We start from the raw sequence: 144,179 nt of genomic DNA, 5'->3' as shown, positions 1-144,179 counted from the left end.
TTTGGGTCGTCATGTCTCCATTGTCATTTGTTTCTAGGCATTTTTTTATTTCCTCTTTGATTTCTTCAGTGATCACTTCATTATTAAGTAGTGTATTGTTTAGCCTCCATGTGTTTTTTCTTTTACTTTTTTCCCCTGTAATTCATTTCTAATCTCATAGTGTTGTGATCAGAAAAGATGCTTGATATAATTTCAATTTCTTAAATTTTCCGAGTTTTGATTTGTGACCCAAGATGTGATGTATCCTGGAGAATGTTCTGTGTGCACTTGACAAGAAAGGGTAATCTGCTATTTTTGGATGGAATGTCCTATATCAATTAAATCTATCTGGTCTATTGTGTCATTTAAAGCTTCTGTTTCCTTATTTATTTTTATTATGGATGATCTGTCTATTGGTGTAAATGAGGTGTTCATATCCCCCAGTATTATTGTGTTACTGTCGATTTTCTCTTTTATAGCTGTTAGCTGTTGCCTTATGTATTGAGGTGTTCATATGTTGGGTGCATATATATTTATAATTGTAATATCTTCTTCTTGGATTGATCTCTTGATCATTATGTAGTGTCCTTCCTTGTCTGTTGTAACATTCTTTATTTCAAAGTCTATTTTATCTGATGAGTATTGCTATTGCAGCTTTCTTTTGATTTCCATTTGCATTGAATATCTTTCCATCCCCTCACTTTCAGTCTGAATGTGTCCCTATGTCTGAAGTGCGTGTCTTCTAGACAGCATATATATGTGTCTTGTTTTTGTATCCATTCAGCAAACCTGTGTCTTTTGGTTGGAGCATTTAATCCATTCATATTTAAGGTAATTATCAATATGTATGTTCCTATGACCACTTTCTTAATTGTTTTGGGTTTGTTTTTGTAGGTCCTTTTCTTCTCTTGTGTTTCCCACCTCGAGAAGTTCCTTGAGCATTTGTTGTAGAGCTGGTTTGGTGGTGCTGAGTTCTCTTAGGTTTTGCTTATCTGTAAAGCTTTTGATTTCTCCATCGAATCTGAATGAGATCCTTGCCGGGTAGAGTAATCTTGGTTGTAGGTTCTTCCCTTTTATCACTTTAAGTATATCATGCCACTCCCTTCTGGCTTGTAGAGTTTCTGCTGAGAAATCAGCTGTTAACCTATGGAAGTCCCCTTGTATGTTATTTGTCATTTTTCCCTTGCTGCTTTCAATAATTTTTCTTTGTCTTTAGTTTTTGCCAATTTGATTACTTGTGTCTTGGCGTGTTTCTCCTTGGGTTTATCCTGTATGGGAACTCTCTGCCCTTCCTGGTGGCTATTTTCTTTCCCATGTTAGGGAAGTTTTCGACTATAATCTCTTCAAATATTTTCTTAGGTCCTTTCTCTCTCTCTCCTCCTTCTGGGACCCCTATAATGAGAATGTTGTTGTGTTTAATGTTGTCCCACAGGTCTCTTAGGCTGTCTTCATTTCTTTTCATCCTTTTTTCCTTATTCTGTTCCGCAGCAGTGAATTCCACCATTCTGTCTTCTAGGTCACTTATCCGTTCTTCTGCCTCAGTTATTCTGCTATTGATTCCTTCTAGTGTAGTTTTCATTTCAGTTATTGTATTGTTCATCTCTGTCTGTTTGTTCTTTAATTCTTCTAGGTCTTTGTTAAACATTTCTTGCATCTTCTCAATCTTTGCCTCCATTCTTTTTCCAAGGTCCTGGATCATCTTCACTCTCATTATTCTGAATTCTTTTTCTGGAAGGTTGCCTATCTCCACTTCCTCTAGTTGTTTTTCTGGGGTTTTATCATGTTCCTTCCTTTGGTACATAGCCCTCTGACTTTTCATCTTATGTATCTTTCTGTGAATATGGTTTTTGTTCCACAGGCTGCAGGATTGTAGTTTTGTTTGCTTCTGCTGAACATTATTGCTATGATTTATGTCATAGAGTGTTCTGCCTATGTTTTCCTCTAGGAGTTTTAGAGTCTCCAGTCTTACATTTAGGTATTTAATCCATTTTGAGTTTATTTTTGTATATGGTGTTAGAGAATGTTCTAATTTCATTCTTTTACATGTAGCTGTCCAGTTTTCCCAGCACCACTTATTGAAGATACTGTGTTCTCTCCATTGCATATTCTTGCCTTCTTGGTCATAGATTAATTGACCATAAGTGCATGGGCTTTCTCTCTTGTTCCATTGATCTACATGTCTGTTTTTGTGCCAGTACCATAGTGTTCTGATTACTGTAGCTTTGTAGTACAGTCTGCAGTCAAGGAGCATGATTCCTCCACCCCTGTTCTTTCTCAGGATTGGTTTGGGTATTCAGGGTCTTTTGTATTTCCATACAATTTTCAGAATTATTAGTTGTACTTCTGTGAAAAATGCCATTGACAATTTGATAAGGAATGCATTGAATCTGTATAATCTGTATATTTCTGTATATTAATTTTGTTGTTTTCTAGTGATGTCTTTAGGGTTTTCCAGGTATAGTATCATATCATTTGCAAACAGTGACAGTTTTATTTCTTCTTTTACAATTTGGACTTCTTTTATTTCTTTTTGTTCTCTGATTGCCACGGCTAGGACCTCCATAATGTGTTGAATAAAAGTGGTGAGAGTGGGCATTCATTCTCTCACCACCCACCTATATAAATACAGCATTCTATCTGAAAGTAGCAGAATACACATTCTTATTTTTTTTTAAGAATACACATTCTTTTCAAGTGCATGTGGAACATTCTCCAGGATAGATCACATGCTAGGCCACAAAACAAGCCTCAGTAAATTTAAGAAAATTGAAATCATATCAAGCATATTTTCTGACCACAATGCTATGAGACTAGAAATCAACTACAGGCAAAAAACTGCAAAAAACAGAAACATGTGGAGGCTAAACAATATACTACTAAATAACCAGTGAATCACTGAAGATTTCAAAGAGGAAATCAAAAAATACTAAGAGAAAAATGAAAATGAAAATGCGATGATCCAAAACTTATAGGACCCAGCAAAAGCACTTCTAAGAAGGAAGCTTATAGCAATACAAGCTTACCTCAGGAAACAAGAAAAATCTCAAATAAACAAGCTAACCTTACACCTAAAGGCACCAGAGAAGTAAGAACAAACAAAACCTAAGGATAGTAGAAGGAAAGAAATCATAAAAATCAGAGCAAAAATAAATGAAACAGTGACTAAAAATACAGTAGAAAAGCTCAAGGTAACTAAGTGTGGTTCTTTGAAAGGATAAAGAAAATTGATAAACCTTTATCCAGACTCATCAAGAAAAAAGGGAGTGGGCCCAAATCAATAAAATTAGAAATTAAAAGGGGAAGTTATAACCAACACCACAGAAATTAAAAGGACTATAAGAGACTACTGCAAGCAACTCTACACCAGTAAAATAAGCAATGTAGAAGAAATGGACAATGTCTTAGGAAGGCACAATCTCCCAAGACTGAACCAAGAAGAAACAGAAAATATGAACAGACAAATTACCAGTACTGAAAAAAATGATGTGGGCATCATTTATTTCCACTCTTAGAATGCTTTGACTCAGCAGCTACAGCTACACTGCATTTTGGCTAGGGCTACAGGTCTTTCTGCCTCCGTTATCATAATAACATCCTTCCACATCCTACTTTGGAGGAGAATGAGCAACAATTAAAGTAGCATTTCATTGACTTGTTTGAATCCTAACTTTTGCTACGCAGCCTCTAAACACGCTTTAAACGTAGGACAGAGGGGAACCCTTAGTCCCTTCTTGTCTAATACCTGGGCAACAGCATTCAGTAATAGACCCAGGTGAGTCTTCTAGTATCCTGTAAGCTGGCCTGTGGAGGCCTTTGTTCTTTTATTCCAGAAAACTATGTCCCTGTCAGCACGCCACCTTTGTCACCAAAAACTGTCCAGAAATGTGATAGGTCTAAGATTTTACCCTACATGCAACTTAACAAGTTAGCCTGTCACTGTTTCAAGGATGCTGGCAGAAGATAATATGATGCCTGGTTCATAAAAAGGAATTTATTACTTATAGCACAGCAAGGAGCATGAGTTTCAAGTTCTTGTCAATTTAACTTACTGTAAAATCTCAGTGGGGTAAGGCAGAGGGGTCCTGGGGATACTGCACATATAGTAATTTTACATCATAACTGAGGAACTCTGTGCTTTGGGAAACCAAATCTTTCATGGTAGGGTAGCAAACCTGCCCAATTTTTGCCCCGAAGGAAGACACTGTCTTTATTATATTGGACAGTAAACAAACCTGTCTTCTGTTCTGGAGTGTGACATTTTATCTTCCAAGTCAGTGCACTACACAAACATCCCTGAGGATAGTCTAGAATAGTACCTGTCAGTGCTTCTGCATGCAAGATGTACAGAAATGTAAGAGATGCATGGAGAGCTGTCTCCCTCCAGGTAAAGATATAGATAAATGTATTATCTAGTTCAGCCTTCTGAGAGGGACTGGAGGCAATTATACCCCAGTAGCAGTAAACACACTTCATCCCCAGATCTTGTGTTATAAAAAGCACAGTGTGCTCACAGAAACCAGGTATCCTTGAAGAAACTGCTAATTACAGGACTCAAGCAGGTAAAATACAAGATAAGCCTGAAATATTTTGTGCCAAAGGGTAATGAAATGCTCAAATAATGATGGAGATATGTTGAAATGACACAGATACCAGCTTAAAGATGCTCCCGTGGGTCAAATCCAAGGCAATTTAGCATTAAAGTAAGTGAATTAGAGTAATGGACTACAAGCCTTTAATTATATAGAAACCAATGTGTCCATACTGACACAATAAACAAAGGAAGTAAGGGAAGGGGGAAATCTGTTTCTTACAGTAGAATGCCAAGTAACACATGTGGATAGAATGATGGGTAGAAAATCATCATTTGACATTCTTCATTGTAATAACTCTTTCAGTGGAGGATTATCAATAAATCCTAAAATTAGTGGGTGAAAAATTGATGAGGAAAAGAATAATAACATAGTCTTAAAGTAATTCTCCATAAATTTCACATTAATTATAAAGAGAAACATGGTCACTTTTCAGTAGAGCCATCTATTAGACAACACTATAAGTGTTCAAAGTTAACATAACCAATAATAGGACTGACTGACATCTTTACCTACTGATAATATGTGCTAAGATGGACATAACATTGATCACTTTTGTGGTACTGATTCCAAAAATAAAGTAGCACCTAAACGAAAATTGATGGATTTTCTACAAAATAATTGTAGTATATTCTTGTCATGAAAGACAATAAAAGACTAAGGAACTGGTCCAGGCTGTAGATTAAAGAGACATGGCAACTGAATGGAATATGTTAGGACAGGGAAAAAAGATGTAAAGGACAATTAAGGAACAGTTGATGAATGTGGTCCATGAATTAGATAATAGTATTGTATTGATATTAAAAGTGCTGGGGCTTCCCTGGTGGCGCAGTGGTTGGGAGTCCGCCTGCCGATGCAGGGGATGCAGGTTCGTGCCCTGGTCCAGGAGGATCCCACGTGCCGCGGAGTGGCTAGGCCTGTGAGCCATGGCTGCTGAGCCTGTGCATCTGGAGCCTGTGCTCCACAACGGGAGAGGCCACAACAGTGAGGGGCCTGCGTACCGCAAAAAAAAAAAAAAGTGCTGACTTTGATAACTATACTGTACTTATGTACAAGAATACCTTTTCTTGTATGTATCTTTATCTTCTTCCCTCCCTCCATTTCTCCTTCCCTTCCTTTCTTTCATCCTATTATCTTCTTTCTATTAACCTATGTATACGTTATATATATGAGACAAGAAAGTAAGAGCAAGAGCAAGAGAGAGAGGATATACAGTAAAGAAGTAAATTATAAGAAACTGGAGACATGGGTAAAAGGTATATGGAAGTTCTTTGTAGTCTTCTGCAATCTCTCTGTAACAGCTAATTCAAGCCTATATAGAAAAAAACAAAAAAACAACCCAACAGAAAAAATGGGAAAAGAGCAAGACTTTTCAGAAAAACAAAAAATGATAACAAATAAAAGGAGCCAATAAATAATTTTAAAATAATCTCAACAGCATTCATGAGTGAAAAATTCAAGCTAAAATAATATATTATCTTCCACCTATCATTTTGGCAAGGATGTAAAGGTGTGATGCTAATTCTATTAGGGAAAAAAGACTTCTCATATAATGTTGGTATAAGGATGATTGGTGCAAGCTCTTTGAAGTAAAATTTGGTGATATTTATCACAAATTAATATGTAGTTACCCTTTGACCCAGAAGGTCCACCTCTAGAAATTTTACTCTCCCGAGACACACACTGATTCTGAATTTTCACTTAAAACTGTTGTAGGAATAAAATTTAACACAAATAAAAATACCTGTCAATAGAAGTTAAAAATCTTATGAAACATCTATATATGAACTATACCACTACAGATGAAAGTAGACAGACTAAATACATTATTAAATAAACAAATCAAGTTACAGATAATTACAGTGGGGGAAATAATATTCCTATACTTCCTACCATATATCCATCTTGATCCACAGGAAACTCCAAATCTCTCAAACCTATCTTCAACTGCTTAATTAACATCATAGTTAATCTGATGGGTCAGGGTTTGACCTTCCTATTACCAACTTTATGGGCCAATGCAATGAAAGCCAAGGTTCCCTGGCTATTGTCTAATCCATCTTTGGCCATCCTCCCAGCAGAAAGTTGTGGTCCCCATCCAGGCAAAAACAGGGTTGGTCATACCTCTCCAAGAAAACCTGAAGGGTACTAAAGTTTATATTTTGGGTGAGAGATACTAAGCTTATCTTCAGCCTTACATATAAGCCATATTTTTTGACACAGTTTTATGAGAAGCACTGATGTTTAGGGTTTAGGAGTACTTGCTCAAATTAATAAATCCAATTTGTGATTCACCTGGTGATCATTTCATGTTTCCTCCACTTGAAAGAATCCAGAGAGAAAGAGATGTGATGGTATGATTTGGGTCCCCTACCATTTCTGATGTGACACATAGAAACGTAAGTATGTTTGGGTGTGTGTATGTGTTGTGTTTATGTATGTTTTGCTAGCTATACACTTGTATCACAGCAGCAGGCCTACCCTTCTCTACTACTCTTTAATGCTGGGGCTGTGACTCAGCAAACTAATTTCCCAGATTCCCTTGACGGCTGCCTTCTGTCTAGGTTCTGCAAACCAGAGACACTAGCAGGAGTTTCCAAATTGGGAAAGGCATTTTCTTCCTGTTTGTACTTTCTGTCAGCATTTCTGTAGCAGCAAAACACAACTCTGGCTGTAACCTCCACCTTGTTTTGGTCATCCTATCACGAGCAATGCTGTCCCACCTCAAAAATACCACAGCTAGTTAGCTGCTGTGAGTCCTGGGTGGGTAATTCCCTATATTAAGTAAGTCTATGTAGTTTGAAATATTAGTATGGTTTCTATTTTCATGACTAGACCTTGAAAGGTATTTATACATACTGAGAATTTCTAGATACTAATAAAAAAGTTAAACAATGGTTACCCTTGGGGAGTGGAACTGATAAAGCTGGGAGAAAAGGGAACTTTCACTTTTATTTTATTCCTTCTGAATTCTGTTTTATATCTACTATAAACTGTTTCACTCCTACTATAAACTTGTTATGCTGTCTGTAAATTATTTCACAATATTTCAGCATATACACTTAGTTGCCCTAATCAGAAGTACCAATTTCAGTGATGACTGGCTAGGACTGAATCAAAAGCCCCTACTCCAGAAATGATTACTACCAGTTTTTTAGCTATCTTTACCCTTATCAATACCAGACATTCTATTAATTATTTTAATGGATTTTAGAAATAGGTTTTCATTGTTCTGAGTTTCACTGTACTAAGAAATAATTAGAAAACTGTTTGAATTTCTGCCAAACTCACAGTCAAAAGTTGATGTCTCATTATTTTAATTGGTGAGTCTGGGCATCTTTTCATATGATTTTTTCTATATTCTTCCATTTTTAACTGTTCATAGAAAACCTTTTTAAGACTGAATAAATGTTCTTGTGTTGTATTATTATCTGACCAAAACCAAGCATACAAACCAAAAAGTCATAAACTACTATATACGTTTAGAATTTCACCTTTTTGTCAACAGAAATAGAGATTTACATATAGGTATTGATATAGATACATAGACATACTTCTATTTGTACCATGAACTTAAGCTAAACATTTAAAACTCCGATCTCATTTTCTTTCTCCAGGTTCGCTAGTACACATAAAGCAACTAACTAACCCCACATTCCTTAACTGCTTTATTTTGACTAAAATGTTCAATGGCAACAGATATTTGACTGCAGGTAACCACTGGTAATAATTTATGTAACTGTTCTGTCACTGAATGCTATAGAGAACCAATTTCACATTCCTACCTTAGGTTCTGTTCCTCTGGAAACACTTTTGGTACCAATAACCTTTTCATTCAGGACTCAGTCAGGGTTGCAGAATCACTATCAATGTTTTAGGATAAGGGATTCATATAAAGGATTTAGACCTTATACAACTGTGCAGAAGTGAAAGTCCAAAAGGAGGTCCTGGTGAATCAGAGAAGGGATCACCAACCAAACAATCTGAGAAGCCACACACATCCTGCTTCTGAAGTAGGAATGTAAAAGGAAGTTATTGCTTCCTCTGGAAGCAGATGACCCAGCAAGTGCTATGACTGAAAGCAAGAACATGTAGAAAGAAGGCCAGTGTGGTTGCAAAGTTGGCAGGGGTGGGAAGGTGGTTAATAGGGGGAAGGAAACACTGTGGTAGTATACGAGTTAAAGAGCTAAAAAGAGGCCATATCATATAGGCCCTATGGGCAAAATTAAGATTTTGGCTTTTCTTGTGAGATGGAAAACTATTGAAGGGTTTTAAGTGGGGAAATAATATAATCCAAACTACACTATTAGAGCAAGAAAATGTAAGAAATAAAGGATAAAGGTAGGGAAAGCCAAATCATGAAGCACTGTATGCCCTTCTAAGGAATTTGGCTTTTCCCTGAAGGCTAAGATAAAACATTGATGGATTTTAAGCAAGACGTAGGATAAAATTTGGATTCTAGAAAGATAACCTGGAAACATATGGAGGATGAATTTAGGTGTATCAGACTATAGTCAAAGAGACTATTGAATAGGTTCCTAAAACACTGTAGATAAGACTTCAAGGATATTAGCTAAAGAAATTAGTTAAAGAATGGAGAGGAAGAAATATTTTTGATACTTAAGCACAAGGATTGACTGATTGATGGAAGAAAGAAGGGAGGAAGGAAGTTAGAGAGCAGTCTGGGCCATCTCACAGGATTGGTCCTTAAATTGCTAGGTGTATAGAGATATGTTTCACCTAAATAGAGAATAAATTAATAGGAATAGATATTTTTTCTGAGTGTCTTAAATGAGGGGACTATAAGACTTGTTTAAAATTTCTTAGACAAATTTATCTCAAGCACATGTCAAACTTTATTCACTTCTTTTTTATTGTTTTGTTTTCAAACTGCTCTATCCCCACTGGGCTCAGGTTCATTTCATTCATCCTTTGATGCATCTGCTGGGGGCCAAGTGTCAGAGAAAAGTGCACATAGGTGATGTGGAACCGGCACCAGGGTTTGTGTTCCAGGGTCACGTGCTGCCACATCTTGCTTACAACAGCTGCACAAACACAGCCACTCGTCCCCGGGGCCACCCAACTTCTCTGGAGGGCCATGGTCTGTGCACCCCTCTGCAAGATGGGGCATGCTAAGGGGCACCCAGGGCCTTTACTCCAGAAGCTTTGGGAGGGGGACTGCCCAACGATCCAAAGTATGCTTACAGCTCCTCAGCCACTCATGGCGCCCACTGCTCTGCCCTTCCCGCATCTTTATTACCTTCTTAACAAGGAGGCCAGATAGATGACTAACAAAAGAAAAGTGGACCAATTGAGAGAAGTTATGAAAGATTACATACGAGGGAAACACAGAATATCTACATAGATAGCTAATTGGGTTCTTTTAATAAAAAAATATCAAAATTAATTTCATAAGGTCATAAAAATACCATGTCCATATCAGTTGTTACAAAGGAAGTCTGTGAATGATAACTGAAGATGCCAGGCAGGCCAACTCTCTCCAAAAGGAAAAATCAGCACATTTAAAAAGCAAGTGATAGGGCTTCCCTGGTGGTGCAGTGGTTGAGAGTCCGCCTGCCGATGCAGGGGACATGGCTTCATGCCCCGGTCCGGGAAGATCCCATGTGCCGCGGTGCGGCTGGGCCTGTGAACCATGGCCGCTGAGCCTGTGCGTCCAGAAGCCTGTGCTCCACGACGGGAGAGGCCACAACAGTGAGAGGCCCGTGTACGGCAAAAAAAAAAAAAAAAAAAAGGCAACTGATTAATATATCTGGTCTAATACTGGAATAACAAGGTTTCATTCCCAACAGTAGCATCTGATAGAGCCAATTACCAGGAAAGCAGGAAGGTCAGCAGAGACCAGAAGCAACAAGTTCTAATTTAAAGAGACTGTTGCCAGTTTATACAAAAGCAAAATGAAGATGCAGAATATATACTTAACCAGGTGTTAGCAATAGGACAAAATTTTCTTTTGACAACGTGAAAAAAACAAGGCTGCCTTTTGGAGGCAAACATTCTGGATTTTAAGGGTATCATTTTGAGGGTATCAGCAATGTCAATGGGAACAGCTAGAACTAAGTAATACAGGCAGGAAAGCCAAGACACTAGAGGGAGCAGCAGATGATGAAACAGCAAAAGACAACTGCAGTAACACCTTCACCAAGTGATTGAATTTTAGTTTTGCCATCACTGAAATACATTCATTCACTGAAGGCCTACCATGTGCTGCTATCTATTCTAGAGATAAAGCACTGAACAAGAAGGAGTGGGGGCAGATAGCACACCAAATGCAAAGTTCTAAAGGAAAAACGTAGAGGAATTGAGGAATAGATAAAAGGCCTGGGAAGATGGAAAGTAGTGAGTGGGGGGGGGGGTGGGGGTTGTAGTAGTAGATGAATTAGAGAGCTAGACAGAGGCCAGATCATGTGGGATCTTATAGGCAATATTAAAAACCTTGACTTTTATTCTAAGTCAGATGGAATCAATTGAAGGATTTCAAGCAGAGGCATGATATCATCTGATTTACATTTTTGTAAGACTGAGCCGACTGCTATGGGAAGAACAGATTGAGTGTGGAGAGTGGCAGCAGGGAAAACTGTTAGGAGGAATAGCAGAAGTCTAGGCAATAAATACTGGTGGTTAGGAATAGGATGATAGTAGCAGAGATGGTCCAATACAGGGTGTATTTTCCTGTATGTAGAGACAACTGGACTTTCTAATGGGTTGTATGTGGGCTATGAGGGACAGAATAGAATTAAGAATGATTCTTCAGCAGGCTAGCACCAGTGTCAGGACCCACAGGCTCTGCAGCCAGCTGCCCTGGGACATAACCCACCCAAGAGAGGGTCAGCACCAGCCCCAGAACCCCTGGGCCCTGCAGCCAGCCACACCAGGACTCACCCTACTCACCAGCAGGTGGCATTAGCCTCAGGACCCCCCAGGCCATGCAGGCAGCTATATCAGGACCTAGACACACCCACCAGGGGCCAGCAGCCTCCACGCAAGGCAGGGCCTGCCAGCCAACTGGACCAGGGGCCAGTCCCACCTACCAGCACGCCCACAGTATAGTTGGTTCCAAAACAAAAGGAGGACCCACTCAGCCCATATAGGGATATCCGTAGATCATAAAGCTCTGGTGACCAGAGTGTGCTTCTGGGACACATAGGACATCGCCTACATAAGACCATTTCTCCAAGATAAGGAAGTGTAACCTTACTACCTAAGACATAGAAATAAACCAGAATTAGGCAAAATGAGGCAACAAAGGAATATGTTCAAAACAAAGGAACAAGATAACACCCAAGAAGAAGAACTAAGCAAAATGGAGATAACTTGGGGAGAAGAAATGGATGTACACAATGGAAGTTAACTAAGAGTTAGAGAATATAAAGAAGAACCAAACTGAATAAAATAACTGAAATAAAAAATACACTAGAAGGAAATCATTAGTAGATTAAATGATACAGAGGAGTGGATCAGTGAACTGGAAGACAGAGTAGTGGAAATCATACAAGCTGAACAGAAAAAGAAAAAATTTAAAAAACTGAGGACAGTTTAAGAGACCTCTGAGACAACATCAGACATACTAACATTTGCATTATAGGGGTCCCAGAAGGAGAAGAGAGAGACAGTGGTAGAGAACTTATTTTAAGAAAATAATAGATGAATTTTTCCCTGACCTGGAAAAGGGAACAGACATCCAGGTCCAGGAAGCACAGAGAGTCCCAAACAAGATCAACTCAAAAAGGTCTACAACAGACACATTGTAATTAAAATGGCAAAGATAAAGAGAGGATATTAAAAGCAGCAAGGGAGGGACTTCCCTGGTGGCACAGTGGTTAAGAATCCGCATGCCAATGCAGGGGACATGGGTTCAATCCCTGGTCTGGGAAGATCCCACGTTCTGTGGAACAACTGAGCCCATGTGCCACAACTACTGAGTCTGCACTCTGGAGCCTGCAAGCCACAACTACTGAGCCACATGCCACAACTACTGAAGCCCGTGTGCCTAAAGCCCATGCTCCGCAACAAGAGAAGCCACTGCAATGAGAAGCCCACGCACTGCAACAAAGAGTAGCCCCCGCTAGCCGCAACCTAGAGGAAGCCTGTGTGCAGCAATGAAGATCCAATGCAGCCAAAAATAAATAAACTTATTTTTAAAAAATCAGCAAGGGAAAAGCAACTAGTTATGTACAAGGTAACTGCCATAAGACTGTCAGCTGACTTCTCAGCAGAAAACTGTGGCAGGCATGATATATTTAAAGCAATGAAAGGAAGATACCTACAACCAAGAATACACTACCCAGCAAGGCTATCATTCAGACTTGAAGGAGAGGTAAAGAGTTCTACAGACAAGGAAATGCTACAAGAAAGAGTTCAGCACCCTAAACTGGCTTACAAGAAATGTTAAAGGGACTACTGCTAAGTGGAAAAAAAATTTTTCTAGAAGTATGAAATTTATGAAAGAGAGTCCCTGCTCCACTCCATCCAGTTGAGGGACATTTGCCCTCTGCTTCTGGGTCCCTTGGGCAGCCACCCCTGTGGGCACACACCTAGGCGCCATTCCTGTCCTGTGCTCCCTCCTGCTGCCTTTCACTTCCTAGCTGCCAAGATCTTGGGAAGCTTTGAAGCTCCAGCAAAGAAGGGAAATCCATTGAGAACAGTCTATAAAGAGACAAGAGACAAGATGGCAGAGTAGAAGGACATGAGCTCACCTCCTTTCACAAAAACACCAAAATCTCAACTAACTGCTAAACAACATAGACAAAAAAAGACTCGAATATACCAAAAAAGATATTCTATACCCAAAGACAAAGAAGCAGCCACAATGAGATGATAGGCAGGGCACTTTCATGATATAATCAAATCTCATGCTGCCGGGTGGGCAACCCACAAACTGGAAGATAATTATATTGCAGAGTTGTCTCCCACAGAAGTAAAAGTTCTGTGCCCCACGTCAGGCTCCCCAGCCTTGGGGTCTGCAATAAGGAGGATGAGCCCCCAGAGCATTTGGCATATGAAGGCCACTGGGGCTTCAGTGCAGGAGATCCACAGGATTGGGGGAAACAGACTCCCACTCTTGGAGGATGCACACAAGGTTTCACATGCAATGGGAGACAGGGCAAAGCAGTGACTTTGTAAGATCCTGGGCCAGACCTACTTGCAGGTCATGGAGGGTATCCTGGGGAGTCAGGGGTCGGTTGTGGCTCACTGTGGGGGCAAGGGCACTGGTGACAGACACCCCAGGGAATACTCATTGGTGTGAGCTCTCTCGGAACTCACCATTTTGGCACTGATACGTGGCCCCACCCAACAGCCTGCAGGATCCACTGCTGGGATGCCTCAGGGCAAACAACCAACAGGGTGGGAACACAGCCCCACCCATCAGCAGACAGGCTGCCTAAAGTCATCCTGATCCAACAGCCACCTATAAACACACCCCCTTGACATGGCCCTGCCCACCAGAGGGAAAAACCCAGCTCCACACACCAGTGGGCAGGCACCAGTCCCTCCCACCAAGAAGCCTGCACAAGCCCCTGGACCAAGTTCACACCACCAGGAGGCAGACACCAGAACCAAGAAGAATTACAAACCTGCAGCCTGAGGAATGGAGACCACAAACACAGAAAAATGAGACAATATGAGATGGAAGAGAAATATGTTCCAGATGAAGGAACAAGATTAAAACCCCAGAAGAAACAACTAAGTGAAGTAGAGATAGGTAATCTGCCTGAAAAAAGAGTGCACAATAATGATAGTAAGATGATCCAGATCTCAGAAAAGAAATGGAGGCACGGGCCAAGATGATACAGAGAAATTTGAATAAAGATCTAGAAGCTTTAAAGAACAAAGAAACATTGATGAACAATACAATAGCCAAAATGAAGAATAAACTAGGGCTTCCCCTGGTGGCGCAGAGTGGTATTGAGAGTCTGCCTGCGATGCAGGGGACGTGGGTTCGTGCCCTGGTCCAGGGAGATCCCACATGCCGTGGAGCAGCTGGGCCTGTGAGCCATGGCTGCTGAGCCTGCATGTCTGGAACCTGTGCTCAGCAACGGGAGGAGGCCCAACAGTGAGAGGCCCGCGTACCATAAAAGAAAAAAAAAAAGAAGAAAAGAACTAGATGGAATCATAGGAGAATAAGTGCATCAGAAGAACAAATAAGTGGATGGAAAACAGATTGGTGGAAATCACTGCTACAAGAACAGAATAAAGAAGGAAAAATGAAAAAGAAATGAGGGACAGTCTAAGAGACATCTGGAACAACGTTAAAACTCACATTTGCATTACAGGGTACCCAAAAGGAGAAGAGAGAGAGAAAGGGCCTGAGAAAATATTTGAAGAGTATAATACCTGAAAACATCCTTAATAGGGGAAGGAAAACACTCATGCAAGTCCATGGAGTGCAGGGAGGTCCCATACAGGATAAACCCGAGAGGAAAATGCCAAGACACATATTAATCAAATTGACAAAAAAAAGAGAGAAAATATTAAAAGCCACAAGGGGAAAAGCAACAAATAGCATACAAGGGAATCCCCAGAAGGTTTATCAATTGATTTTTCAGCAGAAACTCTGCAGGCCAGAAAGGAGAGGCAAAATATATTTAAAGTGATGAAGGGGAAAACCTACAACCAAGAATACTCTACCCAGCAAGGCTCACGTTCAGATTTGACAGAAAAATTAAAAGGTTTACAGACAAGAAAAAGCTAAGAAAATTCAGGAAAACCAAACCAGCTTTACAACAAATGCCAAAGGAACTTCTCCAGATGGAAAAGAAAAGGCCACAACTAGAAACAAGAAAATTACAAATGGGAAAGCTCACCACTAAAGACAAACATACAGTAAAGGTAGGAAACCATCCACGTACAAAATATGATATCAAAACCAGCAATTGTGAGAAGAGGAGACTACCAATGAAGGATATTGAAAATGCATTTGAAATTAAGAGACCAGCAACTTAAAACAACCTTGTATGTGTGTATATATATATATATATATATATATATATATATATGGCTATATTTAAACTTTATGGTAACTGCAAACATATAATCTACAAGAGATACACACACACACACACAAAAGCAATCCAAACACAGCACTAAAGTTAGTCATCAAATCACAACAAAGGAGAACAAAGGAGGTAGGTAAGAAAAAAGATATACAAAAGCAAATCCAAAACAACAAGATGGCAATAAGAACATACATATCCATAATAACCTTAAATGTAAATGGATTAAATGTTCCAACCAAAAGACATAGACTGGCTGAATGTATACAAAACTAAGACCCATATATATGCTGTTTCAAAGAGATGCACTTCAGTTCTAGGGACACATACAGACTGAAAGCGAGGGGATGGAAAAAGGTATTCCAAGCAAGTGGAAAGCAAAAGAAAGCTGGAGTAGCAATACTCATATCAGGCAAAATAGATTTAAAATAAAGACTGTTACAAAAGACAAAGTAGGATACCATATAATGATCAATCCAAGAAGATATAAAAATTGTAAATATATATGCACCCAACATAGGAGCTCCTGAACATATAAAGCAAATGCTAACAGCCATAAAAGGAAAAATCAACAGTACACAATAATAGTGGGGATTTAACACCCAATTTACAACAATGGACAGATAATCCCAACAGAAAATCAATAAGGAAACACAGGCCTTAAATGACACATTAGACCAAATGGACTTAATTGATAGTTATAGAACATTCCATCCAAAAGCAACAGAATACACATTCTTCTCAAGTGCACACAGAACATTCTCCAGGATAGATCACATGCTGGACCACAAAGTCCTTGGTAAACTTAAGAAAGTTGAAATATCAAGCATTTTTTCCCCAACAACAACAGTATGAGATTAGAAATCAACTTCAAGGAAAAAAAACTGGAAAACACACAACACGTGGAGGTCTAAGACAATATCTGTTACTCAAACAACCAATGGATCACTGAATAAAAAATCAAAGAGGAAATTAAAAAATTACCTAGAGACAAGTGACAATGAAAACACAATGATCCAACAACTTATCAGAGGCAGCAAAAGCAAGTTCTAAGAGGGAAGCTTTATAGCAATATACAATCTTACCCCAGGAAACAAGAAAATCCTCAAATAAACAACCTAACTTTACACCTAAAGCAAGTAGAGAAAATAAGAAAAACCAAAACCAAAGTTAGATAGACAGGAAAGAAAATTATAAAGATCAGAAGCAAAAATAAATGAAATAGAGATGAAGAAAACAATAGCAAAGATCAATGAACGTAAAAGCTGGTTCTTTGAAAAGATAAACAAAATTGACGAACCTTTAGCCAGACTAATCAAGAAAAAAAAGTGAGAGGGCTCAAATCAATAAAATTAGAAATGAAAAAGGAGAAGTTACAATGGACACCACAGAAATAAAAAGGATCATAAGAGACTACTACAAGAAACTATAAGCCAATAAAATGGACAACCTAGGAGAAATGGACAAATTCTTAGAAAGGGACAATCTTCCAAGACTGAACCAGAAAGAAATAGAAAATATGAACAGACCAATCAGAAGTACTGAAAGTGTGATTTTAAAAGTTACAACAACAAAAAAAGTCCAGGACCAGATGGCTTCACAGGTGAATTCTATCAAACATTTAGAGAAGGGTTAACACCTATCCTTCTGCAACTCTTCCAAAAAATTGAAGAGGAAGGAACACTCCCAAACTTATTCCATGAGGTCAACATCACCCTGATACCAAAACCAGATACCACAAAAAAGCAAAATTACAGGCTAATATCACTGTATTAGTGATATTAGGTGAATATAGATGCAAAAATCCTCAACAAAATATTAGGAAACTGACTCCAACAATATATTAAAAGGGTCATACACCATGGTCAAGTAGGATTTATTCCAGGGATGCAGGGAAGTTTTCAATATCTGCAAATCAATCAGTGTGATACACCACATTAACAAATTGAAGAATAAAAACCATATGATCATCTCAATAGATGCAGAAAAAGCTTTTGATAAAATTCAGTGTCCATTTATGATTAAAAACTCTCTGGAAGGTGGGCATAGAGGGAACATACCTCAACATAATAAAGGCCATATATGAAAACCAACAGCTAACATCACACTCAACAGTGGAAAGCTGAAAGCATTTACCCTAAGATCAGGAATAAGACAAGGATATCCAATCTCACCACTTTTAATCAACATAATTTTGGAAGTCCTAGCCATGGCAGTCAGAGAAGAAAGTGAAAACAAATCCAGATTGGAAAGCAAGAAGTAAAACTGTCACTGTTTGCAGATAACATGATAGTTTACATAGAAAATCCTAAAGATGCTACCAGAAAACTGCTAGTGCTCATCAATGAATGTGGTAAGGTTGCAGGATACAAAATTAATATACAAAAATCTCTTGCATCCCTATACACTAACAATGAAAGATCAGAAAGGGAAATTAAGGAAACAAACCCATTACCATCACATCAAAAAGAATAACATACCCTAGGAATAAATCTACGTAGGGAGCAAAAGACCTGTACTCTGAAAACTATAAGACAATTATAAAAGAAACTGAAGATGACACAAAACAGATGGAAAGATATACATGTCTTGGATTGGAAGAATCAATATGTCAAAATGACTATACGACCAAGTGCAATCTACAGATTCAATAAAATTCCTATTAAATTTCCAATGGCATTTTTCACAGACTTGAACACAAATTTTTTAAATTTGTGTGGAAACAGAAAAAGACTCTGAATAGTCAAAGCAATCCAGAAAAAAGAAAAATGGAGCTAGAGGAAAACAAGCTCCCTGACTTCAGACTATACTACAAAGCTTACAGTAATCAAAGCAGTATGGTACTGGCACAGAAGCTGAAATATAGATCAACGGAACAATATAGAAAGCCAGAAATCCAATCCATGCACTGATAGTTAAGTAACTATGACAAAGGAGGCAAGAATATACAATGGAGGAAAGACATCTCTTCAATATGTGGTGCTGGGGGAAACTGGACAGCTATATGTAAAAGAATGAACCTAGAACATTCTCTAACACCATGCACAAAAATAAACTCAAAATGGATTAAAGACTTAATGCAAGACTGGATACTATAAAACTCTTAGAGGAAAATATAGGCAGAACACTCTCTTGACATAAATTAGAAATATCTTTTTTGGCTCCACCTCCTACAGTAATGAAAATAAAAACAAAAGTAAACAAATGGGATGTAATTAAACTTCACAGCTTTTGCACAGCAAGGAAACCATAAACAAATAGAAAAGATAACCCACAGAATGGGAGAAATATTTGCAGATGATTCAACCGAGAATCTCCAAAATATACAAACAGCTCACTGCAGCTCAATATCAAAAAAACCAAACAACCAATCAAAAAATGGGCAGACCTAAATAGACATTTCTCCAAAGAAAAACATTCAGATGGCCAAAAAGCACATGAAAAGATGCTCAACATCATGAATTATTAGAGAAATGCAAATCAAAACTACAATGAGGTATCACCTCACACTGGTCAGAATGGCCCATCATCAAAAATGTCTACAAACAATAAATGCTGGAGAGGGTGTGGAGAAACGGGAACCCTCCTACACTGTTTGTGGCAATGTATTGATAAATTGGTACAACCATTATGGAGAAACAGTATGGAGATTCCTTAGAAAACTAAAAATAGAACTACCATATGATCCAGCAATCCCACTCCTGGGCATATATCCAGAGAAAATCATAATTCAAAAAGATACATGCACCACCCCCCGCAGTGTTCGTTGCAGCACTATTTACAATAGCCATAACATGGAAGTAACCTAAATGTCCATAGGCAGAGGAGTGGATAAAAAAATGTGGTGTATATATATATATATATATATATATATATGTATGTGTATGTGTATGTGTATATATATGTATGTATATATATGTGTGTGTGTGTGTGTGTGCGTGTATATATATATTTGTATATGTATATATATATAAAGAATAATATAATGCCATTTGCAGCAACATGGTTGGAGCTAGAGCGTATCACACCAAGTGAAGTAAGCCAGACAGAGAAAGACAAATATCATATGATATTGCTTATATGTGGAATCTAAAAAATGATACAAATGAACTTATTTACAAAACAGAAACAGATTCACAAACATAGAAAACCATCTTATGGTTACCAGAGGGGAAAAGTGGGGGGGATGGATAAATTTGGAGTTTGGTATTAACATATACATACTGCTATATTTAAAATGGATAATCAACAAGCACCTACTGGATAGCACAATGAGCTCTACTCAATATTTTGTAATAACCTATATGGGAAAAGAATCTGAAAAAGAATGGATATATGTATATGTATAACTGAATCACTTTGTTGTACCTGAAACTGACACAACTTTGTAAATCAACTATACTTGAATATAAAATAAAGATTAAATTAAAGAAAGAAACTTTCAAAAATATTGTGAAAGAAAAATCTCATTGGTAAAGAAAACATACAGTAAATATAGTAGAACAGCCGTTCATAGCACTAGTAGGAAGATTAAATGATAAAAGTAGTAAAATCCCTATATCCACAATAAGTAGTTAAGAAATACAGAAAATAAAAAGATGTAAAATATGATGTCAAAGAGAGTAAACATGGGTGTAGGGAAATAAAATTTCCCATGTAGGGAGGGTTATTAGAACGCATTCAAACTTAAGAGATCATCAACTTAATATAATCAGGTTTATATATAAGTCATTATATATAAACCTTATGGTAACCACAAATGAAAAATCTATAATAGATAAACATACAAAGAAGAGAAAGGAATCTAACATAACATAAAAGAAGTAATCAAATCACAAGGGAAGAGAGCAAAAGAAGAAGGAAAGAACAAAAAAGAACTAAAAAAAAACCACCAAAACAATTAACAATATGGCAACAATTACATACCTATCAATAATTACTTTAAATCCAAATTGACTAGATGCTCCAATCAATAGACATAGAGTGGCTGAATGGATATGAAAACAAGACCCATATATATGCTGCCCACATGAGATTCACTTCAGATCTAGACACACCCAGACTGAAAAGTGACAGGATGGAAAAAGGTATTCCATGAAAATGGAAATCAAAGAAAGCTGGGGTAGCAATACTTACATCAGTGAAATCAGACTTTAAAATAAAAACTGTTACAAGAGGCAAAGAAGGACATTACCTGTGATCAAGGAATCAATTCAAGAAGATATAACAATCTTAAATATGTATGCACTTAACAGATGACCACTTAAATACAAAAAAGCAAATATTCGGGGGGACCTTGAAGATGGCGGAAGAGTAAGACGCGGAGATCGCCTTCCTCCCCACGGATACACCAGAAATACATCCACACGTGGAACAACTCCTACAGAACTCCTACTGAAGGCTGGCAGAAGACCTCAGACCTCCCAAAAGGCAAGAAACTCCCCACGTAACTGGGTAGGGCAAAAGAAAAAACAGAGACAAAAGAATAAGGACGGCACCTGCACCAGTGGGAGGGAGCTGTGAAGGAGGAAAAGTTTCCACACACTAGGAAGCCCCTCCGCGGGAGGAGACTGTGGGAGGCAGAGGGGGGAGTTTCGGGACCGCGGAGTAGTGCACAGCGACGGGTGCGGAGGGCAAAGCGGGGAGATTCCTACACAGACGATCGGTGCCGACCAGCACTCACCAACCCGAGAGGCTTGCTGCTCACCCACCGGGGCGGGCGGGGCTGCGAGCTGAGGCTCGGGTTTTGGTTTTGGACGGAGCTCAGGGAGAGGACTGGGGTTGGCGGCTTGAACATAGCCTGAAGGGGTTAGTGCACCACGACTAGCTGGGAGGGAGTTCGGGGAAAAGCCTGCACCGGCCGAAGAGGCAAGAGACTTTTTCTTCCCTCTTTGTCTCCTGGTGCGCGAGGAGAGGGGTTTAAGAGCGCTGCTTAAAGGAACTCCAGAGACGGGCGCGAGCCGCGGCTGAGGGCGCGAGCCCCCGAGACGGGCGCGAGCCGCGGCTGAAAGCGCAAACCCCAGAGACGGGCGCGAGCCGCGGCTGAGGGCGCGAGCCCCCGAGACGGGCGCAAGCCGCGGCTGAAAGCGCAAATCCCAGAGACGGGCGCGAGCCGCGGCTAAAACCGCGGACCCCAGAGACGGGCGGGAGACGCTAAGGCTGCTGCTGCCGCCACCAAGGGGCCTGTGTGCGAGCACAGGTCACTCTCCACACCCCTCTTCCGCGGAGCCTGTGCAGCCCGCCACTGCCAGGTTCCCGGGATCCAGGGACAACTTCCCCGGGAGTACGCACGGCGGGCCTCAGGCTGGTGCAACGTCACGCCGGCCTCTGCCGCAACGTCACGCTGCCTCTGCAGCTGCAGGCCCGCCCCGCACGTAGTGCCCCTCCTACCCCCATCCCCCAACCCCCGGCCTGAGTGAGCCGGAGGCCCCGAATCAGCGGCTCCTTTAACCCCGTCCTGGCTGAGCGGAAAAAACAGACGCCCTCCAGCGACCTACACGCAGAGGCAGGGCCAAATCCAAAGCTGAGCTCCTGTGAGCTGTGAGAAACAAAGAAGAGAAAGGGAAATCTCTCCCAGCAGCCACAGAAGCAGCGGATTAAAGCTCCACAATCAACTTGATATACCCTGCATCTGTGGAATACCTGAATAGACAAGGAATGATCCCAAATTGAAGAGGTGGAATTTAGGAGCGAAATCTATGATTTTTTTCCCTTTTCCTCTTTTTGTGAAGGTGTACGTGTATGCTCCTGTGTGACATCTAGTCTGTATACTCTAGCTTCCACCATTTGTCCTAGGGCTCTATCCGTCCATGACTTTTTTTTTAAAATTCTTTTAATTAATAATTAAGTTTAATTGTAATAACTTTATTATACTTTACCTTCGTTCTTTCTTTCTTTCCTTCCTTCCCTCCCTCCTTTAGACAACGAATCACCCCAAATTGAGGAGGTGGTCTCAGGGAGCAGGATTTATGATTTTTCCCCCTTTACCTCTTTTTGTGAAGGTGTATGTGTATGCTTCTGTGTAAGATTTTCTCTGTATAGCTTTGCTTCCAACATTTGTCCTAAGGTTCTATCCGTCCCTTTTTTTTTTTTCTAAATATTTTTTAATTCAATAACTATATTATACTTTATTTTATTTTTACTGTATCATCTTTCTTTCTGTCTTTTTTTCCTTCTTTCCCTCCTTCCTTCCTTCCTCCCTCCCTCCCTCCCTCCCTCCTTTCTTTCCTTCTTTGCTTCTTTCTTCCTTCCTTCCTTTCCTCCTTTCCTTCTTTCTTTCCTCATACTTCTACTAATTCTCTCTACTTTTTCTCCCTTTTATTCTGAGCCGTGTGGATGAAAGGCTCTTGGTGCTCCAGCCAGGAGTCAGGGCTCTGCCTCTGAGGTAGGAGAGCCAACTTCAGGTCACTGGTCAACAAGAGACCTCCCAGCTCCACATAATATTAAACAACGGAAATCTCCCAGAGACCTCCATCTTAACACCAGCACCCAGCTTCACTCAACGACCAGCAAGCCACAGTGCTGGACAACCTATGCCAAACAACTAGCAAAACAGGAACACAACCCCACCCATTAGCAGAGAGGCTGCCTAAAATCATAATAAGGCCACAGACACCCCAAAACACACCACCAGACGTGAACCTGCCCACTAGAGAGACAAGATCCAGCCTCATCCAGCACAACACAGGCACTAGTCCCCTCCACCAGGAAGCCTACACAACCCACTGAAACAACCTTAGCCACTGGAGACAGACATCAAAAACAACGGGAACTACGAAAGTGCAGCCTGCAAAAAGGAGACCCCAAACACAGTAAGATAAGCAAAATGAGAAGACAGAAAAACACACAGCAGATGAAGGAGCAAGATAAAAACCCACCAGACCTAACAAATGAAGAGGAAATAGGCAATCTACCTGAAAAAGAATTCAGAATAATGATAGTAAGGATGATCCGAAATCTTGGAAGTAGAATGGACAAAATGCAAGAAACAGTTAACAAGGACCTACAAGAACTAAAGATGAAACAAGCAACGATGAACAATGCAATAAATGAAATTAAAATCACTCTAGATAGGATCAATAGCAGAATAACTGAGGCAGAAGAACGGATAAGTGACCTGGAAGATAAAGTAGTGGAAATAACTACTGCAGAGCAGAATAAAGAAAAAAGAATGAAAAGAACTGAGGACAGTCTCAGAGACCTCTGGGACAACATGAAACGCACCAACATTCGAATTATAGGGGTTCCAGAAGAAGAAGAAAGAAAGAAAGGGACTGAGAAAATATTTGAAGAGATTATAGTTGAAAACTTCCCTAATATGGGAAAGGAAATAGTTAATCAAGTCCAGGAAGCACAGAGGGTCCCATACAGGATAAATACAAGGAGAAACACGCCAAGACACATATTAATCAAACTGTCAAAAATTAAATACAAAGAAAGCATATTAAAAGCAGCAAGGGAAAAACAACAAATAACACACAAGGGAATCCCCATAAGGTTAACAGCGGACCTCTCAGCAGAAACCCTACAAGCCAGAAGGGGGTGGCAGGATATACTGAAAGTGATGAAGGAGAATAGCCTGAAACCAAGACTACTCTACCCAGCAAGGATCTCATTCACATTTGATGGAGAAATTAAAACCTTTACAGACAAGCAAAAGCTGAGAGAGTTCAGCACCACCAAACCAGCTTTACAACAAATGCTAAAGGAACTTCTCTAGACACGAAACACAAGAGAAGGAAATGACCTATAGTAGCGAACCCAAAACAATATATAAAATGGAAATAGGAACATACATATCGATAATTACCTTAAATGTAAATGGACTAAATGCTCCCACCAAAAGACACAGATTGGCTGAATGGATACAAAAACAAGACCCTTATATATGCTGTCTACAAGAGACCCACTTCAGAACTAGAGACACATACAGACTGAAAGTAAGGGGATGGAAAAAGATATTCCATGCAAATGGAAACCAAAAGAAAGCTGGAGTAGCAATTCTCATATCAGACAAAATAGACTTTAAAATAAGGACAATTAAAAGGGACAAAGAAGGACACTACATAATGATCAAGGGATCGATCCAAGAAGAAGATATAACAATTGTAAATATTTATGCACCCAACATAGGAGCACCTCAATACATAAGGCAAATACTAACAACCATAAAAGGGGAGATCAACAGTAACACATTCATAGTAGGGGACTTTAACACCCCACTTTCACCCATGGACAGATCATCCAAAATGAAAATAAATAAGGAAACACAAGCTTTAAATGATACATTAAACAAGATGGACTTAATTGATATTTATAGGACACTCCATCCAAAAACAACAGAATACACATTTTTCTCAAGTGCTCATGGAACATTCTCCAGGATAGATCATATCTTGGGTCACAAATCAAGCCTTGGTAAATTTAAGAAAACTGAAATTGTATCAAGTATCTTTTCCGACCACAACGCCATGAGACTAGATATCAATTACAGGAAAAGATCTGTAAAAAATACAAACACATGGAGGCTAAACAATACACTACTTAATAATGAAGTGATCACTGAAGAAATCAAAGAGGAAATAAAAAAATACCTAGAAACAAATGACAATGGAGACACAACGACCCAAAACCTATGGGATGCAGCAAAAGCAGTTCTAAGGGGGAAGTTTATAGCAATACAAGCCCACCTTAAGAAGCAGGAAACATCTCGAATAAACAACCTAACCTTGCACCTCAAGCAATTAGAGAAAGAAGAACAAAAAAAACCCCAAAGCTAGCAGAAGGAAAGAAATCATAAAAATCAGATCAGAAATAAATGAAAAAGAAATGAAGGAAACAATAGCAAAGATCAATAAAACTAAAAGCTGGTTCTTTGAGAAGATAAACAAAATAGATAAACCACTAGCCAGACTCATCAAGAAAAAAAGGGAGAAGACTCAAATCAATAGAATTAGAAATGAAAAAGGAGAAGTAACAACTGACACTGCAGAAATAAAAAAAATCATGAGAGATTACTACAAGCAACTCTATGCCAATAAAATGGACAATCTGGAAGAAATGGACAAATTCTTAGAAATGCACAACCTGCCAAGACTGAATCAGGAAGAAATAGAAAATATGAACAGACCAATCACAAGCACTGAAATTGAAACTGTGATTAAAAACCTTCCAACAAACAAAAGCCCAGGACCAGATGGCTTCACAGGTGAATTCTATCAAACGTTTAGAGAAGAGCTAACACCTATCCTTCTCAAACTCTTCCAAAATATAGCAGAGGGAGGAACACTCCCAAATTCCTTCTACGAAGCCACCATCACCTTGATACCAAAACCAGACAAGGATGTCACAAAGAAAGAAAACTACAGGCCAATATCACTGATGAACATAGATGCAAAAATCCTCAACAAAATACTAGCAAACAGAATCCAACAGCACATTAAAAGGGTCATACACCATGATCAAGTGGGGTTTATTCCAGGAATGCAAGGATTCTTCAATATACGCAAATCTATCAATGTGATAAACTATATTAACAAATTGAAGGAGAAAAACCATATGATCATCTCAATAGATGCAGAGAAAGCTTTCGACAAAATTCAACACCCATTTATGATAAAAACCCTCCAGAAAGTAGGCATAGAGGGAACTTTCCTAAACATAATAAAAGCCATATATGACAAGCCCACAGCAAACATCATCCTCAATGGTGAAAAACTGAAAGCATTTCCACTAAGATCAGGAACAAGACAAGGTTGCCCACTCTCACCACTCTTATTCAACATAGTTTTGGAAGTTTTAGCCACAGCAATCAGAGAAGAAAAGGAAATAAAAGGAATCCAAATCGGACAAGAAGAAGTAAAGCTGTCACTGTTTGCAGATGACATGATACTATACATAGAGAATCCTAAAGATGCTACCAGAAAACTACTAGAGCTAATCAATGAATTTGGTAAAGTAGCAGGATACAAAATTAATGCACAGAAATCTCTGGCATTCCTATATACTAATGATGAAAAATCTGAAAGTGAAATCAAGAAAACACTCCCATTTACCATTGCAACAAAAAGAATAAAATATCTAGGAATAAACCTACCTAAGGCTACGAAAGACCTGTATGCAGAAAATTATAAGACACTGATGAAAGAAATTAAAGATGATACAAATAGATGGAGAGATATACCATGTTCTTGGATGGGAAGAATCAACATTGTGAAAATGACTCTACTACCCAAAGCAATCTACAGATTCAATGCAATCCCTATCAAACTACCACTGGCATTTTTCACAGAACTAGAACAAAAAATTTCGCAATTTGTATGGAAACACAAAAGACCCCGAATAGCCAAAGCAATCTTGAGAACGAAAAAAGGAGCTGGAGGAATAAGGCTCCCTGACTTCAGACTATATTACAAAGCAACAGTAATCAAGACAGTATGGTACTGGCACAAAAACAGAAAGATAGATCAGTGGAACAGGATAGAAAGCCCAGAGATAAACCCACGCACATATGGACACCTTATCTTTGATAAAGGAGGCAGGAATATACAGTGGAGAAAGGACAGCCTCTTCAATAAATGGTGCTGGGAAAACTGGACAGGTACATGTAAAAGTATGAGATTAGATCACTCCCTAACACCATACACAAAAATAAGCTCAAAATGGATTAAAGACCTAAATGTAAGGCCAGAAACTATCAAACTCTTAGAAGAAAACATAGGAAGAACACTCTATGACATAAATCACAGCAAGATCCTTTCTGACCCACCTCCTAGAGTAATGGAAATAAAAACAAAAATAAACAAATGGGACCTAATGAAACTTCAAAGCTTTTGCACAGCAAAGGAAACCATAACCAAGACCAAAAGACAACCCTCAGAATGGGAGAAAACATTTGCAAATGAAGCAACTGACAAAGGATTAATCTCCAAAATTTACAAGCAGCTCATGCAGCTCAATAACAAAAAAACAAACAACCCCATCCAAAAATGGGCAGAAGACCTAAATAGACATTTCTCCAAAGAAGATATACAGAATGCCAACAAACACATGAAAGAATGCTCAACATCATTAATCATTAGAGAAATGCAAATCAAAACTACAATGAGATATCATCTCACACCAGTCAGAATGGCCATCATCAAAAAATCTAGAAACAATAAATGCTGGAGAGGGTGTGGAGAAAAGGGGACACTCTTGCACTGCTGGTGGGAATGTGAATTGGTTCAGCCACTGTGGAGAACAGTATGGAGGTTCCTTAAAAAACTACAAATAGAATTACCATATGACCCAGCAATCCCACTACTTGGCATATACCCTGAGAAAACCAAAATTCAAAAAGAGTCATGTACCAAAATGTTCATTGCAGCTCTATTTACAATAGCCAGGACATGGAAACAACCTAAGCGCCCATCATCGGATGAATGGATAAAGAAGATGTGGCACATATACACAATGGAATATTACTCAGCCTTAAAAAGAAATGAAATTGAGCTATTTGTAATGAGATGGATAGACCTAGAGTCTGTCATACAGAGTGAAGTAAGTCAGAAAGAAAAAGACAAATACCGTATGCTAACACATATATATGTAATTTAAGGGAAAAAAATGTCATGAAGAACCTAGGGGTAAGATAGGAATAAAGACGCAGACCTACTGGAGAACGGACTTGAGGGTATGGGGAGGGGGAGGGGTGAGTTTTGACAGGGCGAGAGAGAGTCATGGACATATACACACTAACAAACGTAGTAAGGTAGATAGCTGGGGGGAAGCAGCCGCAAGGCACAGGGATATTAGCTCGGTGCTTTGTGACAGCCTGGAAGGGTGGGATGGGGAGAGTGGGAGGGAGGGAGACGCAAGAGGGAAGACATATGGGAACATATGTATATGTATACCTGATTCACTTTGTTATAAAGCAGAAACTAACACACCATTGTAAAGCAATTATACCCCAATAAAGATGTTTAAAAAAAAAAAAAAAAAAAAAAAAAAAACCGTCCAACAAACAAAAGCCCAGGACCAGATGGCTTCACAGGTGAATTCTATCAAACGTTTAGAGAAGAGCTAACACCTATCCTTCTCAAACTCTTCCAAAATATAGCAGAGGGAGGAACACTCCCAAATTCCTTCTACGAAGCCACCATCACCTTGATACCAAAACCAGACAAGGATGTCACAAAGAAAGAAAACTACAGGCCAATATCACTGATGAACATAGATGCAAAAATCCTCAACAAAATACTAGCAAACAGAATCCAACAGCACATTAAAAGGGTCATACACCATGATCAAGTGGGGTTTATTCCAGGAATGCAAGGATTCTTCAATATACGCAAATCTATCAATGTGATAAACTATATTAACAAATTGAAGGAGAAAAACCATATGATCATCTCAATAGATGCAGAGAAAGCTTTCGACAAAATTCAACACCCATTTATGATAAAAACCCTCCAGAAAGTAGGCATAGAGGGAACTTTCCTAAACATAATAAAAGCCATATATGACAAGCCCACAGCAAACATCATCCTCAATGGTGAAAAACTGAAAGCATTTCCACTAAGATCAGGAACAAGACAAGGTTGCCCACTCTCACCACTCTTATTCAACATAGTTTTGGAAGTTTTAGCCACAGCAATCAGAGAAGAAAAGGAAATAAAAGGAATCCAAATTGGAAAAGAAGAAGTAAAGCTGTCACTGTTTGCAGATGACATGATACTATACATAGAGAATCCTAAAGATGCTACCAGAAAACTACTAGAGCTAATCAATGAATTTGGTAAAGTAGCAGGATACAAAATTAATGCACAGAAATCTCTGGCATTCCTATATACTAATGATGAAAAATCTGAAAGTGAAATCAAGAAAACACTCCCATTTACCATTGCAACAAAAAGAATAAAATATCTAGGAATAAACCTACCTAAGGCTACGAAAGACCTGTATGCAGAAAATTATAAGACACTGATGAAAGAAATTAAAGATGATACAAATAGATGGAGAGATATACCATGTTCTTGGATGGGAAGAATCAACATTGTGAAAATGACTCTACTACCCAAAGCAATCTACAGATTCAATGCAATCCCTATCAAACTACCACTGGCATTTTTCACAGAACTAGAACAAAAAATTTCGCAATTTGTATGGAAACACAAAAGACCCCGAATAGCCAAAGCAATCTTGAGAACGAAAAAAGGAGCTGGAGGAATCAGGCTCCCTGACTTCAGACTATATTACAAAGCAACAGTAATCAAGACAGTATGGTACTGGCACAAAAACAGAAAGATAGATCAGTGGAACAGGATAGAAAGCCCAGAGATAAACCCACGCACATATGGACACCTTATCTTTGATAAAGGAGGCAGGAATGTACAGTGGAGAAAGGACAGCCTCTTCAATAAATGGTGCTGGGAAAACTGGACAGGTACATGTAAAAGTATGAGATTAGATCACTCCCTAACACCATACACAAAAATAAGCTCAAAATGGATTAAAGACCTAAATGTAAGGCCAGAAACTATCAAACTCTTAGAAGAAAACATAGGAAGAACACTCTATGACATAAATCACAGCAAGATCCTTTCTGACCCACCTCCTAGAGTAATGGAAATAAAAACAAAAATAAACAAATGGGACCTAATGAAACTTCAAAGCTTTTGCACAGCAAAGGAAACCATAACCAAGACCAAAAGACAACCCTCAGAATGGGAGAAATCATTTGCAAATGAAGCAACTGACAAAGGATTAATCTCCAAAATTTACAAGCAGCTCATGCAGCTCAATAACAAAAATACAAACAACCCCATCCAAAAATGGGCAGAAGACCTAAATAGACATTTCTCCAAAGAAGATATACAGAATGCCAACAAACACATGAAAGAATGCTCAACATCATTAATCATTAGAGAAATGCAAATCAAAACTACAATGAGATATCATCTCACACCAGTCAGAATGGCCATCATCAAAAAATCTAGAAACAATAAATGCTGGAGAGGGTGTGGAGAAAAGGGGACACTCTTGCACTGCTGGTGGGAATGTGAATTGGTTCAGCCACTGTGGAGAACAGTATGGAGGTTCCTTAAAAAACTACAAATAGAATTACCATATGACCCAGCAATCCCACTACTTGGAATATACCCTGAGAAAACCAAAATTCAAAGAGAGTCATGTACCAAAATGTTCATTGCAGCTCTATTTACAATAGCCAGGACATGGAAACAACCTAAGCGCCCATCATCGGATGAATGGATAAAGAAGATGTGGCACATATACACAATGGAATATTACTCAGCCTTAAAAAGAAATGAAATTGAGCTATTTGTAATGAGATGGATAGACCTAGAATCTGTCATACAGAGTGAAGTAAGTCAGAAAGAAAAAGACAAATACCATATGCTAACACATATATATGGAATTTAAGGGAAAAAAATGTCATGAAGAACCTAGGGGTAAGATAGGAATAAAGACGCAGACCTACTGGAGAACGGACTTAAGGATATGGGGAGGGGGAAGGGTGAGTTTTGACAGGGCGAGAGAGAGTCATGGACATATACACACTAACAAACGTAGTAAGGTAGATAGCTGGGGGGAAGCAGCCGCAAGGCACAGGGATATTAGCTCGGTGCTTTGTGACAGCCTGGAAGGGTGGGATGGGGAGAGTGGGAGGGAGGGAGATGCAAGAGTGAAGACATATGGGAACATATGTATATGTATAGCTGATTCACTTTGTTGTAAAGCAGAAACTAACACACCATTGTAAAGCAATTATACCCCAATAAAGATGTTTAAAAAAAAAAAAAAAAAAAAAAAAGACACTGATGAAAGAAATTAAAGATGATACAAATAGATGGAGAGATATACCATGTTCTTGGATGGGAAGAATCAACATTGTGAAAATGACTCTACTACCCAAAGCAATCTACAGATTCAATGCAATCCCTATCAAACTACCACTGGCATTTTTCACAGAACTAGAACAAAAAATTTCGCAATTTGTATGGAAACACAAAAGACCCCGAATAGCCAAAGCAATCTTGAGAACGAAAAAAGGAGCTGGAGGAATAAGGCTCCCTGACTTCAGACTATATTACAAAGCAACAGTAATCAAGACAGTATGGTACTGGCACAAAAACAGAAAGATAGATCAGTGGAACAGGATAGAAAGCCCAGAGATAAACCCACGCACATATGGACACCTTATCTTTGATAAAGGAGGCAGGAATGTACAGTGGAGAAAGGACAGCCTCTTCAATAAATGGTGCTGGGAAAACTGGACAGGTACATGTAAAAGTATGAGATTAGATCACTCCCTAACACCATACACAAAAATAAGCTCAAAATGGATTAAAGACCTAAATGTAAGGCCAGAAACTATCAAACTCTTAGAAGAAAACATAGGAAGAACACTCTATGACATAAATCACAGCAAGATCCTTTCTGACCCACCTCCTAGAGTAATGGAAATAAAAACAAAAATAAACAAATGGGACCTAATGAAACTTCAAAGCTTTTGCACAGCAAAGGAAACCATAACCAAGACCAAAAGACAACCCTCAGAATGGGAGAAAACATTTGTAAATGAAGCAACTGACAAAGGATTAATCTCCAAAATTTACAAGCAGCTCATGCAGCTCAATAACAAAAATACAAACAACCCCATCCAAAAATGGGCAGAAGACCTAAATAGACATTTCTCCAAAGAAGATATACAGAATGCCAACAAACACATGAAAGAATGCTCAACATCATTAATCATTAGAGAAATGCAAATCAAAACTACAATGAGATATCATCTCACACCAGTCAGAATGGCCATCATCAAAAAATCAAGAAACAATAAATGCTGGAGAGGGTGTGGAGAAAAGGGGACACTCTTGCACTGCTGGTGGGAATGTGAATTGGTTCAGCCACTGTGGAGAACAGTATGGAGGTTCCTTAAAAAACTACAAATAGAATTACCATATGACCCAGCAATCCCACTACTTGGCATATACCCTGAGAAAACCAAAATTCAAAGAGAGTCATGTACCAAAATGTTCATTGCAGCTCTATTTACAATAGCCAGGACATGGAAACAACCTAAGCGCCCATCATCGGATGAATGGATAAAGAAGATGTGGCACATATACACAATGGAATATTACTCAGCCTTAAAAAGAAATGAAATTGAGCTATTTGTAATGAGATGGATAGACCTAGAATCTGTCATACAGAGTGAAGTAAGTCAGAAAGAAAAAGACAAATACCGTATGCTAACACATATATATGGAATTTAAGGGAAAAAAATGTCATGAAGAACCTAGGGGTAAGATAGGAATAAAGACGCAGACCTACTGGAGAACGGACTTAAGGATATGGGGAGGGGGAAGGGTGAGTTTTGACAGGGCGAGAGAGAGTCATGGACATATACACACTAACAAACGTAGTAAGGTAGATAGCTGGGGGGAAGCAGCCGCAAGGCACAGGGATATTAGCTCGGTGCTTTGTGACAGCCTGGAAGGGTGGGATGGGGAGAGTGGGAGGGAGGGAGACGCAAGAGGGAAGACATATGGGAACATATGTATATGTATAGCTGATTCACTTTGTTGTAAATCAGAAACTAACACACCATTGTAAAGCAATTATACCCCAATAAAGATGTTTAAAAAAAAAAAAAAAAAAAAAAAAAGCAAATATTCACAGGCATAAAGGGAGAAATTGACAGTAATACAATAATAGTAGGGGACTTTAATACCCCACTTACATCAATGGACAGATCATCATGAAAGAAAATCAATTTAAAAATTGGTTTAAAAAAATTGGCCTAAAATGACACATTAGACCAGATGAACCTAAGATATATATACAGGGAGAAAATTCTATCTGAAAGTAGCTAAATATACATTCTTTTCAAATGCATATGGAACAGTCCCCAGGATAGATCACATGCTAGGCCACAAAAGAAATCTTGATGTATATTAAGATTGAAATAATCCCTACTGACCACAATTATAAGAGTTTAGAAATTAACTACAAGAAAAAAAAAAGCAAAAACACAACTGCATGGAGGCTAACAATATGCTAGTAAACAAACCAATGGGTGCTGAAGAAATCAGAGAGGAAATCAGAAAATACCTGGAGACAAAATGGAAACACAATGATCCAAAATCTATGGAACACAGCAAAAGTAGTTCTAAGAGGGAAGTTTGTAGCAACACAAGAAGAATCTCAAATAGACAACCTGACCTTACACCTAAAGGATCTAGACAGAGAAGAACAAACAACACCCAAGGTTCATAGAAGGAACGAAATCATAAAAATCAGAACAGAAATAAATGACATAGAGATGTAAAAACAAACAAAAACAATGGAAGAGATCAATAAAAGTAAAAATTGACTGTTTGAGAAGATAAAGAAAATTGATAAACCTTTAGCCAGATTCATCAAGGAAAAAAGATAAAGGATCCAAATAAAGTCAGAAATGAAAAGTGATAAATTATAACTGACATCACAGAAATACAAAAGATCATAAGAGATTACTATGAACAATTATATGCCAATAACATGGACAACCCAGAAGAAACGGATACATTCCTAGAAGCAATCTCCCAAGACTGAATCAGGAAGAAATACGAAATATGAGCAGAACAATTACCAGTAATGAAATAGAGTAAGTAATAAAAAACCTCCCAAGAAACAAAAGTCCAGGATCAGCTGGCTTCACAGGGGAATTCTGCCAAATACTTAAGAGTTAACACCTATCCTTCTCAAACTATTCCAAAAACTGAAGAGGAAGGAACACTTCCAAATTCATTCTGAGGCCAGAAAAACCCTGATACCAAAAGCATATAAAGACACCACCATACCAAAAAGAAAATTACAGGCCAGTATCACTGATGTATATACGTGTAAAAGTCCTCAACAAAATATCAGCAAAGTGAATTCAACAATACATTAAAAGGATCATACACCATGATCCAGGGGGATTTGTGCCAGGAATGCAAGGATGGTTCAGTATCCACAGATCATTCCATGTGAGACGCCATATTAATAAATTGAAGAATAAAAATCATATGATCATCTCAAAAGATGCAGAAAAGGCTTCTGACAAAATTCAACAACAATTTATGATAAAAAATCTCAACAAAGTTGAGTGTGGAGGGAACATATCTCAATATATAAAGTCCATTTATGACAAACCTACAGTCAATGTCATACTCAGTGGTCAAAAGCTGAAAGCATTTCCTCTAAGATCAGGAACAAGACAAGGATGCCCATTCTTGCAACTTTTATTTAACATAGTATTGGAAGTCCTCACCACAGAAACCACACAAGAAAAAGAAATAAAAGGATTCAGATTGAAAAGGAAGAAGCAAAACTCACTGTTTGCAGATGTCATGATACTATATATAGAAAATCCTAGAGATACCACCAAAAAAACTTAAAAAACTACTAGAGCTCATCAATGAATTCAGTAAAGTTGCATGATACAAAATTGATATACAGAAATCTGTTGCATTTCTATACACTAACACAAACTATCAGAGAAATTAAGAAAACAATCCCATTTATAATCACATAAAAAATAAAATATCTAGCAATAAATTTGTCAAACGAGGTAAAAGACCTGTACTCAGGAAAACTATAAGACACTGATGAAAGAAATTGAAGACGTACAAAAATTGGAATATATACCATACTCTTGGATTGGAAGAACTAATATTGTTAACATGATCATGCTACCCAAGGCAATCCACAGATTCAATGCAATCCCTATCAAAATACTAATGGCATTTTTCACACAACTAAAACAAATAATTCTAAAATTTGTATGGAGGGCTTCCCTGGTGGCGCAGTGGTTGGGAGTCCGCCTGCCACTGCAGGGGACGCGGGTTCGTGCCCGGGTCCGGGAGGATCCCACATGCCGCGGAGTGGCTGGGCCCATGAGCCATGGCCGCTGGGCCTGCGCGTCCGGAGCCTGTGCTCCGCAGCGGGAGAGGCCACAGCAGTGAGGGGCCCGCGTACCGCAAATAAATAAAAAAATAAAAAAAAAAAATTTGTATGGAAACACAAAAGACCCCAAATAGCCAAAACAATCTTCAGAAGTAAGAACAGAGGTGGAAAAATCACGCTCCCTGACTTCAGACTATACTACAAAGCTACAGTAATCAGAACAGTATGGTACTTGCACAAAAACAGACACATAGATCAATGGAACAGAATAGACAGCTCAGAAATGAATCCATGGTTAAATGGGCAATTAATCTACAACAAAAGAGGCAAGAATATAAATGGAGGAAAGACAGCTTCTTCAATAAATGGTGTTGGGAAAACTGGACAGGCACATGTAATCAAAGTGGACTATCTCACCCCATACAGAAAAATAAACTCAAAATGAATTAAAGACTTATGTAAGACCTGAAACCATAAAACTTCTAGAAGAAAACATAGGCAGCATGCTCTTTGATATCAGTCTTAACAACATTTTTTGATATGTCTCCTCAGATAAGGGAAATGAAAAAATAAACACATAGGACCTAATCAAACTAAAAAGATTTTGCACAGAAAAGGAAACTATCAACAGAACAAAAGGCCACCTGCTTATTAGAAGAAGATATGTGGAAATGATATATCCAGTGAGGAGTTAATACCCAAAATATACAAAGAACTCATACAATTTAACATCAAAAAATAAAACAAACAATTGATTAAAAATGGCAGTGAACCTGAATAGATATTTTCCCAAAGTCATATACATGGACAACAGACACATGAAAAGATGTGCAACATCACTAATCATCAGGAAAACATAAATCAAAACCACAATGAGATATGACCTCACACCTGTCAGAATGGCTATCATCAAAACACAAAAACAAAAGCAAAAAACAAAACAAACAAACAAGAAGGAATAACAAGCATTGGCAAGGACGTGGAGAAAAGGGAAGGTTTGTGCACTGTTGGTGGGACAACAGTGGTGCAAAATTGGTGCAGCCGCTATGGGAAACAGTATAGAAGTCCCTCAAATAATTAATACCATATGGTCCAGGAATTCCACCTCTGGGTATTTTTCCAAAGAAAACAGAAACACTAATTTGAAAAGATATAGGCACCCCTATGTTCATTGCAGCAGTATTTACAATAGCCAAGATATGAAAACAACCTAAGTGTCCATCAATATATGAAAGGATAAAAAGATGTGTGAGATATATGTGTGGGTATGTATGCGTTTAATGGAATATTAACCATAAAAAAGAATGAAATCCTGCCATTTTCAACAATATGGATGAATCTAGAGGGTATTATGCTAAGTGAAATAAATCAGAAAGATAACAACAAATACTATAAGCTTTCATTTATATGTGAAATCTAAAAGAACAAATGAACAAACATAACATAAACAGCCTTAGAGAACAAACTGGTGGTTGCAGAGAGGAAGGCCCTGGGGTGAGTAAAATAGATGAGGGAGATTAAGAGGTACAAACTTATAGTTATAAAATAAATAAGTCATGGGGATGTACAGCATAGGAAATATAGTCAATAATATTGTAATAATTCTGTATGTTGACAGATGGTAACTGTACTTATTGTGGTGATCATTTTATAACATATAAAAATATCAAATCACTATGTTGTACACCTGAAACAAATATAATATTGTAAGTCAATTATACTTCAATTAAAAATAAATAGTAGAAGCTGGGGAAAATAAAAGAATTATTCTGAATATTTTTATTTGAATTGGGCAAATCCAGTTACCCAGGAAGAGGAAAGACTAAAGGAGGTATAGGGGATTAGGAATTCTATTTTCATCATGATAATTTAAGATGCCTGGTGACTGAGGAGCCTCAACATCAGTCCTATACTGTCTATTTCCAGAGTTCTTTAATGTGAGAGAAATAAACTTCCTTAGCCTATCGCATATAGAATTAAGTGTATATCTCTGTACTGGTGGGGTTTTTTTCATGATCTGTTTGTAGCCTATTTTTTGTGTCATCACCTACCAACCCATTCTGCTTTTTCGCTCATAGATTATGTTCTATTTTCTTTTCCCCAAATGCTCATTATCGTGAGCCAGCCAGGAGGTCTATTCCCATGGCAGGTTGACCCCGGCCAGGGGCAGCCCCTTCCCAAGCTCCCAGCAGCTGCTGGAGCTCATTTTGCTCCAGGGAACTGGGAGGGTCTCTCCCTGACAGGCGCCAGCCGCCCCACAGCACAAGGCTGTTTGGAGCAGAGAAACATCCAGAGCTATGGTCCACATTTGGTGTCACTTGGGGTAAGTCGCTCCCCCTTGTTCAGGCTGGGAATTCTCTCCACTCCACTTGGGCTGCTTCCCTTGCAGGAAGTGAGCCACTTTAGGTCTGTTCACTTTTGAGAGCTGGGCCACTCTGTTTGTAGGCCTCAATCTGTGAGTGGAAGTGGAATTTTAGACTACACCTCCTCTGATTTTCTGTCTGTGTGACTGTAGCTTATTTGTTGTTTGTGTGTATCATCTTGGGGTGAGCCACTCTGGTTTGTGCTTTTGTTTGTGGGACCATGTTTGTTATTTGTTATGTTGTACGTGTGTGAATCAGTACTTGTATTGGCTAGTTGAGACGTCTTTGGTGAATAATGTAGCTCACAAGTGATGACACCAGGTATCCTTCCCTATTGCGTTGGGTTTCACCTGTGTTGGAACATTGGTTGGGATTTTCCCTTTGCAATGGGTGGGAATCTCCTTTTTGGTGCTAGGGAACTGTGATCCTGAGAGACCATTTTGCATTGCATTTGTTTGTTTGATATTTAATAACACCCGCCATGATAATCAGAGCTCTATTCCATCTTATAGAGTTTACACCCCTAGGGTGTAAGAAAGAAGATTTTTTTACCACTGTGTGGCCACTGTGTTCTTTAGACTCTGGAGAAAATTTGGTTAAGATGAAACCCTTTGAAATTCCAAAACTTGTTCTTTTTGCCTATGTAGTTAGAGAAAGCTGGTTTGATGAAATACTTTTTTTTCAGAATTCTGACCCTGAGAAAATAAAAATATTTCTAGGAGAAAGCTTGGCGTTAACTAAGTAAATTTAACTTATTCCAACTGTATTTTGGTGTTATTTTCCTTTTTGGTTTTGCGTTTGCCAGATCAATTGCCATGACACGTGCAGTCATGATTCCCTATCTTTCCATTTGCATGTTGTTTGTTGTTAAAAAGAGGGATCTTTGCTTGAAAAAGTTGAGGAAATTGTTGAACTTCACCCTTTTGTTTTTGTCCTGCAGGAATTAGATTTTGTTCCTTGTGTGTATGTTTGCATTTGTCTTGTGTGTAATTGTGCTGGCTATGGGAAACTCAAATTTGTTTCCTGAATGCAGCCCCTTGAGATGCATTCTCCAGAACTGGACCACTTTCAGTTATATTACAGCTAAGTTAACTTGTAAGTGAGCTCTATTTTTTTTTTTTTTTTTTTTTTTGCAGTATGCAGGCCTCTCACTGTTGTGGCCTCTCCCGTTGCGGAGCACAGGCTCCGGACGCGCAGCCTCAGCGGCCATGGCCGTGCGCAGCGCTCTGCGGCATGTGGGATCTTCCCGGACCGGGGCACGAACCCGTGTCCCCTGCATCGGCAGGCGGACTCTCAACCACTGCGCCACCAGGGAAGCCCCCTAAGTGAGCTCTGTTTAATTGACTCAAAAGTAAGTGCTTACAAATGAAATACTTCTTAGTATTTAGAAAGTTGGCCAAAATGAATTTCAGGTCCTCATGACCTGGGAAATGTTCAGTACTGAATTGATATCTGGTACTGAAGCTAGCTTAAGCTTGTTAAGTATAATACTTCTGTTGTACCTAGGTTATTTAGAGATCAAATAAGACCTTATATCTGTTGCAAATTTGTCAGCAAGAAAAATAACTTGATATGATGAAACCTTAAGTCTATCTAAAATAGCCTCTCCAGACTGGTAACTTGAAACTGAACTAAGTTAAATGGCAAGAATTCATTGACCATTTAGGTCATTTCAAATAGGATAAAATATTAGAACACTGGTTGCTGGGCAAATCTAAGTTTACCTACCTTTGCCTTCTTAGGAGAGGAAAACCAAAGCATAAGTTTCCAATCAGAAAATGCTGGTATGACAAAGAGTTCACAATTACTTGCGTCTTAGTTTTCACTAAAAATTAAGGTACTTAAGAGTTGAGGATTCTAATCTAAATATGTAATTAAAGCTACTAAAATATTTTTTAAAACATTTCAGTTTACAGTAGGAAAGTAGGATATATGTTTTGAGTAAAAAAGGACTTTTATGCATGGTCAGGCTGAGATTAGATTAAATTTAGGTAAATGGATTTTGTTATCAATATTAAAAGTAAGCTGGTGAGAGACTAGATTTGGTTCCTCTCTGCTAAGAGAACGAGTTTACCTAGAATGCAGCTTTTGATAACAGGTTATATAAACTTCCTTCCTTTAAGTGATCTGTATTTGCTTTTAAGTTCTCTTCTCACTTTGGATAAGAAACAAGTATTGTCTTACAGTGACTGATGATCTTATTTGACCAAGTGTTTTGAAACTTTTTGGCAAACTTCCCAAATATCAAATTTTAATTAAAGTTCTTTTGACCTCCAGCTAACTTTGGGATTTGTTAGGGGGCCCCTAAGGCATCTCAAGGAGGAATATTTAACTAGTATTATTTGGTACATTGAATTACATGGGAAGCATTGTCAAAGGAATGATAAGCCTTCCTTTATTATACTGTACAGATAAATGTTACTACTATAGATATTCTAGAAACTATATAAAGTTTCTGAAATGTAGATATGTCCTGGTATAATCTATCAGCCATAACTCTGGTCATATCATAGCAAATTGATTCAGTTTTGTCAACACATTGTGATCAGATCTTTAACCTTGCCTTTTTAAGTCTTAAATAGACAGTTAAGCTGATGCTTTGCAAAAGTGCTTCATCTTCAAGAAGATTCATAGGGAGGACTTTTTTGATAAGTGCAGGTCTCTAATAAATTTCAGATTATACCGCTGAACTGGGTAAGAAATTTAAAATCCTAATGGAAGACCTGATGGCTTCATAAAAAGATAACAAAAGGATTGGTTACTGAGTAAACTGGTATATATGTTATAATGGTTATGCGTTTTGTCTGGAATATTACTGATTTTGATCTGTGTTCTCCAGATATAGGGAAGCCCTTCCCCTCAAGTTACTCATGACTTAAAGCAATTTGGTAAATTATACTTCTGTGAGTCTGGCTTTGTGGCAACAAGTCTCCCCCAGCATGTCAGGTCCATACTGGTTTTTAGGCTTATTCTCCTGAATTCCTCAGGGAATGAGATCTTTCTTATACAAGACTTGGATCCAGGACTTGGAACTTGGGATTATTTCCAACTCGGTATCCATGCCCCAAATCAAGGTAGGACTGTGCCCATTTTAGCAGGAAGTAGCTAGAGTGGTCATCACCCCATTCCCTGAAAGACTTGGGGAAGGATGAAACAGAATTGGAGGTTGAAACCAAGTCCCCCTAAAACTGAGTTCCTCTGCCAAGTTCATGATTAACCACTCTATCCAAAACATACCTACATGTTCTCCTCAAGATTGAGGAATATCAAAGAAAAGGGGGGAATTGTAATAGAGCAGGGCATGCAGCCACTGGCAGGCGGCAGTTACCAGGCAACCATTACTGCAAGACCACTAGCACGGTGGTTAGGGGGCCCATTAGGCCAACCCTCAGGTGAGTGGTGGTCACCAGGCAGAGAGTGAGGTAAGAGGCGGATCCTGGCCTTCTCCCCGCCCCGGGCCCTACAGCTCACCTGGCCTCAGGCTGGCAGATGAGCTGGGAGGCCCAGGGAACAGGCAGGGGTCTGTGTCCTGTAGGGCTCCATAGGCCTCACCAAGGTCACCCACTGGCCGGTTCCAGGCCTTGAGGTGGTGATGAACCTCTCCCCCATCCCCACCTCTGCAACCTAATGGCAGTGGCAGTCTGCATGGGTTGCGGTCCATTGGACCTGGCTCCCTACCCCCCATTTAGGCAGCCTGAGGCACCTGAGGACCAATTGGGTCCTGGGCACCTGGCTCCCTCAGTGATGATGGCTGGGCAGGGACTGGGGACCTGGCCCTGAGGGCACTGTCAGCTGAGATCTGCCTATTTAGCTGGGCCTGGGTACTGGCGGGAGGACCCAGACTGGGTGCTAGACGAACGCTCCTGGGCAGGGAAACTGGCCCCCGCAGGGACCCCCTCCTCTTAGCCAGGACCTGGACCTCGGAGGGTGAAAGGTGAAAGTTATGCCTTGGGACCTTGCCCTTTCTTGTCAGAACAGAGAATAACATTTGTTTGGTGGAGATTTACAGGAACACCATCACTTGACCATGACCTGACCTCAAGAACAAAGGATCTGACACCAAGAAGTTTGCAACAACTAACCACGCCCCTCCCTCACCTTTCCTATAAAGGGCCTTTGCTGAAAGCTTTCAAGGAGTTTGGGTTTTTTAAGGCATGATCCACCCGTCTCCTTGCATGGCCCTGCAATAAACCATTCTCTGCTCCAAGCTCCGACATTTTGGTATTGTTTGGCCTCACTGTGCGTCATCAGGCACACGCACTTGTGTTCATTAACACCGTGACTACCCTGATTCCATAGCTTTTCTCAATTGTTTTCTCTTAGTGGAAACTCCTATTTCCTCTGTTATCTGCCTTCCTACATATTAAAGTTTCCTCATTCTTAAAAACTATACTTACATTAAGGTATAAAGACAATTTACCTGCCTTATCTGTCACTCCACTTATTACCAGCACTTCCTAAACTTATTTGGTGACCTTTTTTCTTTTACTGCTCTTGTGTTTCTTTTGAAACTGAGGGCTCAGGTGAAAAGGGCAATCTTCCCAGGTACAGATTAGTGACTCCCCCACCCCCACATAGTCTACAAGAAACTTTTATTTTTCTTCAAAATTTCTTCATTAATAAGTTTCCTGATTTTCTTTTCCTATTTCTATCTGATGTCTTCTCTCTTGGCATTCCAATATCACCTACTTACTTTTTTTTTTCACTTATCATACTTTGTTTTTCACTTTATTCACTCATTCAACTAACACGTGTTAGGAGGGCTGGAAGTTGAGGATGGCATGAATCTGAGTTTGAAGTTGAGAAGTCATTTTTAAAATTTTCATCTCATTTACTCATTTCAAAAACATTTTTAAAGATCTATTATCATGCCCTTTTTAAGATGGGGAAACACAGTTGGGAGATAATAGGTTACCCGATCAAAGCCAGACAACTGGAAGATGGAGCTGAAACTTGAGATCAGGTCTTCTAACATCACCTCCTGTGTTCTTTCCACTATTGCATATTAACTTCTCTCAGGATTGGCAAATAAGAGGCCTTCCTGCTGAATCTGCCTCTTTCTTGTTTTGTTTGATAAACACATTAGCTTCTGGTTTGAGAAATCACCTGGAGTCAGACCACAGGGATTGATGGAAGACTGAAAAGTTCAATTCCAATTAAGGCATTCCAATTCAGATTAAATAATCAAATCAGAAGCTACTGTGTTTACCAGTCTTACTGCAGGGACTTAAAAAAAAAAAAGATTGAATTTTCCCTGTTTTCCCTGTTACCAAAAGGAAGAGACCTTTACCCCTCTCCCCTTTCATAGAGAATTTTCTTGAACAAATTTGTAATTATAAATCCTTCCTATGTCTCTTTTATATGTATATAAGTCTTTTTAAAAGCTAAACAAGCCTCTTACCAGGTACAACTCAGTAAAGTTTTTCTCAAGGTCCTGGGAGCCAACTCTTTGAAATCTAAATATCCAGGAAGATAGTGCCCCATATCCTCGCACCATAGAAGTTAGCCTAGGCTCGTTGCTCCAAGCTAAAAGTACCTTATTGTCACAGAAATAGACAAGTTTTCTTTTTCCCTTCGATAATGGCAATTAAGGAACACAAATGGCTACCCCAAGCGTGACCTACCAAAGAAGGTATAGCAACCGGTGTGGTTACGTAGTACTCTTACATGAGAACATGCACGTAATGGATTATATCTGTTTGTCTATAAATAAGGGTGAGATTCTTTCTTTGCAATCGCATTAGCAATTGCCTGTGACACCCATCCCAGTCTGGTTCAGGGCTTACTGAATAATATAATTTTTTTTCTACATTCGGTAAGATTTTCTGAGATGGCAGGAGATGTTAGTTTTCATTTTTCCTTGACAATATCAATTCATTTATGTCTCTTACCTTCCCTATCCCTACCCAGGATAGAAATGCGCTCCTTACTCACCTCACAGTTCGTTTTGACCACCAGGTGAGATAACGCCTCAGAACGGCAGCCAGAACCACGACTCCCAGCATTCCTGGCGCTCGCCGCTCTCCTGGCTTCCTCTTCCGGTTCAGGGGCTACTGAAACCGAAAGTGCGATGCTGTGGCCGCCGCCGGGGTGATTCTCACCTTCGCCTCCGCGAGCCCACGCTGACCCAGGTTGGGAAGCCAGACAAGAGTAAAATATGAACGGAAGAGTGGATTACTTGGTTACTGAGGAGGAGATCAATCTCACTAGAGGACCCTCAGGTATGTGCAGAAATGATCATCGCTGGGAGTAGGGTACTTGAGGCTGTAATTGCAGAGCGGACACCTCTTCTGCAGAGCCAGATTCTTTTGGCCTCGGAGAAGGCAGGCCCCAACCGAGATATTTCCTGCAACGCTTGTGAGCACATAGAAGGCTATATTGGCATCCAGCGTTAGCCTGAGACGGATCTGAGGGGTCCACCTAATTTTGCAGTCGGGTTACCACATATATTTATAGTCAGGAAGTTTCTTTCTGCTAACGGTACTAGAAAATCCTGGGGGAAAGCCTGCTTTTTAGCCAGCACCCGTGAACACCACACCCTTCCTTCCGTTTGCCTGCTCTATCCCTGTTTCCATGAGAGACAGTTTAGTAAAAATGGGAGCATAAACGGTGTGTACTGTAAATGCATAGCCGTTTTCTTGGTGCTAGTATCCCTCCCTCCCTCCTTTCATTTCTGGGAAATTCATTTAGACGGTCAACTGGAGTGTTAAACCAGAAAGAGACCTTAAAGATCTACTACAGATGTCCCCAAAGCTGGTTTCGCCTCAAAATTATCCAAAGTTTTTTGGTTTTTCTTTTTTTTTTTTTTTAAAAAGGTTAATTCCTAGGACCCACCTCTGTGAATTTGGATTCAATACAGATGTTTCTTTGGTCCTTTTCATCCCTTCCTTCCTTCCCACAAGCCCGTCATGTGATTCCGATACTACCAAATCCTCACTTTCACCTACAGTGCTTTTATCTCCTGATGCATTTCACTCCACTAGGCTCTTAATAGTACTACATGCTGCCCACTTTGGCTTTTGTTGCCTTTCCTTTACAGCTGTCTAGTGTATCAATTAAGAGCTTTAGCTTTGGGCTTATGTAGGTCCAAAAATGGTATCTAACCTCTTACTAGTTCTTTGATATTTATTAACTAACTTTACTGATGTAAGACTTAATTTCTCATATGTAAAATGTGCATGATAATAGAGTACGCTTCCTATGGTTATGAGAATGAAATCAGTTAATCTATGTAAAATATTTAGAACATTGTGTGCTAAGCACTGTGTGTTCACTACTATTGTTGTTTTTATTGTTAGTAGATAAATGGTTAGGTTAACACAGTAAATCCAGCTAAATACTGTTATTTCAAGAGTCTCCAACAACTCATCAAGTACCATGAGCTCTATTGGAAATAATTTTTTAAGTCTTTCACTCCTTTCTGTTTCCATCGTCACTACTTAGACCAGTCCATCTTTTCCCATCTGGAATTTTGCAGTAGCTTGACCACCACTCATAGATTATTTTTCATAAAATATGACTTTGTTGTTTTCTTTTTTTTTTAACGCGGGCCTCTCACTGTTGTGGCCTCTTCCGTTGCGGAGCACAGGCTCCGGACGCGCAGCCTCAGCGGCCATGGCTCACGGGCCCAGCCGTTCCGCGGCATGTGGGATCTTCCCGGACCGGGGCACGAACCCGTGTCCCCTGCATCGGCAGGCGGACTGTCAACCACTGTGCCACCAGGGAAGCCCAAATATGGCTTTCTGAATCATCCATGCTTTGTCTTCTTTCTTGTTATAAAAAAATTGGAAATCAACTTTACTTATGAGAGTGTAATTTATTACTAATCTGCATGGTTTAATGTCATGCTTCATACGATCTAAACTTTTGTCAAAGGCTCATTCAGTGTGCCCAAGTCTCTTAGGTACACTTTTCTTATTTTATGTAAATTTCTCCTTCTCTCCCTGTTAATGGTTATTGACTTTTGAGGCTAACATGGAAAATTATTGTTAAACCAAAATCTGTTTTTCTGTACTTTTCATGCATTGGTACTTGTTCTTCTCCTAGGGCCAACTGAAACAATGGTAGTTCATTTTCTGATTGCCTTGCAAGTATTTAAAGGCATCTGGTTGTTCTCCTGTTTTGTCTCTTCTACAGCCTAAATATCCCTAGTTGTTACATTAGCTCTCTTGTGATGTGATTTGAAGTTTGATTCTTGTCTCTTGCTTAAGAATTTAACGTATTTTGACATGGTCCTTTTGCTGCAGTATCCACAGTATTTTCAGGATCTCCTGACTGGAGCAGAGCAGAACTCTGATATTCTCTTGCATATTCCAGTCACTAAATATTTTAAAAGTTTAGTGTAATATCACTTCACCTTTTTTGGTATTTACATAACAGTGTTGATTAATGCTCAGCTCACTATTCACTGAAATTTCTGATCCTATTGATCTTGCAGACCTGAAGTTCCTAGTGTTACCATTTTTCTGCATTATTAGAATTAGGACAAACGTCAAAGGACTGATTAAGAATAATTGTATATGCTAATATATCTCACCTCAGAGTTGTTTAATTTCTGTTTTGTATGTGCATTTATTCAAAAATGAATGAATTTATTCACCTAGTGACTTTTAATTTTTTCTAAGCATTTTCATGTTTTACTCATAGAAGTTGATAAACTTAAAAGTTTAGATGAGTAGAGCCACAAACTTGGATAAAAACAGTCATTTGAAGTTTGATTGGTTCATTTAATGAGGTTCCAATTTTCTGTTTATCACCTCCCAAAGCTAGTTACCTGCTATGTGGTATTCCTAAGAAGTCTCACAGTCTAACTCCGCTTTTCCTCATTGTGCCATCATGAAGATACATAGGGAAGAAGTCAGTTATCACCACTAGAAGCTTCCAGTAATTTTGGTAGTCCCATAGTGTTCTTTCTTTCTATAGAAGAAATATGAAAAGCCTATGGTTCCAAGTATGCATCTCTGTTTGTAGTCAGCATTGTCACTCTTTGTTTCAGTACAGCATCCTTTGTAGGGACCTGATAGTTTAATCAGGTAACTGCAAGAATGTACATACTTTTGCCTTTTTGTGTCAGTGTTCTGTCAGGGGCAAGAGTCTTGGGTAATTCCAGTGTTTAGGCCCATTTTGCAAGGCAAATGAACCTATTCTGTCTGATCTTGCTTACTGCAAGGGAAATAAAATCTTGGGGAAATTATGACTATGAAGTGAGTATCTGGTGAGGCAAAAGGAAGCTTGGTACGTAGCTTGACATCTATCCTATGCCTACTTCCTCAGCCATGTAAGGAGAGGCTTAGGCTGGACGACTTTGTTAGTTTCTTCCACTTCCAAGAGTTCATGATTCTTTGGCCATGTGTTGTTTTATGGTTCCTGCCATTTTGAACCAGCAGTAGGTGGTCTGAAGAATCAATCACAATCTCAAATGAAGTGCCCTCAAGTGTTTGAAGAGTTTACTTTTTATCCTTTATGGAACACTCTTCTTTCTATGGGCATCCAGCTTGATTATAGTCTCGAAGCCTCCCACTTTTATCAAATTGAGAGTTTTTTTTTTTTTTTTTTTTTTTTTTTTTTTTTTGCGGTACGCGGGCCTCTCACTGCTGTGGCCTCTCCCGTTGCGGAGCACAGGCTCCGGACGCGCACGCTCAGCGGCCATGGCTCACGGGCCCAGCCGCTCAGCGGCCGGCATGTGGGATCCTCCTGGACCGGGGCACGAACCCGCGTCCCCTACCTCGGCAGGCGGACTCCCAACCACTGCGCCACCAGGGAAGCCCCAAATTGAGAGTTTTTAATGTTGGAAAGACTCAGTTACTCTAAGAAGTATGACAAGAATCTAATTTAGCTTTTTTTCACTGTAACAGGTACATATTGGCCATAAAGACAACCCTACTTCATGTTGGATATTAGGATATTCAGGACTGAGTTATCAGTGAGTTTCGGCAAGTTGCTGCCGATTACCACCTTTAAAGAGGGAACAGAATCTCTATTTTTCTACTTTCTTTAAAGGAGTTGCAGAGGGTAATGGGTTGGTACGGTGTTTTAATAATGAATAATTAAGGAAGTATTCTCTTTCTGGCAGTGTGCTAGTTACTTTATATATATATATAAATGTTTTTTCTTCACAACCACCGTGAATGGTGATTAATCCACATTATTAATTGAGGAAATTGTCTCTCAGAGAGGTTAAGGATTTGCCCAAGTTCTAAAGCCAGTAAGTTTCAAAAGCCAGGAATTTAACCCAGATCTGTTGATTATAGTGTTCCATATACTACCTCCCACTATAGTAGCTATGGCTAAGGAGTTGGCTCCCAGCCTTTCTCCTGACCTTTATTTTGTTATATTATGCCTTATTTCCAGAATGCTTTGAGGCATCTTATGACTAACACAATTCGCAGTGGAAAGTTTTTATAGTTTTCTATTGAGAGAGCTGACAGCGTATCAAGGTGAGAACCTAAAAACAAAAACCTCATGAAGTCCAAGCATCTAAGCCTCTACAGACCTGCCGTGTGCTTTGTGTTTAACCCCGAGACTGGTGCTAACAGTTTTCTGACCCTTCATATGCCAAATAGAGCTGAGAATAAAGTGCTGTATCCTTGCCCTATTTTCTCTTTTTATTTTTTTTTGGTTTATTTTTTATTGTTTTTGCGGTACACGGGCCTCTCAGTGCTGTGGCCTCTCCCGTTGCGGAGCACAGGCTCCGGACGCGCAGGCTCAGCGGCCATGGCTCACGGGCCCAGCCGCTCCGTGGCATGTGGGATCTTCCCGGACCGGGGCACGAACCCGCGTCCCCTGCATCGGCAGGCGGACTCTCAACCACTGCGCCACCAGGGAAACCCCCTGTTTTCTCTTTTGATTATGTGAAGTCTAGCCCTCATTGAATTTATGTTCCAATGGAGATATGACATTCACATGTAAAAAGTTAAATCTCAGTGCAGAGGTGCAGATGGTTAAGGACTGCGATGAGCATGAATGTAATAGGAGGACAAAGGAAGTGTGTAGAGAGGTATGTTAATCTAACCCTGTGCTAGAAAAGGTGAAAGAATGGAGGCATTGGTGGGGGCCAGACTGATCAATTACAAGAAGGTGGAACTTACGTTGCTCTTATAGACAAGCTTTAGGCTAGTGTCACAACCAGGGATGGCTTAAGGAGAAATAGAGAAAAGAAAATAAGTAAGCCTATTCTGAGATGAGTGAATAAACCAGCCTGGATAGAAGGAAGGGTTCATGTAGGAGAGTTAAGGAAGAAGAGGTTGCTAAGATAGGTAGAGACTGGATTATGAAAAGTTCTCAATGCTGGTATGAAAACTTAACCTTTCTCTAAGATTCCATCTTGATTCCTTCCCCTTCCTATTCATTGATTAAGATTCAATTCAAGAGTCACCTCCTCCAGGAAGCCTTCTTTACCCAGGCTAGATGCCCCCTTATTATGCATCTCAGACACCATTTATTGTCTGTCATGTATTGCCAAACTAAGCACTTTGTCTCATCTACTCCCAGCAAGGAATAAATGGTTATTATCCCATTTTGCAAAGGAGAAAACCTTGACTCTCATCACACAACTCTTTAAGTGGCAGAGTTAAGAATTGGATCCAGTGCAGACCTACTAGAGAATGGACTTGAGGACACGGGGAGGGGGAAGGGTAAGCTGGGAGAGAGTGGCATGGACATATATACACTACCAAATGTAAAATAGCTAGCTAGTGGGAAGCAGCCACATAGCACAGGGAGATCAGCTCAGTGCTTTGTGACCACCTAGAGGGGTGGGATAGGGAGGGTGGGAGGGAGGGAGATGCAAGAGGGAAGAGATGTGGGGATATATGTATATGTATAGCTGATTCACTTTTATAAAGCAGAAACTAACACACCACTGTAAAGCAATTAAACGCCAATAAAGATGTTAAAAAAAAAAAAAAGAATTGGATCCAGGTCTATGTGACTTAAAAATCCAGGCTCTGAACGATCCTAGAAAGATCACAGAGTCCTGTGGGAACACAGAGAGAAAAAAATAGCGTTATTTCTATATTTGCTTCCTTACTTGTGTCTCCTCTTCCCTCTACTTCAGTCTGAGCTCTTCTGATTAAAAGCATATATATTTCATCTCTTATTTTCCTAATGCCTTGCCTGGTACATGACACAAAGTGGTCAGTAAATGTTCATGAAATGACTAGGCAAATTGATGAATATCAGAAAAGTATAATAGGATGTTGTTATATAAAGATAACCAGTAACATGGTCTATTTCAGCTTTCAAAAAGTCATAAACAAGGTTCTCCACTAAATACAATTTAAGAGAGAAGAATCAGTTTGGTCACAATGTGATATAATGGTAGGAAACTGACTAACATTCCAGAAACAAGGAGATGGAATAAGTGGAAAAACACAGAGAGTGAGAAAAGTATATGATACAAAGAATGTGTCTCTAAAGATTGCTTCAAGGATCAATCTTACTAAGAATTTTTTCAAGATAGAAGTAGAAAGGCCAGCTGATAGATGCTCAGCTATAGAAACATTTTGTAAAGCCATGTGACTAGGCAACAAAGTAGCCAATGATTGTATTTGAGTAAATGTACAATTATTTATTGAGGAAAACTGTCTATACCTGATTGATTGAATCAGAACAAACTTGGTTTCAGGAGGCTCAGAAATAAAGGGAAGCTGTTTTTAAAAATATTCATTTGGTGTTTACTATGTACACTATGATTAGGAATCATTGATACTAGGATAAAGAATAAGAAATGATCCCTATTTTTTAGAATTTTGCAGTTCAGTAGGAGGATAATTATGGTAGGCATGTGCTGACTATCCTCAAGAGGTAGAATATCCAGAGACTTATGTACCTTCATAAGATATGTTCCCAGTAGAGTCAGACTCAGTGGAATATTTCAGACAGAAGACCAAAGGAAATAGTCAATGCCTTTAGGAAGTGTCTTAGAAACGAATTAGATAATGTCATTCTCCCCTTGTACAAAACTATGGTGTTTTCATGCCTGTTGCTATGCACAGCTTACCATATATTGGGCAAGAAGCAGCAGAATAAGAGAAAATTGAAAAGAGGGCAACAGATAGGGTATAAATTGTAATATCAGGCAAAAATTAAGAGATCGAAACATTTTGAAAGCAAGGGAGCAAGTAGAGACATGATCTGGTAGAGACCGGGTATACAAATTCAGTGCTTGCAAAAGGGCTTATCCTGGAGTGAGAGAATAAGGATGCTGTCGACTGAAGAAAATGCGCAATCTAAATGTTGAGAAAATATGCACAATCTACATGTTTTACTTGGCATTCTTTCTGAGGACTTCAAGCCCAGAAGACAGCCTCTCAGACACCTCTGAGGGACTGCTCCCAAGAGGTAAGGGAGGAGCCAGAATATATAGGGGTTTTGAGACAAAGCCCAGGTAGTCAGAACATCAAAAGATTACCGTTAATGATAGAAAACCAGATATCTCAAGTTAGGGAATTTAGGGCTTTTCTACATATGGAAAGACGCAAGTCTGGGCTCATTGAAAGCGTTCCTTTGATACACACCTTAGCTATCTAGGGCCAGTATCCTGTTCTTTCCCATCCTGAGTCCCCTCAGGGTGCACAATTGGGCGTGTCTGCAGTGGCTCAGGGCTTGGCAGTGGGTCAGCCCCTTTGTCTCCATGCTGAGTTCCCTCAGGGCTCTTTGTCAGGAGCAGCTGTAATTTGATGGCTTGATGGTTACAACATCCTTTGTTTACCAAAATGGCAGGCAACACTTTTCACACGCAGTCCCTCCCCTTGGTCATAAATTCGACCAACGTTTGGGAGACATTTCATGACTGATTTTTGTCCCACAGTGCTAGGAAGGCTCATTCCTAGATCAGGCAAAGCTTCTGTTGATATGCCACTCAAGGTGCCAATTTCTGGATTAGGCCCTGTTGATAATTTAAAATTCTCTGCATCCACCGTCTTACTAGTTTATTATGATCCAGGAAATGTTTTCCCTTGTTGCTTCTTCCCATACCTAGAGTTGCACTATTACAATTATTCTGTATAGAGTTATATAGGTTTAACTCAAGACATTACTAGTTTTGTTGGGGGCCTGGGGTAATGCAGGAGACAACAATCTTATAAAATAGACAGGATATAAGTAATACGGCTAGTAACATTAACAAAGTCATAGTGCAGCAGAGAGACAAAAAGCACAAATAATTTGGAAACAGAGAACAAATTAAAACGATAATTAGTATAACTGGTTGTAACCTGGTTGCAATAAACCATCAAGTCCACAGGAGAGCCAGCTGGAGAAGCCAAATTCTGGAGGGATCAGGAATAGGTAGATCAAATGCCTACCTAGATATTTGAAAGAGAAACTTAGGAGCAATAAAAAGAGGCCCAGATGTACGTCCTGGCACGTACTGCCTGAAACATCTTTGGTCTGTATTGACTGAAAAAAAAAAAGCACAACCTAGAAGTCGAGAGTTATGTTTTATTTAGCAGACAAAACTGGACTTAAGCCTGGGACGCAGCCTCTCAGATAGCTCTGAGAGTCTGCTCTGAAGGGGTAAGGGAGGAGCCAGGACACATAGGAGTTCTTGCAACAAAGACCAGGTAGTCAGAACATCAAAAGGTTACTGTTAAGTAAAGAAAACCAGACACCTCAAGTTAAGGAATTTAGTGCTTTTCTGTGTATGGGAAGATGCAAGAGTCTGGGCTCATTGAAGTCATTCCTTTGACATGCACCTCAGCTATCTGGGGCCAGTATCCTGGGCTTTCTCACCCCGAGTCTCCTCAGGGTACATCACTGGAAGTGGCTGTGGTGGCCGACTGCTTGACGGCAGGCATGCTGCTTCCATCCTGAGTTTCCTCAGGGCTCACTGTCACGGGCAGCTATAATGTGATGGCTCGATGGCTGCAACAACCTTTGTTTACAGTGTTGCAGGCAGTATTTTTTTCATTCACACAGGCCATATTCTTTGTCGCCTCCATCAGATGGGGCACCAGGATGGACAGAGACGGACCATGGGCGTAATACATTTTTTGTTGCTGCACTGTCTTTCTGTTTCTTTGAGGTTTAAGATTTTCCCTCTTTCGCTCTTTGTCATGTTACTCTCTTTTGGGAGAAGTAACAAATAACAACTGACATATTTCATCTTTGGACCAGAGAGTCTCCAGAGAATATAATAGTTTTGGGTGAAAAGATGCCTAGTCATTTAACCTCTTGAATCACTTGTTTGAATCATTCATTCTTTCTTTCTTTCAATCTACACATTTATTGAGCAATGACTGTAGCGCATGTTTCTGTGCTAGGCACTGTGGATACAAAGAGAACTGAATTTTAATATAATTGCAGTGAGCAGTAAAGCATAGTGATTAAGAGCCAGAATACCTGTGTTACTAGCTATGTGCCTTGGGCAAGTTACCTCACTTCTATATACTTTGATTTCCTTAGCTATAAAATGAGAGTATTAATAGCACCTATTCAGACTTGTTGTGAGAATTAAATGGGGGTTTTGTTTTGTTTTGTTTTACAGATACTTTTATAGTGTTGATTCTGTATCAGGCACTCTTCTAAGCAGTTTACCAAAGATAACTCATTTAATTAATTTAATGGTGCCTGTCATTACTGCTGCTGTGTGGAAAATAGATTTCAGAGGAGCAAGAGTTGAGTCATCCAGGAAAGGCAGGGTAACCTATGTCATAGGCATTTTGGGGACATTGGGCTTCCCCTTCTATATTTCCCCCCTTTCCTTTTGTGCCTTCTTTTTCAGGTTATGAAAAAGCCTGCTAGAGGCTCACAGAGACGTTATTAACGTTGCTGCATTTCCCCAGAATTAGAAATGTTAGGAGTTCCTGGCTTAGGTGTTACTTCCAATGGCTTTAACAGTCGCTTGCCACCGACTGAGGTTTGTATGTGTCCTAGGTACTAGGTGGGCACAGGAGATACAAAAATGAAAAAAAGCCAGTCCCCTGTGCATGGATGTTTATAGCAGCTTTATTCATCATTGGAACTATTGGTAATTCCTGCAATAGTGTAAAGAGTTAATTAAACAAGTAATTTCAGTGAAATGTGTTTCTAGGCAAAAGGAAGAAGACATCGAAAATCTTGGAGACATGGAACAGCTGTGTGTGTGGAAGGGTGAAAAGCAGGGAGGTGGTAATTATTATTTTTTTTAATTAAGACTTTATTTATTTAGAGCAGTTTTTGTTTCACAGCAAAATTGAGAAGGTACAGAGATTTCCCCTATCCCCCATCCCCACATATGCATAGCCTCCCCCATTATTGATGTCCCCCACCAGAGAGGTACATTTGTTACAATTGACGAACCTACATTGATTGACACATTGTAAATACCCAAAGTCCATAGTTCATATTAGGGTTCACTCTTGGTGTTGTACATTCTATGGGAATGTACAAATGTATAATGACCTATGTCCATCATTATGGTATCATACAGAGTATTTTCACTACCTTAGATCCTCTGTGCTTCACCTATATATCCCTCTCTTCCCTCCTAGCCCTAGTAACCACTGATCTTTGCCTTTTCCAGAGTGTCATATAGTTGAAATCATACAGTATGTAGCCTTTCCAGATTGGCTTTTTTCACTGAGCAATATGCATTTAAGGATCCCCACATCTTTTCATGGCTTGATAGTCCATTTATTTTTAGTGCTAAATAATATTCCGTTCTCTGGATGTACTACACTTTATCCATTCATCTACTGAAGGAGTTTTGGTTCCTCTAAGTTTGGGTAATTATGAATAAAGTTGCTGTAAATATTCATGCATAGGTTTTTGTGTGGACGTAAGTTTTTGACTCCATTGGGCAAATACCAAGGAATGCAATTGCTGGATCATGTGGTAAGAGTATGTTTAGTTTTGTAAGAAACAAAAGTGGCTGTACCATTTTGCATGCCCACCAGCAGTCAGTGAAAGTTCCTGTAACTCCACATCCTCACCAGCATTTGGTGTTATCAGTGTCCTGAATTTTGGCTATTCTGATAGGTGAGTAGTGGTATCTGATTGTTGTTTTCATTTGCATTTCCCTGATGACATACGATGTGGAGCATCTTTTCATGTGCTTATTTGACATCTGTAGATCTTCTTTGGTGAGGGCAAATTATTAAGTTGTTGTTGTTACTGTATAGTGTAGAGCAGGGAGGGTCCAAAGCTGGCTAGAAAGGTAGGTTATGAGGATTTTGAGATTAAACTTCATCTTCTATATCAGCATTTTTCAGTTCTTTTTAACTTTCATTCACATTAACATCTTGAGACTGCGCTTAGAATTTTTTTAAAAAATCATTTTATCATATTTGCGTTGAAAAGATACTGTGTGAGAAGTAGGGTACTGTAATCACATTTTTTGCCCAATTATCACCAAATAATCGGTGCTTCAAGTAACTTTAGACTGTCTTTTATTGTTGATTAATAATAAGAGTCAATGATAGTTGCTTAGGATACTTGCATTTTTGCACTTAAGAATTACCAGATTCATTTTTAAATCAATTTATTGCGGTATGATTGACATGTAATCAAGTGCATTCATTTTAAGTGTAAAGTTCTAAGAAGTTTGGCGAATAATATACACATGTGTAATCATGACTCATCACTTTAGAAAACTTCTCTGTGTGTTCCTGCAGTGGGCCTTTTCACCCCATCCTCCTAGGCAACCACTGATCTGATTTCTGTCACTGTAGATGAGTTTGCCTAATATAGAACGTCATAGAAATGGTATCATATAGAGTGTATTTAGGCTTCTTCACTCATCTATGCATTTATTTGTATTACTGAGTAGTATTTCATTGTGTAACTATACCACAATATACCACATTATGATATCCATTTACCTAGTAATGGACTTTTGGGTTTCTGGGTTTTGATTATTAAAAATAAATCTGCTGTGAGTATCAATATGCAACTCTTTGTGTAAACATGTGTTTTAATTTGCCTTGATTAAATACCTAGTAATTGGGAGTGTGTTTAGCTTAAAAGAAACTGCCAAACTTTTCAAACCATGTGTGTCATTTTACAATTCTATCAGCCATGTATGACAGTTCCAGTTATCTCACATCCAACATTTGCCAACATTTGATATTATCATTCCTTTTTATTTTAGCCATCGTAGGGGTTGTGGAGTGGTTTTTTGTTTGCATTTCCCAGATAACTAATGATGATGAGCATATTTTTATATGTTTATTGGCCATTCATATATATTCTGAAGTATTTAAGTCGTTTACCCATTTTTATTGGATTGTTTGTTTTCTTATTATTGGATTGTAAGAGTTCTTTATATATTCTGGGCACAAGTCCTTTGTCATGTATATGTGTTGCAGATATTTTCTTTCGGTTTGGCTTGCCTTTCCTTTTTGGGAAGTAGGGTTTGTGTTTTGAAGAGTAGAAGGCTTTAAGTTTTATGAAGAACAGTTTCTCAAGTTTTTGTTTTTTCTTTTCTTTTATGGTTGTGCTATTTGTGTAATGTCTAAGAAATCTTAAGTACCCCAAGGTAAAGAACATCTTCTTCTATGTTTTCTAATAGAAATGTTATAGATTAGGTTTTACATTTAGTTCCAGGATACATTTCAAATTAATTTATTTTGCATGTGTTTGAGTTAATCATTAAAATTCATTTTTATCTCTATCTCATATAGATACGCAGTTGTCTCAACACTTATTGAAAACGTTATCCTTTCACCATTGAAATACATTATTATCTGTATCAAAAATCAGTTGACCATTTATATGTGGGCCCAATATTGATCTCAGTTTGATTCCATTAGCCTGTCTTTCTCTATACAAATACCATATAGTATGTTGACAAATGTAGCTTTATAGTAAACCTTGAAATAAAGTGTGAGTCTTCCAATTTTGTTTCTTTTCAAAAATGTTTTGACTGTTCTAGAACTTTAATAATATAAGTTTCAAAAATAAACCACCCCAGAGTGTTAATTTCCATGTAAATTTTAGAACCAGCTTGTCAGTTTCTACATATACATCTCTGTTGGATTTTGACTGGGATTGCATTAAAATTATCCATTTTATGAAATAATGCAATTTGCAGCACCATGGATGGATCTAGAGATTATCATACTAAGTGAAGTAAGTCAGAAAGAGACAAATACCATATGCCATCACTTATATGTGGAAACTAAAATATGACACAAATGAACTTATCTACGAAACAGAAACAGACTCATAGACATAGAGAACAGACTTGTGGTTGCCAAGGGGGAGGGAGGGGAGGGAAGGGATAGATTGTGAGTTTGCGATTAGCAGATCCAAACTGTTATACATAGAATGGATGAACAACAAGATCCCACTGTATAGCACAGGGAACTATATTCAATATCCTGTGATAAACCCTAATGGAAAAGAATATGAGAAAGAATGTATATATATATATATGTGTGTGTATAACTGAATCACTTTACAGCAGAAATTAACACAACATTGTAAATGAACTATACGTCAATAAAAATAAAAATAAATAAAAATCCATTTTGATTTAGAGAGAATTGTATCTTAAAAGTACTAAGACGTCTAGTCCAGGACATGGTATATCTTCATTTATTGAGTTTTTTATTGTTTCCCACAGTTTTTAATATATTTTGATTTGTCATTCAACTAAAATGTTTTCTATTTTCCCTTATAATTTCATCTTTAACTCATAGGTTATTTGTTTTCCAAACATTTAAGGATTTTTTAGATATCTTATTGGTGAGGACAGTGTCTGTGTCCCTCCAAAATTCACATGTTGAAGCCCTAATCTCTAATGTGACTGCATTTGGAGTCAGGGCCTTTACTGAAGTAATTAAGGTTAAATGAAGTTATGATGATGGGGCCCCAATCCTATAGAATTAGTGTCCTTATAGAAATAGACCCAGAGAGCTCACTCTCTCTTTGTGTGTAACAAAGCAGCCATAGGACCAGAGAGCAAGATGGTGGCCACCTACAAGTTAAGAGAAGAGACCTTAGAATGAAATCTGTCTTGCTGGTACTTTGATCTTGGACTTCCTTAGCCTCCAGAACAGAATTTCTGTTAAGTCATTCTGTGGTATTTTGTTATGTCAGCCCAAGAAGACTAATACAGTTATTTTTGTTGATTTCTAATTCATTTCTGTCTTGAAATTTATTGAGACTTACTTTCTTGACCTACCATCAATCCTTGTGAACATTCCCTTTGCACTACAAAAGAATGTTTATTTTATAGTTGCTGAATATGTTGTTCAGTAAATGTAAATTAGGTCAAGTTCATTCTTAGTGTTGTTCAAGTGTTCTATATTTTTACTGACTTTTCTGTTTACTTGTTCTATCAATTACTGAGGGAGAAATGTTGAAATCTACAATAGTCCTTTTTGACTTGCCTTTTTCTCATTTCAGTTTTTGTTTCATTGATACTCAAATTCTGTTATTGGGTATATTCAAATCTAGTGTTTCGTCTTCTTATGAATTGACTCCTTTTTTATTAGGAAATGCCCCTTTTTATCCCTTGTAATATTCCTTTTTCCAAAGTTTACTTATTAATATGGTCAATCCAGCTGCTTAGTATATCTGTGTTCATTCTTTTTATTTTAAGTTGCATTTACCCATGTATTTATGATTTCTGGTGGTGTTCATTCCTTCATAGAGATCCAAGTTTCCATTCAGTATTTTGTTTTTGCCTGAAGAAATTCCTTTAATATTTATCATAATGTAAATCTGCTTAAGACACATTCTGTCAGCTTTTGTTTTGCTGACAAAGTGTTTATTTTGCCTTACTTTTTGAAGGCTGTATTCACTGGACATAGACTTATAAGTTAACTTGTATTTTTCTTTTAGCATTTTAAAGATGATGCTTCATTGAATTATGGCTTGCATAGTTTCTGAGGAGAAGTCTATTGTCATTCTTATCTTTACTCCTTTGTACTTAAGGTGTCCTTTTTCCCTGTGAACTACTTTTAAGATTTTCTCTTTATACATGGTTTTGAGAAATGTGATTATGATATGTCTTACTGTTTTTTTCTTTTGTATTTATCCTGATTGGGGTTTGTTGAGCTTCTTGGATCTGTTTGTTTATATTTTCATCACATTTGAGCCAATTGTTTTCTTCAGACATTTTTTTCTATTTCCCTTTTTTCCTCTGCTTCTGGAACTGTAGTTACATATATATTAAACCATGTCCTGTTATCCCACGTGTTACTGTGGTTTCCCTATTAAGTCTTCTCGCTTACCTTTTATTCTGTGGTATCACATCTGTTGTTACTCACATCTAGTGTATTTTTCCTTCCAGATATTCTAGTTTTCAAACCTATAAGTTTCATTTTCCTAAAAAAATCTTCCATTTTCATCAGTAGAACAGGATAGAGAGCCCAGAAATAAACCCATGCATATATGGTCAATTAATTTATGACAAAGGAGCTAAGCGTATACAATGGAGGAAGGATAGTATCTTCAGTAAATGATGTTGGAAAAACTGGACAGCCATATGCAAAAGAATGCACCTGGCCTACTATCTTACACCATGCACAAAAATCAGCTCAAAATGAAGTCAAAAGCAGCTTCAAGACTGGGGGAAAAACTTCCATTTTCACATTATGTTTGACTTCCTTTAATTATTTCCACATAGTTATAATAGCCTTTTAAACATCCTTGTCTGCTAGTTTCATCCTCTATTATTTCTGGTTGTTTCTATTGACCAGTTTTTTTCTTGATTCTAGGTCATGTTTTCTTGCTTCTTAGCATGTTAAATTTTTTAAATTAGATTCTGGATGTTGTGATTGTTACATTGTTCAGTGTCTGCATTTTGTTCTCCTACATTAACATTTTTAATATTACATTGTTGAATTTGTTTGGTAGGCAGTTTAAGTAACTTGCAGGTCAGTTTCACCTCTTTAGACCTGTTTGTAAGCTTTCCTAGGGTGAGTCGAAAGCATTCACTTCAGCGATAGTTGAGCCCTCCAAATGTTCTAAGTGGGTCTCCACTGAATTTCCTAGTGAATCACTGAGGATTTCGATTCTGGTTGGTCAAAATTTGAAAGTCTCCCTGCCTTGCGTGAACTCTGAGAATTGTTTAGCCTATAACTTACTAGTTTTTATTTGCCTAGCCTTGTGGAGTTCCACTCAATGTATACATGGCCTCTTGGAAAGACTCATGCAAATACCTGGAGCTCTTTTTCTTTTCTTTTCTTTTTTTTTTTTGGTCTAACTTCCTCCTTTCCAGAACTTTGCCCTGCAACTTCCAGCAACCTCACCCTCCCCAAACTCTGATCCCCATTTCCTCCAACCAGTGAAACTGCTAGATTCTATTTGGGTCTTACTCCCTGTGGTGGTGATTTAGAAATTGTCTCCACACAGAAAGCTATGGTGATCGTAGAGCTACATGACTTTAATTCAGCAGCCTATTAAGAGGATTATATACCATGACAAAGTGCAGTTTATTCCAAGAGTGTGAAGATGGTTCAATATAAGAAAACTGGTTGATGTGATACAACATATTAATAGAATGAAGGCAAAAAAGCCCACATCATCATCTCAATATACAGAAAAAGGATTTGAGAAAATTCAACACCTTGCCACATTAAAAACACTCAGTAAACTAGGAATAGAAGGAACTTCCTCAACATGATAAAGGTCATATATGAAGAATCCATATATGGGTACGTCATAGTCAATGATGTAAGATTGAAAGCTTTTCTTCTAAGATCAAGAACAAGACAAGTATGCTTGCTTTCACCACTTCTATTCAACATAGTGCTGGAAATTCTATCCAGAACATTTAGGCAAGAAAAAGAAATCAAAGGCATACAAATTGGAAAGGAAGAAGTAAATGGTCTCTGTTCACAAATGATACAATCTTATACGTAGAAAACTCTAAAGATTCCACCAAAAAAACTTAGAATTAATAATAGACTTAGCAAAGTTGCAAGATACAAAACCAGCACATAAAATTAGTTGAGTTTCTATACATGAGCAATCTGAAAAGGATGTTAAGTAAACATTTCCATTTACAATAGCATCAAAAATAATAAAATACTCATAAATAAATGTAACCAAGGAGACAAAAACTTGTACATTGAGAACTACAAAATTTGGCTGAAAGAAATTAAAGGCATGCTTGTACATTGAAAACTACAAAATTTGGCTGAAAGAAATTAAAGGCATGAATAAGTGGAAATACATTCCACGTTCATGGATTAGAAGAGGTAATATCGTCAAGGTGACAGTACTATCCAAAGCGATCTGCAGACTCAGTGCAATCTTTATCAAAATCTTATCTGCCTTTTTGCAGAAATAGAAAACCCCATCCTAGAACTCATATGAAATCTCAAAGGACTCCCTAATAGCTAGAGTAATCTTGAAAACAAACAACAAAGTTGAGGGACTCACAACATCCTGATTTCAAAACTTGTACAAAACTGCAGCATTCAAAACAGGGTGGTACTGACATAAGGACAGATATATAGAGCTGTGGAACAGAATAGACAGCTCAGAAATAAGCCCTCTCATATATGGCCAAATGATTTTGAAAGGGTACCAAGACCATTCAGTGAGGGAAAGACAGTCTTTTCAACAAATGATGTTGGGAAAAACTGGATATCCACATGGAAAAGAATGAATTTGGATCCTTGCCCTACATCATATACAAAAATTAACTAAAAATGCATCAAACACCTGAATATGAGAGCTAAGATTAAAACTCTTAGAAGAAAAGATAGGGAAATTTTTTTCATGACATTGGATTCAGTGATGATTTTTTGATATGACACCAAATGCACAGGCACAAAAGAAAAAAGATTAATTGGGTTTTACCAAAATTAATAATTTTATGACTCAAAAGATGCTATAAAGAGAGTTAAAAATAACCCACAAAATGGGAGAAGATATTTGCAAACCATATATCTGATAATGGATCAACACCCAAAATATATAAAGAACTCTTACAACTCAACAGCAACAACAAAACAACCGGATTCAAAAATAAGCAAAGAACTTGAAGAGACATTTCTTCAGAAATATATAATGGGCATAAGCTCATGTAAAGATGTTCGTCATCACTAGCCTTTGGGAAATCCAAATCAAAACCACAGTGAGATACCGCTTCACATTCATCAGAATGACTACTATCCCAAACCCCCCCAAAAATGAAGGTGACAAACATTGATGAGGATGTGGAGAAATTGGAACCTTGGGCAATGCTTTTTGGAATTTAAAACGTGGTACAGCTGCTGTAGAAAACAGTTGGGCAGTTCCTCAAATTGTTAAACATAGAATTACCATGTGATCCAGCAATTCAATTCCAGATATACACCAAAAATAATTGAAAACAGGAACTCAAACAGACACTTGTACACCAGCGTTCGTAGCAGCATTATTCACAATAGCAAAAATGTTGAAACAACCAAATATCTATTGACAGTTGACTAAACAAAATGTAGTATGTACATGCAATGGAATATTATTCAGCCTTTAAAAGGAATGAAATTCTGATACCTGTTACAACATGGATGAACCTGGAAGACATTATGCTAAGTGAAATAAGCAAGACACAAAGAACAAATATTTTATAATTCCATTTATATGAGGTATATAGAATAGGCAAACTCGTAGCGACCTAAAGTATAATAGAGGTTACCAGGGGCTGGGGCAGGGAGGAGCGAGGAGTTATTGTTTAATGTATATAGAATTTCTATTTGGAATGATGAAAAAGTTCTGGAGATGGATACTGGTGATGGTTGCACAACATTGTGAATGTACTTAATGCCACTGAATCATACACTTTAAAACGGTTAAAGTGTTAAATATTATGTTGCATATATTTTACCTCTACACAGACAGTAAGTTGTTTGTCCAGTGGTGCTTGATTTTGTGTTACATATATTTTACCACAAAATGATTAGATGAATAGTGGGTTGTGTGACCAATAGAGCTTGACTGGTGTCTAGGGAAAATTAGTGAGATTATCTTGGGATAGAAAAACCCTGCAGGTAGATAGGGGGAAAGTAGAGTGTTTGTCAATCTAGTGTTCATAACTCAACAGTGGCTATCATCATTGGGGTTAATCGACTGTTTTGTTTCATTTTAATGAATTATTTTTTCCAGAATAACAGATTGTGAAACACTGCTTTTTTACTTTATAACCTTCAGATTTTAAAGAGAAGAATCTGAAGGAAATGAAGGATTTTTCCTTCTCTATCATGATAGTAAGCAATAGGGACCCTGACTATGGTGGTAGAACTACGGAATGACCAATTCTTCCTCTGGAATATATTATCCCTGAGGATTGTTCTACAACCATTATCCCAGCATTGCTTATTCAAGCCAGCCCCCAAACAAGTTGACTTCACAGACTTTTTTCTAAAGCAGTTGTTCATATTTTCTACAAAGATACAGTGTAGCAAAATGGTTTAAAACTTACACTTAGCAATCAAACATCCTAACTTAGTGTCTGGGCTTTGCAAAGAGTTAACTGTGTGACCTTTTATAAAGTTACTTAATCTCTTCCTGCCTCACTTTTTAAATTCACCTGTAAAATGTGAGTGATAAACACTTCGTGTGTTTGTTGAGAAGACTAAATGAGATAATATACATAGAGTACCTAGCATAGTACCTGGTACATATTAAACTCTTAATAAATATTAGTTGTTGCTGCTGCTGCTGCTGCTCTTATTTGGAAACAAGCTCAAGATCCAGACCTGGAGACAGGAGGAGTCCACAAGACGGCATGTCTTGTTTAATTTTACAGGGCTCTTATGCTAGGCACATTTTCTTTCCCTCCCAGTCCTATGATGGTGTCATTCTTACGCCATCTGTACTTTTTTGTGTTTAGACTTCTCTTCCAAATTAGAGGCCAAGCGGTCCATTTTAATCTTGCCACATTTTAAAAATTTATTGGCACATTATAACCAGGGTTCACTATGGAGTACGTTTTCATGCACTCACTTTTTAAAAAGTCTATTGAGTCCCCGTCTTTTCTTCTCCCTCTCCCTTCAACCCCTTTTGGATAGTAGATGCCAAGAACTGAATTAATTATACTCTTCAGCTCCATAATACATTGTCCTCATCAGTACGTGCAAGGTCCCTCTTTGGTTTTATTTTTACCTTTCATCCCTAAACCTCACCCTGTATCCTTCCCTCACAGATAATGTGTCTTTACATGTCCTTAAATATGCATGCATTTTTGTAAATAGGTAATACTGTTCTGCAGGAATGTGTTTTTAAGAAGATTTTATATTATTAATACCAACATTACATTTTAAAACTCTGTTACTTTGTGTATGATTATTCAGTGCTTCTGAATTTTAATTATCTCTCAGTTACCTGTTCCCCAAAGCAGCAATCCCCCACCTTTTTGACACCAGGGACCGGTTTTGTGGAAGACAGTTTTTCCACAGATGGTTGGGGGTGGGGAATGGTTCAGGTGGTAAAGCAAGTGATGGGGAGCGGCAGGTGAAGCTTTGCTCGCTTGCCTGCCGCTCACCTCTTGCTGTGTGGCCCGTTTCCTAACAGACCATGGACCACTACCAGTCCACGGCCTGGGGGTTGGGGACCCCTGCCCCAAAGGATGAACACCTAAATTTCCATCAGTTCCTCAATACCACAAAACATGCGGCAATTAACATATTCTTACATTACCCTTGATAGGATGATCACATTGGTCCAAACTGAGATGCTTTTGACATTGAAGGGGACTATTTTAATTACAGAGACAACAGGCGTATATCAAGACTCCCAAACAAACCAAGATATGTGATCCACCCTATTTATAGAAGATTTTCCTAGGACGTAGCCAATAATCAGCAGTTATATACTGGGATAGCCCTTCCCCCTTCTGGTTGTTTCTAGCTGGCATCTGGTTAGTGCATGTGCTGGCCTGGTTACTGCATATTTTAAATACCACCATTGCTAGAAACTACTCATGAGGGAGATGTGTGGGTCACAGGTAAGAGGCATCCTTAATTTCAATAAGTTTGAGTTCCAGTCCATTCTTGCCTTATTAATAGATGGATGGACTTTTTAATCTCTCTGTCTTCCTGTATTTCAAGACTTTTCACATTTGTACTTTATATTTATTCATCCTTTCTCCATCAGACTGTCTAGTTTGGGGTTGTCGCAGGCACTACTAGTTTTTTTTGTTTTGTTTTTTTTAACATCTTTATTGGAGTATAATTGCTTTACAATGGTGTGTTAGTTCCTGCTTTACAACAAAATGAATCAGTTATATATATACATATGTTCCCATATCTCTTCCCTCTTGCATCTCCCTCCCTCCCACCCTACCTGTGCCACCCCTCCAGGCGGTCACAAAGCACGGAGCTGATCTTCCTGTGCTATGCGGCTGCTTCCCACTAGCTGTCTACCTTACGTTTGGTAGTGTATATATATCCATACCTCTCTCTCGCTTTGTCACAGCTTACCCTTCCCCCTCCCCATATTCTCAAGTCCATTCTCTAGTAGGTCTGTGTCTTTATTCCTGTCTTACCCCTAGGTTCTTCATGACATTTTTTCTTTCTTAAATTCCATATATATGTGTTAGCATACGGTATTTGTCTCTCTCTTTCTGACTTACTTCACTCTGTATGACAGACTCTAGGTCTATCGACCTCATTACAAATAGCTCAATTTCGTTTCTTTTTATGGCTGAGTAATATTCCATTGTATATATGTGCCAGGTCTTCTTTATCCATTCATCTGATGATGGACACTTAGACCATTATCGGATGAATGGACACTTAGACACTTGTTTCCATCTCCGGGCTATTGTAAATAGAGCTGCAATGAACATTTTGGTACATGACTCTTTTTGAATTATGGTTTTCTCAGGTATATGCCAGTAGTGGGATTGCTGGGTCATATGGTAGTTCTATTTGTAGTTTTTTAAGGAACCTCCATACTGTTGTCCACAGTGGTTGTATCAATTTACATTCCCACCAACAGTGCAGGAGGGTTCCCTTTTCTCCACACCCTCTCCAGCATTTATTGTTTCCAGTTTTTTTGATGATGGCTATTCTGACTGGTGTGAGATGACATCTCATTGTAGTTTTGATTTGCATTGCTCTAATGATCAGTGACGTTGAGCATTCTTTCATGTGTTTGTTGGCAGTCTGTATATCTTCTTTGGAGAAATGTCTATTTAGGTCTTCTGCCTATTTTTGGATTGGGTTGTTTGTTTTCTTGTTATTGAGCTGCATGAGCTGCTTATAAATTTTGGAGATTAATCCTTTGTCACTTGCTTCATTTGCAAATATTCTCTCCCATTCTGAGGGTTGTCCTTTGGTCTTGTTTATGGTTTCCTTTGCTGTGCAAAAGTTTTGAAGTTTCATTAGGTCCCATTTGTTTATTTTTGTTTTTATTTCCATTTCTCTAGGAGGTGGGTCAAAAAGGGTCTTGCTGTGATTTATGTCATAGAGTGTCCTGCCTATATTTTCCTCTAAGAGTTTGATAGTTTCTGGCCTTACATTTAGGTCTTTAATCCATTTTGAGCTTATTTTTGTGTATGGTGTTAGGGAGTGATCTAATCTCATACTTTTACATGTGCCTGTCCAGTTTTCCCAGCACCACTTATTGAAGAGGCTGTCCTTTCTCCACTGTACATTCCTGCCTCCTTTTTCAAAGATAAGGTGACCATATTTGTGTGGGTTTATCTCTGGGCTTTCTATCCTGTTCCATTGATCTATCTTTCTGTTTTTGTGCCAGTACCATACTGTCTTGATTACTGTAGCTTTGTAGTATAGTCTGAAGTCAGGGAGTCTGATTCCTCCAGCTCCGTTTTTCGTTCTCAAGATTGCTTTGGCTATTTGGGGTCTTTTGTGTTTCCATACAAATTGTGGAATTTTTTGTTCTAGCTCTGTGAAAAATGCCAGTGGTAGTTTGATAGGGATTGCATTGAATCTGTAGATTGCTTAGGGTAGTAGAGTCATTTTCACAATGTTGATTCTTCCAATCCAGGAACATGGTATATCTCTCTATTTGTATCATCTTTAATTTCTTTCATCAGTATCTTAAAATTTTCTGCATACCAGTCTTTTGTCTCCTTAGGTAGGTTTATTCCTAGATATTTTATTCTTTTTGTTGCAATGGTAAGTGGGAGTGTTTTCTTGATTTCACTTTCAGATTTTTCATCATTAGTGTATAGGAATGCCAGAGATTTCTGTGCATTAATTTTGTATCCTGCAACTTTACCAAATTCATTGATTAGCTCTAGTAGTTTTCTAGTAGCATCTTTAGGATTCTCTATGTATAGTATCATGTCATCTGCAAACAGTGCCAGCTTTACTTCTTCTTTTCCAATTTGGATTCCTTTTATTTCCTTTTCTTCTCTGATTGCTGTGGCTAAAACTTCCTAAACAATATTGAATAAGAGTGGTGAGAGTGGGCAACCTTGTCTTGTTCCTGATCTTAGTGGAAATGCTTTCAGTTTTTCACCATTGAGGATGATGTTGGCTGTGGGTTTGTCATATATGGCCATTATTATGTTGAGGAAATTTCCCTCTATGCCTACTTTCTGCAGGGTTTTTATCATAATGGGTGTTGAATTTTGTCAAAAGCTTTCTCTGCATCTATTGAGATGATCATATGGTTTTTCTCCTTCAATTTGTTAATATGGTGTATCACATTGATTGATTTGCGTATCTTGAAGAATCCTTGCATTCCTGGAATAAATCCCACTTGCTCATGGTGTATGATCCTTTTAATGTGCTGTTGGATTCTGTTTGCTAGTATTTTGTTGAGGGTTTTTGCATCTATGTTCATCAGTGATATTGGCCTGTAGTTTTCTTTCTTTGTGACATCCTTGTCTGGTTTTGGTATCAGGGTGATGGTGGCCTCATAGAATGAGTTTGGGAGTGTTCCTCCCTCTGCTCTATTTTGGAAGAGTTTGAGAAGGATGGGTGTTAGCTCTTCTCTAAATGTTTGATAGAATTCGCCTGTGAAGCCAACTGGTCCTGGGCGTTTGTTTGTTGGAAGATTTTTCATCACAGTTTCAATTTCAGTGCTTGTGATTGGTCTGTTCATACTTTCTGTTTCTTCCTGGTTCAGCCTTGGCAGGTTGTGCATTTCTAAGAATTTGTCCATTTCTTCCAGGTTGTCCATTTTATTGGCATAGAGTTGCGTGTAGTAATCTCTCATGAACTTCTGTATTTCTGCAGTGTCAGTTGTTACCTCTCCTTTTTCATTTCTAATTCTATTGATTTGAGTCTTCTCCCTTTTTTTCTTGATGAGTCTGGCTAATGGTTTATCAATTTTGTTTATCTTCTCAAAGAACCAGCTTTTAGTTTTATTGATCTTTGCTATCATTTCCTTCATTTCTTTTTCATTTATTTCTGATCTGATTTTTATGATTTCTTTCTTTCTGCTAGCTTTGGGGGTTTTTTGTTCTTCTTTCTCTAATTGCTTTAGGTGCAAGGTTAGGTTGTTTATTTGAGATGTTTCCTGTTTCTTAAGGTAGGATTGTATTGCTATAAACTTCCCTCTTAAAACTGCTTTTGCTGCATCCCATTGATTTTGGGTTGTTGTGTCTCCATTGTCGTTTGTTTCTAGGTATTTTTTGATTTCCTCTTTGATTTCTGCAGTGATCACTTCGTTATTAAGTAGTGTATTTAGTCTCCATGTGTTTGTATTTTTTACAGATCTTTTCCTGTAATTGATATCTAGTCTCATGGCTTTGTGGTTGGAAAAGATACTTGATACAATTTCAATTTTCTAAAATTTTCCGAGTCTTGATTTGTGACCCAAGATGTGATGTATCCTGGAGAATGTTCCATGCGCACTTGAGAAAAATGTGTATTCTGTTGTTTTTGGATGGAGTGTCCTATAAATATCAATTAAGTCCATCTTGTTTAATGTATCATTTAAAGCTTGTGTTTCCTTATTTATTTTCATTTTGGATGATCTGTCCATTGGTGAAAGTGGGGTGTTAAAGTCCCCTACTATGAATGTGTTACTGTCGATTTCCCCTTTTATGGCTGTTAGTATTTGCCTTATGTATTGAGGTGCTCCTATGTTGAGTGCATAAATATTTACAATTGTTAGATCTTCTTCTTGGATCGATCCCTTGATCATTATGTAGTGTCCTTCTTTGTCTCTTCTAATAGTCTTTATTTTTAAGTCTATTTTGTCTGATGTGAGAATTGCTACTCCAGCTTTCTTTTGGTTTCCATTTGCATGAAATATCTTTTTCCATCCCCTTACTTTCAGTCTGTATGTGTCTCTAGGTCTGAAGTGGGTCTCTTGTAGACAGCAAATATATGGGTCTTGTTTTTGTATCCATTCAGCCAATCTGTGTCTTTTGGTGGGAGCATTTAGTCCATTTACATTTAAGGTAATTATTGATATGTATGTTCCTATTCCCATTTTCTTAATTGTTTTGGGTTCGTTATTGTAGGTCTTTTCCTTTTCTTGTGTTTCTTGCCTAGAGTAGTTCCTTTAGCAGTTGTTGTAGAGCTGCTTTGGTGGTGCTGAACTCTCTCAGCTTTTGCTTGTCTGTAAAGGTTTTAATTTCTCCGTCAAATCTGAATGAGATCCTTGCTGCATAGAGTAATCTTGGTTGCAGGTTTTTCTCCTTCATCACTTTAAATATGTCCAGCCAGTCCCTTCTGGCTTGCAAAGTTTCTGCTAAAAGATCAGCTGTTAACCTTATGGGGATTCCCTTGTGTGTTATTTGTTGTTTTTTCCCTTGCTGCTTTTAATATGTTTTCTTTGTATTTAATTTTTGACAGTTTGATTAATATGTGTCTTGGCGTATTTCTCCTTGGATTTATCCTGTATGGGACTGTCTGTGCTTCCTGGACTTGATTAACTATTTCCTTTCCCATATTAGGGAAGTTTTCAACTATAATCTCTTCAAATATTTTCTCAGTCCCTTTCTTTTTCTCTTCTTCTTCTGGAACCCCTATAATTTGAATGTTGGTGCGTTTAATGTTGTCCCAGAGGTCTCTGAGACTGTCCTCAGTTCTTTTCATTCTTTTTTCTTTATTCTGCTCTGCAGTAGTTATTTCCACTATTTTATCTTCCAGGTCACTTATCCATTCTTCTGCCTCAGTTATTCTGCTATTGATCCCATCTAGAGTATTTTTAATTTCATTTATTGTGTTGTTCATCGTTGTTTGTTTCATCTTTATTTCTTCTAGGTCCTTGTTAAATGTTTCTTGCATTTTGTCTATTCTATTTCCAAGATTTGGGATCATGTTTACTATCATTATTCTGAATTCTTTTTCAGGTAGACTGCCTATTTCCTCTTCATTTGTTAGGTCTGGTGGGTTTTTATCTTGCTCCTTCATCTGCTGTGTGTTTTTCTGTCTTCTCATTTTGCTTATCTTACTGTGTTTGGGGTCTCCTTTTTGCAGGCTGCAGATTCATAGTTCCTGTTGTTTTTGGTGTCTGTCTCCAGTGGCTAAGGTTGGTTCAGTGGGTTGTGTAGGCTTCCTGGTGGAGGGGACTAGTGCCTGTGTTCTGGTGGCTGAGGCTGGATCTTGTCTTTCTGGTGGGTGGGTCCACGTCTGGTGGTGTGTTTTGGGGTGTCTGTGGACTTATTATGATTTTAGGCAGCCTCTCTGGTAATGGGGGTTGTGTTCCTGTCTTGCTAGTTGTTTGGCATAGGGTGTCCAGCACTGTAGCTTGCTGGCCGTTGAGTGAAGCTGGGTGCTGGTGTTGAGATGGAGATCTCTGGGAGATTTTTGCCATTTGATATTATGTGGAGCTGGGAGGTCTCTTGTGGACCAGTGTCCTGAAGTTGGCTCTCCCACCTCAGAGGCACAGCACTGACTCCTGGCTGCAGCACCAAGAGCCTTTCATCCACACGGCTCAGAATAAAAGGGAGAAAAACTAGAAAGAAAGAATTAGAGGAAAGGAAGAAAGGAGGGAGGGAGGAGGGAAGGAAGGAAAAAAAGAAAGAAAGAAGATAACGTAAAATAAAATAAAGATAAAATATAATAAAGTTATTGAAATAAAAAAATAATTATTAAGAGAAAAAGAAAAAAAAAACGGACGGTTGGAACCCTAAGACAAATGGTGGAAGCAAAGCTATACAGACAGAATCTCACACAGAAGCATACACATACACACTCACAAAAAGAGGAAAAGGGGAAAAAATCATAAATCTTGCTCTCAAAGTCCACCTCCTCAATTTGGGATGATTCCTTGTCTATTCATGTATTCCACAGATGCAGGGCACATCAAGTTGATTGTGGAGCTTTAATCCGCTGCTTCTGAGGCTGCTGGGAGAGATTTCCCTTTCTCTTCTTTGTTCTCACAGCTCCCAGGGGCTCAGCTTTAGATTTGGCCCCACCTCTGCTTGTAGGTCGCCAGAGGGTGTCTGTTCTTCGCTCAGACAGGACGGGGCTAAAAGGAGCCGCTGATTCGGGGGCTCTGGCTCACTCAGGCCGGAGGGAGGGAGGGGCACGGGCTGCGGGACGAGCCTGCGGCGGCAGAGGCCAGCGTGACGTTGCACCAGCCTGAGGCGCTGTGCGTTCTTCCGGGGAAGTTGTCCCTGGATCCCGGGACCCTGGCAGTGGCGGGCTGCACAGGCTCCCCGGAAGGGGGGTGTGGATAGTGACCTGTGCTCGCACACAGGCTTCTTGGTAGTGGCAGCAGCAGCCTTAGCATCTCACGCCCGTCTCTGGGGTCTGCGCTTTTAGCCGCGGCTCGGCTCGTGCCCATCTCTGGAGCCCCTTTAAGCAGCATTCTTAATCCCCTCTCCTCGCGCACCAGGAAACAAAGAGGGAAGAAAAAGTCTCTTGCCTCTAAGGCAGGTCCAGACTTTTCCCTGGACTGCCAGCCGTGGCGCACTAAACCCCTGCAGGCTGTGTACACGCCGCCAACCCCAGTCCTCTCCCTGCGCTCCGACCGAAGCCCGAGCCTCAGCTCCCAGCCCCAACCGCCCCGGCGGGGGAGCAGACAAGCCTCTCGGGCTGGTGAGTGCCGGTCGGCACCGATCCTCTGTGCGGGAATCTCTTCGCTTTGCCCTCTGCACCCCTGTTGCTGTGCTCTCCTCCGCGGCTCCAAAGCTTTCCCCCTCCGCCACCCGCAGTCTCTGCCCACGAAGGGGCTTCCTAGTGTGTGGAAACCTTTCCTCCTTCACAGCTCCCTCCCACTGGTGCGGGTCCCGTCCCTATGCTTTTGTCTCTGTTTTTCCTTTTTTCTTTTGCCCTACCCAGGTACGTGGGGGGTTTCTTGCCTTTTGGGAGGTCTGAGATCTTCTGCCAGCGTTCAGTAGGTGTTCTGTAGGAGTTGTTCTACGTGTAGATGTATTTCTGGTGTATCTGTGGGGAGGAAGATGATCTCCACGTCTTACTCTTCAGCCATCTTCCAGGCACTACTAGTTTACTGACAACTACTCTTAGTGCAGTAACTCCATATAGCAACCACTACATAGTTTATAAAGGAGTTTTTCAGATTTAATGTTATTGGATGCTAACAACTACCTTTTGAGTTAGAGAGGACAGAATTTGTAATCCTTACGTTACAGAAGAAGAAGCTGAGGATCAGAGATACACTGACTTGTTTTAGTCCGCATACCAGGTAAGTTATGGAGTTGAATTTGTGGCCAGGTCTTCTGACTTTAATTGACTTCTGCAGAATCTAAAAGGTACAGGAAAATGGATAAATTTCTATTTGTTGTAAAGCAGGGACTGTCCAGTTTAGCTTTATGTTTTCCTCAGAATATAATGCAGTGCCTGACACACAGTAAATGATCAATAATTTTTAATGAGTAAGTGGACTGAGGATTATGTAGGTATCCATGGGGCCCAGGTTTAAACTGGTAGTATTGCTACTCAGTTCTTCGGTGACTCCCGTTTATTGCAGCGATGCTTCAAATTATAGATAAGTTCAGTTTGTAAATGTTGTAACCATAGAAAGGGACTTCATGTCCGTCCAGAAATTCTCATATTAATTGGTGTGGTTCATTTACAATTGAAGTAGCAGTAAGCATGGTTATAAACATGCCTATATAATGTGATGGGGGGAATAGACTACACTTGTTTGTTTATAGAAAATTTTGATAACATTTTTTTCCACTCTCCTTTTTTTTCTTTTTAATTTTTATTGGAGTATAGTTGCTTTACAATGTTGTGTTAGTTTCTACTGTACAGCAAAATGAATCAGCTATACATATACACATAGTCCCTCTGTTTTGGATTTCCTTCCAATTTAGGTCACCGTCCACTCTCCTTTTTTTTTTTTTTTAAAGCGGTATGTGGGCCTCTCACTGCTGTGGCCGCTCCCGTTGCAGAGCACAGGCTCCGGACGCGCAGGCTCAGCGGCCATGGCTCACGGGCCCAGCCGCTCCACGGCATGTGGGATCCACCTGGACCGGTGCACGAAACCGTGCCCGCCGCCTCGGCAGGCGGACTCTCAACCACTGCGCCACCAGGGAAGCCCCACTCTCCTTTTTTAATCACTGTTCTGTAGCTTTAAATAACCAGTAGCAGAGTCCCTTTTCTTCCTAATTACTATGTTGCATTCAGCTGCTTAACACATACTTCCTGTTCCCAGGATCCCCAGAGGCAGCTCTAGTGTTTGGTGAGGATATTGGATTTCATTGAAAGATTTTCTCCAGATAGTTTTTTCCAGTAGTGAGAGAGGCTGGTTGGCCTCAACCACCTTGCTCAAACCTGTCAGAGTCTTAAAAGTTATTTCAAAGCCTTTTATAATCAGGGTCCACCTACCTTTGCATCTGATCTAAATTAACTACCTCCCATCCCCTTTCCAATACCTCCCACCCACTATGATTCAAATTAAGAGTTTTCTGAGGGAAACCACTTAGTAACATAAAATTTTCATACCCTACCCTTTAAAGAAACTGAAATAGTCCTCTTCCAGTGGAAGTTCTTTCTATTATGTATTCTTCTTTTCATTCTCTAGCTATAGGTACACTGCACATGAGGTATGATATTTCAATTAGACATTTCCTGCTGCTTCCTTCTTTGGCCATGTGTTTCCATAAATCATAGATCGATTCGCTACTGCTTGTGTTAATATTGTGAGGGTCACTTATAAGCTTTCCTCTCACCTTTTTAAGTATCTGTTTTCTGTTGAAATCAGTAGAAGAGGCTACTGATTATGGCTATTTTTTCCGGTTGTGCCGCCAGATACTTGTTTTTCAGTTGTTTCCTAACTATCTCCTTTCTCTTTGCACTGTTGCTTTGAATTCTACAGTACCTGACATAAAGAAAGCCCTACGGAAGTTCCCTTTTCTTTCATTTCTTTTTATTGCATAGATAAAATCCCTTTATAAATGGTTTTGTAAAATGAAGTCCTTCCCACAACTTAGTGTTTGGTCCATGGAAAAATTACCTTGGTAGTCAATTTTCATTCTTTTTTAAATTCAGTTTTATTTTATTGTGGTAAGAACACTTAAATGAGATCTACTCTCAACAGATTCTTACGTGTCTAATAAGGCTGTTGTTATCTATAAGGCACAATGTTGTACATCAGATTTCCATAACTTCCATCTTGCATAACTGAAATTTTATCCTTGTTTAAAATAATCACACATTGAAGTGAAGAATAGAATGGTAATTGCCGGGGGCTAGTAAAAGGGGGAAATGGGTAGTTGCTAATCAATAGGTTATCAGTTATCTATAGTGAATAAAACTTGGCAATCACTGTACCCAAGGATGTGGTTATTTGTACTTGAGGTATAAAAGGAAAGAAGAGTGAATTTGGTGATTTAGTCCTGTCATGAAGCATAAGTTACCTTTTTAGTTCCCAGGTTTTCTGCCAACGCCTGCAGTACTGCCCCCTCAATTCAAACTAGGAAAAAAGAAAAAAAAAAGAACTCCCAAGGTCATTTCTTCCAAAGCACCACCATCCACAAACTCTCCTGAAGTTAGGAGAAGTATTGAGGGGATGGTTTGTTTAAGAATCTCTCTCCCACTAAATAAGGAACCGTTCATTTGCCAATTAGTTTAAAGCATAGCTTCTTCTAAGCAGGAAAGTCAAGATTTGGGGCCTCTGAATGCCACCAACAGAATCAAAATCAAATGTGAGCAGAAGTACATCTTAAAAGAATCAGCATTATTTTTTCACTGAGCTCAGTATAGATCTTTCTTTTTATATTCACCTAACCATGTTGATCATTGTGTTTGTATTTTTAGTCCTGCCTGGTCTGAGTGGGCAACTCTCGGTACTCTTGACCTCTGTTGGTGATACTAATCATTTACCTTGCTCATGACTAGCCACCAGCTACATCACAGTCTTAACTTCCCCACCTCCTACCCCCCCCCACTCCCCAACCCCCACCCTTGCCACATGGCCTTTCCTTTCTCCTTCTCCTCTTCTCTAATCCCTTTCCTTCTTCTTCACCCCTATCTCCTTTACAACTCCTCCATGCTTTTCTTAGGGCTGGGCTTCAACATCGTCGGTGGCACAGATCAGCAGTATGTCTCCAATGACAGTGGCATCTTCGTCAGCCGCATCAAAGAGAACGGGGCTGCAGCCCTGGATGGGCGGCTCCAGGAGGGTGATAAGATCCTCTCGGTGAGAACTGGCTTCCACCTCCTTCACTGTCCCTGGCTCCCTAGACCCTAGTCCCTACCCCCAACTCCTTCCTTGGGAAGATTCCTGCCTGCCCTTTTGGATCAGGAAATACAGTAAGGAAGACTTGAGAATGGGTTAAGATTAAAGTATAGTATGTAGTTAGAAACTATGCAGTTTAATATTTTGACGGATAACTGCATTCTCTCCAGAACACTGGGAACTAGGTTCCATGGTGAAGAAGGACTTGAAAAATACAGGGGTTAAGAAGAGAGCCATATTACTCAAAAAGCTTTGGTTAAATGTAAATTATTGAAAAATGAGAATGGTTAGAAAGTTTTGAGAACTCTGTGCCAGCAGTATGCTGAGAACTTTAAACTTATTTAATATTGTAGCAACCCTATGAAGTGGTACAATTATTATGCCTACTTTGCAGCTAAGGAAGCTGAGGCTTGGTGGGGTCAAACAGCTTGCTCAAGGTCATTCAACTAGTGTATGGCAGAAGACTTGGTCTGTGAATTTGGAACCTCTACTCTTAACCCATATACTATATTGCCTCCTAAAAGATAAGTGAGGAGCTAGGGTTCGTTATCCTAAACAGAAAGTTGCATGGTTATTTAATAATAGAGTTTATGTATGGTTCTGTATAAAAACTGAAATTAGTCATTTCTATTAAGGGTAGAATTAGGGAACAAAAAGACATAAACCTCAGTGTGAGAGAATTTATTAGACACAAGCCAAGATAAGGAGCCTTTCTTATGTGAGCCATCACCTCAGAGAGAAAAGAAATTATTTGAAGGCCACTCAAGTTTTTTAAAAAGGTATGGTAGGAGATAAGTGTTAATGAAAAGAAAAGTAGATATCTAAGAAACTGAGCTCATTTGTCTTTAAAATTTTTAGCAAAGAGGACTTGACTTTATCAAAATAAAAGAATTATTACAAAGATCTCTACAAGATATAAAACACTACAAATACATGTACGACATTGATTCAAGGTTATGTTCTAGCCAATTAAGGAAAAAGTATGTGAAAGAAGAGAGGAAGAAATGCCAGGCAAAGAAGAGGCAAAAATATAAGACAGGTAACGGAGAGAAAAAAAGGACGACAGAAAGAGAAAAAGATGGAGCTTATGCAAGAGGAAAAGGCCAGCATATTCTCTATTCTATCTAGGGCTATATTCCCTGACTCCAGTTTCCCTGCCAAGAGTTTGCTCCAAAATTCAAATTCTAGATCCTGTTTCTTAAGAAATATTGCCTCACCATCCTATTCCCACTGTATCCTTAAGTGAACTTGTTAGATATTAACCATTAAATTGTTCCATCTATTCTTGAGCTCACTTTATCTCTTTGATGTACTTAAGTACTCACTTATAATTGGCTTTGGAGTCTCTGTAAAATGATGCTAAATTATTTATTAGCCTATATTCTCATTTATTCTTTATGGGATTCCCTAGTTTCCTCACATGGTTATTTTTCCATGTTGTAAAATTTGCTCCAACTCTTTCTTTTAACTGTTGCCAGATAATCAGACTAATAATATGTCCTTTCCTTAGTCCATATCCATTTTGGGTAACTAATAGAAGTATCATTAAGTGGTCTAGATTTCAGGTGAGTTATTATTGACTATTAATTTAATCTTTCCATTTCTCCCTAAATAATGCCCATGTTTTATCTTAATTTCAAGTTCTAAAATTAAATAACTGCATGATTTATCATGCAGTTTCTCCTTTCTCATCAAAAGTGAAATTTAATTTTTTGTGATCACTGTGGATGAATGTAAATGATTTTTAAGACCCTGTTGTATCTGACAACCATGAAACAAAAACAGATATTACCAATAGGAGAAAAGATCGGAAGTTGAGATGAGGGTTGGAGAGTCCTTACCCAAAGTTCATTTGTATGTGTGTGTGATGGTGAGAATGCTTTAATATTTATATAGGCTATCAGAGAACCTGGGAAAATTATATTTTTGTAAAAAAATAAACTATCTAGGTTTCTCATTTCTCCTGTGTGTCTACCTAAATGAAGGGAGGTAGATAGTCAAGAATAGTCAGTTCTCAGTGAACTCTACATGTTTAATGAAACTTATAACTTCAGGGAGATGTAGCTGATTATAGGATACAGATTAATATTCCATTTTGACCAAACCTATTATATAACAGAATGGCATGGATTGGGCCATTAGTCAGCTGCATTTCCTATTCTCTTCAAACAGAATTCTTACTTTGGTGAATAAAAGAGTTAATAGTCATCAACATGTATTAACTATTGTATTTGATGGCCTGCAGAGCACTGCCAGGTGCCATGGAAAATTAAAAGAAAATGAAAGACCAGTCTGTGATCTTAGATCAATGGGGAAGACCCACCAGAAACCCTCATCCAATCAGCTACAGAGACGTTGAAATATACAGAATCCTTTAGACAAAGTACCTTTAAGGAAGAGTCTTTGTCTTCTCATCTCTATCCGCAGCATGTAGGCCTGTAGCTGGCACAGAGTAAGCATCTAGTAAATTATTTGCTCTGTGAATGAATTATAACTTTTTTGGTTTGGCTTGATTAATTGGAGCTAGATAATCTATTTTTTTTCTTCCTTCAACTTTAATGAAAAAAGAGGACCCCTCCCCCAAAATTGTAATTCACTTCAAGATTTGGGGGGAAAATGAAAATATCCAGAGTATAATCTGAGGTCAGTGCTTATTAAATTGAGCCCATTCTTTCTATATTTTATACACCTGTATTTGTATTATCCTATATAGTTAGTGCTCCAGTAACTCTTACATTATCCTAAGGTAATGTTAGATTATCCTAAGGCAATCCAAAATTATTAATCATCCAAGAAAACATATTTTAACTCAGTTTACTCCTTTCCTAAGGCAAGAAATAGGAAACTCATAGATTGATAACCACAGTTAAAGCAAAAAACTGTATGACTCCCCATCAGTTACCTAGAATGCCACAATCCCAGCACTCTGAACATTCAGTTAGCAAAATTTTCTAGCATGTTGCAAATCTGTCATATCTCAAGTTTAATATAACTTAAAATATCATGAGTTAAGGAAACTGAAGTAGCAAGTTTAGCAGTATTCTAAAATTTCTCAGTTGAATGAATAGCTCTTAATAGTAAAAGTGAGGTCCAAGGAATCTGGCCATCACCTGGGAGCTGATTACAAATGCAGAGTCTCAGGAAGCTCCTCAGACCCAGACCCACTCAGATAAAAATCTGCATTATAACAGATCCTTGGGTAAGCCCATGAATAAAGTTTGAGAAGCACTGCTGTAGGCAAGTGTCTTTCAAACATTTTGAATTATGACCCGTAACGGGAAATACTCACATGCACACACACATAACTGAAGCAAAGTTTAACAAAATAATACCTATTTCTTCTATATAGGATGCATTCTAATATTTTGTGTTTTCTTCTAATTTCACTTACTTAAAATTAAATACTGGTCTTGACCCACTGGATTGACTTCACTATCTTTTGGAATGGGTCAACAGACTTACATTTGAAAAATCACTACTCAGTAAATGGAAAATCACTGATGGAATCTGTGGATGCATAGGCTATGGATTAAGTAGGCTGGGTGTGGAGAAGACTCAGGCAGTTTAGGTTAAAGCCAACTCAAACTTCACCAGATTGCTAGGATGGGACCTAATAATTTGCACTTTTAACAAGTTCCCAAGTTAATTCTGCTGGTCCTGGGATCATACTTTGGGAACCTCTGGTCTATATTAGTAAGGATGGTGATAAAGAGAAAGTGGATTCCACATATATTTAGGGGTAAAAATCTACAGAACTAGGAGGTTAGTCAGTATGAGCTGGAATCTGTAAAAACAGTTAGAGGAGGTAAATATTGGAAAGCAAACTTGGCTTTGGAGTAGAGAGATATATTGTCAATTGAAAAAGAATCATCATTTGTTTTATAGAGCTGGTTTACCTCCAGCATACTTGGGCAAAGGATGAGAAATGGTTCTTTAAAAAAGAAACTCCCTTTGCATTTCTAAAAGGCCTCTTTTTTTTTTTTTTAAGCAATTAGAGTAACTGACCTCATATATTAGGATACCTTTAGAATTAACTAGGAGGGTTGAAAGGTATAATTGGGCTGTGCTCCTTTGCCTGATGTCACCCAATGTCCTTCTTCCCTGCTAGCAAAAGGAAACTCATGTGAGGACCAAGATTACACACTGTCATTGGCAGCTAGAGCTGCTATTAGAGTCTAGGCCTTTCAGCTTTGTGTAATATCAATAAGTGTCACCTAGGCTTTGTGTAGTTATGGCTTTTGCAGAGTATACTCTGCAGCCAAACCTCAGGAAATCGTGTGGCATTTATTATACTCAAATGTTGTTCAGAGCAGTATTCGGGTACTATAGGGGTTATAATGATGAGTTGAGATCCAGCCTAAGTTATTTATAATCCAATGTAAAGTGTTATAAGACAGAGTTCAGTTTGAGCTTTAAGATAGTTACATGGTATGGAGATTCAGGAAGTAAATCATTCACATCTAGTGCAGTTATCTAGAAACGCCTCGTCAATGAAGTGGCACTTAACTAAATTGCTTTTTTAATGTGAATGCCACTTCAGTATATAAAAATGAATAAAAATACTAACATATGAACGCCATGTGTTTTCATACAACTCTAAATTTTTTTAACGTAGAGTATAACACATAAAACTGAAACTCCAAAACCAATAAAAATTTAATTTACAACATTAATGTGATGGATAGTGATAGGCTGCAGAAATAAAATTCTTGCTTACAATGTAAATTTCTAAAGTTTAGTGTTGTTAGTGAAGGTTTGGGGGCTGGGCTGCTTGAGTTTGAATCCTAGCTTTGCTACCTCCATTCTGTATGTCCATGGAAAGGTTGCATAGCCTCTCTAGTTTTATTACTTATAAAATGGGGTTCCTAACTTACAGGACTATTGTGAAGATTAAATAAGTTAGTACATGTAAAATGGATAGACAGCTCCAGACATGATAATAAATACACAGTGATTCCCGGCTATTAAAACTGACTGCTATAGCAAAGATTATTTTGAGCTCAGTATTCCTGTCATTGAATGTCATGTAGTGACTCGGTTTTCCCACTTGGATTCATATCATTATGAAACTTGGCTCTGTTATGGAGCTATGACATCTTTGGCATTTGTTGACAAGACTGCATCACTAACTTATTTGTCTGCCTCTGAGAGAAAATACCTATTTCTTTACAATGAGAAATGCAGTTACCCTATGGGCAAGTTTAGTTACGTGAGTATTCCCACTACCATCAGCAATCTCATACCTATTCTCTCTCTACCAGGAATTAACTAGAAAACTGAGTCTGAGAATTCACTGTGATGGTTCTAGAAATTCTGCAGTTCTTTCCCTTTGACGAATCTACCGGCCAGAAAACCAAGACATAATCAGAAGGTGGCTTGGTAGCATGAAATCACAGTCTATCAACTAGAAAACCCTGTATTCATTTCTACACTATAGGTAGCATGACTGATCATATTTAAGATCAGTCTTGGGAGATAAATAGAATTTTTTTAAAGGGAAAGGTATTCAGATGATGGGTATAGCTTGAGCACAGGTATGAAGGTAAGAATATATGTTTTATGTCCCAGGATCAGTGAGTTGTGTGATTTAGCTAAAGCATAGGATGTATGAAAGGGTAATGAAAGATTAAACTGGAAAGGTAGGTTTCCAGTCCTTCATTTCCTGGAGGACTTTGCATACCAGAATGAGAAATCAGACATGCATGCTTTCCTCCCCTGCTCCCAGTTTTGTGTTTGTTTTTGAGCAATAAAGTGGCATGAACAGAATTATACTTTAGGAAGATTGATCTGGAGACGTAGTGTTTGAATAGGTTAGAATGAGGGAGGACCCAGAGGAAAGTAAATTAGAGAGAAGGCGATCCCAGTAGTTCAACTGAGAGTATTCATAACCTAAAGAGAGGGGCAATAGAAAGAAAATAACATGAGTAATGTTATTATGTTAGACTACAGGAGTTGCCAATATATTGTATGTAAAGATTGACAGAGAGAGTTTTTAAATATTACCAAAATTTTAGTCTGAAGGAATGGTAGTGTCAATAAGAAAGAAGTCAGGATAGTTTGGTTTTGTGGGAAATGAAAAAGAGGCTTTGGATATGTTGAGTTGCGGTCTTAACAGAATATGCCCCAGCTGGCAGAATAGGTACCCAGCAGGAAACCGGCAAATCCAGAAGTAGAAGTAGGGATGAAAATGTAGGAGTTGTCTAGCAGATTATAGTTGAAATTGTGAAAATTCACCATGGGAGAGAAGAGGACAAAGGACTATTGATACTGAGGAATATTTACTTACCTTAAGAAGGAAGGAAGGGATACAGAACAGTACCAGAACTAAGAGATCCAAGTGTTCATAAGCTAAGACAAGAGAGAACTGCAGAAGGGAGGAGGTGGTCTGAACACTGAAAAAGGGCTATAGGATTTGGTGGTTGGAAGTTACTGCTGACCTGCAGGGGCAGCATGTTCTTCCCTGCCCACCCCCCCCCCCCCCCCCCCATATACTGAGAACACAAGGAAATAGAGGGAGCGGATGGTGAGGAAGTGGAGACAGTGCATGAAACAGTTCTTTCAAAAAGATTGGCAAAGAGGAGAGAAAGAAGATGGGAAGAGGGTGATGGTGGGTTCCAAGAAATACTTGTGTGTGTGTGTGTTTTAATAGCTGAGGGTAACTTTAGTTGAGAAGGAGCAGAGAACAGTAATACTTAAGGAATCAAGAGGGTAAGTGACTGCTTAAGTTCTGTCAGGAGGCTAGAAAGAACGTGATCAAGAGCACTAGTAAATGGGTTAGCCTAGATAAAGGACTCTAATTCAGAAGTAAGGGGGAAGCAGCACTAAGAGAGATCAGGGAACTGCGGGGAAAGGAAAGAAAGTGGAGAGAAGTGTTTGTCAGAAGTTCTCAGTATTCTCAAGAAAGATAAGGCAAAGGAATCTGCTAAGAAGAGAGATGTGATTGGAGTTGGAGTTTGATGGTAGGAAAGGTCTTGGAACAGCTACCACTGCATATTTATTAGGGAGTTCACCAGATGAGAAGGGTTGTGAGGATGCAGCAGGAGCCACCTAGTATGCGTCTGTGGTAGAGAATGTGACTGTGTTTCTTTCTCTAGGAATATTAAACACACTGATGACAAGGAAAGTGAATGCAGTGTGTTGCCCAGGACTGGAAAGCTGGCAGAAGATCGTGGGGATGAGGGATTCTAATAGTTTTCCAAGTGCTTTTTTGAAATAATAGGAACTCCTAGATGTGTAAAATGCTTTGATGAGGATAAAGGGGGAATTCACAGAGGTATAGGAAGTATGAAGAAAGTAGAAATTGTTTTTTTTTTTTTAAGAATTTGAGATATTGGAGCTGTAGCATGCCTAATGTTGAAGGCTTATGCCAATTGGCGATTAGAATGGAATAGAGCAGGAATTCTTCACTTTGGAAAGGTAGACAGTTTATAAGGCCAAAGGGTTGATAGATTAATTCACAAGGATATTGGCAGGAAATAGTGTGGAGGGACAATTTTGAACCTCTTGGAGAAGGAAAACTGTGACAAGGAAGATGAGAAGGTTGAATAAGTCAGTGACTTGATCTTCGGCTGAGGAAAGAATAGCTGGTGAGTCAAGGTGGACGAATAATCGTGCAGAAGGAGCAGTAAAAGGCCAGGGCACTTTAGTCTTCCTTCCAGGATACAAAACCCCTATAGCCCTAGCTTCTACACTTACTATGACTTTGGGTAGATTACGTAGCCTTGCTAAGCTTCAGTTTTTTCATCTGTGAAAACAAGATAAAAGTAGTGTCTACCTCACAGGACTATTGTGATTATTCAGTGAGATAATGTATGTAAAACATATAGCACAGAACCTACCAAATATATTAGATGTTCTTGCTGCCGTTGCTGACATTGACATGTATAAAAGATTTTGCATAAAGTAGGCTATGCTGTGTCACTGAGTGCAGCATAGAATAGATACCACTTGTGGCCGGTGTCACTCCTGACACTGAGCAGTGTTAATACCAGAGTCCTTCACATCTGTCACCTTTAAGTAGTAGGACTCACCTTCACCGAAACATTTTAGAAGTTTGTATCATCACAGAAATACGGTTTTTAGTAAATTTGAGGAGGATAGGGATATCCATGGAGTCAAGGGAAATTGTTCAAAAGAAAACAATAGAAGGAGCTAGTAGATTTGTACCACATCAAACTAAATTGTGGAAGAGCTTCTCAGAGTTGTATTTCTAGAGCTGAAGCTGGCCATGCCAGGGATTAGACATATAAAGGATAGAGTGGTAACCTGGGAGACCATGTTAGCTGTAGGGAAGCAGGTTGATGCTCGTGGAAGACATACAAATACAGTAACAGAATCCCAAGTGTCAAAACAGGGCAGGCAGTAGGAGCTCAGAAAGGAGAGATTCCTTCCGTTGTTGTTGTTGTTGTAAACTTAGGTACTCTTCAGATGGCCCATGTAACCTCAGTTCTAGGAAAACATAGCTTCAAAAATGAAAAAAGTTACTCTGAGTTCTAAGTAACTTTACCCCTTCTTCTAGCCCTTGGAATTTGCTCTGTAGGAGTTTGTTTTTTAAATCTTTGGTCACATGAAAGTAAATCTTTGACTTATGGGAGTTCACATTCTACGTCTCTTACTACTTTTCCTTGCTGTTTCTGGCAGGTAAACGGCCAAGACCTAAAGAACCTGCTGCACCAGGATGCTGTAGACCTCTTTCGTAATGCAGGCTATGCTGTGTCCCTGAGAGTGCAGCACAGGGTAGGTGTCATTTGCTGCCACCAGGCTTTTGTAACTTGTGAATAAATCATGTGGTGTAATTTTCAGTAGTGTGTTTGGCTTTTTTCCTTTCACTGTCATTCTTTTGAAGAACCTGTCTGGCACAGGCAGGGGTCTTCTGAGACTTCTGCTTACCATTAAAGGAAATTTATAGCAGTATGTTTGCAACCCAGGTCCTAGCTTCAAGGTAATGTGCCCTAAAGATAAAGCTTGACAACCAAATTAAAATAAATGGGGAAAAATACAACCAGAATCAATTTTATTTCTTACTAGGGAAGGAAACGTATGTCTGCCCTTGAACATTCTTATTTATGAAACTCTAAGTGCAACGATGGTGGGTTTTTTGATACCCACTATGTGCTTTTCCCTGTCACCACAGCGAGCCCTTTTCTTATCAACCTGGGGATCCTCTTGACCAAAGTTCTAGTGCTCAAAGGGGAGCTCCAGGAAAAAGGAAATGGGATTCAGAATTCAGTCAAGTTAGCACCGATTCTACATCCATTCCTTAGTTCCTAGTGTTTTATAATTTGGATAATGAGAAGAGAAGCCTGAGTGGACATAATTCCTCCCATAGCACGAAGGACTTTGGAATGCATTTACAACACAGTTTAATTGTACCTTTAAAGTTACTCCCTCTTGAACTGATGCTGTCTTTGCTTCATTAACTCCTGAGTGAGGCTTCATAGTTCAACAGGAGATAGTGAAAAAAAAGTGGAGAGGGCAAGGCACGAAAGATATCTGAGAAAACAGCTGGGGTTGCAAGCAGAATCTCAGCGCGCTGGATTAGAAAACAGGTTGATAGGAGACATTGGTATTCAGCTGCTTCTGCCTTGGCTCTTCTTTGTTTCGAAAGCATGGGAGAATATATGCAATAGGTAAAGGCAAGCAAATATAGGCATACGCTTTAGATATGATTAGAGTTCTTTTTGAAGGCATGTGAGAAGTGATTTCCAAGGTTCATTTTTTAGGAAACATCCATAAATAACTCCAAACAAAACAGATTCTTCTGGTCAAGGAATTGGCCTAGCCCTAAAAACCATGTCTTTCTACTGAGTGTGTTCTCTCAGGACATCTCATCAGGAAATGAATGAAAGATGTAGAGGTGGGATAGAGGATAGAAAAGGTAGTTTGTTCAGTCTTGTCTTTCAGATTAGGGGGTCAGAGTTTCATGGATTGTAATGAGGAGATTAAATCTAACTAAAGATGGCATCGCCGTTGCTGCCACTTACCTATTAAAAGTTAATGTTAATCTAATTCGAAAAGATACATGTACCCCAGTGTTCATAGCACTATTTACAATAGCCAGGACATGGAAGCAACCTAAGTGTCCAGATGAATGGATAAAGAAGATGTGGGGTGTGTGTGTGTGTGTGTGTGTGTGTGTGTGTGTGTGTAATGGAATATTCCTCAGCTGTAAAAAAAAGAATGAAATATTGCCATTTGCAGGAACATGGATGGACTTAGAGATTATCATATTAAGTGAAGTAAGTCAGACAAAGACAAATACTGTATGATATCACTTATATGTGGAATCTTAAAAAGTGATACAAATGAACTTATTTATGAAACAGAAATAGACTCATAGACATAGAAGACAAACTTACGGTTACCAGAGGGGATAGTGGGGCAGAGGGGGGAGAGATAAATTAGGAGTTTGGGATTAGCATATACACAGTACTATGTCTAAAATAGATAAACAAGAACCTACTGTATAGCACAGGGAACTATATTCAATATCGTGTAATAACTATAATGGAAAAGAATCTGAAAAAGAATATGTATATAAGTGAATCGCCTTGCTGTACACCTGAAACTAACACAACATTGTAAATTAACTATACTTCAGTTTTAAAAAACAGTTTAAAAAAAAGGTAATGTTAAGAAAGGCTACCTTTTACAAAATTGATTGAAATAAAGAAAGACCACCAGCCTCAAAATGGAATGCTTAGGCAATGAAAAATTATAACTGTTAGGATATGATTTATTTTTACTTATTTACCTTTGAGTCTTTTACTTCCATTCCGTATAGGTTTCACCTTTATCTTTGCCTAGTATTACAGAATAGGGGATGAAGGACAGGACCCCACCTTCGGAAGGAGTGGGTACCTTTTGGGAATTGGAAGTATTTCTAAATAATGGCATTGCACCTGTGTTGACATTGCTCAGATCTGCTCTTATTGCACTCTGATGACTGATAATCTTTCTAGAAAGATGGACACACCCTGCCCCTGGCCAGTAATTTCCAGGCTCCCTATAGGATCAACAGGCTTCACCTCATATCTTCATTTTCCTGGTATGATACACATATAGCTTGGTGGAGACAGTACAGAAATAGAAAGAGGTTATCTCAGGGGTCCCTGTAGGTCAGTAGCACAGCAAGGTTAAATGCCTCCCCATCAGATTTATTTTGTTTCCAAAGAATTGGTGAGATTGTTGTATCAACTCAGGACAAACAGAGAGGACTCCTGTTCGATAGTGCTTGGGGTTTACAGCTTTGGGTGGTATAGAGACTGTAGACCCAGGTAATGTGTCAGCTTGGACATTTCAGTTGTGGTAAACACACATTGGTCACTAGAGTTAACATTTTTCTTCCCCTTCCAGTTACAGGTGCAGAATGGGCCTCTAGGACATCACGGTGAAGGGGAGCCAAGTGGTATCCCCATAACTGTGGTGCTGGTGCCCGTGTTTGCCCTCATCATGGTAGCAGCCTGGGCCTTCATGAGATACCGGCAACGACTTTGAAAAGCTTGCTTTCTTCCAGTGCTCCCGCAGAAGAAGATACATTTCTCTCTTTCTCTCACCCTCCTCCCTTGCCATTCTCCCATAACTTTCCCTCTCTCTACATAGCCAACACACAATTTAAAGAGACTGCTACCCAACCAGAACCTTGCTGCTCAAAATCTCTAAACCCTCATACTCTGGTGGGAGAGTAAAGGCCTTGTTTGAAGGAATGCTGAAAGAAGGACTTGCTTAGAACAAATGAAGAGTTATATATTTTACTAGGACCACCAATAGAAGTTCAGCTGCAACCCAGGGAGGGAGAGGTCCAGTCTTCCCATCACCATGCGTGATTCCTTTTTTCTTACCTGGCATGTGTCAAAGATCAGCTGTAATAAGAGGAAGAAAGGATTTTTCTCTTTAATGATCTTCGTTGGGAAGTTTTTGTGTCCTTTATTTAATTTCTAACTACCTACTTGGGCACCTACTTTGTATCAAACAGAGGTGAATGAAGAGAGAATTTCTACTTTTTTAAGAAAGCAAAAAAAATACACACACACACACATATACATATTCATATATGATAGTATAATAGTGATGCCTTATGGAGAATTAAAGAGAAAGCAACTCTGGTTTCTGGGTTTCTGATGTAAGAATTAAGGGATAATCTTAATTGAAGAATTCGATACATAGCAGGAGTGAGAGAGTGAGCCTTAAGAGAGGATGCAACTAATTAAAAATCTTAGAACAATATTTCTTCTCATAATAGCTGCAGTGAAGTTGAGGTAAAATGCCATAATCCAGCTTTGTGCAAGTCAGTCTATTTAAAAAACTCGGGAGATGTAAATATAAACCTTACTAATCTCTGGGCTACCCTAGTGACTGTTTTGGTACCTTACAGACCTGATAAAGGATCAGCTGGAATGACTGTGGTCAGAGCTATAACTATGGCGATGGGGCCAAACCAACCCAGTGAAAAAACTCAGGCTATCTACCAGTCTTGTTTCGACTAACAGGCAAAATCTGAGAAAGGGACTGCTGCCAGCAGGATGGGCATGAAATCAGCTCTGCTTCAATTCAGTTAAGTTGAAAGGATTTGGATTGCTACTGTTTTTTGAAAGGTTCTGAACGCTGGTTATGGCTTTTAATGAATAAATCATTTTGCGGGGAAGGCGAAGAAAAGAGTTTTGTTTGTTTTAGGGGCTAGGGAAGTTTGGTGGATGCTTCAAGGAGAAACCTTATGGATGAATGGATGTTAGGGAATACCAAGGATATAAATGAGGTGGGAACCCTCCTGTTCGTGTGGTATTGAAGGTTGGTTTTAAAGCACTAAGGAGAGCTGAACCAAGACTAATTTTCTGGCTTAAAGAAAATCATTTCCATCCTCTAAATATACTGGCCAGGCTATAGGCTTTATATAATCTTGACAGCAAGAGTATGAAAACTTTCCCTCAGGCAGTCAGTTGTGTCCAATTTTTAGCATGGATGATCTGGTAAGAATTTTATAAATGTTGATTGGACATCAGCTTTGTTACGACTTTTACAAAGAAGCAAAATACATAGCCTCCATTCCTAAAGGGTTTTTTTTGTTGTTGTTCCAGTTGGGAAGAGAACACCTTTACACATAAAATAATATACAATTACCTCCATAGGCAGGGCAGTGTAAGTTAGTGTCAAATTTATATTGCAAACCAAAGGGAACGGTTACTGAGAATAGAGGCACTTGAGAAAGTTCCGTGGAGGAAGGGGACAAGTTAAGGACCCTTGAGGAGCTCACAGTCAAGAGAATTCATAAATAGATGAGAAGTTAAAAGTATATCATCAGGTTAAGTAATAGTTGAGAACAATAATAAAAGATGGTACTTTTCAGAGTATGATGCAGCTACAAAGACGTGCAGACACATTTTCTTTTTTCTTTTTTTTTTTTTAGGAACTCAGAAAAAGAAAGCTGTCACGTAATGGCATCAGGCCAGAGTGGAAAGGGAAGGCTTTTAAAAATAAAAACCCCAGTTAAGACCTTGCCTCTGGGTCACCTATTGGTATAAGAAGAAACTTGCTGTAAACAAATCCTAAGAGGATTTCTGCCTTCAGACCTGAACCGTTCAGTACCTCTGAGACTCACTTAGACAACTGCATTCAGTATTCCAGTTCTCACCTCAGCCAGCTCCTCTGTGGAGGCACAACCTCGGGTGCCCTCCCTGTATCTGGAGGAATGTGCAGCAGCTTCTGCAGTGGGCCTGCTTTCCTCCCAGGATTCCTTTCGGGGTTTGGACATTAACTCCTGAGAGGACCTTGAGACATAACAAAAGGAAGCAAATGGCAAGCAGGAAGGAAAGCTATTTTGTTTGTTGTTTGTTGGTATATGTAAATAAAAACACCTATCCCATCATTGGTAGAGGTTTTGCTTTGGTCGATAATAGGGATTCCAATGCACTTTAATAATTCAGGTTTTCTCTGGAATTAAATAGCATTTAAAGATCAATATAGTAAAGGTTTAGGCAAGTATGCTACTTCAATTATATTCTTATTTCTGATTCTCTAGAAAATTCAATTATCATAGATGAAGTATTGGAGTCCATTGTAGGTCATTAAAAAATTCATCCTATTTATAGATTGAATCTAAGATTTCTATCACTTTATCGATTGTAGCTAATATTCTTCCCACCTAAATTACTGTGTTCAAAGTTTTAAAAATTGAATGAGAATCTTTTTTAAGACATTTACTTAAAACACTTTGCTACATTTATCATCCTATATTATACATACAATTCTAATAAGACGTTGTTTGCTTCAGTCGTCTCTCTTTTCCTGCCAAGTTTTAACCAATGCTATTGATTTAACTTAATCACACCACCTAGACATGTATAATAGAAAAAGGAAATTAATACCTGTTACTACATTCTGTGCCGGGTACTAAACTAAACCCTGATTGGTAACACTGTTTCTTCATGCCTCACAACTCTGAAGCCTAAGTATTGTTAAAAAGACACTAAAGAAAAGAGAATAAATTGTTCTACTAAGATTACATAGGTGGTAATAATAGAATCAGGATTTAAACTCAGGACTTCAGGTGCCACCACCAATATTTCCTTACTGGCAGTGGTTCTCAAAGTGAGGTCTCTGGACAAAAACATCAGCATTACCTGGGAACTTGTTAGGAAAGCAAATTCTTGGGCTCTACCCTAGACCTACTGAATCAGAAATTGAGTAGGGCACCCAGCAGTCTGTTTTAATACTCCCTCCAGGTGACTGATGCACATTAAAGTTTGAGAATCACTGCTCTATGCCAATAGTCACCTTTTTCTCAGGTTAGAATCACCCAGAGAGCTGATAAAAATTCTGATGCCCAGGCTGCACCTAGATCAATTAAGCAGAATCTCTAGGGGTGGGAATAGGGCAGCAGTAGAACAGAGTTCATGTAATTCCAGGGTGCAGTGTCAGGAAAAAAAAAAAAAACGCTCTGGCATTTAAACCTAGACACTTTAAATTATTGAATTACATACAGGCATTGCTCCAGCCAAAAATGAGAATTGCACTTGGGCCTTTTTGGAGCCCAGCTCCCCATTAGCTTCTGCCTCAAGTATAGATGTGGAATTAGAAGTGGAGCAGTATTTGGCTTCTGATTTGCTAAGGACTGACCAAACTCCAGCAAAATGTATTAGCGTGTCAGTGTGTGCCTCTATTAAATTAAAACCAAATCATAGAACATTGGAGCTAAAAGATTCTAGGATGAATCTGTCTTAAAGATGAGAAAATCAAGGTTCAGAGATGTGAACTAACTTAACCCAGATCAAAGACTTAGTCTGTGGCAGAGGTGCCCTTTCTGTCTCATATATATGTCTTGAATGTATCCACTGTATGAACATAGACAAAGCTATCCTTTTTATCTCAGTCCACTTCCATCTTCTTTCTTTGGACCTTAAAGATCAGAAGAACTGATTGACAGCTGAAGGGTATTGCAAGCATCATGCAGAATTGGGAGATTACACAGAGTAATCTGAGAAAGACCTTGTATCAAATTCAATCAGATGAGCTCTTCTGAGACTAGTTCCAATAGTTCAAAACTAGAAAAGTATTTTTTTTACATTGGACATTGTTTTTGTTGTGTAGATAAGCAATTTTTAAAATATTTTTTAAAATGAAACAAGGTTCTCAACTATGTGGGGGAGTAGAGTTCATGTAATTTCATGTGAAGACAATAAACATTATAACTATTTTAGTTGAAATTTATCTTTGGACAGATGAGAGTTTTTTTCTTCATTCAACAAATGAGTGCCTACTATGTGCTAGGTGCTGAAAATATAAATTAAATATGGTCACTCTAAGCTGAAATAGCTCATTATCTGAAAGTGGGGCAGTATTTGTTGGTGATCTTGATGTTAAAGTATTTTTCTGATATCACCTAGAAATAGTAGATTGAGTTGTGAAGCTCTTTACCTCTCATTTATAATAGGTTTACGGTTGGTTGGTATCCTGGGGTAAGCCCCTTTTGCTGTTTCTCTTTTTATCTGCAAATCTTTTTGAGACAAGCACTCACATCCGAAAGGGCAATTGCTACCAAAAGGAAGACCGTATTTTAAGGAATTCTGTTCTGATCAGAACCAAGTTCTTAACAGCCATAGTCTCTTGCCTGATGTTGATATTTATAGAGAGACTCCAAAGCACTTGATCTGCTTACCTGATATACTTGACGATACTGTAATAACCTATATGATAAGAAAGCATTGTTGTGTCTAAAGAATCAAATTATAGCAACCACTAGGTCTTGTTTCTAAATGTTTTCCTTACTGTTCATATTCTCTTTCTTTTTGCAGGGGAAAGGGGGAAAGGGAGAGAGCTGAAATGTGGTTTCAAATGCAAGTCAATCATTAACAGAGTCATTTACAAAAGAACTTTGTATTTACTGTAATCATTAAATTGCTTGACCAGTCACAGGAAAATGGGTGATCCTTCCTACTTTGCAGATTTGCGAATGGAATCACAAAATTGAATCCCATTTTAATTCTGTATCGGCAATGCTGATTTGAATATGAGTTTCTTATTACTGTTTTTGACGTTGAACGTTGTTTTTATTGTGTGAAATACATGCGCATTTTACCCCCAAGACACGTTAGTCTTTATAAGATTATTTTCCTTATGAACCTTATTTTATTTTGCTTCCTTTCTACTTTGATCCTAACGTCATATTGCATGCCTGGATCTAAAGAGCAGTCAGTTTCTCAGATCAAATAGATGCCCTGTAGCAACTTGGAAGACATATGGACATAAAACCGTATTTTCTAAGGAATACCATTATAAATTAAATACGTTAATGATGCCATCAAAACAGATAATAATCTCTCTTAAGCTTTTCTATTTGATACCAGATACAGTACATGAAATAATAGTGTATCTAACTGTGCCTAACTTAGTATTGGCATTTAACAAAAACTTGTTGCATTTGTCAGTAAATCTTTACAATCTTTTCCACCTTATCTTGGGGATTGTTGAATAAATATCTCCTTATTTAACCACCAACTTCCTGGGGTAACACTCTGACAGAGCAATGGAAAGAGAAAAGAAAGAAATCTAAATGATCAGTTTGAGGCTTAGCTTTGACATAGAAGATTAGGAGATAAGGATAAGGGCTCTATCATGTACTGCTAATAATAATTGGCTAACAATTATTAAGCTCTCATCAATTTATTTCAATCTTATTTTAGCTACTGTGCTAAGCCCTTTACATGTGTTTATTTAAGCCTCACAACAACTCTATAACTGCTGCTGTTATCCCCATTTTACAGATGAGATAAGCGACAGACATAGATTAATTTGCCTAAATTACACAGCTATTAAGTGCCAGAGCTGGGATTTAAACTCAGGCAGTTTAGCTCCAGAACCTACATTCATAACCATTACACTATGCTGTCTCTACTCTCCATGGTTCCAGGCACGACACTGGGCCATCCTTTTCCATAACTTATAAATGTCCGTGAATTCTCACAACTATGCGAGTCAGTATCAATAATTCTATTTTTATAGATAGGGTAACTCAAGGCCTAAAGAAGTTAATAACTTGCTCAAGATACATTGCTAATTAATGCCAGAGGTGGGAATTTCCTTCAAGCCAGTGAGGAGTCTCATTTCTCTTCCATCATTCCAGGAAATTAAAGTTTATTATACTGAATTTGGCTCAACCATGCTAGCATAGCCTTCCATTATGGATAATAGGGAATTGACTGCATTAGGTTAAATGTTCTACCACAATAGCCGTAGTAGTACCATTCGTTTTATACAAAGTTTGAAAACAATTACCAACATTTGCTATCTGACTTGTCTTCCCTCCATCCCCCAAAACCTTACAAGATACATAGAATACAGAAAGGGGTTTGAGCCACAGGATGTGAAAGGACTTGTCAGAACTGAATATTGACTTTTGCCCAAGTTACCTTGTATATAGCTGACTCTGATAGGAAAAGTCATTATTGCTGCATCATATGACTTAAGCAAAGACCAGACCTGGAGTCAAAGTGCTAGTGTCTAACTGTAATGTGTACAGAATGGCCATTTTCTCCCTTGATGGGCAAAGAAGGTATGTTAAGTTATCAATTACATAAACCACTGCAAAGCTTAATGGCTTAAATTTTTTAAAATTCTTCTTAAAGAGATTCTATGAATTGACTGTTTCTTCTGCTACCACCTAGAGTCACATGGAACAGCATTCGTCTGATGGCAGAAGAAGGGTAAGTAGTCCAAGATGGCCTCTCTCTCCTGTCTGGTACTTAGTGCTAGCTATAGCCAAGGGTGCCTTGCTTTTTCTCCACATGGCCTCTCATTTTCCAATAGACTAGATTGGGCTCTTCATAGCAGGGGAAGAGGGGTTCTCAGGGAATTGTTCTAAGAAGGCAAGTCCCAATGTGGAAAGTGCTAGTCAAGTCTTTGTACTTGTCACACTTGCTGATGTTTTATTGACCAGACCAGGCCATGGCCAAGCCTAGAGTCATTATCGGATGGGACCTAAACCCCACCTCTTGATGGAAGCAGTGCAAAGAATTTGTGGTCATTTTTAATCCACAGAGGAAGAAACCCAACTTCAAACAGCGAAGACCAGGGTTCAGCAAATTTTTTCTCAAAGGACAAGATAGTAAGTATTTTAGGCTTGCAGGCCTTGGGTCTTTGCAGTTTTGGTATGAAAGCAACCATAGACAATATATATGCAAAAGGGTGTGGCTGTTTTCCAGTAAAACTTTATTTACAAAAACTGAGGTCCTGCTACACTATAGTTTGAGGACTGCTGCCAAAGACTACCGCAGGTTGAGATAGACTTCTAAGAGTGAAAACGAGAGAAGAAAGCTCCCAAATGTTGATCCCTTGGAGTCCCAAATTGAGGAGCATTGACACATTTCCTAGGAAAGGATCTTTTTAAGAATCTCTAATCCTGGGGCTTCCCTGGTGGCACAGTGGTCGAGAGTCTGCCTGCCGATGCAGCGGACGCGGGTTCGTGCCCCGGTCCGGGAGGATCCCACATGCCGCGGAGTGGCTAGGCTGGGCCTGTGAGCCATGGCCGCTGAACCTGCACGTCCCGAGCCTGTGCTCCGCAACGGGAGAGGCCACAACAGTGAGAGGCCCGCGTAACTCAAAAAGAAAAAAAAAGAGAATCTCTTATCCTACAAGAAAGAGAAGCCAGGGAAAGTTCAATGAAAATTTCCCCTGCTGTAATTTTGGAAATGAAGAGTGACCATTGTCAGACTTCATGAAGCACCCATCATAGCCAGGATACCATCCAAAATTCAAGGATTCACATAAAAGTTATAACAGTATTAAGAACTCACCAGGCAGTTTATGGAAGTTATTTCATTCCATGCTTAAATAATGTTATTAGATTGAAATTATTACCCTATGATAAAGATGGAAAGATAGAACTTTGGAGATGTGAAGTTAACTGTCTCTAGTTCATATCATTATTAATGTTAAAACCTAAACAGTCAAGGTTTGAAACCAGAACCAGAATATTTTCTGGCTCCTTATACTCCACCACATTGCCTTTGCCTTTTGAGTTTGGAGGAAAGTAATCTATGTAGAAAAATAACTTACTGGAGAAATTATTTGGTACTAGTCACACACACACACACAATAGTGTCTCTTCAGATGCAGAAAAAAGATAGGGAATAAGAAAGGATTGGTAGTTTTCTCCTACCTGTTTTAAATATTGTGCATTAATAGAATACTTGAGGTATAGTAAGGCCAAAAGATCAGGAGAAAACTGACATTGAAAAGATAGTTTGTTGCTCACAGTTTCCAAGAAAAGAGGACACACTGTGCCATGGGGGCCACACAGGGAAGCACTGATGCTGGTCACAAAGCAGAGGGAGAGGGAGGAACTGTGGGCAAGAGACTTTATTGTGGTTTCCATGAGAAGGAACAGACAAGACCAGGTAAGCAGGCTTAGGATTGGCTAGTTTGAATAATGTCAGTGGTCTCTGTGGCATAGGGGCTGTCCCTAGCTATCTGGTACCTGGCCTTGGGGGTGATTAGGGCATGTGGATAATGGCCCTAAGTGTGAGAGCTCAGAAAAGAGGTAGTTGGAATGTGGGCTCTGGATTGTCTGGTTTGTATTTGAAAACTGCGCTCATGAGAGAGTTGTTTACTATCTCTAAAAATTGACTAACACTGGGAGGAGTAGTCCATTCAGGGTCAGGAAGGCCCCAGATGTCAAAGCATCAAAATACAGAAGATAAAAAACACTGGTTACACTGCCACTACTACTATAGTGGGATCTCTGTCCCTCTAATTTCTGCCTTTACTCCCAAACCTACAGAAATGACTGAGATAGCCAAAGGTAATCAGAACTATCTAGAAAATAGCCAAGAACAAGGAAGGAAGCAAAACAACAACAGAGGGTTCTGGTTCAAGATGACAACATAGGAAAACCCTGATCTCACTTCTTCTCACACACTGAGTCTACAGCTACCTACAGAACAATTTTCTCTTAAAAAAACCTAAAGACTGGCTAAGTGATGACCACATCAGGCAAACAAGAGGAAAACCACCTCAAACTGGGCAGGAGGCTGGGATACAATCTTGCCATAAACCCCATCCCCAACACAGTGGCACACAACCCAGAGAAAACTCAAGACCCGAAGCTTCTCCCTGAGGAGCAAAGGGTTTTATTTCCACATCAGTAACCTCAACTTTTAGGACCTGCACCAGAGAGATGACCCCCAACATCTTTGAAAACTAACGGGACCCACAAGACTGTAGTAATCTGGGAGACATTTCTTAAAGAGCCCATGCACTGAGAAGAGCACCAGGGCTCAGCTCATCCATCAGCCAATTACACCCAGACTTAAAGTGAAAGAGGCTCGAAGATCAGGAACAAGACAAGGATGACCACTATCACCACTTTTATTCAACATAGTATTGGAAGTCCTAGCCATGGCAATGAGACAAGAAATAGAAACAAAAGGAATCCAAATTGAAGAAGTAAAGCTGTCATTGTTTGCAGATGATATGATACTATACATAGAAAATCCTAAAGACACCACTGGAAAACTACTAGAACTCATCAATGAATACAGTAAAGTTGCATAATACAAAATTAATATACAAAAATTTGTTGGGCTTCCCTGGTGGCGCAGTGGTTGAGAGTCCACCTGCCGATGCAGGGGACATGGGTTCGTGCCCCGGTCTGGGAAGATCCCACATGCCGCGGAGCGGCTAGGCCCATGAGCCATGGCCGCTGAGCCTGCGCGTCCGGAGCCTGTGCTCCGCAACGGGAGAGGCCACAACAGTGAGAGGCCCACGTACCGCAAAAAAAAAAAAAAAAAAAAAAATTGTTGCATTTCAATACACTAACAACAAACTATCAGAGAAAATAAGAGAACAATCCCATTTACAATCACATGCAAAGAATGAAATACCTAGGATAAAATCTAACTAAGGAGGTAAAATGACTGTACTCAGAAAACTATAAGAAATTAAGGAAAAAATGGAAGACAATACAAACAAATGGAAAGATATACCATGCTCATGGATTGGAAAAATTAATATTGTTAAAATGAGCTTACTACCCCGGGCAGTCTACAGATTCAGTGCAATCCTTATGAAAATACCAATAGCATTTTTCACAGAACTATTATAAATAATTCTGAAATTTCCACGGAAATACAAAAGACCCTAAATATCCAAAGCAATCTTGAGAGAGAACAAAGCTGGAAGTATCACACTTCCTGAATTCAAACTATACTACAAAACTACAGTGGTGAAAAACCCACATTTATACAGAAATTAACCTACAACAAAGGAGGCAAGAAAATACAATGGGGAACAGATAACCTTTTTGGTAAATTATGTCGGGAAAACTGGACAGGAACATAGAAAAGAATCTAACAGGACAACTTTCTCACCCCTTATGTATAAATAAACTCAGAATGGATTAAAGACTCAAATGTAAGACCTGAAATCATAAAACATCTAGAAGGAAACAGAGAGAGTGCATTCTTTGACATTCTTCTTTGGCAAAGGAAACAAAACATAAACCAATGGAACCTAATCAAACTAAAAAGGTTTTGCACAGTGGCAGAAACTATGGACAAAGTGAAAAGGCCGCCTAATGGATGGGAACAGATATTTGCAAATGATATATCTGATGAGGGGTTAATATCCACAATATACAACTAAACATGAAAAAAAAAAACCCAATAAGCTGATTAAAACATGGGCAGAGGACCTGAAGAGTTTCCAAAGAAGACATATAGATGGCCAACAGGCACATGAAAAGATGCTCAACATCACTAATCATTAGAGAAATGCAAATCAAAGATACAATGAGATACAACCTCACAACTTTCAGAATGGTTATTATCAAAAAGACAAGGAACAATGAGTGTCAGTGAAGATGTGGAGAAAAGGGAACCCTCATGCACTGTTGGTAGGAATGTAAATTGGTGCAGCCACTATGGAAAATAGTATGGAGATTCATCAAAAGCTAAAAGTAAAACTACCATATGATCCAGCAATTCCACGCCTGGGTATAAAGGAAAACACTAATTCAGAAGGCTGACAGCTGAAGTTTGTGGAAATGCGAGAGGCCAGAAGAGAGTGGCATCTGGCATCATATATTTAAAGTGTAGTAAACTTAAATGAGTATAATCTATAAATATATTGAATCACTGTGTTGTACACCTGAAAACATATAATATTGTAAATCAACTATACTTCAGTTTAAAAATAAGAAAAGAAATTACGTTTTTTCTCGTGGTGAATTCTCTTCAGGCTGAGTTAAATCATACTTGTATCTTTTTGAATATTCCTGCGTGCACTGATTTTTTAAAAATCCTCCAGTATTGCATACAACACATTTACACAGTGGTGCATTCTTCTCTTCTAAATATTAATGTGTGTGTTAATATGATCCACAAGAGGATTAGTCAAGTGAGATAAGCTGTTCATGTTAACTTCCTTATTTTGAGTTGATTCAATTTACAAGCAGTTCTGTGTAGAAATGATTTTTGAAAAGACAAAGAAAATGAAGTATGAAACAGTGATGATCATGATAATGATGCACTCTTCTGGAAAGAGCTAAAAAGAAGCTAAAGTCAGAATTGTTTTATAAATCAATTCTTTTGAGGTATACTCAGCATACAATAAAATGTACAGATTTAAGGATGCGGCTTGATGAGTTTTGACTCGTAAGCACCATCCTGTCTTAGTCTGTTTGGACTGCTATAATAAAATACCTTAGACTCGGTGTCTTATAAACAAGAATACTTAATTTCTCACAGTTCTGAAGGCTAGGAAGTCCAAGATCAAGGCACCAGCAGATTTAGTGTCTGGTGAGAACCACGTCCTGGCTCATAGATGACTCCTTCTCACTGTAACCACACAGGGCAGAAGGGGTGAAGGATCTCTCTGAGTCCTCTTCTATAAAAGCACTAATCACCTTCCAAAGACCCCACCTGCTAATACCACCACCTTGGGGGTTAGGATTTAAAACGTTCATCTTGAGAACACTCCAATCAAGATTCAGAAGTTTCCCATCACTCCAGAAACTTCCCTCCATCCCTCCCTTCCCTCACATCACGAAAACAGTGATTTTAATTCTGTTCCCCTATATTATTTTCTGGACTATTCCAGAACTTCATACAAATGAAGTCCTGTATGAAGTTTCTTTGGTCTGATTTCTTTCTATCATAATATCTATGAGATAGATACATCCATGTTCTTACACATGTTGGAAACTTGTTCAGATTTACTGAGGATTATCGTACTAAATGAATATGCCAGTTTGCCATTCATCTATTCAGTACTGGTTGTTTGTTTCCAGTCTGTGGAATAAACTTGTGAATAATGCTGCTATAAATATCCACATACGAATCACTGTGGGGAACGTCCTGTGGCTGGAATCACTGAGACGTAGGGCAAATATAAGTTTAACTTTATTAGAAACTATTATTATCCACCCTACCTTTTCTACTCATGACACTATTTATTCTTTCATTCCGTTAATCACCCCCAACACATTCTGTTTTTATAAAGTATGAGAGAATCTGATTCTTTCCTCAAAATTCTTACACAAAGAAGCTTCCATTCTCCTCTCCATTTTGTAATTTCTTAATTACAAATTGAAGCCTTGTCTCATTTTGGTTTCAGGAAAAAAATGTCAATCACTGTCTTAAAATTGCACAACACCCACTGATTCTTCCCCTGTGACTTCTCCAAGAGGCCGTGGGACCACTCAGCCCAAGCTATACACTCCATTTTTCCTAATTTCTCCCATGTTTCCTCCTCTCTAAGAGCCCTGTGCCAGGATCCCCAGGATCACTTAGCACAGCCCCTCCCCCTCATGAATACACCATTGTTATGTAAGAGCTGCCCCCTCCCTCCTGCACCTCTCTGGGGACGCCCAGCCTCCAGTCTCTCTCTGCTCTCCTCAGGACTAGACTGCTGTTTAGGAGTTGCTGTTGCAGGGATAGTCTTGCCTGCCTCCTGCTGGAGTGGATTTCTTTGGTCACTGGCTTCCTCACTCATGGGGCCTGCCTAGGCCCAAGCCCACCTGGCAGGTGATCTCTGGCTGCCTCTGCTCTGGCTGCTCCTGTTTCCGACCTGCTGCTCCCATGAACCCCCAGGTTGGCACTTCACTTCCTCTGAAATTGTGATCCCTAGGAAGGTGTCCCACAGAGTGCGTGGAGCCGCAACACAAGGCCAGCTCTCCTACAAGGTTCGCTTCAGTGGCCAAAGACACGTGCTTCACATGAGAGTCAAGAGCTTGCTGCCCAGGCATTTTCCTGTTATCACCGATAACGACCAAGGCGCCATGCAGGAGGACTACCCTTTTATCCCCTGAGACTGTTACTACTTTAGCTACCTGGAAGGGGTTCCTGGGTCCATGGGCACACTGGACACCTGCTATGGGGGTATGTGTGGCATGCTGCAGGTGGATGACTCCACTTATGAAATCAAACCACTCTAGGCTTCTTCCAAATTTGAACATCTGATTTTTTTTAACATCTTTATTGGAGTATAATTGCTTTACAATGGTGTGTTAGTTTCTGCTTTATAACAAAGTGAATCAGTTATACATATGTTCTCATATCTCTTCCCTCTTGCATCTCCCTCCCTCCCACCCTTCCTATCCCACCCCTCTAGGTGATCACAAACCACCAAGCTGATCGCCCTGTGCTATGCGGCTGCTTCCCACTAGCTATCTATTTTACGTTTGGTAGTGTATATATGTCCATGCCCCTCTCTCGCTTTGTCACAGCTTACCCTTCCCCCTCCCCATATCCTGAAGTCCATTCTCTAGTAGGTCTGTGTCTTTATTCCCATCTTACCCCTAGGTTCTTCATGACCTTTTTTTTTTTTCTTCCTAGATTCCATATATATGTGTTAGCATATGGTGTTTCTTTTTCTCTTTCTGACTTGCTTCACTCTGTATGACAGTCTCTAGATCCATCCACGTCTCTACAAATGACCCAATTTCATTGCTTTTTATGGCTGAGTAATATTCCATTGTATATATGTACCACATCTTCTTTATCCATTCATCTGTCCACGAGTATTTAGCTTGCTTCCATGTCCTGGCTATTGTAAATAGTGCTGCACTGAACATTGGGGTGCATGTGTCTTTTTGAATTATGGTTTTCTCTGAGTATATGCCCAGTAGTGGGATTGCTGGGTCATATGGTAATTCTATTTTTAGTTTTTTAAGGAACCTCCATAGTGTTCTCCATAGTGGCTGTATCAACTTACATTCCCACCAACAGTGCAAGAGCATTCCCTTTTCTGCACACCCTCTCCAGCATTTGTTGTTTTTAGATTTTCTGATGATGCCCATTCTAACTGGTGTGAGGTGTAGTTTTGATTTGCATTTCTCTAATAATTAGTGATGTTGAGCAGCTTTTCATGTGCCTCTTGGCCATCTGTATGTCTTCTTTGGAGAAATGTCTATTTAGGTCTTCTGCCCATTTTTGGATTGGGTTGTTTGTGTTTTTAACATTGAGCTGCATGAGCTGTTTATATATTTTAGAGATTAATCCTTTGTCCATTGATTCATTTGCAAATATTTTCTCCCATTCTGTGGGTTGTCTTTTCATCTTGTTTATGGTTTCCTTAGCTGTACAAAAGCTTTTAAGTTTCATTAGGTCCCATTTGTTTATTTTTGTTTTTATTTCCATTACTCTACGAGGTGGATCAAAAAAGATCTTGCTGTGATTTATGTCAAAGAGTGTTCTTCCTATGTTTTCTTCTAAGAGTTTTATAGTGTCCACTCTTACATTTAGGTCTTGAATCCATATTGAGTTTATTTTTGTGTATGGTGTTAGGGAGTGTTCTATTTTCATTCTTTTACATGTAGCTGTCCACTTTTCCCAGCACCACTTGTTAACGAGACTGTCTTTTCTTCACTGTATATCCTTGCCTCCTTTTTCATAGATTAGTTGACCATAGGTGTGTGGATTTATCTTTGGGCTTTCTGTCCTGTTCTATGTCTATATTTCTGTTTTTGTGCCAGTACCATATTGTCTTGATTACTGTAGCTTTGTAATATAGTCTGAAGTCAGGGAGTCTGATTCCTCCAGGTCCATTTTTTTCCCTCAAGACTGCTTTGGCTATTCAGGGTCTTTTGTGTCTCCATACAAATTTTAAGGTTTTTTGTTCTAGTTCTTTAAAAAATGTCATTGGTAGTTTGATAGGGATTGCACTGAATCTGTAGATTGCTTTGGGTGGTATAGTCATTTTCACAATATTGATTCTTCCAATCCAAGAACATGGTAGGTATATCTCAGCATCTGTTGGTATAATCTTTAATTTCTTTCATCAGTGTCTTATAGTTTTCTGCATACAGGTCTTTTGTCTCCCTAGGTAGGTTTATTCCTAGGTATTTTATTCTTTTTGTTGCAATGGTAAATGGGAGTGTTTCCTTAATTTCTCTTTCAGAGTTTTCATCATTAGTGTATAGGAATGCAAGAGATTTCTGTGCATTAATTTTGTATCCCACAACGTTACCAAATTCATTGATTAGGTCTAGTAGTTTTCCGGTGGCATCTTTAGGATTCTCTCTGTATAGTATCATGTCATCTGCAAATAGTGACAGTTTTACTTCTTTTTTTCCAATTTGAATTCCTTTTATTTCTTTTTCTTCTCTGATTGCTGTGGCTAGGACTTCCAAAGCTATGTTGAATTACAGTAGCGAGAGTGGACATCCTTGTCCTGTTCCTGATCTTAGAGTAAATGCATTCAGTTATTCACCATTGAGAATGATGTTTGCTGTGGGTTTGTCATATATGGTCTTTATTGTGTTGAGGTAGGTTCTCACTATGCCCACTTTCTGGAGAGTATTTAGCATAAATGGGTGTTAAATTTTGTCAAAAGCTTTTTCTGCATCTATTGAGACGATCATATGGTTGTTATTTTTCAATTTATTAATATGATGTATCACATTGATTGATTTGCGTATATTGTAGAATCCTTGCATCCCTGGGATAAATCCCACTTGATCATGGTGTATGATCCTTTTAATGTGTTGTTAGATTCTGTTTGCTGGTATTTTTGTTTAGGATATTTGCATCTACATTCATCACTGATATGGGTCTGTAATTTTCTTTATTTTTTAGTATCCTTGTCTGGTTTTGGGATCAGGATGATGCTGGCATCATAGAATGAGTTTGGGAGTGTTCCTTCCTCTGCAATTTTTGAAAGAGTTTGAGAAGGATGGGTGTTAGCTCTTTTCTAAATGTTTGAAAGGATTCACCTGTGAAGCCATCTGGTCCTGGACTTTTGTTTGTCAGAAGATTTTTAATCACAGTTTTAATGTCCTTACTTGTGATTGGGGTGTTCATATTTTCTATTTCTTCCTGGTTCAGTCTTGGTAGGTTATACCTTTCTAAGAATTTGTCCATTTCTTCCAGGTTGTCCATTTTATTGGCATAGAGTTGCTTGTAGTAGTCTCTTAGGATACTTTGTATTTCTGCCGTGTCTGTTGTAACTTCTCCTTTTTCATTTCTAATTTTATTAATTTGTGTTCTCTCCCTCTTTTTTTTTGTGATACGTGGGCCTCTCATTGTTGTGGCCTCTCCCATTGTGGAGCACAGGCTACGGACACGCAAGCTCAGCAGCCATGGCTCATGGGCCTAGCCGCTCTGCGGCATGTGGGATCTTCCTGGACCGGGGCACGAACCCATATCTCCTGCATCAGCAGGCGAACTCTCAACCACTGCACCACCAGAGAAGCCCTCCCTCTTTTTCTTGATGAGTCTGGATAATGTTTTATCAATTTTTTTAATCTTCTCAAAGAACCAACTTTTAGTTTTATTGATCTTTGCTATTGTTTTCTTTGTTTCTATTTCATTTATTTCTGCTCTGATCTTTATGATTTCCTTCCTTCTAGTAATTTTGGATTTTGTTTGTTCTTCTTTCTCTAGTTCCTGTAGGTGTAAGGTTAGATTCTTTATTTGAGATTTTTCTTGTTTCTTGAGGTAGGCTTGTATTGCTATAAACTTCCCTCTTAGAACTGCTTTTGCTGCATCCCATAGGTTTTGAATCGTTGTCATTTGTCTCTAGGTATTTTTTGATTTCCTCTTTGATTTCTTCAGTGATCTCTTGCTTATTTAGTAATGTATTGTTTAGCCTCCATGTGTTTTTTTTTTTACGTTTTTTTCCCTGTAATTGATTTCTAATCTCACACAGGGTCAAAAACATTAGCTGTGCCACACTTTGTGGCCCAAATTATGGCTCTGTTTGCACAGGCTAGCAAGAAAGCAAGGCCCTTTCTTGCCTTGTGTTCCCACTTCATTATCATCCAGCATCGTATTCATAGGTGTGAAATGTTTGCTTCAATAACCCAAAGCGACATATATATCAGCCATCACATTCCTTGCGGTAGGGAAGGCACCATGAAGCAATTTCCCTTAAACTCGGGGTATGCCTGAACATGACCTACACCACTGTAACCCTAACTACTCCAGTAATCTGAACTGTCCCTGAATCTTTGTAAGGTTTATCTCTTAACCTTGGAATGCGTATCTCCTTGTAAGACCTCTAATGAACTAACCAACTCATGTTCGCCTGGTCCCATCAGCACGATGCTCTTGATATAATGAATCAGGACGATGTCTTCTGCAGGTTCTGAGACTCTAGATCTGTTCAGACAATATTATGCCAGATGCAAGGAGGTGAACATGGCCCTAGAGGGCAAGTACACAAATATGGTTACCCATGCCACATGAATGCTACCTTTTTTTTATACTCTTTTCTGTTCAAAATAGAAATTAACAAGTTTACCAAATCAATGGCTGCATGCCAGGCACCTGAGGTCATTTTGATATCCTCTAGGAATGATAGTATTTCTGATCCAGCAGCCACAATGAGACATTCTCCTTGGGAGAGTTGGTTGTCTACAATCACTCATTAGGATTGATTAGGTTTCTGTTAGGGCCAGACTGGTGATTTCAATGGAGATATGATATGTACAACCACTGCTGCCTCTTTTTGTCTTTAATGGTGACCCTTGTGTCCATCTTCCCACTGTGAACACAATATTGACTTCAGGATGTTTAAGAGGCTTCCACCTGCACAGGGATGATGATAGCTCTTATTCCGCATGCCAAGGACCTTAGAAGGACATTATCCCCACTGCCTAAGATACCAATCCCAACTGTATACCTGGGGACTTGGGGGCAATGGCCACTGGGTTGGACTGCAGACCACTGAACACATTGTAAAATGTATGCCATCTAGGACTCCACTTATTTCCTGATGTCATAAGCTCCCACTATTTCAGGGTCCATGAAAATGCTTTGGCGTCTGAGCATCAATATCAGTGAGGACACTGTGTCCAATAATCTTCTCAATTCTCGTTGTTTCTCTATCCCTGCCATATTGTCTCCCAAGGAAATGGTTGTAGGTTTCTTGGGGAAAGGACTGGGAGAATCACTACATAATCTATTTGTCATGATGTTGATATGTCCTTCCTCCTAGGAGCACAGGGATCTCTTTAGTCAACAGATTCTGTATTTGAAGATTAGCTTTGCCACATGAACTGAGCAGGCATCACTATTTTTTTTTTTTTTTTGGTGCAACCATTCTCAGTCTCCTGCTCCTCCCACTTTGCCTTCTTCTGATTATAGATGTTAAGCAGTACTCTCTGGCTACTCATCTGTTTGTCTTAGAATGACATTGTCTGTTAGCACCTCAGAAGTCCTTAGGTGAAAGGTAAATCACTTCAGCAGCCCCTCCAATATTGGCAATTTTGATGCTAATTCTGGTCCCGTAGTTTCAGGCTCTTAAGTGCAGCCCCTGACCTCTGTTACCTCATTATCCTCAGAGCTCTGAACAAACACTGGTCTGTGACAACGTATCATCGAACTGTTCTACAGATGAGGGACTCAACTGAACTCCTTAAAGATGATGTTGCCCCTTGCACCAGTACATTTTAAATAATTTGTATTGAGGTATAATTGACATATAACATTCTATTAGTTTCAGGTTTACAACATCACTAATCATTAGGGATATTCCACACTTGTCAGAATGGCTATCATCAAAAAGACAACAAATAACAAGTGTTGCAAGATGTGGAGAAAAGGGAACCCTCACGTCCTGTTGGTGGGAGTGTAAATTGGTGCAGCCACTATGGAAAAGAGTATGGAGGTTCTTCAAAAACTGAAAAATAGGACTACCATACAATCCAGCAATTCCCTTCCTGGTTACTTATCCAAAGAAAATGAAAATACTAATTTGAAAAGATACATGTACCCCAATGTTCATTGCAGCATTATTTACAATAGCCAAGATATGGGAGCAACCTAAGGGTCCATCCATAGATGAATAGAAAAAGACGATGTGATATATATGTGTGTATATATATGTGTGTGTGTGTGTGTGTGTGTGTGTGTATGTGTGTATTTATATATATATTGGTTTTATATATATAGGTATTTATATATATGTGGTATGTATTTTATATATATATACACAGAATACAATATATCTATAAAGTAAAATATTACTCAGCCATAAAAAAGAATGAAATCTTGTCATTTGTGGCAACATGAATGGGCTTAGCAGGTATTATGCTCAGTGAAATAAGTCAACCAGAGAAAGACAAATATTATATGATTTCACTCTTATGTGAAATCTAAAGATCAAGACAGGGCTTCCCTGTTGGCACAGTGGCTAAGAATCCGTCTGCCAATGCAGGGGACATGGGTTCGAGCCTTGGTCTGGGAAGATCCAACATGTCGCAGAGCAACTCATACCGTCTGTCACAACTACCGAGCCTGCGTTCCAGAGCCCACGAGCCACAACTACTGAGCCTGCTTGCCACAGCTACTAAAGCCTGCGTGTCTAGATCCTATGCTCTGCAACAAAGAGAAGCCATCACAATGAGAAGCCCACGCACTGCAGTGAAGAGTAGCCCCTGCCCGCTGCAACTAGAGAAAGCCCGTGCACAGCAATGAAGACCCAATGCAGCCAAAAATAAAAATAAATACAATAAATAAATTTATTAAAAAAATAAAAATCAAGACAAATGAACAAACATAACAAAATAGAAACATAGTCATAGATACAAAGAACAGATGGTTGCCAGAGGGGAGGCAGGGGAGGAGAGATCGAGAGGTAGAAACTTCCAGTTACAGAATTAATGAGTCATGGGTATGACATGTACTCTGTGGAGTATATAGTCAATAATCATGTAATGTCTTTGTATGGTGACAGAAGGTAAGTAGACTTACCATGGTGATCATTTTGAAATGTATAGAAATATGGAATCACTGTGCTATATACCAGGAACTAATATAGCATTGTTGGTCAATTATACCTCAAAACAAACAGACAAACAAAGAAACAAACTCACAGAACACAAGATCAGATTTGTGCCTACTGCAGGCAGGGTTGCGGGGAGGGATGAAGGTAGTCAAAAAGTACAAACTTCCAGTTTTATGATAAATAAATACAGGGATGTAGTGTACCACAGGATAAATATAATTAACACTGCTGTATGTTATATATGAAAGTCGTTAAGAGAGTAAATCCCGAGGTCTCATCACAAGGAAAATATAATTTTTTCTAATTGTTTAATATTGTATCTTTACGAGATGGATGTTTACTAAACTTATTGTGGTAATCATTTCATGATGTAAGTTACATCATTATGCTGTACACTTATACAGTGCTGTATGTCAATTACATCTCAATAAACTTGGAAGAAAACATTGTAATTAAAAAATATACAATAAAAATTGTATAGATAAAACTTTAAAAAATTAAATAAAGTGAAGGAAGCTCACCTGCTTGTATTAAAGCATCAGCCTGAGGGGCAGGCATCTAATTTAACACACACATCTGGGAGCCTGCTGGAATACTCTCCAGGGACAGAGACTGGCGGGTGCCATCTTTGCACTCTCCCTTTGCCATGCTCCAGAGCACCAGTATCTCCTGGAAGGGACCTTTTACATGCGTCTGCTGCCCAGATCTTTGTGGCTGCTGCCAAGGGCATGCATCTTAACTGCATGGCTCTGGAGGCCAGGAGAGTTTGCGTTCCTGTCCCATGGGACTGTAATAGCTGATGTCCCCTAGAAAGGAGCTCATACCCCTCTGTCTGGCACCCAGATATTTGTGGCTGCTGCCAGGAGACACCTCTACATTGCCTGGCTCTGGAGGACAGTGGGGCTTATGATCTTGGGTCCCACAGGATTGTAGCCAAGAGAGAAAGAGTTCTTAAACAGCTACCACCCCCAGGACACAGCAAAAGGCAACAGACCCAAATGCTTGGTCTTTCTGTGAAGGAAGCCTATTAGCTAACCATTATGACTGCGATCTGAGGGGCAGGCCTCTAACTAAACATTCATCTAAGGGCTGACTCTAATCCTTTTCAGAGACCTTGGAGGGCAGGCACTATTTTAAGCTCTCCCTCTGCTACACTCCAGTGCACCAGTGTCTCCTGGAGGGGAGTTTTACTCCACCACACTGCTGGTGACTTAGTTTTTTATGTCTGGTGGCCTGGTTTTTGCAGCTGCCACGCATGGGACACCCCTTGTTCACCTGGCTCTGGGGGACAGCGAGGGGCTGGGGTGGCTTTTATTCCCATCTCTCCCCTGCTTAGAAATCCCCTAGAAGTTTCCAGCTGCCCGTAGGATTCAGTCCAAAATACTCATCACCACTTATAATGCACTGCATGTTCTAATTCCTGCCTACTTTCTCCAAACTCATTTCACTCCACACTCCATGCTTTCTCTCTGATCCCTCTCCTCCCTGGCCTTTCAGTTACTCAAAAATACCAGATTCTTTACCTTAGGGTCTTCCTACAAACTTTAAAGTTTGTGTATTTCCTCCCCCACTGATTTTCGGGCTAAATTCTCAACTTAGTGTTATTTCCCCAGATGCCTTCTGTATTTTAAAGCTTGTCTGGTCCCAGGGGCACCTTAGACCTGGTTCCCTAGATGCATTCTCTGCACCACCTCTGGAGGCCACAATGCCCCTCAGAAACCTTCTCCCCATAGCCCAACCTGCAAGGATTAAACTTTTAACATCTAGATTCTCCACCCATCAGTCCATTCTAATACCAACTACTCATTTACTTTTGTTTTCAAATTTGCCTTATTTTCTCATTATCACTCTAGACTCTAATCCTTCCTCTTGGGTTTCTAAATTTTCCCTGGGCATCCACTCTGGGGCTCCACAAAAAATGATAATTTTTTGTTTGAGGGATACTCAACATATGTAGACAGTAAAGAACTTTGCACCTAGGGAGGACATAAAGGACAAGCCATAAGAACTCAAATTCTTCCAGAAACCTGCAAACAACTGGCAAAGGAAGTTGATATCAGGTCTGTACTCATACAGTGTTGGAGAAAAGGCTCTTGAAACCATGAAATGGTAAATTCCTTTAAGGAACCAGTAAAAGTACCTATATAATAGTTCCCAAGAAGATCTTAATAGAGGAGGAATAAAATTTTGCCCTAGACTTTTGCAAGATATGGTTTGGCTCCATTAGCATGAATGTTTCTTCCTGTGTCACAGCCAACTGCCTAGTTCTTCTTAATGGTAAATTTGCAATTTCCATAGTACTTGTTATGTTTGACCTTTCTTTAAAAAAATAATTTATTTATTTTTGGCTGTGTTGGGTCTTCATTGCTGCGCATGGGCTTTCTCTAGTTGTGGTGAGCAGGGGCTACTCTTCGTTGTTTGTTGTGGTGCGCGGGCTTCTCATTGTAGTGGCTTCTCTTGTTGCAGAGCACCGGCTCAGCACGTGGGCTTCAGTCATTGTGGCACTCGGGCTCAGTAGTTGTGGCACACATGTGTGCTCTTCCCGGACCAGGTCTCAAACCCGTGTCCCCTGCATTGGCAGGTGGATTCTTAACCACTGCACCACCAGGGAAGTCCTGATTTTCGACTTTTAAATGATCATTTATGTTTTATCACTAAAACATCAATTTCTCTAGCTGTTCAATTTATTTACTGTAATAGAAGATAACTTGAAATTCTCATGTAATCCCTTTTATTTTCTTTTACACATGTTTTTATCTTCTGTCTCATCCCTAACATTAAATTTTTTCCCTTAATCTATTAATTGATTCTTTGTAATAACCAGCTTTTGGTTTTATTGATGCATTCTTCTGGTTTTGTTTGTTTTCCATTTCTTTTATTTTAGCTTTTCTTTTGACTAATTCTCTCTTTATACTTTCTCTTAGTTCTTTTTTTTTTTTGTAAGTCAGGTATTTATTTTCTGTCATCTTAAATAATAGGATTTCATATGAAATTTTTTCCTTTATCTTACTTGCCATATAACTTATAATTTCTATTTTGATACCCTTTTTGATTTGGGGGGTTATGCAAAGTAGTGTTACTAATAGTGTTATAGATCTTAAAAGTTCTCAACACAAGGAAAAATATTGTACCTATATGAGGTGATGAATGTTAACCAAATTTGTCATGGTAAACATTTCACAATATATATGTATATCTAGTTGTTATGTTGTTCACATTAATCTTATATAATGTTATGTGTCGATTTATCGCCATAAAATTGAAAAACATTTAAATTTTTAAAATAGTGTTATATGATTTTGAAGTGGTACTTTAGGAAGCCAATTTACTTTTGAGGTGTCAAGTTTTATTTATTTATTTATTTATGGCTGTGTTGGGTCTTTGTTTCTGTACGAGGGTTTTCTCTAGTTGTGGCAAGCGGGGGCTACTCTTCATCGGAGTGTGTGGGCCTCTCACTATCGCGGCCTCTCTTGTTGCCGAGCACAGGCTCCAGATGCGCAGGCTCAGTAATTGTGGCTCACGGGCCTAATTGCTCCACGGCATGTGGGATCTTCCCAGACCAGGGCTCAAACCTGTATCCCCTGCATTGGCAGGCAGATTCTCAACCACTGCGCCACCAGGGAAGCCCTCAAATTCTATTTTTATTGGATGTGCATTGTGTTTTGATGTATAGGAAACTTTATAGTACAATGACATTTGACTTTTTTCTTAAACCAGGGCAACTGATGTTACTCAAGCACTTAATACACACATACAGTCAGGCCACTTTTTAATGGTTTCCTTTCCAAAAAATTTATCTTCAGATTAAAGTACACTTTACTTGCCCTGAATTCAAAGATTTGTCTTTACATTTCTAAATATGTTTTCCTGCAAAGGTTTTTTAACATAAATTTCAATAGATAAGATCCTGTTTCACCATTGACTTATATCACAAAAGCACACATTCACCTGCCCAAAAAGGAAGCCCTAGTTAGCTTAACTGACAGTATTCAGAAAGCTTTCAGATGGGCTTTAGTCCCACGGCAATTGGAAAGTTAGAAGTTTCCTGATTTGCTCTACCTCATGAAACTTATTTTTTTTGAATTTTTAAAAATTTTATTTATTTATTTATTTATTTATTTATGGCTGCATTGGGTCTTTGTCGCTGCACGTGGGCTTTCTGTAGTCGTGGCGAGCAGGTGCTACTCTTTGTTGTGGTGCGCGGGCTTCTCATGGCAGTGGCTTCTCTTGTTGCAGAGCACGGGCTCTAGGTGCACAGACTTCAGTATTTGTGGCTCACGGGCTCTAGAGCACAGGCTCAGTAGTTGTGGCGCATGGACTTAGTTTCTCCGTGGCATGTGGGATCTTCCTGGACCAGGGCTCGAACCCGTGTCCCCTGCATTGGCAGGCGGATTCTTAACCAGTGCACCACCAGGGAAGACCGAAACGTAATTTTAACCAAGGTAGTAAGTGTACTTCAAGACAATGCATTTAACTTTGAATTCCTTTTGCTTTCACTAATCTGTACAGAAGAGATCTCTAGCACTTTTGTATAGAAGAGTTACCTTTGATTCTCTGCAAAGTGTTATGCAGCAGATTTTGGTTTGGTTTAGGAATCAGTAATGGGGGATTCTTCACTGTATAGCATGGTATGGGAAACTCTTGCCACCTTTTCAGTTGCCATTTCATTTGTTCTTCCAAAAATTATGAATTATGGTTTAGGACTATGAAAAAAGTCATGGAGGACAGAAGTGTATTAGGCACAGTCCCATTCATCCCATAGCCTATACTCTATAAAAAGTAATAAGATATGGTACTTCCCTGGTGGTCTAGGGGTTAAGACTCAGCACTCCCAATGCAGGGGGCCTGGGTTCAATCCTTGATAACAGAACTAGATCCTGCATGCTGCAACTAAGAGCCCTGCACGCCACAACGCATATCTCACATGCCACAACTAAGACCCAGCACAGATAAATAAATAAATAAATATTTAAATACTTAAAAAATAATAGGATAAAACATGAATTATTCTAAAACTAGATGTTAATGATCACTACCATAGGAGAAATATACAAAAAAGGGCAAAACAGTGAATTTCCTAGTTGAATAATGTAAAGTACTAATTTTAAGTGGTTTGAAATTGTACTGAATTGGAAACTGAGTAGCCAACTCTCTAGTTCTAGCTATAGAAATTAGATAGAATGGAGGGAAAGACTCCCTACCCCGTCCAGAAGGAGATCTTTGTGGAATGTTGACTTTGAGGTGTTAGAAAACCATTTAGGTTACTGAAAATGTACAGGAAGTCATCCACACTGTGATAAAATTTGAAGCCAAGGTGAAAGTTGAGTTTACCCAGCAAAAGAGGATACAGCAATAGTTCTCATAGTGTAGTCCCTGGACCACCACCACCAGCAGCAGCATCTGGATGCTTGTTAGAAAACCCAGTTTTTCAGGTCCCATTCCAGAGCTACTGAATCAGAAACCTTGGGGATGGAACACAGCAATCTGTGTTTTGATAAAGTCTCCAGGGGATCCTGTGCACACTACAGTTTGAGAGTCACTGGGACAAATAAAAAAAATGGAAGAGAGCTAAAGACCCCAGTTGAAGGTTTATAAGGCTGAAGAAGACAAAAGGAAGTCGCAAAGTTGGAGAGGATCCATGGGAGCCAAACATTCATGGAAGCCATGGGAGCAGAGAATTTCAAGAAGGAGATAGTCAGTATTGTCAAATGTTATAGGAAGTTTAGTTCAAGTTGGGGCATTTGTACTAGTTCACAAATAGTACAAATGTTAACTGTTGTGCAAGCTTCTTAACCTTTCTGAGGCTCAATTTGTGCACCTGTAAAATGAGTCTGGAATCATGCTCTTCCAAAATTTTAAGATTTTTAGCGAATTAAATTATATACTAGATGTCAATTATGAAACCAGATGATTCATGAAGTAAGCTTTCTGTATCACAGCCATTAAATTTGGCCATAGTTCTAAAACTTAACTTCGGTATTAAAGCTCTCAAAATTGGTGATATTTTTTTGTTTGTTTTTTTTTGCGGTACGCGGGCCTCTCACTGTTGTGCTCTCTCCCGCTGCGGAGCACAGGCTCCAGACGCGCAGGCTCAGCGGCCATGGCTCACGGGCCCAGCCGCTCCGCGGCATGTGGGATCCTCCCAGACGGGGGCACGAACCCGTGTCCCCTGCATCGGCAGGCGGACTCTCACCCACTGCGCCACCAGGGAAGCCCCCGAGCTGCATTTTTGCACGCAAACTGCTATCAGTTTGTGGCCTGGAATTACAAACGAAAGCCCCCAGAACTCTAATCTGAAGTCTCACCCGTGGAGTGGACGCACCACCCGGGACCCTTCCCTACTGGGGCTCCGGATTGCTGTTACTCAGAACTTCCCAGCTTCTGTTTGGATCTGGAAGTAGGTGTTGGCCCAATCCAGTGATGCATGCCCTGTTCTATTTCTCTAATATTCTTATTCCTTTCCTTCTAATGATTGTATATTAAAATTAAGTTAAATCAGCTTTCTTTAAAGAGTGGATTAAAGCTGTTTATTTGTGTCAAATGAGTGGTAATTTTGCCAGCGAATCCAACGAACCTTAAAACTGAAAGCAGGCTTTCGGCAAAACATTTCTTAAGTGTTTAAATGCCCCCAATTTTTTATTTTTAACATCTTTATTGGGGTATAATTGCTTTACAATGGTGTGTTAGTTTCTGCTTTATAACAAGTGAATCAGTTATACATATGTTCCCATATCTCTTCTCTCTTGCGTCTCCCTCCCTCCCACCCTCCCTATCCGACCCCTCCAGGTGGTCACAAAGCACCAAGCCGATCTCCCTGTGCTATGCTGCTGCTTCCCACTAGCTATCTACATTACGTTTGTTAGTGTATATATGTCCATGACTCTCTCTCGCCCTGTCACAGCATACTTGTAATACCTACTATTTAGTTGCTCCTTCGAGATCATTTCAACGTTCTTAATAAGTGCTTATTTGGATGATGGAATAAATGGAAGATTGAAGACCTATATTCTCTTACATTGAATATATGCTTTATCTGATAAGGATAACAGATTATTAGCTATGGCATTACCTAGAATACATGTATATGATTTAATCCATTATTAACTATTCGTTGAGTGCCAGCCTTTATTGGAGTCAGCTCCATAAGGTGACATTTTATGTAGTGAAAAGGTAGGAAAAGGTCTGGACTTTTAGAACAGTGTCCTTGACATTTAAGATATGAGGAAAACTTGGAGAAGTAATACATTTGACTAACCTGGATGCTGTATGAGCTCTGAAGTATCAAAAGGAAGTGACTAAGGCGAGAGGCAATGCCATATACAAATTCTCGCACACTTCACAATATATTCTCTAATAAACCCTATGGCCCTATATGTTTCTGTCTCTTCACAGAGATGAATTAAACAAACAAACATACAACAAAAAGTGTAAGCCAAATAATTCAAAATAAAATACAAAGGAATCACAGCACTGAAGGAGACTATTCATAAACCATAGCAACCCTGTTCACAAGACCATCTCTGCAATCCTAAATTCTCCTGTATTCTACAACTGCTCCAGACTCTTTCCCATGAATCTAAATAATTTTCTCCCAGCAACTATGTAGTGTGACTTAACCTCTCAGGCTAAGTCTTCCCACCTTTCCTACTGCTCCAGTCCCCAGGTTTGCAAGGTGTCTCTTTTTTGGAGAGACTGGAGTAGGGGAAGATTGGAAGAATAGGGGTAAGGGAAGGGATTAGCAGTCTTACTTTAATAAACCTTACGCTGATCACTTTAAAATCTTCCTGGTTCAGTTCAGGTGATGCTCTGGGGGTGAGGGTTGATACATTTGCTCAGCCCCAGAACCCAAAACAAAACCCCAATGTTCAAATTCAAACCCTGAACTATTCTTTCCACTCTCCTTTTTTTCATCTTTCTTATATACTGTTTGGACAACAATGACTTTGTACACCAAAACCGACAATACAGTGTGATAGAGCTCTGTGATATATTTTAGTCAAAGCCTAGTGGAGCTCTGAAGAGGAAATAATTTACATTGCCTGTGGAGTAAGGGAGGCTTCAAGAACCTGGTGTCCCTAAAGCTGCATCTGGAAGATGTGGAAGTTCATGCATTACTCAGTTAATATCTCCTCCAGGATGGAGCATAGAGTGAATGAAGAACAGTGGTAGTAAAGGCAGGCCAAAGTCATATTACAAACGCCCTTCAATTACTTGCTAAGAAAATTGGAGTGACTATTGTAGGCAGAAAAAAAGAGGAGAATCTCATCATTATCTATGTCTCTTAGATAACTGTCAGCAGTGTGGGAGATAGACTTGAGTTCATAATTAAGGTTTTGTTTTTGTTTTTTAAGTTTTTTGGCTGCACCCACGGCATGTGGGATCTCAGTTCCCCCCACCAGGGATAGAACCGGCGCCCTCTGCATTGGAAGTGCAGAGTCTTAACCACTGGTCTGCCAGGGAAGTCCCTATAATTAAGGTTTTTGTTTGTTTCTGTTGTTGTTTTTGAGTCTAGATATCAGTGTTAACTAGATCAGCCTAAAGGCAGGAAGGAGGTCAGGAATTTCTTTTCAGGAGACACTTAGGGGTGAATTTAATAGATGGAAAGATGATAAGGGATTAAACCAGGAATATTTCAGTGGCAATAAAGAGGCAGGGATAGATGGAAAGATTTCAGGGATAGCATGGGAAATGTGAGTCATGTCACCTGCACTCTATACTATTATGTAACCTCAAACACTTGACAGTTGAGGCTTCCTCTGACTCATCCTGGCAAATGGCACACATTGGGGGGAGGTCTGTTTCCCAAGCTACCCATGGTTCATTCGTGTGCCCATTAGATTGCCAGTCTCTTTAAGGCAGGGATCATATCTCTTCTTCTCTGTGTCCCACAGAAAGGTGTGCTGGATGGTTGATGAATGAGTGGTAACTAGACATTCATAAATGACTGAAGATTACACGCAACCTGGCAATAAAAGCACTAACATTAAAAGTTCACGGATAGCGGGGCTTCCCTGGTGGCGCAGTGGTTGAGAGTCCGCCTGCCGATGCAGGGGACACGGGTTCGTGCCCCGGTCTGGGAAGATCCCACATGCCGCGGAGCGGCTGGGCCCGTGAGCCATGGCCGCTGAGCCTGCGCGTCCGGAGCCTGTCCTCCGCAACGGGGGAGGCCACAACAGTGAGAGGCCCGCGTAACGCATAAAAAAAAAAAAAGTTCACGGATAGCAAGACACCACACCAATTAACGTTAAACCTAAACTTTCACAGCACTTTTTCCCCCCATCTTTTTTAAGCTGGTAAACTACCCATCCCACACGTAACTATAGAGGCTAAAGTACTGGCTTCAAAGTAACTTTTTCAAACCTCATTTTATTGAGCTGATTTTATGTGCCAGGGAGTGTTCTAAGAAGAGACCCACAACACAGGAGGTACAGGTTTCTATATCCTTTGACGGTTACTACAAACACGACGTAAGTCCCTAAGTCCCGATTGCAAACCAGCTTGTCGGACCAAACCTCTGACGCTCGAATTTCCGGGGGGAAGCGTGAGTATGTTACTACGGATCGATTGCTTTTGCCTGGCGGAGACCTATCTGGAAGGACTCTGCCCTGGGAGGCAAAGGAAAGGAGGTTAGTAAAGGACGTACTCCTCGGGAGGGACACAGAGACGCTGAGATTCGGAAGGCCACGCTGGCCTGTTTGGCTGGGCATCCAAGCGGGTCGGAGAGTTCAGTCATGTTCGCCCACGCGGTGATGCGTGCCCTGCGCAAGAATAAGACCCTTCGCTACGGAGTTCCCATGTTGGTGAGCGCCGTGAGAAAAAGTGGGGGAGGGATTCCGGAAGGGGTGGGACCACAAGTCTGGCTGGAAGGAGAGTTCTGTGAAAGTGTAGCGCGTGCGACCCGGAACGGCAGTCTGGGCTAGGAAGGGGCGGGCGTTTAGGCCGTCCTAGTCTCGTAGTCTCTCCCCGCGCTGGTAGTGGGATCTCGAGTCCCCCTTTTACCTCTTTGGTAGTTACCTGGATGTGCTTCTGAGAGTGGTGTCAGAAGCAGATTGTATAACCCAAGTCTGGGTGATTACTAAACTTCCATCCTACCCCGCTCCGCGCCCGCCCGCCCCCAGCTACAGCTTGACGATACTCTGCATCATTGGAACTAGTTGTATTTACTTAATTTAACTGTATAATTTCGGGCATCTTCAGGTGTCAGCTTATTAGTTTGTGAACTGGCTTAATTCTTCCAGGCTTGTTATGAGTTAAATAAATCCTTGTGAATTGAATGAAGCACGTTGTAGCAGCCCTCAAAAGATGGTCGCTGAATTATAGTTGATATTTTTAAAGCACGTTGAAAGTAGTTTTGGTGTCTATTTCTTTGCATCTATTCCTACGCGGAGTTCCCAGAAGGTTGCATTCGTCTTGAAATTTAGATTGTTGTTGGCTTAACACAACACCAACCCGAGTTGGAATCCAGGGAGACCACTCCGTTTCTTTTCAGTTTGACCTTGGCAAGTTACTTTGCTTCAGCAAGCCTTGATGTCATAGTAAATGAAACAATTTAAATAAAAAGCATGTGGACAAAGTCCACTTTCTTTTAAATAGTTTATTACTTTGGTATGGATTTGGTACAGGTGAAGTTACTAGCTTTTGCATTTAAGCAGGACTAAAGGAAAGAAGTGACCTTAGAAAAGTAATGAGTTTTTTTACTCATCTTTGATGAATGCGGATTTCTTGCTCATCTTCGGAAACTCCTTTTTATCTATCTTTCTAAAAGTTTAAAGAAAGCTGTAAGACAATGTAGGTGATGGGGAATGTGTAAAAACTATCCTCCCTGTAGATTCCCCTGCCACAAAATAGAGATCCATTCAAAAATACTGTGATTGTAGTCATTACGTTGAGGTCACCTGCATGTCCCACTGGAAGACAGTTTGATTTTGTTTCTTATCTTTCAAAATCATCAAAGCTAAGCTCTTAAAACCAGTAATATTAAAGTACCTTCTAAGGTTTCCCTCATTTGTTTTATTTCATGGAGTGGAGACTACCACAGTAGACTTCTTCCCAAGTGTATTTCTCTATACTGGTCTCTGTGTCTATATTGGACCTGTACTATACTGGACCTAGGTCTGTACTGTTTCAAAATATGGGTCCTAGACATATAACTACTTTTGTAGAGGAAAATGTTGAATTCAGTACTCTAAAACCCAATACTACTAGAAGGACCTCAAAAGATACGTCATCTTCATCATGTATCAGTCCAATATTCCATAATTACTACAGTATACTACTATACTTCAAGTTGAAATTATTTCCTCTCTTAGATAAATGTTAATGCTTGCTTCATAAGAATCTTTATTCAGCAACATACAGAAGAGGCCTTAGAGTACCAGGTATAGGCCAATAATACTGTCCTTCCCTGCTCTCCCAAACCACTTAAAAAAGAGAATATATTTGTTGTCTCCCAAACCACTTGAAAAAGAGTATATTTGTTGACTACTGGTTTCTACATTCTAAAAAATTAGCCCATTTAATGTTTTCTGTTCAGGTGTTTTTAGTTTATTCAGTGTTTTGCAGCTATCATCACCACAGTCTAATTTTAGAACATTTTCATCACCCTAAGAGAAACACCATACTCAGTAGTAGCCACTTCCTGTTGTCCCCTACCCTTCTCCCATCCTAGTTAACCACTAATCTACTTTTGTCTATAGATTTCATAGAATAATACAACTTATGGTCTTTTGTGACTGACTTTGTTCACTTAGCATAATGTTTTCAAGGTTCATTCATGTAATGTATCAAAACTTCATTCTTTTTAATGGCTAATATTCCATCAGTTGGAATATTTATTTTTCATTGATGAACATTTAGGTTGTTTTCATTTCTTGGCTATTATGAATAATGGTGCTATGAACATTCATGTACGGATTTTTGTATGGATGTGTTTTCATTTCTCTTGAGTAAATACCTAGTAGTAGAAATGCTGGGTCATATGGTAACTCCATGTTTAACATTTTGAGGAACTGCCAAGCTATTTCCCAAAAACTACATCATTTTACGTTCCCACCAGCAATATATGAGGCTTCTGATTTTTCCATTCTTGCCAACAGTTGTCATTGTCCACTTTTTTTTTAATTAAACCCTTACTAGTGGGTGTGAAGTGGTATCTCACTGTGGTTTTGATTTGCATTTCCCTAATGACTAATGATGCAGGACATTCGTTCATACAGTGATTATTGTTTATCTGTATATCTTCTTTGGGGAAATGTCTATTCAAGTCCTTTGCCCATTTTTAAATGGGGCTGTTCTTGTTTTTATTGGGCAGAGGTTTTCTTAAACACCTGGAAGCAGTAAGTTTCCCAGTGTTTGTCAAGGGGCTCTGTGTGCTTGATTGGGTATGCCTTCAGTACCCAGGCAGGTTACACTCCGCCTTAAGCTGTTACTTCTTGCTTGCTCAGAGCCTCAAGGTTAGCCACAGGTGAGTGTTTAGGGCCTTCTCAGATCTCTCCTGAGCTTACACACTGCTGTGGGCACGTGGACAGTTCTGCTCATGTGCATGTCCTTCCAGAGTGTCAGGAATATGTTTGAGCTTTTCAGAGTCCTCTATGGACACCTTATGCCTCATATTTTCCTTTGAGTGTTTTGGTTAGACTATTCCTTGCCCTGTTATCTACCACCTCAGGCAGTATGCTGTTAAACAATGGCCTCTGAATTTTTTCAGCAAACACTTCCAGGGAGAAGTCTGTTTGCACTAGTTGAGCTCCAAGTCAGGAAAACTAAAGGCAGCCTTGCGAGTGGGTCTTCCAGGGAACCACCAGACTGGTCAAATAATGAAAATTCTCAGGGAATAAGACTTCAAGGAGCTCCACCCCATTATGCCCCTTCCAGCGGTTACTGCTTTATATCATGATTTTAGACTGCTGGTTTTCATGTTTACCAAGGAGCGTGGGTCGAGTGGGAACAGGTAGGCTAAAAATGCCACCAAGCTTTCTGCTTTAACCGAGGTTGAGTCATTCTTCTTACAAAAATGTTCCCAACATCACTGCAGGCCTTTTTTAATTTCCAAAGTTCTGAAAAAGTAGATTTGACAACTTTTGCCAGTGTTCTCATTGCTTTAATGGAGAGGGTTTTTGGAGATTCTTACTCTGTTTCACTGATGTCACCTTTTTTGTTTTTTTTTTTTGTCTTTGCTGAAATTTTCTAATTTTTCACTTGTTTATTGCTCTTTGAGGCACTTTTATGATGGTTCCTTTAAAATCTTGCTAATGTCACTTGATAGTCTTTCCCAATTCAAGTTACTGTTTCCTGATTCTTGTAACAAGTGAATGTTTATTTTATCTTGGACATTCTGTATAGTATGTTAGGAAACTTTATATTCTCTTTAGGTCTTCTACTTTAGCAGCGGTCACCATGCTTGCGTTAAGCTTGTGGATAGAAGTTAATGTAGGTAGAGTAGACCAAACACTGTGCCCTGGGGGTACTCCAAGTTCAGAGGGTTGGGGTGTACAGGAGGGACCAATACAGGAGACTAAGAAGGGTTCTCAGTGAGGTAAAAGGAAAACAGGTTTAAGGGAAGAGAAGGAAAATGTGATCAACGGTGTCAAATTTTGCTCATGAAATAAGATGAGAGCAGAGAGTTAAACGTTGCATTTAGTAACATGGATGTCAGTGATGGTTGGAATGGGTCTAAGGGAAAGTGGAAAGAGCAGCAAGCATAGACAACTTGTTTGAGAAATTTTACTGCGGGTAAGAACAAAGAAATGGGATAATAACATGGGGAAGTAAGGTCTAGAGAAATTTGTTAAGATGGGAGAAATAGTAGCATTTTTTATGATGAATCATGCAGTGTGGTGAGCAAGATTTTTGATGAATCACTGCCCTTCAGTATATAAGATGGTTGGGATCTAGTGCAGAAAGGAAGATATTTAGCTAGGAGTGTAGATACCACGGTAATGAGTGGTCGGTAGCGCAGTGCAATGTTGACACTAACTATGTAGCATTAGCACAGACTTCATAGATTAAGTGCACAGCTCTCCATAAAACTCCCCTCATCAGACACCAGCTGAAAGCTGTGCGATATTAGGCCACCTGTGCTTCTGATCAACTGGTTACAAATTCAGTGGTTCCTAATAGCCCCTCAGGTTCAATAATTCAGTAGAATGACTCACAGAACTCAGGATATCACTATACTTAGGATTATTGTTTTATCATAAAGGTTATGAATTAGGAACAGTTGAAAGAAGAGACCCTTAGGGCAAGGTCTGGGAATGTCCCAAAGGCAGAGTTTCCCTGTTTTCTCCCTGTGGAATCAGGGTATGCCACCATCTCAGCCCACTGATGTGTTCACCAACCAGGAAGCTCATCAAGAGGTTTTTATTGGGATTTTCATCATCTATGGTTGATTGTATCATTGGCTGTGTGACTGAACTCAATCTCCAGCCCCACCCTTTCCTCCTTGGAGGTCAGGAGGTCAGGTTGCTATCACATGGCTCAAGGCCCCCACCCTCTAGTCACATGGTTGATCATTCCAGCATGGCCAACCTCTATGCTGTGATTATGTAGGGACCCACAATGAGTCACCTCATTGGTATAAACTCAGCTGTGGTCCCAATAACAAAGATGCTCCTGTCACTCAGGAAATTCCAAGTGAGTAGCTCCCTCCCAAGAACCCAGGACCAAGACCAGACAGATTCTTTATTATGTAACACGTGGGTATTGCGATGGCAGTGGTCCAGAAAAGAGATGATGGTGGACTAGAATATTAGAAGAAGATATAGTCAGAGATTGTCAGATTCAAGAAATATTTTGACAGAACTCAGTGATGGATTAGATGTGAGATAGGAATTAGAGGAGCTAAAGATGACTCCGGAGAAGCTGGCTTGAGTAATTGGATGAAAGTATTTGACCTTAATTTGGATGTGAATGATTGATTAGCAGCAGATTGGGGCAGAAAGAGTGTTGGGGTAAAAAATCAAGAATTTTTTCATGTTAATTTATATATACCTGTTAAACTTTCAAGTGGAGATGTCAGGTAGGAGGGCAGGTCTTCACTTCAGGGGGATGTTTCCCACTGAAACTGTACATTTGGAAGTTGTTAGGTTATAGAAGCTATTTAAATCCGTGGAACTGGATGGCATCACCTAGGGACTCTTTTGGTTGTGAATAGGTAAAAAAGGTGTGAAGACTGAGCCTTCTGGGATACTCCAACAATTTGAGATGGGAAGGTGAGGAAGAATGAGTAAAGGGAGGCTGAGAGGAGTTAGGAAAATCACAGGTGTGTCTTTTTGTCACCAACCGGGGTTCTTGGCCTGCCTTAATCAATAGATATTGATAAGAGGCCAGACAAGAAATTCAGGCAAGACTTTATTAGCAGGGGGGAGCGAAAACAGGTAACAGGTTCCCTCGCTCGCTCGAACCCCTAGGGTGGGGGCCAGCTGATTCCTTATATGGGGAGAGCGTAGGGATGTGTCCATGGGTGGGGCTAAAGGGGTGGCTTAGGTGGTCTGCCCACCCCTTTGTGGTGTTGAGTGTAGGGGGCATGTGCAGTACCCTGCTTTTACTCCTGACACCGTGTTTTTGCTCCCGGCTCTTCAGAAGTGACAGTTGGGTTTTTGGTCTTTTTGTATCTTGTTGTGCATAATTTGTCCCAACTGTGCATGTTTGCAGTAATTTTTAGTCCCTTATACTTTCTTTGCATTTTGTTGCTGGAGGAGAAGTTTGTCCAGGTGCAAGCACTGCAGCAAAGGGTCCCAGGTCCCAGGTCCCAGCGTGTCTCATTTTCATTGAAACCAAGAGACAAAAAAGTTACTTTACTTATACAAAGAATGATTACATATTGACATTGGAAGTATTAGCTGGTTATATATAACAGATATTTTTCCTGGTTTCTTGTCTTTTGATTTGATGTCATTTTTGTTTTATTTATTTGCAGATAAGAGACTAAATTTTTATGTGGTCAGATTTATGGGGTTTTTAAATTCATAGCCTCAAGGTTTTGTTGGTATTCCAACTTCAAAATTATAGAATTTTATATTTTACAGTGTTTTTATCTGTTTGTATTACTTTAATTGGTAATATTAATATATTGATGGTAGGGATCAAACTTAATTTTTTTCCAAATTGCTAAACTTACAGCTTGAGGATGAGAGTGAACCCATTAGATTATCGGAGGAGATGCTAAAGCAGCAATGGCAATTCATGGGCTCTTTTAAGGTGTACCACATACTGAGAAGGGTAACACATTTCATGAGATTGTTTTATCACTTGGTTAGAAAATGGAGAAAAATGCTCTCTAATTGGCCTATTTTGCAAAATCATAAAATTGAAAGAATTCTAGTCTTGAAGAAGCAAGGCCAGGATTTATTCCTGGATTTACCCATTACAATCACGGGCAAGTCATTTAGTTCGCTGTGCTTTTATTTCCTCATCTATTAAGTGTATGTTTTTTTCCCCTAGCTCATAGGTCTTTTGTAAGAATCAACTAATATAATGCTTCTGATGGTGATATTTAAATAAGGTCAAGTACAGGTGGGGGTAATGATTTTGGTATTTGCTCATGTGCTAAAATGTTTCCCAGTGATAGTGTGAGAAGATGAATGGTAACTCACCAGGGAAAATAATCTATAAGATTTTGTATAATCTACCACTGTTGGTGTTCAGATAAGTAATGTATAGATAGACTGAATTCTGCCCTTCTATTTTGTTTAATCGTTTCCCTGTCTTGTTTCAGTTGCTGATTGTTGGAGGTTCTTTTGGCCTTCGTGAGTTTTCACAAATCCGTTATGATGCTGTAAAGATTAAAGTAAGAACTGTCATTGGTGTTTGACATGTGTACATGTATGTTCTGGTTTATGAGAGACGAATATTCAGTAAACTAAGCTGTCTTGAGTTTTATCTTGCTTTTTTATGACTGATATATGGGGACTTCCCTGGCGGTGCAGTGGTTAAAACTCTGCTCTTCCAATGCAGGGGGCATGGGTTCAATCCCTGGTCAGGGAACTAAGATCCCACATGCTGCATGGTGATGCCAAAAAATAAAATAACTAACTAACTAAATAAATAAATATAATAAAAATAATACAAACAGCTGTTTAAGAAAAAAGACTGATATATGATCTTTGGACTCTTTAAAAAAATTTTTTTATACAATTTCTAAAGGTTACTTTCCATTTACAGTTATTACAAAATATTGGCTATATTCCCTATGTCACACATTATATCCTTGAGCCTGTCTTACACCCAACAGTGTGTACTGCCTATGCCTTCACCCCTGTTGCCCCTCCCCCCTCCCCACTGGTAACCTCTAGTTTTTTATATTTGTGAGTCTGCTTCCTTTTTTGTTGTATTCACTAGTTTGTGATATTTTTTAGAATCCACATATACGTTATCATACAGTATTTATCTTTCTCTGATTTATTTCACTTAGCATAATGCCCTCCAAGTCCATCCATGTTGCTGCAAATGGCAAAATTTCATTCTTTTTTTTATGGCTAAGTAAAACATACGTGTGTGTGTGTGTATATATGTATATATATATATATATACATATATACACACACAGACACACACACATCTTTTTTTTTCTTGCAAATTATGTTTTTTTTTTAAGATCTTTATTGGAGTATAATTGCTTTACAATGGCATGTTAGTTTCTGCTGTATAACAAAGTGAATCAGCTATACATATACACATATCCCCATATCTCCTCCCTCTTGCGTCTCCCTCCCACCCTCCCTATCCCACCCCTCTAGGTGGTCACAAAGCACCGAGCTGATCTCCCTGTGCTATGCAGCTGCTCCCCACTAGCTATCTATTTTATGTTTGGTAGTGTATATATGTCCATGACACTCTCTCACTTTGTCACAGCTTACCCTTCCCCCTCCCTAGATCCTCAAGTCCACGCTCTAGTAGGTCTGACACACATCTTCTTTATCCATTCATCTGTTGATGGACACTTAGGTTGCTCCCATATCTTGGCAACTGTAAGTGATGCTGCTGTGAACATTGGGGTGCATGTATCTTTTTGAATCAGTGTTTTGTTTTTTTTTTTGATATATACACAGGAGTGGAATTTTGGGGTCATATTGTAGTTCTATTTTTAGTTTTTTGAGAACCCTCCATACTGTTTTCCACAGTGGCTGCACCAATTTACATTCCCACCAACCGTGTAGGAGGGTTCCCTTTTCTCCACATCCTCACCAACAATTTGTTGTGTTCTTTTGATGGTAGCCATCCTGACAGGTGTGAGATGATATCATGTATACTCAACTAAGCAGCAGTCTGAGTTTTATCTTGCTTTTCAAGGCTGATATATGATCTTTGGGCTCTTTCTTACTCTTTAAAATAACGTTAATGATCACATGGAAGTGAATCATGAAATGTAAAGAATTTAGTTATCTTTCTCCTCACTCACTAGAAACTTTGCAGTTCTGTTAGCTTTTTCCCATAAAATATGCTCTGGTGTAGCCATTTTTAGGATCTAGAAGGGACTAAAGAACAGGGGACAATAATTTCACTCCATTTTATTATTCTAATTGTAAATTAGCTACTTTGTATTAATACCAGTAAATTATAAGTTATATTGATGTGTATCTTTAGTAATTAATACTAAAAGAAAGGAAAATTATCTTTCATTATAGTGATACCTATCTTTTCATAGCGATCCTTTTAACACGTATGCATTTGTGGTAGGACTATAGTGGTTCCTGCGTAGATATATTACTGTCTTTATTTTTACAGGTGAGGAATCTGAGTCTCAGAGAGCTTAAGTAACTTGCTTAAGGTCATGTGGCTATTTAGGGCTAGAACTAGGATTCCCACCTCTATGATTACACAATTACTGTCAAATTCAGGTCTGTTGTTACAGAACAATTCTGGTTAATTCATTCAGAAGTATGTAGCTTTTGTTTGTGGCACACATCTGATATTTGAGGGTTTTTTCCTGAGTACAGGTGACCCTTGAACAACAGGGGTTTGAGCTGTGCTGGTCCACTGATACCCAGATTTTTTTCAATAAATACTACAGTACTACACGATCTGCTGTTGGTTGAATCCACGGATGCAGAACTCGCAGATATGGCATGGCGGGCCAACTGTTATTTATTGAGGAAAATCCTTGTATAAGTGGACCCTCGAGGTTCAAACTCGTGTTTTCAAGGGTCAGGTGTATTTCATTAGCAGACCTCAGTAACGTTGGTGGGACAGTATTAAAGGCCTATTCAATTTTTTCAATTAATTTTATGGTTTAAGAGAAATACAAGTCATGGACATATACACACTAACAAACGTAGTAAGGTAGATAGTTGGGGGGAAGCAGCCGCAAGGCACAGGGATATTAGCTCGGTGCTTTGTGACAGCCTGGAGGGGTGGGATGGGGAGAGTGGGAGGGAGGGAGACGCAAGAGGGAAGACATATGGGAACATATGTATATGTATAGCGGATTCACTTTGTTATAAAGCAGAAACTAACACACCATTGTAAAGCAATTATACCCCAATAAAGATGTTTAAAAAAAAAAAAAGAGAAATACCAACGCTAGCTAGTCTTTTTATTATTATTTTTTTTGTGTGGTACGCGGGCCTCTCAGCGCTGCGGCCCCTCCCGCCGCGGAGCACAGGCTCCGGACGCAAAGGCCCAGGGGCCATGGCTCATACGCCCAGCTGCCCCGCGGCATGTGGGATCCCCCCGGACCGGGGCACGAACCCGCATCCCTTGCACCGGCAGGCGGACCCCCAACCACTGCACCACCGGGGAAGCCCTAGCTAGTCTTAAAGACAGTAGGTATTAGAAAAAATAGCAAATTTAAAAGGAATATATACTTTCTGTGAGGGAATAGAGCAATTATAACTGAGTTTTAAAGTTTCTGTTAGCATTCCAATTATTTTATTAAGGAATTTTTTCCCTTTTGCTTTAAGATGAAAGTTATAATAATCTGACTTTTAGAAATGGGATGGCATGTACATATTTGAAAAATAATTGAATATTTGTCATGTGTTTATCATATGTTAGATCCTACAGATGAAGATTCAAGAAACTGGTTCTTATAAAGTTTATAGCATCATCGAGGCTGGGAGACATCTAATATAAAAGTGTATCCAAACATACAATATAACAATGCCCAGTGAAATGCTGTATTAGAACTCTGCATAAAACATTACTAGAACTTCAAGGAGAAGCATACGGTTTAGACTTGGGAAAGGGGTATCAGAGAAGGTCTGCTAGAGGTATCAACCTTTGAATTAAGGTTAAGAATGAGTAAGAGTTAGCTAAATGATGGAAATGATTAGTATTATATAACATAGAGTGGCTAACATAGAGGGGAGATTGGGGGAGCAAGATAGGAGGTAGGAGATTGTTTCAAGTGGAGATGCAGAGATCTGTTAAGACACTTTGGCAGTAGAGTATAGATGAACAATAATGGAATCTGAAATAAAACATTTGCAATGAAGATAGAAATGAACGCGTTCCAGAAAAATTTTTAGCAGCAAATTGATAGTGATATAATATTAAAAGCTGAATAAATATCAGATGACTTGAGGCTTTGCTTTTGAGGACTGGGTAAATTTTCGTAGCAAGAGAGAGTGAGGGAGATTGCAGTAACAGAAGAGGTCTAGACGAGGGGGTCGAAGTAAAGAGAACAAAGGTGGGAGAAATGAGGCTGATTGAAATTAAGAGGATGAGATTGGTCAAGGTCTATGGAAGGAGGCTGAGAGGACAGAGTTGAGGTGAGGAGGATCAGAGAACAAGACCTACTGAGACTGAGACGTCCAGGTTGGTTGACGTTGAGAAGTCAGACTCAGGTGAAGTCAAGAGTCAGTGTTTAGGTGAGGTTGAGTTCAAATAAGGTTGAGAGGGTAAGGTGGACTAAATTTGAGAGGAATTGAGAAGGTAAGATTCGTTGAGGCTGACAGCTGTTACAAGGGTTGAGAGGTTGAGATTAAGGAGGAGTCGAGGGAAAGATTGCTGAGGTCAAGGGCTGGGGGTCAAGACTGTGGTTGAGAGGACAAATTCAGTTAAGAAAGATCAAGGATAAGTACAGCTGAGAAGTTTTGAGGAGGGTGGAAAAAGACGGTATTGATTCAGAGTGACCAGCCGTTTTAGGTTGCCTGGAGCTGTCCTGATTTTAGGACTGAAAAATCCAGTGTCCCAGGATGTAAAAATTCCTGCTCTTCAGTTGTGGGTATGGAAGGTTGAAAGGAAAGTACAGAACCCATGAGGCGGGCTTAAACAAATAAGCTGAAAGCAATAGCTTTCCATTTCTAGTGTGAAATAGATATGACGTAGCTCATCTGCCTTCATTATGGCTGTTGCTCTTTTTTTCTCCTGACTCCTAATGCTAACAGCTGTGGATCCACAGTAATAGATTATCTGCTTTTGCATCACTCCAAGTAATATGATTTAAGTGTACGATTAAGTGCACTGTAATCCTGAGCATTCACAGCCTTTTTTTTTAAACCTTTGCTTGACTGTTGTAGTTTGTAAAGAAATAGTGCTTGTTTCATTTTTTCCCTTTTAAACAACTTAGGTTGTTTCCATGTCTTGGCTATTGTGAACAATGCTGTAGTGAACATGGGGTGCAGATACCTCTTCAAGATAGTGATTTCATTTCCTTCAGATAAATACCCAGAGGTGAAATCCCTGGGCCATATGGTAGCTCTATTTTCCGTTTTTTGCAGGAATCTCCATAGTGTTTTCCACAATAGCTGTACAAATTTATATTCCCACCAACAGTGCACAAGGACTCCCTTTTTCCACATCCTCTCCATCAGTTGTCATTTCTTGTCCTTTTGGTAATGGCCATTCTGACAGGTGTGAGGTGGTATCTCACTGTGGTTTTGATTTGCATTTTCCTGATGATTAGTCATGTTGAGCATCTTTTCATGTACCTGTTGGTCACCTGTATGTCATCTTTGGAAAAATGTTCTGATCCTCTACCCATTTTTTAGGCAGATTTTTTTTTTGGAGGGGGTGCTACTGAGTTGTATGAGTTCTTTATATATTTTGGATATTAACCTTTTATGAGTTATATGATTTGCACTTATTTTCTTTCATTCAGTAGGTTGCCTTATCGTTGTGTTGATTGCCTTTTCCTCCCCCCAGTATTATGTATGTGAAATTCATCTCTATTTTAGCTCTAAATTCAGGGTCAGCAAGCTTTTCCTGTAAGGAGCCAGGTAGTAAGTGTTTTAGGCTTTGTGAGCTACACTCTTCCACAACTATTGAAATCTGGTGTTGTATCATAAAAGCAGCCATGGACAAAAACAAATGAGCATGGCTGTGTTCAAATAAAACTTTACTGACAAAAATGGATATTAGACTAGATTTGGTCCATGGGCCATAGTTGCTGACCCCATGATTTTTTCATTGCTGTATGGTATTCCACTAATTATACCATAATTTATTTATCCATTTTACTCTTAGACATTTGAGTTGCTTGGCAGTTTTGGTTACTGAAAATAATGTTGCTGTGAACATTCTTGTATATTTTTCTTGCTGCATGTGTGCAAAAAAGGAATTGCTGGATTATCATCTTTATTTGATAATTTCCAAACTGTTTTTCAGAGTGATTGAATCAATTGTAGGGAAGAAAAAATAATTTTCCCTTTACCCTTCTACATTCTTGTCTGAGATCCTTTGATAATAAAATACAGATTAATAAGAGAAAAACAAACAGAAGTTTAATAACATGTATACCTCTTGTATACATGGGAGATACTCAGGAAAAGTGAGTAAAACTTTTCCCACCACCACCTTAAATACTATCTTAAGACAGAAGGATGTTGGAGGGGGAGGGCAGTTATGAGAGGTTACTGGGAAAAGCACAGTAAAAGGGTAAGGTTGTTACACAGATTTAAGTGGGTACCTTCTCGATTGGTAGAAGTTTCTTGTGATTTAGAATCATCGTTCTGTTCCTGATACTAAAAGGGAGATACTTATAAATGGAGATTTCCTTTATAAATGTATGTGTCACTCACAAAAGTATAACTTGTACTGGTTTCCAGAGCTTGCGCGTCTGGTGTTTCCTAAAAGCAATCAGCTCAAGATAATCCTTATGCCAAAGAGACATATTTTGGGGTGTCATATTCTGCTTCCCTTCACATTCTGCACTGCTGCTTTAAAACAAAGAATGTCGTCCTCAATCCAGTTCTGTAGGTGATCTTGGGTGGCCTTGGACTGCAGGGGCTTGAAGCAGGATTTCGGTTCCCTGGCCAGAGACTGAACTCAGGCTGTGGCAGTGAGAGCGCAGAATCCTAGCCACTAGGCCAGTGGCCAGTCGGCTCTGTGGAAGTGAATTTCCACAAAGAGATGGAAAATAGTGAAACAAATAAAGTGTTTATTAGGAGGAAAAAGAGTATGTGTGAAAAAACTTAACACAGGTGGACTCAGAAAGAGTCGCACCCTCGTGGTAGTTTGAATCACTTACACGGGCATTTCTTCTGGGTTTCCTCTGGCCAGTCATCTTGCCTTTGCCTGGCTTTGAGTCCATATTTGTTTATGTCAGGGTCCTCCCCTGTGTGCACACGTATCTCTTAGCCAAGATGGATTCTAGCGAAGAGGGCCATGGGTAGGTTAACATCACTTACTGTGGGGTGACGCCCCCTCCCTTTTTGACCCCCAAGGAGCCTTTCTGCGCATGCATAGTCGGGAAGGTCTCCTTGACCTCGAGAATGAGAGATACGTGGTCTCTTTATCTTTTATCTGGGCAGGGCTCAGCTCCTCCTTGCTCCTGTCCCCCAACGGGACAGTCTTGAGCTGCTCAGCCTGGGGCCCATCTGTCTCCTGCCTCACAGGAATCAAGTCACTAGCCACTACAGTCACTGACCTTACCGTACACCCTGAAAGGAATTCAAGACAAAGAACAGGATGAGACACTCTGCTTTGGCAAAACAGGCCCTTAGTTAGATATATTTTGGAAAAAAATTTTTATGAACCTGGATTCTTGCATCTTCCCATACTCAGAAGAGCACTAAAATCATTGACTGAGATGTCTCTTCCTCACGACTAGCAATAGCCTTCTACCGAGATGTATGCTTGATTGCACGTATTCCTTAGTCATACATGTACTCTCTATATATACTAGCCTCTTCCCCTACCTCTTCAGAGCAGTTCTTCAGATTTATCTGGGAGGTTGTCTCCTGGGCTATAGTCCTCAACGAGACACTGGATACTCAACCGAGAGCTCTTATATTGTGCGTTTTTCTTTCAGTCAACACTGCTAACAGTTTTTTGTACCCCAGGCTCCAAATACTTGCCAATACTTGCTATTATAGGTTGGGGTATTTTTCCTCATTTTGTTTTTTAAAGCTATTTTGGTGGGTGTGTTATGAATTGTTACCTAATTATGTGATGAATTTGAAATTTTCGTGATGATGAAACTGAGTCCCCCTAAAAGTTCCTGTATTGAGTTTGATTAATCTCTCTATCCAGAACTCTATTCCCTTTCTTGTCCCATCTGACCTCAATCTTGAGCTAACTGAACACTAATCAACCAGAGTCAGATGACTAAAAAATTGCCGTTGATAGTGACATTATTAATGTACTAAAATTGCTATTATAGATATCATCATTAATGTAGAACCTCAGGTTGTTTCTCTAGGGCAAGACTAGCTCATAGACCCCTGAGCCATGGACTGCCTGGGCAGAGAATCATAAACAAACACATCCTGACTCTCAAAACTGCAATTAAGGAGATGATTAATTCCATCTTCTTTTGTAATATATGCTTGTAATGTGATGAATTTCCTTTTAAGCATGGCCATGGCTATGTCATGAAAGTTTTAATATGTAATATATTCATAATCAATCAAATTAAATTTGTTTTTATTTATCCGTGAGCTATTTAGAAGTGGTTTTCCTTAACTTATAAACATAGGGAGTTTTCTAGTTACTATTTTTTATTGATTTCTAACTTGAGTGTGTTGTAATCAAAGAAAATTTTCATTGAGTTCTTTCTTTTGATATTTGTTGAGACTGGCTTTATGAGCTAACACATGATCAGTCTGTATGAATGATGTATGCTTGTTGGGTACATAATAAAAGTATGTTGTTGGGTACATACTAAAAGTTTATACATCCATTTGGTCAAGTTTGTTATTTGTGTTTTTTCAAATTTCTGTGTTTTTGACGTTTTATATCTTCTCTTACCAATAGAATTGTGTTAACATCTCTCATTATGACTGTTTGCCTATTTCACCGTGCTTTTAGGTACATATAATTTCAGAATTATTATGTCTTCTGGTGAATTGAATTTTCATTGTAATGAAACTTTGCATGGTAATAATGCTTTTTCCCCTTACAACCTATTTTGTTGGATATTAATATGGCTTCACCAGCTTTCTTTTTAATCTCAACCTTTCTGTAAACTTAAGTTTTAGGTATGTCTCTTATAAACAGAAAATATGTTTTAATAGTTTTGTTTTTTAATTGGCTCATTAAATATATTTACATTTAATGTAATTTTAAATTATATTTGGGTTTAAATATGCCTTCCTTTTATGTGCTATTGTTATATTTATTTCTGTCTTGTTCTCTTTTGGATTAATAACATTTTATTATTTTGCTGTTGTTCCATTAGTTTGGGAGCTGTAGTCTTACTCTTCCACTAGATGTTGCACTAGAGACTGTTGTGGTCTACAGATTTTTTTTTTTTCCTTGTACTGTATTGATCTTGATGGGGAGCAGAATACACCACCCCAAAATGTGCCACTTTGGCATGTGGATTGTTTTTTTTTTTCTTTTTTTCTTTATTGGGGTATAATTGCTTTACAATGGTGTGTTAGTTTCTGCTTTATAACAAAGTGAATCAGTTATACATAAACATATGTTCCCATATCTCTTCCCTCTTGCGTCTCCCTCCCTCCCACCCTCCCTATCCCACCCCTCCAGGCGGTCACAAAGCACTGAGCTGATCTCTCCTGATCTCCCGGCTGCTTCCCACTAGCTATCTACCTTACGTTTGGTAGTGTATATATGTCCATGCCTCTCTCTCGCTTTGTCACCGCTCACTCTTCCCCCTCCCCATATCCTCAAGTCCGTTCTCTAGTAGGTCTGTGTCTTTATTCCTGTCTCACCCCTAGGTTCTTCATGACATCTTTTTTCTCTTAAATTCCATATATATGTGTTAGCATACGGTATTTGTCTTTCTCTTTCTGACTTACTTCACTCTGTATGACAGACTCTAGGTCTATCCCCCTCATTACAAATAGCTCAATTTCGTTTCTTTTTGTGGCTGAGTAATATTCCATTGTATATATGTGCCACATCTTCTTTATCCATTCATCCGATGATGGACACTTAGGTTGTTTCCATCTCTGGGCTATTGTAAATAGATCTGCAATGAACATTTTGGTACATGACTCTTTTTGAATGCTGGTTTTCTCAGGGTATATGCCCAGTAGTGGGATTGCTGGGTCATATGGTAGTTCTATTTGTAGTTTTTTAAGGAACCTCCGTACTGTTCTCCATAGTGGCTGAACCAATTCACATTCCCACCAGCAGTGCAAGAGTGTTCCCTTTTCTCCACACCTTCTCCAGCGTTTATTGTTTCTAGATTTTTTGTCGATGGCCATTCTGACTGGTATAAGATGATATCTCTTTGTAGTTTTGATTTGCATTTCTCTAACGATTAATGATGTTGAGCATTTTTTCATGTGTTTGTTGACAGTCTGTATACCTTCTTTGGAGAAATGTCTATTTAGGTCTTCTGCCCATTTTTGGATTAGGTTGTTTGTTTTTTTGATATTGAGCTGCATGAGCTGCTTATAAATTTTGGAGATTAATCCTTTGTCAGTTGCTTCATTTGCAAATATTTTCTCCCATTCTGAGGGTTGTCTTTTGGTCTTGTTTATGGTTTCCTTTGCTGTGCAAAAGCTTTGAAGTTTCATTAGGTCCCATTTGTTTATTTTTGTTTTTATTTCCATTTCTCTAGGAAGTGGGTCAAAAAAGATCTTGCTGTGATTTATGTCATAGAGTGTTTTGCCTATGTTTTCCTCTAAGAGTTTGATAGTTTCTGGCCTTACATTTAGGTCTTTAATCCATTTTGAGCTTATTTTTGTGTATGGTGTTAGGGAGTGATCTAATCTCATACTTTTATATGTACCTGTCCAGTTTTCCCAGCACCACTTATTGAAGAGGCTGTCCTTTCTCCACTGTACTAAGGTAATTATTGGTATGTAAATTGCTATTGCCATTTTCTTAATTGTTTGGGGTTTGTTTTTGTAGGTCTTTTTTCTTCCCTTTCTCTTTTGTTCTCTTGTAGTTTGATGGCCATCTTTACTGTTCTGTTTGGGTTGCTTTTTCTTTTTTGTGTGTGTATCTATTTATAGTTTTGGGGTTTGCTGTTCCCATGAGGTTTTTTTGTTTTTGATTAATTAATTTACTTATTTATTTATTTTTGGCTGCATTGGTTCTTTGTTGCTGTGCACGGGCTTTGTCTAGTTGTGGCCAGCGGGGGCTACTCTTTGTTGTGGTGTGCACGCTTTTCATCGCAATGGCTTCTCTTGTTGCGGAGCACAGGCTCTAGGTGCACAGGCTTCAGTAGCTGTGGCTCATGGGCTCTAGAGCACAGGCTCAGTAATTGTGGCACATGGGCTTAGTTGCTCTGTGGCATGTGGGATCTTCCCAGACCAGGATTTGAACCCATGTCCTCTGCATTGGCAGGTGGATTTTTAATCACTCTGCCACCAGCAAAATCCCTCCTGTGAGGTTTTGATATAGCAGTCTGTATAGGTACAAGTTTGTTTTAACTTTCTGGTTTCTTTCCCATCTAGAGAAGTTCCTTTAGCATTTGTTGCAGAGCTGGTCTGGTGGTGCTGAATTCTCTTAGCTTTTGCTTGTCTGTAAAGTTTCTTTTTTTAATTGGGATATAGTTTTACAGGATTGTTTGTTTCTTCTCTACAGCGAAGTGGAGTTTCCTGTGCTATACAACAGGTTCTCATTAGTTTTCTATTTTATACATATTAGTGTATATATGTTAGTCCCAGTCTCCCAATTCATCCCACCCGCCCTTTCCCCTCTTGATGTCCATATGTTTGTTCTCTACCTCTGTGTTTCTGTTTCTGCCTTACAAACCGGTTCATCTGTGACATTTTTGTAGATTCCACAAATATGCATTAATTTACAATGTTTGTTTGTCTCCTTCTGACTTACTTCACTCTGTATGACAGTGTCTAGGTCTGTCCACATCTCTACAGATGACCGAATTTCATTCATTTTTATGGCTGAGTAATATTCCATTGTATATATGTACCACATCTTCTTTATCCATTCATCTGTCAATGAATATTTAGGTTGCTTCCATGACCTGGCTGTTGTAAATAGTGCTGCAGTGAACATTGGGGTGTGTAAAGCCTTTGATTTCTCCATCAAATCTGAATGAGAGGCTTGCTGGGTAGAGTATTCTTGGTCGTAGGTTCTTCCCTTTCATCACTCTAAATACAGTATATTGTGCTACTTCCTTCTGGCCTGCAGAGTTTCTGCTGAGAAATCAGCTGATAACCTTATGGGAGTTCCCTTGTATGTTATTTGTTGTTTTTCCCTTGTTACTTTTAATATTTTTTCTTTGTCTTTAGTATTTGTCAGTTTCATTACTAGGAGTCTTGGCGTGTTCCTCCTTGGGTTTATGTGCCTGGGACTCTTTGTGCTTCCTGGATTTGGATGACTGTGTGAAGTTTTCAGCTATTATCTCCTCAAATATTTTCTCAGGTCCTTTCTCTCTTCTCCTTTTGGGACCCCTATAATGGGAATGTTGGTGCATTTAAAAGATCTCTTAGACTGTCTACATCTCTTTTCATTCTATTTTCTTTATTCTGTTCTATGGCAATGATTTCCACCATTCTGTCTTTCAGGTCACTTATCTGTTCTTCTGACTCACTTATTGTACTATTGATTCCTTCAAATGTATTTTTCATTTCAGTTATCATATTGTTCATCTCTGTTTGTTCTTAATTCTTCTAGGTCTTTGTTAAACATTTCTTGCATCTTCTTAATCCTTGCCTCTATTCTTTTTTCAAGATCTTGGATCATCTTCACTGTCATTATTCTGAATTCTTTTTCTAGTAGCTTGGCTATCTCCACTCCACTTAATTTTTCTTCTGGGGTTTCATTTTGTTCCTTCATCTGGGACATATTCCTCTGCCTTCTCGTTTTGACTAAATTTCTGTGAATACAGTTTCCATTCCACAGGCTGCAGTATTGTAGTTCTTGCTTCTATTGTCTGCCCTCTGGTGGATGAGGCTGTCTAATTAAGAGGCCTGTGCAGGGTTCCTGATGGGAGGGACTGGTTCCCAGTGGTGGGGAGCTGGGTCTTGTCCCTCTGGTGGGCAGGGCTGTGCTCAGGGAGACTTTAAGCCACTTGTGTGCTGATGGGAAGGGCTGTGTTCCTGTGCCATTGGTTATTTGGCCTGAGGTGATCCAGCACTGGAGCCTACAGGCTGTTTGGTGGTAATGGTGGCCTTTGGGAGGGCTCATGCCAATGAGTAGTTCCAAGAAATGCTGCTGCTAGTGTCTTTGTCCCCGCACTGAGCCACAGACACCCCCTGCCTCCCCAGGAGACCCTCCAATGCTAGCAGTTAGGTCTGACCCAGTCTATTCTGGGGTCACTGCTTTCTTCCTCTGGGTCCTGGTACCCTCAAGACTTTATGCATGTCCTCCAAGAGTGGAGTTCCTGTTTTCCCCAGACCTGTGGAAGTCCTGTGATCAACCCCATTGGCCTTCAAAGCCAGATTCTCTGGGGACTCCTTCTCCCATTGCTGGACGCCCAGGCTGGAAAGCCTGACTTGGGGCTCAGAATTTTCACTCCTGTGGGATAACTTCTGTGGTATAATTGTTTTCCAGTTTGTGGGTCACCCATCTGGTTTGTATGGGGTTTGATTTTATCACGATTGCACCCCCTCCTCCCATCTTATTGTGGCTTCTTTGTCTTTGGATGTAGGGTATCATTTTTAGTAGATTCCTGTGTTTTTTTGTCGATGGTTATTCTGCAGTAGTGATTTTGGTATTTTTGTAAGAAGTGGGTGAGCTCACATCCTTCCACTCTGCCATCTTGAGCTAATCTGAACTAAGTGGGTTTAGATAGAAAGGAGTGAAAATGTCATTATGTGCAGATGAAATGTTCTCTACCAAGAAATTTTATACACAAGAAGTTTAAACCTATTATAATGAAAAAGATCATGCAACAGATAGCTCTTCACTTGTAAATCTTTGTAATTTTCATTTTGATTTCTTCTCTAACATGTCAATGTATTTTAAAACGTTTTCAGCTTCCATATATATGGATTCTTTCTGCAGTTATCTCTTTACTATTGATTTTAAATATTATCGATTGTAGTCATTGAATATGTTATATATGATGATTTTTTATATGTGAATTTGCCTAGTTTTCCATTATGCCCTATAATAAGTTTAATTTTTATTAATATTTTGTGTGTGTTTGAGGAGAAAATAGCAATCCAAATTTGCTGGGCTCAAAATTCTATATATATCTATTAGAAAGGACTTGTTAATCATTTTACTCATCTTCAATAATCTTATTTATAATCTGATCAGTTAGTTTCTGGGAGAGGTATGTTAAGCTCCTTTAGGATGTTTTGTGTATTCATTTCTTAAATTTTTATCCATTTTGCTGCATACATTTCAAAGCAATATAGTCACATAATATTTAATAATTCTAACATTCTCTTTAAAAATTGTTCCATTTTCCAATATTGAATTTTTTTTTTTTTTTTTTTTTGGCCGTGCCTCATGCATGCAAGGTCCTAGTTCCCCAGTCAGGGGTTGAACCCGCGCATTGCGCGGAGTCCTAACCACTGGACCGCCAGGGAAGTCCTAAATGTTCCTTTTTGATGCTGTTTGCCTTGAATTCTGTTTTGTCCATTAAAAATATTGTTATGTATTGATCCTCCTGCCCCCACCAGTTGTGTGTGTGTGTGTGTGTGTGTGTGTGTGTGTGTGTGTGTGTGTGTGTAGTGTATCATTTTTTGTAACCTCTGCCTTCAACCTTGTGTTTTCATTCTTTTTTTTTAAGTGCATTTTTTGTAAGTAATATATAACTGGATTTCTAAAAATGTCAGTCAGAAAATCTTTATTAGTTAATAGATGAGTTCAGCAGTTACTGAGATTGTTGATGTTTGTATGTATTTCCACCACTCAAAACACTGATTGAGAAAAACCCAATCAAGTAGAAGCCGAGAAAGAAGAGAGAAAATAGTCAAAATAAAACTGAGGTTCAGGGCTTCCCTGGTGGCACAGTGGTTGAGAGTCTGCCTGCTGATGCAGGGGATATGGGTTCGTGCCCCAGTCCGGGAAGATCCCACATGCTGTGGAGCAGCTGGACCCGTGAGCCATGGCCACTGAGCCTGTGCGTCTGGAGCCTGTGCTCCACAGTGGGAGAGGCCACAGCAGTGAGAGGCCTGCGTACCGCAAAAAAAACCCAGCCCCCCCCAAAAAAAACTGAGGTTCAAAGTAATCCTTTTAATATCAACATTGTAGATATAATTTCATTTTATTTTAGCGTTTTAAGTTGCTGATGAACAGTCTTTTTTCTAATCAATCCTCATCCCTTTGTCTTTTCACTGTTTTTACTTTTGAGATTTTCTTTTTATCCTTAATATCCTAAGGCTTTACTATTAGTTGATGAAGAGTGGGCTGGCTTTGTTTTGTTATTTTTAAATTTTATTTATTTACTTATTTTGGCTGCGCCTCATGGCTTATAGGGTCTTAGGTCCCTGACCAGGGATCGAACTTCAGCCCACAACAGTGAAATCAATGAATCTTAAGCACTGGATCACCAGGGAATTCCTGTTGTGGTTATTTTTTATTGTGCTCTTTCAGTCTGAGGAATCATGTATTTTTAATATATTATTCATTAATTATTGATTAGTTATTGCCCTTCCTCCATTCTCTTTATCCTGTAATTCTGAAACCCCTAATAGACCTATTTTGGATCTAGCTTTCATAATATGCCTTTTCTTTCATTTATCCCATCTGTTTGTGCCTCATTCTAGTGGAATCCTCATGTTGTGTTTCTTGTGTACTACTTTGGTCTTAAGCTGTGTTAGTCATTATTCAGCTATTCCACTGAATTTAATTTGGGTTTTGTTGATGGTGATGGTTGTTAATTAATTTCAGCAATCACATTCTTCTTTCCTAAAGACTTTGCTACACACAGGTAACGCGGCATCAGTTTCTGTTTACCACTATGGAATCCTGTCTAATTTCTTCATAGCTAACTTTTTAATTTCTGGTGTATATAAAATGTTCTTTTTTGTTTTCAAGAGCAGTGTTACATTTATTAGTATTTTTGTAATGATTCTATGTAATAACATAATTTAGTGTGGTGGTTAATAGCATAGACTCTGGAGGCAGAGGGCCAAGGCTCAAAGCCAAGTTCTGCCTCTTTGACAAGCTATTCAAACTCCCTGTATTCCATTATCCTTACTTTGATCATAATACTAATACTTATGTCATAGGATTTTTTGAGGATTAAATGAGGTAATAAACGTCAAAATACGTGGCATATACCAAGTCCTCAGTAGATATTAGGTGCTATTAGTTGTAGTAGTGGTGGTAGTACTATATTAGTTATCATTATGCAATTGTATGGTTTGTGGAGATTTTCCCATGCTTTTGTAATCTGCCATGCCATCCCAGCCATGCCTTATATTACTTTTTTAAATTGAAAATGGGATCTAACAGACTTAAATAACTTATGGCTGCTCTTTCTTTTCTACAGATTGATCCTGAGTTAGAAAAAAAACTGAAAATGAATAAAGTGTCATTGGAGTCAGAGTATGAGGTACAGTATGCTAATGTAGCAATCTTCCTAGTCAGTGACTGGTTCTGTCTGCGTTAAGGTAAATTCAAATTATTATCAGTACAGGAAAAAATATTTACCTTAAATATATGTTATTGGAACAACTATGTAGTCGTTTGAAAAGAAAATAAAGATGAATCTATATTTCATATACTGTTTCATATCCATATTCTAGATGGATCAAGAATTTAAAAATAAAAAACAAAAGGTAAAAGTACTAGGAGTAAACAATGAAGATTCTTTTTAGTGGTCTTGAGTCAGAAAACCCTATTTAAATATGATAGAAAACCCAGAAGCTTTAAAAGTAAAGGTTGCAGAATTCATACATAAAAATTCAAAAGTTCAACCTAAAAAAAATAGTGTATATAAAGTTACTAGTTAAATATGAAATTCTAAAAATATTGTTTATCTTAACACGATGAATAAATTTATTTAAATATGAAGAGCAAATCAGTATGGAAAATTTCAACAACTCACTTGATCAGTAGGAACATGGGCAGAGCATGTAATGAGTTCAGAGACAAGGAAATAAATATCATTTTTAAACAGATAAAGAGATGCTCAACTTATAATAGGAATGTTAATTAAAATTATAACGAGGTATCATTTTCCACCTATCTTATTAACGAAATCAAAGAGCTTAATAGCATGTTTTATTATAGGATATGGAGAGAGAGGGTGTTCTCCATATCTGATCATATTTTCCCATTTCTTTTCATGTTTGGTCATTTTTGATTGAAAGGTGGACATTGTGAATAATATACATTGAAGAGACGTGTGAAGAGTGTTGATTCTCATTTTAGCATTTCAATCATTGGCTGATCACTTTGAGCTTGATTTTATGCTTCATAAGGGAGGATCTGTAGAAAGGTTTTGATGTTTCCTAAACCCCTCAAACTGTGGCATTCAGCCTCCAAATTGTTTACCCAGAGGATCTTGTCAGAGCTTAAGACTAGACCACTTTTTTGTTGTTGTTGTTTGTTTTTGTTTTATTGTTGTTGTTTTTTAGTTTAGTTTGGGACTGGACCACTTTTGCATGAAGTTGTTCTGCCAACCTTGCATCCCATTTAAGAATTATTCTCAAATTCTCTTGAGCATATAGGTCTTATGTTATCTGAGTGAAGGCCATTATTCTTTCTTAAAACCTTTTTATAACTTTGTATAATTTCATAAGTATACTTGAAAATAATTTACTAATAATTACTAATAATTTAGTTCTTGAACACTAAATTAGTGGAATTTTGTTCATCTATGTAGATTTAGTAGATTCCTGGTAAAACTGTAAGTGAAATTTAGAGAATGGTTCATTTACTATTTCTCCATTATCTTGTCAAAACCTCTAATTTGCTACTTCTCAGTATATAGCTATGGAGGGTTTGTCTGGGAGTGGACGTTCCTTAAAGTTCTTTTAGAAGCCGTAGAGTTTGAGAGCTGAAGAAATCATATAGACCATTTGGTCTAGCCTTTTCATTATTACTTTTGAGAGAATTAGTGCCCAGATAGCTCAAATCACTAGCCCAGGGTTATATAGCTTGTTAGTAAAACAGTAGTGCTTAGTATCCAAGTGTCAAGGTAAATTGATATCATTTTCTGTCTCTGAATAAAAGCTGTCCTGTGTTCTCTGTGTTTCTTTTTCTATCTTGTTCACTTAATTATTCCAGAATAACCAAAGCAGATATATGAAAGTTACTGTCAGAGTGGTGTCAGAAGGGTAAAGAAAGGTTTATGTTCTTCCCTTTTTTCCTATTTTCATTCCTGTGCTTGAGAGACACTTCACACTAACTAAAGATATGGTGATCCAAACTGTGGTTGAAGCTAGTTTTTATTGCCCCAAAAGAGCTTTGCTTATGGCAGCTATGGGGAATATCTTTTCATTCTTAAGCCCAGGCTCATTTCTTAGGTGCAGAACAAATCATCTTGGTCTCTATTCCTTCTAGCAGACTCTAGATTCTCCACTTTCGTTCTCTTCATTTACTGCCATCACCCATGTTAACCCATGCTAGTCATTATTATGCTGGATTAGTGTTCGGACCTGGAGTTTTGTTTTCCCAGCTTCTTCCCTTTCTTTGTGCTCTCAAAAATAAAACATGTACATTATTCAAGAAATGCAAGTTAAAACTACAATGAGGTACCACCTCACAGAGGTCAGAATGGCCATCATTAAAAAAAATCTACAAATAACAAATGCTGAAGAGGGTTTAGGGAAAAGATAACCCTTGTACACTGTTGGTGGGAATGTAAATTGGTGTAGCCACTATGGAAGACAGTATGGAGGTTCCACAAAAAACTAAAAATAGAGTTGCCATATGATCCAGCAATCCTGAGCATATATCTGGAGAAAATTATAATTCTAAAAGATACATGCACCCCTATGTCATAGCAGCAGTATTCACAATAGCCAAGACATGGAAACAGCCTAAATGTCCATCAACAGATGAATAGATAAAGAAGATGTGGTGCATATTAATATATACAATGGAATACTACTCAGTAATGAAAAAGAATGAAATAATGCCATTTGCAGCAACATGGATGGACCTAGAGATTATCATACTAAGTGAAGTAAATCAGAAAGAGGAAGACAAATACCATATGATATCACTTATTATGGTATCTAAAATAAGATGCAAATGAACACATCTACAAAACAGAAACAGACTCACAGACATAGAGAACAGACTTGTGGCTGCCAAGGGGGAGCATGGGGGAGGGATGGATTGGGAGTTTTTGATTAGCAGATGCAAACTATTATATATAGAATGGATAAACAACCAGGTCCTACTGTATAGCACAGGGAGCTATAGTATTTTGTGATAAATCATAATGGAAAAGAATGTGAAAAAGAATGTATGTGTGTATATATACATATATATGTATAACCGAATCACTTTGCTGTATAGCAGAAATTAACACAACATTGTAAATAAGCTATAATTTAATAAAATAAATTTTTTAAAAATATAGAGTTATTCTGTTTTAATAGTTTAATTCTGATGAGGGGAAAGATAGGCAGTAACATCAATAGGAAGTAAGAAAAATTTTAAGTCCTAAGAAATATGACATTTCTTTAATTATTAAGCTTGATATGCAGTTATTTACTAGAATTATAAGTGAGGGCCTATTGAATTCTTTCTACTCATTTATTCATTCATTCACTGAGGTCCTAATCGAACCCACAGGGCTCCTATACTAATATTTATCCTCTAATATTTGTGGCTCTATAGAAAATAAAAGACTCTACTTTTGATGACTGGAAGAATATTCGAGGACCCAGGCCTTGGGAAGATCCTGACCTCCTCCAAGGACAAAATCTAGAAATCCGTAACACTAAGACAACTTGACTATGCTGATTCTTTTTTTTTTTTTAAAATAAAAATGTTATCAACTGGAATTCCCACCACATACTCCTATCCATTGGAAAGAAAATTACAGACCTGCAGAAGCCTGGATGGGAGTAATTTGATGATAAGTACTCTTGATAAAAAGTTAAGTACAGGTTTCTATACTTCCCAACTCTTTTATTTGCAAATGAAAGTAGCAATGTTGACCACATATATTTTTTACTGCTCAATAAAAATGTGAATACTGCCACTTAAAGAGTGTCATTTATTCTACTCCCAGGTACCCACCCATATTTCTTTTCCCCTAGCCAGTAGGGCAATCTGATTCCTAATGAGAATAATAGGTCTGGATCCAAATTTTCACAGTAACATCAAACAGGATTTTATGTCAGACCTATGTGGAAAATAATGTTGATCAGTCTGGTAAGAGCCTTGGTTTTATTTGTAATACCTCACATGTCAGGCTAGTCAGTCTCCAAAGCATCACCTGATGATGGTGTTGATACCATTAAAATGCGTTAAGATAGTTTTATTGCTCCAAGTTAAAGCAAAAATCATGAGGTCATAACTTCCATCCTAATATACAAAAAAAAAATGCTGAAAAACTGAAAACAGTATGCTTTGATACATGAGAGAACTGAGGTACAGGACAAAACCATCACCCTGAAATCTTGAGACACAGAGAAATATAAAGAATCACAGTTTACCTGGAGGAGAAAACACCTGGAAACCACTTCTGGGCCCAGCATCAGATAGGAATACCTAAAGGGTAATTCACTAATTATTAGAGATTGAGCATGGACTAACCTGAGAGATAAAAACTCCTGGAGACCAGGCCAGGGACACACTTTCACTTCCTGGAACCCCACCAAGTTCTCACAGTGAATGTCAGAGAAAAATCTTGTTCTTCTAACAAGGGGAGGGGAAGGTAACCATTTTGAAATGTGCCCTCCAAATTCTGTACTTAACAAAAGCCTGGTCTCAAAGGAAACTATTTCGTTAGAGCT

General features: G+C 39.0%; 2 protein-coding genes across 5 annotated transcripts; both read left to right on the top strand.

Moving 5' to 3' along the window:
• The first annotated feature begins 43,841 nt into the window (after nucleotides 1–43,841).
• SYNJ2BP (synaptojanin 2 binding protein) lies at nucleotides 43,842–98,436 on the top strand. 3 transcript variants are annotated; one of them, XR_004348330.1, is made up of 5 exons: nucleotides 43,938–44,099; nucleotides 75,146–75,282; nucleotides 83,962–84,057; nucleotides 86,677–87,873; nucleotides 88,724–89,182. XR_004348330.1 is itself a non-coding variant. In XM_032621965.1 (4 exons), the coding sequence occupies exons 1-4, from the start codon at nucleotides 44,036–44,038 to the stop codon at nucleotides 86,815–86,817; spliced, it is 438 nt and encodes a 145-aa protein (XP_032477856.1). In that variant the 5' UTR covers nucleotides 43,842–44,035; the 3' UTR covers nucleotides 86,818–98,436. The 3 variants fall into 3 exon arrangements, 1 of the variants encoding a protein (XP_032477856.1); XR_004348331.1 differs by having other exon boundaries at nucleotides 43,950–44,099; nucleotides 86,677–87,297; XM_032621965.1 differs by having other exon boundaries at nucleotides 43,842–44,099; nucleotides 86,677–98,436.
• Nucleotides 98,437–116,621: 18,185 nt separating this feature from the next.
• On the top strand, nucleotides 116,622–143,422 carry LOC116748719 (cytochrome c oxidase assembly protein COX16 homolog, mitochondrial). Of its 2 annotated transcripts, XM_032621966.1 has the most exons (4): nucleotides 116,622–116,837; nucleotides 123,752–123,823; nucleotides 139,751–139,813; nucleotides 143,056–143,422. In XM_032621966.1, exons 1-4 carry the CDS (start codon nucleotides 116,769–116,771, stop codon nucleotides 143,170–143,172), a joined length of 321 nt encoding a protein of 106 aa, XP_032477857.1. In that variant the 5' UTR covers nucleotides 116,622–116,768; the 3' UTR covers nucleotides 143,173–143,422. The 2 variants fall into 2 exon arrangements, with proteins under 2 accessions (XP_032477857.1, XP_032477858.1); XM_032621967.1 differs by lacking the exon at nucleotides 123,752–123,823.
• Nucleotides 143,423–144,179: the final 757 nt, after the last annotated feature.

The sequence above is a fragment of the Phocoena sinus genome, chromosome 2, assembly GCF_008692025.1.
Source record: "Phocoena sinus isolate mPhoSin1 chromosome 2, mPhoSin1.pri, whole genome shotgun sequence".
NCBI lineage: Eukaryota > Metazoa > Chordata > Mammalia > Artiodactyla > Phocoenidae > Phocoena > Phocoena sinus.
Note: the sequence above shows the minus strand (reverse complement) of the source record. Positions and strands in the feature narration are given on the sequence as shown.

Bases quoted from the DNA above. Each gene is read 5' to 3' on its own strand.
- SYNJ2BP (XM_032621965.1), top strand. From the start codon at position 44,036: ATGAACGGAAGAGTGGATTACTTGGTTACTGAGGAGGAGATCAATCTC. The intron at 75,283-83,961 runs GTGAGAACTGGC...TGTTTCTGGCAG, and splicing joins AGGGTGATAAGATCCTCTCG to GTAAACGGCCAAGACCTAAA. The intron at 84,058-86,676 runs GTAGGTGTCATT...TTCCCCTTCCAG, and splicing joins CCCTGAGAGTGCAGCACAGG to TTACAGGTGCAGAATGGGCC.
- LOC116748719 (XM_032621966.1), top strand. From the start codon at position 116,769: ATGTTCGCCCACGCGGTGATGCGTGCCCTGCGCAAGAATAAGACCCTT. The intron at 116,838-123,751 runs GTGAGCGCCGTG...GTCTTGTTTCAG, and splicing joins GCTACGGAGTTCCCATGTTG to TTGCTGATTGTTGGAGGTTC. The intron at 139,814-143,055 runs GTACAGTATGCT...GTGGCTCTATAG, and splicing joins CATTGGAGTCAGAGTATGAG to AAAATAAAAGACTCTACTTT.